This window comes from Moschus berezovskii, chromosome 4, assembly GCF_049115385.1.
Source record: "Moschus berezovskii isolate FMDL1 chromosome 4, NW_MosBer_1.0, whole genome shotgun sequence".
Classification (NCBI taxonomy): domain Eukaryota; kingdom Metazoa; phylum Chordata; class Mammalia; order Artiodactyla; family Moschidae; genus Moschus; species Moschus berezovskii.
The window spans coordinates 55,777,399-55,921,577 of NC_142463.1; the positions used below are offsets into that span (position 1 = coordinate 55,777,399).

The window sequence follows — 144,179 nt, forward strand, 5'->3', positions numbered from 1 at the left end:
GAGTCATCCCTTCTGTTGCTGGAAAATGCTGTTTGCTATGACCAGTGCAGTCTTTTGGCAAAACTCTGTTAGCCTTTGCCCTACTTCATTTCCTATTCCAAGGCCAAACTTGCCTGTTACTCCAGATATCTCTTAACTTCCCTATTTTGCATTCCAGTTCCTTTTGCTGAAAAGGACATCTTTTTTTGGGTGTTAATTCTAGAAGATCTTGTAGGTCTTCATAGAACAGTTCAACTTCAGCTTCTTCAGCATCACCGGTTGGGGCATAGACTTGGATTAATGTGATATTGAATGGTTTCCCTTGGAAATGAACAGAGATGATTCTGTAGTTTTTGAGATTGCAGCCAAGTACTGCATTTCGGACTTTTTTATTGACTATGAGGGCTACTTTGCCAACCAAGGTCCGTCTAGTCAAGGCAATGGTTTTTCCCATGGTCATGTATGGATGTGAGAGTTGGACTGTGAACAAAGCTGATCGCCGAAAAATCGATGCTTTTGAACTGTGGTGTTGGAGAAGACTCTTGAGAGTCCCTTGGACTGCAAGGAGATCCAACCAGTCCATTCTAAAGGAGATCAATCCTGGATGTTCATTGGAGGGACTGATGCTAAAGCTGAAACTGCAATACTTTGGCCACCTCATGCGACGAGTTGACTCACTGGAAAAGACTCTGATGCTGGGAAAGGTTGGGGGCAGGAGGAGAAGGGGACGACGGAGAATGAGATGGCTGGATGGCATCACCGACTCTGTGGACATGAGTTTGAGTGTACTCCGGGAGTTGGTGATGGACAGGGAGGCCTGGCGTGCTATGATTCATGGGGTTGCGGAGAGTCGGACACGACTGAGCGACTGAACTGAACTGAACTGAACTGATGAGGGCTACTCCATTTCTTCTAAGGGATTCTTGCCTACTGTAGTAGATATAATGGTCATCTGAATTAAATTCTCCCATTCTAGTCCATTTTAGTTCACTGATTCCTAAAATGTAGATGTTCACTCTTGCCATCTCCTGTTTGACCACTTCCAATTTGCCTTGATTCATGGACCTAACATTTCAGGTTCCAGTATTGCTCTTTACAGCAACAGACTTTACTTTCACCACAACTGGGCATTGTGTCTGCTTTGGCTTAGCCTTTTTGTTCCTTCTGGAACTGTTTGTCTGCTCTTCTCCAGGAGCATTTTGGGCCCCTACTGACCTGGGGAGTTGGTCTTTCTGTGTCATGTCTTTGTGCCTATTCATACTGTTCATGGAGTTCTCAAGGCAAGAATGCTGAAGTCGTTTGCTATTCCCTTCTCCAGCGGACCACATTTTGTCAGAACTCTCCACTGTGACCCGTCCATCTTGGGTGGCCCTGCATGGCATGACTCATAGTTTATAGCAACTGCTGTAAACAGCCTAAAAAAGGAGGATCTTCCCAAATAGTCTTTTCGACCTCTACTTTCTGCCCCCTTGAATCACTCCATCTACTTTTCTGAGTTTTCTAGACATGCTGGTGAATGGTAGACATTATTTTTCATAGTAACCCTAAACCTTTCTTTTCTGGAAAATGTTCAGAGAATCTAAGTCTTAGTTTTTATAAAATCATCTCGGACCTCATAAAAATACCAAGGATGAATTTTGAGAGCTAGGAACCATAAAATCTGTCTTCAGTGCTTATAGAGAGAAAATATTGTTGGGCACAGTAGTAGTTTCACAGTTAAGATTGTTACTGCTCCAGTAATTAAAAGTCTTTTCCTAAATTGTTATTTAGTTTTTAAAAAAGTACATTCGTTTAGGCAGTTGGTTCTTACTTCTTATTTGTAGCTGGTTATTTTAGCTTGTACCAGCTTCAGCCTACCTCTACCCCACTACATACATATACATATGAAAATTCTATTTTTGCATTTAAATACCGGGAACCATTTGGAGAGAGAAAATGGTGTCAAGTTATAAATACAGGTTTTTGTGTAATTTTAAAATGACAGGATTTTAAGAATTGATATATACAATTTAACTTTTTTTTTGCTCAAATATTCATTCTAATACTTAAAAAACCCTCTCTGAACTATTTTAAAACTTTACTTTTACCTTCTAATGCTGTCTAAGAGTTCTTACTTCTTCATTAAGTTTTTATTGGACTCAAAAGATACTTTAAATCGGTATTGATTATATTAGAAAAGATCATATTATGTTAGAAAGATAGAAGCATCACTTGTTATTGAATATCCTCTTAACCCCTTCATATCTGTATTTTTAAGAAAAGCTATTTGTTTTGTATTATTAATAAGCACATGTATTTACAACTGAACTTTTCTCAGAGGGATTCTTCTCACTGCTTGATTTTCATAAGTCTGAGAAGCACTTGCTTTGTCTTTCAAATAGTCTTAAGAATTGAGGCTATGTGATAAGTAAGGAAATACTACTAGTAACATTTTTTAAGTGGTGCATATAGTTGTCACTACATATTATTATTCCTCAATAGTTTTGATCAGAGTAATAATAAAGTTTTCTTGAGCATTTCCTATAATGTGTGAAATTTATTTGCTCCTTGTAACAACCCTATGAAGTAGTTAGAAGTGATATAAAGCATTTAGCAACCTATAAAGCTCGGTTTCTGGCCCGCTGGAATGAATTTGGGCTACAGAGCTGGATCAGGGTTGTCAGATTTCTGCTATTCAGAGCATTAGATTTTCAATGTTTAATTTTAATGTTTCCGATATAGAGGCCACTCAGGGTGAGGCCTGGGTGGAGGCTGTGTGAGTGGGCACTGTGATGCTTGAGATGGCAGCAAGTTATCTACCAGCATAAAAGTATTTCAGTGTTTTAAGGAGCCATATCTCCCATCCTGGTACATGTTGAAGAATATTAGTACTAGTGGTAGCACTGTTATCCCCAATTTGCAGGAAATCAAGGCACAGAGGGATCAAGTACCTCACTGAAGGTCATAACTAATACATGATGAAGATGGAGTTGAAACAGGAATGTTGGCGCCAGGACCTGTGCTCTTAGTGTGTAATACAGCTTCAGAGAGATGTGTGCTGCTTGTCTTTTTTAAGTTTAAAATGTTGTTTTATTTATTTATTTTAAAATTTTAAGTATCGTTGATTTACAATGTTGTATTAGTTTCGGGTGTACAGCAAAGTGATTCAGTTATACACACACACACACACATATATACATGCATATGTTTTCTTTTCCAGTTTTTTTCCCATTATGGGCTATTCCATGGGTGTAGAATGTAGATCCCTGTGCTATAGAGTATGACCTTGTTTATTTTATATGTACTAGTTGTATCTGCTCATTCCAGACTCCTAATTTGTCCCTTCTCCACCTCCTTCACTGATTGGTAACCATAGTTTTCCATGTCTGTGAGTCTGTTTCTGTTTTGTAAGTAAGTTCATTTGTATCATTTTTTAGATTCTACATATAAGTGATATCATATGATATTTGTCTTACTCTGTCTTAGTTAATACGATAACCTCTAAATCTATCCATTTTGCTGCAGATGGCATTATTTCCTTCTTTGTTATGGTTGAGTAATATTTTATTATATGTGTATACCACATTTTTATCTGTTCAACTGTTGAACATTTAGGTTGCTTCCATGTCTTGGCTAATATAAATAGTGCTTGCTATGAATATGTATCTTTTTGAATTAGACACTTACTCTTTTCCAGATGTTTGCCCAGGAGTGGAATTGCTAACGGCAAGCCACTCTAGTACTCTTGCTTGGAAAATCCCATGGATGGAGGAGCCTGGTGGGCTGCAGTCCATGGGGTAGCTAAGGGTCAGACACGACTGAGCGACTTCACTTTCACACATTGGAGAAGGAAATGGCAACCCACTCCAGTGTTCTTGCCTGGAGAATCCCAGGGATGGGGGAGCCTGGTGGGCTTCCATCTATGGGGTCACACAGAGTCGGACACGACTGAAGTGACTTAGCAGCAGCAGCAGCATGGTAACTCTTTTCACTTTTTTAAGGAACTTCCATACTGTTTCCATAGTGGCTGCACCAATTTATATTACCACCAACAATGTAAGAGGGTTCCCTTGTTTTCTGCAAGCTCGCCAGCATTTATTATTTGTAGACTTTTTGTTGATGGTCATTCTGACTGGTATGAGGTGATACCTCATTGTAGTTTTGGTTTGCATTTCTCTAATAATTAGCATTCTGCTTATCTTAAACCTCAATGAACAGTATAGGAGGTGAGTGGAAGGGAGACAAATGAACTCTAAAATGGATATCAAGCTGCTTGATCCTCTATCACAAATGATATCCATAAGAAATTCGGTTGTGAAATGAGCTTCAGTAACCATAAAGGAGAAAATTGCAGTAGAATGTGTCTGGTATATATATTTTTAGTTTTCAATAGTACGGAAAACTATGTAAGTTCATTTTAAATGGAAATAGGTTGATTTAAAAAGAAATGAAAAGAATTTATTAAGTGTTCAATTAAATTGTGATATGAGAAATATTGCAAAAATATAAAGTATATTAAATATAATATATATATTATAAATATACATTTTATATACTAAATCATTAAAATTGTAATGTGAGAAAATATTATAAACTCATAAGGTGTTGCATATCATAAAATGGATGAAAACATGCAGTAATTGTGCTCTAAGTTTTGCTATAGCCTTTAATTCTTACTTTTCCTGACCATATATTATTTTAGCCTTGATCCTTTGTTGGTTTTATTAGGGAGGATGAGAGCATGGCTGCTGTGTGTGGGGTTAAAATCTGAGTGAGCATGAAGCAGTGTTCTAGCTTGTGGACTCATCAGTTATAAGAGGACAAAATCATGTCCCATGTCTAGCACAGCACTGAGTTGGTGGGTGCTCTAGGCAGATGAGTCTACCTTTCAGGGCACAGGCAGTGTACAAATTCTTCAGTGAGAAGAGCTCCATTCTTACATATTGCCTTTTCTTCTTTTGATCACTTCAGTTTTTGTAGAACAAAGTGACTGTAATAATATATTCCAGTTTCTTTTTTGGCATCTTTGCTGTGGGGTTAGTCAGCAAAGTTTGATTCAGAGTGCGGACTCTGGATCATTACTGCCTGTTTAACTCTCAGTCTCCCACCTGCTAACTTTGAAACCCTGGGCACATTCCTTATCCTTATCCTGGACACATTCTTTATCCTCTTTGTATGTTACCTCATCTCCAAAATTGGGATAATAAGAGTACCTGCCTCATAGTACTGTCCTGAGCATAAAATGTGTTAGTGAGGTTAATACAAATAAAGTACTTAAGAAAATTATTGGAAGCATAGAAAATGCTCAAAAATGTTGATTACTTCCAAAAGTCAAAGCATACTGGTGACCACCTAAAGTTTACTTATGAAAACCAGCATGAAAACAGACAGTAGTAAGAATCTGCAAAGCGTATGATACTCTATGAGAACTGTTACTAGATGTCTGGTGAGAGACAGAGAAATAAAAGAGACTGCTCCCATTGAATGAGGTTAGTCATGTTGTTAACTGCGGAGCAGAAGGTCAAAGCAAAGTAGCAAAACAGGGCCTTGGTTTACTGTGCTCTTGATGATCAACGCTGTGTTTCATTACTCATTTTGTGGGGAGAATAAGACAGTGGTCCTGCCTAATGAGGAGATCAAATGGGCCACTAGAACAGAATCATCAGACTTAGTCAAACATTAATTAATTTTAATGAATTTTTTTCACTGATTTTTTTTTTTTTTGAGTGTCAAGTGTATGTTGCTACAGAGCAGTATTGGGGCCATTCTCATCATCATACATTTGAATGCACTCACCAACCACACCTCTCCCTGACAGAGTTATCGGTTACACCTTTCCCACTCTCCCCCACAGAGTAAAGAACTTCTTATGTTAGTTTTGCCATAATTACCTGAGAATTTTGGAGAAGTCTGCGGTGTCTTGTGGGACTTGTTTCTCCGTCTTAAAATGAGGAGTTACATTCAAGGTTCTCTAATTGAACTTTCCAGTCTACTGTTATTATAAGATGGGAATAGTTATTCAATCAAATTTGGAGAGAACTAGAGTAATCAATTACTTCCCTGCTGGGCATAGTTAGGCAAGCTCCCTAGACTCCTGGGACTTTAGTTTCTTTATCTGTGCAATGAGGAACAGGATAGTATTTGCAGTGAAGATTCAGTGATATAGTGTGTGTGAATTACTGGGAACAATGTCTGGCTGTATGGCAGGCACTCAATAATTTCAGATATTACCATTATTTAGAGCAAAGTTCAGACTCTTTGGTTAACTATGAGGGGGCAGGTCAAGAAGCAACAGTTAGAACTGGACATGGAATAACAGACTGGTTCCAAATTGGGAAAGGAGTACGTCAAGCCTGTATATTGTCACCCTGCTTATTTAACTTATATGCAGAATACATCATGAGAAAATGCTGGACTGGATGAAACACAAGCTGGAATCAAGATTACCGGAAGAAATATCAATAACCTCAGATACCCATATGATACTACCCTTATGGCAGAAAGCGAAGATGATGAAAGTAAAAGAGGAGAGTGAAAAAGTTGGCTTAAAACTCAACATTCAAAAAACTAAGATGGGGCATGGCATCTGGTCCCATCACTTCATGGCAAATAGTTGGAGAATCAATGGAAACAGTGAGATACTTTATTTTTTTTTGGCTCCAAAATCACTGCATATGGTGACTGCAGCCGTGAAATTATAAGATGCTTGCTCCTTGAAAGAAAAGCTATGACTAATCTAGACAGCATATTAAAAAGCAAAGATACTACTTTGCCAACAAAGGTCCATCTAGTCAAAGCTATAGTTTTTCCTGTAGTCATGTGAATGTGAGAGTTGGACTGTACAGAAATCTAAGCACCAAAGAATTGATGCTTTTGAACTGTGTTGTTGGAGAAGACTCTTGAGAGTCCCTTGGACTGCAAGGAGATCCAGCCAGTCCATCCTAAAGGAAATCAGTCCTGAATATTCATTGGAAGGATTAATGCTGAAGCTGAAACTCCAATACTTGACCACCTGGTGCGAAGGACTGACTCATTGGAAAAGACCCTTATGCTGAGAAAGATTGAGGCGGGAGAAGAAGGGGATGACAGAGGATGAGATGGTTGGATGGCATCACTGACTCAATGGTCATGAGTTTGAGCAAGCTCCAGGAGTTGGTGATGGACAGGGAAGTTTGGTGTGGTACAGTCCATGGGGTCACAGAGTCAGACACAACTGAGACACAACTGAACTGAACTGAATAGCAAAGTTGGAAATACATTAGAAATCATCAAATTAATTCCACACCATTGTTGTTTATATAAAACAGAACACTGGAGCCTCACATTTATCTTTAAATTTCCAGTTAGGCTCCAGGTAGGACATTTATCTTACATGTAAAATGCTAGTGGATGTTAATGATAGCCTAAATTGCTTGAACCTTTGGCACAGTGTCTGTTGCTGTGTCTGACAATTATGCATAATTTTGCATCACTTACTTGCCTTATTCTGTACAGCAGTCCTTTCAAGTAGATGTTGCTAATGTTAAATTGCTTTGCATATAAGCATAATTTACTCTTTACAATAATGCTATTAGGTAGGTACTTAAAGATATCTATTAACAGATGAGAAAACTGAGGCTTACAGAGGTTAAGTATTGGGGCCAGTTTTCAGAGCCAGATCTTTATGATTCTAGTGTTCTTAGTCATATTGGCACATTGCATGTAACATCATATTATGCATCTTCCATCATGATATCTCTCATTCACATGCTAGGAGCAATCCCTCCCACCTCCACCCCAAAGAACTGGCATTTCTCCCTTCTTTTTTTGTCTGAAACACTACATGACTTCCTATACATGGTACTTACTAAGAAGCTTAGATCCAAATATGAGACTCAAATGCAGTAATTCTATAATGCTGATAAACTGCATATTTAAGTTTTCCTGGTATTTATGTCTACTCTCTTATTGGTATTTTGCCCAGTCCTAATTTTTAATTCTGAACTTGCATTTTAAATTTAACAAACTATTAGATATAAATGAGATACAAGGATATATTGTACAACACAGGGAGTATAGCCAATATTTTATAACAACTTTAAATGGAATATAATCTTTAAAAGTTGTGAGTCACTGTATTGTATACCTGTAACTTATTTAATATTGTATATCAACTGTACTTCAATAAAAATAAATTAAAAGATAAAATAAAAATTAACCATCTGTTTTATTCAAACAGCGCCCATTAAGCCATAGTCAGATCTTTTGTGGAGTAAGACAAATGAATAAATAAATAAAGCCTATATCCGTAGCTTGATTAATTGCTTAACAAGGTGGATTAAAGATAAGATAGTTATTGACTGAGAGTGACCACTGCTTCTGATTGTTTCCACAAGTTTTATGAATCTCAAATAATCAAATGATAAAATATACATTTTTGAGTGTCAATATTATGGGTTGTTATCTGGAGTTGAAATTCCTTTCTGTGAGGTAATAAACATTTTAAGAGCATGCCAAGAGTAGTATGTCATTCAATAACTGTTGACTAATGGTTAGTTCAGTTCAGTTCAGTTTAGTCGCTCAGTCGTGTCCGACTCTCCGCGACCCCATGAATCACAGCACGCCAGGCCTCCCTGTCCATCACCAACTCCCGGAGTTCACTCAAACTCGTGTCCACAGAGTCAGTGATGCCATCCAGCCATCTCATTCTCTGTCATCCCCTTCTCCTCCCGCCCCCAACCTTTCCCAGCATCAGAGTCTTTTCCAGTGAGTCAACTTGTTGCATGAGGTGGCCAAAGTATTGCAGTTTCAGCTTTAGCATCAGTCCTTCCAATGAACACCCAGGATCGATCTCCCTTAGAATGGACTGGTTGGATCTCCTTGCAGTCCAAGGGACTCTCAAGAGACTTCTCCAACACCACAGTTCAAAAGCATCAATTCTTCGGCGATCAGCTTTCTTCACAGCCCAACTCTCACATCCATACATGACCATGGGAAAACCATAGCCTTGACTATGGTTAGTTAAGTATTATGAATTAGTAATTCTGAATGTATGAACCCTGAGAAGCAGTCCTTCACAGAGAATTGTACAGCACCTAGACAAAACAAAAAGGTGGAATAAATTTTTAAAAAGAAACGAAAGAGAGGTCATATTTCAGTCTAATCATTCAGGGGCAATTCAATTCAATAGAGAATTCATTTATTTCACAAAAAGAAATGTTCTAAGATGTGATGGAGGTAAAAGATTATGCGAGTAACACTAGGCAGTCTGGCTCCTTTGGATGCTTTTACCACATTATGAAGTGCTTACCAGGTGGTGCAGTGGTAAAGAATCCACCTGCAAATGCAGGAGATGCAAGAGATGGAGCTTCCATCCCTGGGTTGGGAAGATCCCCTGGAGAAGGAAATGGCAGCCCAGTCCTGTATTCTTGCCTGGGAAATCTCATGGCTAAAGGGAGTCGGACATGACAAAGTGACTGAGCCTGGTGGACTACAGTCTATAGAGTCACAGAGAGTTGGACACGACTGCACAAGAACGATTGTGCAGTCATCTGTGAATGCTTCTAAAGATCAGATATTATACATTCAAATTCTCAACTAAATTTTTTTTTTAGGTAATTAATTTATTTTTTATTGGAGGCAAATTATTTTACAATATTATATTGGTTGGTTTTGCCATACATTGATATGAATTTGCCCCGGGTGTACATAAGTTCCCCCTCCTGAACCCCCCTCCCACCTCCCTCCTCCCTTTATCCTCCCTCTGGGTCATCCCCACATGCCAGCCCCGAGCATCCTATAACATGCATTGACCCTGAACTAGTGATTCGTTTCACATATGACAACATACGTGTTTCAATGCCATTCTCCCAAATCATCCCACCCTCACCCTCTCCCATAGAGTCCCAAAGACTGTTCTATACATCTGTGTCTCTTTTGCTGTCTCGTATACAGGGTTATCATTTGCATCTTTCTAAATTCCATATATATGTGTTAGTATACTGTATTGGTGTTTTTCTTTCTGGCTTACTTCACTCTGTATAATAGGCTCCAGTTTCATCCACCTCATTAGAACTGATTCAAATGTATTCTTTTTAATGGCTGAATAATACTCCATTGTGTATATGTACCAAAGCTTTCTTATCCATTCGTCTGCAGATGGACATCTAGGTTGCTTCCATGTCCTGGCTATTATAAACAGTGCTGCAATGAACATTGGAGTACACGTGTCTCTTTCAATTCTGGTTTCCTCGGTGTGTATGCCCAGGAGTGCAATTGCTGGATCATGTGGCAGTTCTATTTCCAATTTTTTGAGGAATCTCCATACTGTTCTCCATAGTGGCTGTACTAGTTTGCATTCCCACCAACAGTGTAAGAGGGTTCCTTTCTCTCCACATCCTCTCCAGCATTTATTGCATGTAGACTTTTGGATAGCAGCCATTCTGACTGGTGTGAAATGGTATCTCATTGTGGTTTTGATTTGCATCTCTCTGATTATGAGGGATGTTGAGCATTTCTTCATGTGTTTGTTAACCATCTTTATGTCTTCTTTGGAGAAATGTCTGTTTAGTTCTTTGGCCCATTTTTTGATTGGGTCATTTATTTTTCTGGAATTGAGCTGCAGGAGCTGCTTGTATAATTTGGAGATTAATCCTTTATCAGTTGCTTCATTTGCTATTATTTTCTCCCATTCTGAAGGTTGTCTTTTCACCTTACTTATAGTTTCCTTTGCTGTGCAGAAGCTTTTGATTTTAATTAGGTCCCATTTGTTTATTTTTGCTTTTATTTCCAATATTCTGGGAGGTGGGTCATGGAGGATCCTGCTGTGATTTATGTCGGAGAGTGTTTTGCCTACGTTCTCCTCTAGGAGTTTTATAGTTTCTGGTCTTACATTTAGCTCTCCAATCCATTTTGAGTTTATTTTGGTGTATGGTGTTAGGAAGTGTTCTAGTTTCATTCTTTTACAAGTGGCTGACCAGTTTTCCCAGCACCACTTGTTAAAGAGACTGTCTTTTCTCCATTTTATATTCTTGCCTCCTTTGTCAAAGATGAGGTGTCCATAGATGCGTGGATTTATCTCTGGGCTTTCTATTTTGTTCCATTGATCTATATTTCTGTCTTTATGCCAGTACCATACTGTCTTGATGACTGTGGCTTTGTAGTAGAGCCTGAAGTCCGGCAGGTTAATTCCCCCAGTTCCATTCTTCTTCCTCAAGATTGCTTTGGCTATTCGAGGTTTTTTGTATTTCCATACAAATTGTGAGATTATTTGTTCTAGTTCTGTGAAAAATATCTTTGGTAGCTTGATAGGGATTGCATTGAATGTATAAATTACTTTGGGTAGTATACTCATTTTTACAATATTTATTCTTCCAATCCATGAACATGGTATATTTCTCCATCTATTAGTGTCTTCTTTGATTGCTTTCAGTAGTGTTTTATAGTTTTCTATGTACAAGTCTTTTGTTTCTTTAGGTAGATATATTCCTAAGTATTTAATTCTTTTCGTTGCAACAGTGAATGGAATAGTTTCCTTAATTTCTCTTTCTGTTTTCTCATTATTAGTGTATAGGAATGCAAGGGATTTCTGTGTGTTGATTTTATATCCTGCAACGTTACTGTAATCATTGATTAGCTCTAGTAGTTTTCTGGTAGAGTCTCTAGGGTTTTCTGTGTAGAGGATCATGTCATCAGCGAACAGTGAAAGTTTTACTTCTTCTTTTCCAATTTGGATTCCTTTTATGTCTTTTTCTGCTCTGATTGCTGTAGCCAAAACTTCCAGAACTATGTTGAATAGTAGTGGTGAGAGTGGGCACCCTTGTCTTGTTCCTGACTTTAGGGGAAATGCTTTCAGTTTTTCACCATTGAGGATAATGTTTGCTGTGGGTTTGTCATATATAGCTTTTATTATGTTGAGGTATGTCCCTTCTATTCCCACTTTCTGGAGGGTTTTTATCATAAATGGATGTTGAATTTTGTCGAAGGCTTTCTCTGCATCTATTGAGATAATCATATGATTTTTATTTTTCAGTTTGTTAATGTGGTGTATTATGTTGACTGATTTGCGGATATTGAAGAATCCTTGCATTCCTGGGATAAAGCCCACTTGGTCATGATGTATGATCTTCTTAATATGCTGTTGGATTCTGATTGCTAGTATTTTGTTAAGGATTTTTGCATCTATGTTCATCAGTGATATTGGCCTGTAGTTTTCTTTTTTTGTGGGGTCTTTACCAGGTTTTGGGATTAGGGTGATGGTGGCCTCATAGAATGAGTTTGGAAGTTTCCCTTCCTCAGCAATTTTCTGGAAGAGTTTGAGTAGAATAGGTGTTAACTCTTCTCTAAATTTTTGGAGAAGGCAATGGCAAGCCACTCCAGTACTCTTGCCTAGAAAATCCCATGGACAGAGGAGCCTGGTGGGCTACAGTCCATGGGGTCGCTACTAGTCGGACAAGACTGAGCAACTTCACTTTCACTTTTCACTTTCACACGTTGGAGAAGGAAATGGCAACCCACTCCAGTGTTCTTGCCTGGAGAATCCCAGGGATGGCGGAGCCTAGTGGACCCCATGGACCCCTAGCCGTCCATGGGGTCGCACAGAGTCGGACACGACTGAAGTGACTTAGCAACAGCAACAAATTTTTGGTAGAATTCAGCTGTGAAGCCGTCTGGACCTGGGCTTTTGTTTGCTGGGAGATTTTTGATTACAGTTTCAATTTCCGTGCTTGTGATGGGTCTGTTCAGATTTTCTATTTCTTCCTGGTTCAGTTTTGGAAAGTTGTATTTTTCTAGGAATTTTTCCATTTCTTCCAGGTTATTCATTTTATTGCCATATAATTCCTGATAGTATTCTCTAATAATCCTTTGTATTTCTGTGTTGTCAGTTGTGATCTCTCCATTTTCATTTCTAATTTTATTGATTTGGTTCTTCTCCCTTTGTTTCTTGATAAGTCTGGCTAGCGGTTTGTCAATTTTATTTACCTTCTCAAAGAACCAGCTTTTGGCTTTGTTGATTTTTGCTATAGTCTCTTTTGTTTCTTTTGCATTTATCTCTGCCCTAATTTTTACAATTTCTTTCCTTCTACTGACCCTGGGGTTCTTCATTTCTTCCTTTTCTAGTTGCTTTAGATGTAGAGTTAGGTTATTTAGTTGACTTTTTTCTTGTTTCTTGAGGTGTGCCTGTATTGCTATGAACTTCCCCCTTAGCACTGCTTTTACAGTGTCCCAGAGGTTTTGGGTTGTTGTGTTTTCATTTTCATTCATTTCTATGCATATTTTGATTTCTCTTTTGATTTCTTCTATGATTTGTTCGTTGTTCAGCAGCGTGTTGTTCAGCCTCCATATGTTGGCATGTTTAATAGTGTTTCTCCCATAATTGAGATCTAATTTTACTGCATTGTGGTCAGAAAAGATGCATGGAATGATTTCAACTTTTTTGAATTTACCAAGGCTAGATTTATGGCCCAGGATGTGATCTATCCTGGAAAAGGTTCCATGTGCACTTGAGAAAAAGGTGAAATTCATTGTTTTGGGGTGAAATGTCCTATAGATATCAATTAGGTCTAACTGATCTATTGTATCATTTAAAGATTGTGTTTCCTTGTTAATTTTCTGTTTAGTTGATCTATCCATAGATGTAAGTGGGGTATTAAAATCTCCCACTATTATTGCATTATTGTTAATTTCCCCTTTCATACTTGTTAGTAATTGTCTTACATATTGCGGTGCTCCTATGTTGGGTGCATAAATATTTATAATTGTTATATCTTCATCTTGGATTGATCCTTTGATCATTATGTAGTTTCCTTCTTTGTCTCTTTTCACAGCCTTTGTTTTAAAGTCTATTTTATCTGATATGAGTATTGCTACTCCTGCTTTCTTTTGGTGTCTATTTGCATGGAATATCTTTTTCCAGCCCTTCACTTTCAGTCTGTATGTGTCCCTCGTTTTGAGGTGGGTCTCTTGCAGACAACATATATGGGGGTCTTGTTTTTGTATCCATTCAGCCAGCCTTTGTCTTTTGGTTGGGGCATTCAACCCATTTACATTTAAGGTAATTATTGATAAGTACGATCCCATAGCCATTTTCTTTATTGCTTTGGGTTCGAGTTTATACACCCTTTCTGTGTTTCCTGTCTAGAAAAGATCCTTTAGCATTTGTTGGAGAGCTGGTTTGGTGATGCTGAATTCTCTCAGCTTTTGCTTGTCTGTAAAGCTTTTGATTTCTCCTTCATATTTGAATGAGATCCTTGCTGGGTACAGTAGTCTGGGCTGTAGGTTATTTTCTTTCATCACTTTAAGTATGTCTTGCCATTCCCTCCTGGCCTGAAGAGTTTCTGTTGAAAGATCAGCTGTTATCCTTATGGGAATCCCCTTGTGTGTTATTTGCTGTTTTTCCCTTGCTGCTTTTAATATTTGTTCTTTGTGTTTGATCTTTGTTAATTTGATTAATATGTGTCTAGGAGTATTTCGCCTTGGGTTTATCCTGTTGGGGACTCTCTGGGTTTCTTGGACTTGGGTGATTATTTCTTTCCCTATTTTAGGGAAGTTTTCAACTATTATCTCCTCAAGTATTCTTTCATGGTCTTTCTTTTTGTCTTCTTCTTCTGGGATTCCTATGATTCGAATGTTGGAGCGTTTAACATTGTCCCAGAGGTCTCTAATATTGTTCTCATTTCTTTTAATTTGTTTTTCTTTATTCCTCTCTGTTTCATTTATTTCTACAATTCTATCTTCTAGCTCACTTATCCTGTCTTCTGCCTCTGTTATTCTACTGTTTGTTCCCTCTAGAGTGTTTCTGATCTCATCTATTGTATTATTCATTGTATATTGACTCTTTTTTATTTCCTCTAAGTCCTTATTAAACCTTTCTTCCATCTTCTCAATCCTTTTCTCCAGGTTATTTATATGTAACTCCATTTTGCTTTCAAGATTTTGAATAATTTTCACCACCAAAATTCGAAATTCTTTTTCATGTAGATTCCCTATATCTTCCTCTTTTGTTTGTGTTGGTGGGCATTTTTCTTGTTCCTTTACTTGCTGGGTATTTCTCTGCTTCTTCATCTTGCTTATAATGCTTTGCTTGGGGTGGCCTTTCCCTCTTCTGGCCGTTTGTGGAGTTCTCTTTATTATGTAGTTTCCTTGCTGTGTGTGGGGTTGGACAGGTGACTTGTCAAGGTTCCCTGGTTATGGAAGACTGTGTCGGTGTTCTGGTGGGTGGAGCTGGATTTGTTCTCTCTGGAGTGCAATGAAGTGTCCAGTAATGAGTTATGAGATGTCAGTGGGTTTGGAGTGACTTTGGGCAGCCTGTATATTGAAGCTCAGGGCTAGTTTCCTGTGTTACTGGAGAATTTGCATGGTATGTCTTGCTCTGGAACTTGTTGACCCTTGGGTTTAGCGTAGGTATGGAGACGTTTGATGAGCTCCTATCGATTAATGTTCCCTGGAGTCAGTACTTCTCTGGTGTTCTCAGGATTTGGGCTTAAGCCTCTTGCCTATGGTTTTTGGTCTTATTCTTGGAGTAGTCTCTAGACGTCTCTATCTGTCATTTCCAAGGTGGTTCCCTTTGTTTTAGCTTCTGTCTGCTGGTCTCTTCAGTGTCTAATTTCTGCCCTGGTACTAGGGGGTGGGTGGACACTTTTTAAGGCTCAGTTGTTCAGTCCTGTTCTGGGAAGGGAGGAACGCTGCAGTTGATTATCTCTGGCATCTGTGGGGAGTGCTCGCAGGGTCTCGGCCACACTGGGTTTGCCCCCGCTCACAGCATGTATGCTGTCCCAGTCTATACTGCACAGGCTCTAGGTTGCTCTGCCAGGAATGGTCTGAGGCCAGCACCGGGTTGTATGCACTTCCCAGGTCTGAGCGGCTCAAGTTCAGGTTCTCAGGTACTCCACAAAGGCGCAGACTTGGTTGGGCCTGGGTTTTGTGCCTTCCCCAGTCTGAGCAGCTCAGGGGACCAGGTGTTTGGCGAGCGCGGTCTCTGCGACTTATCGCCTCCCCAATCCCCGCCACTCAGTTTTCTGGGTGTACAACCGGCACACCTTCTCAGGGGGATATCGACCGGCCTGAGCCCAAGAAGTCCTGATTAGCAACAAGCCTGTCTGCAGTTTGTATCAGATGCCTTTCTGGGGCCGCGGTTGCCTGCTCCGGCTCTGGCTGCGCTCCCTGCCTGTCTCGGCCGATCGCAGCCGGCTCACTCTGCTCAGTCCTTTATTCTGTGAGCGGGGCTGGCCGAGTCATAGGTTAGAGCTTTCCGCCTTTTCGTGGGGAAGCTATCCCACAGTCTGCTTTGCTCTCCCCAGTTCTCTCAAATTGTTCTCGCAGCATTCAAGCCCAGTCCTCTCTCTAAGCAGTTCAGCCGGCTCCTCCCTGCCCAGCTCCCGCTGCTAATGGCGTATGCAGGCGTGTGCGCTGCTTCTCCGCTGGGAGTTACCGTTTGGCGGGTAATCTGTGGGTTTTAAAAAAATCTTAAAAAAAAAAGAGGGTTTTGTGGCCCTCTGAGCTTCCAAGGCTCACCACAGATTCGCCAGTGAGAATGTTTCCTGGTGTTTGGAAACTTCTCTCTTTTTAAAACCTCCCTTCCCGGGACGGAGCTCCGTCCTTACTTCTTTTGTCTCGCTTTTTATCTTTTATGTTTTTTCCTACCTCCTTTCGAAGACAATGGGCTGCTTTTCTGGGTGCCTGACGTCCTCTGCCAGCATTCAGAAGTTGTTTTGTGGACTTTACTCGCGTTCAAATGTTCTTTTGATGAATTTGTGGAGGAGAGAGTGGTCTCGCCGTTCTATTCCTCCGCCATCTTGTTCCTCCCCCCTCAACTAAATATTTTAAACTATGTGTATGATTTTACCTTATACAGTTTAGCTTTGCTAATTGACATTTATTGAGTCCTTATTGTGTCCCAGGTTTGGGTTGAGATAACCTGAGGGAACAAAACAGACAACATTCCTATTCTCATTGAGGTAGGCTGAGAAATGCCCACCAAAGTAGTTGATATCATGGTCCCAGGAACCTGTGAATATGTTACTTTTTGTGGCAAAGGGACTTTGCTGGTAGGATTAAGTTAAGGACCTTGAGATGCGAAGTTAGCCTGAATTATCCTAGTGAGCCTCTAAATGTGATTAGAAGTGTCTTTACAAGAGGGAGACAGACATTGCCCTTCAGTAAAGGAGAAGGCAGAGATTGGAGTAGTGTGCTTTGAAGTTATAGGAAGGGCCCACAAGTCAAGAAATGAGGATGGCTCCTGAAAGTTGAAAAAGAGAAAGAGATGGATCCTTCCCTCAGAGCCTCCCTGCTGACACCTTGACGGAAGCCTGTGGAAACTGACTTTGGACTTCTGACCTCCAGAACCGTAAGAGAGCACATTTGTGTTGCTTAAGCCACCAAGTCTGTGGTAGTTTGTTATTGCAGCCATTGAACACAAAGGCATTCACGGAGATGTCATTCTAGAAGAGGAGATAGCAAAAAAGTTATAAGAAATAAGGAAATCATATATTTTGTTAGCAGGTAGAAAGCACTATAGAAAAAAGAAAAAGGAGCACAGAGTAAGAGGGAGGAAGAGGGCCTGATCCATGCAGCGTGCTGGTGAGGTATGGTGGCGTGGTGCTACACTTTACAGCATGACGAGGGAACAGACCTCATTGAGAAGGTGAGATCTGAACAAAGACATGATGTTGGAAAAGGAGTTAGCTAAGTGGATATCGCGGAGAGTCGGACATGACTGAGCGACTGAACTGAAGTGGATATCTGTGGGAAAATTATTCTGGATGGAAAGAACAAGAGTACACACACCCTAAGGCAGGAAAAATAGCCAAGGTGATTAAGGTAAAAGGCAGAGGATGATTAGAGAAGTAGTTTTCAGGCTATTTATGTAAGCCTTTGTAGAGTCTACTGTTAGGAAGAGGAAATCATTAATATCTGGTCTGTTAAGTTAAACGGGATAACCATAGACACACAGACATCTTCTAAATTAGTTTCAAAATACCAGTTTTGGAGAATGAAATTAATCAACCGATGATGTGTGTGAGACAAAAGTTTTCCATTGCTTTTGAGTGTAAATATATAATGACTGTACTTGAAATCAACTAAGTTTAGCAGATATCATTGCCTCTTTTTATTTTGTAAATATTTGCTTATTTTATGGTCAAGCTTTTAATTCTGATGAAGTAATTTCTTCTCAGTTTTTTTCTTCTTCTGGCACATAGTCTTGGATTACATCATGCAATTTTAGTATAGTCTTTGTCTAGATTTATATTGTCAAGGCTGTATATTGTCACCCTGCTTATTTAACTTATATGCAGAGTACATCATGAGAAATGCTGGACTGGATGAAGCACAAGCTGGAATCAAGATTGCTAGGAGAAATATCAATAACCTCAGATTTGCAGATGACACCACACTCATGGCAGAGAGCGAAGAACTAAAGAGCCTCTTGATGAAAGTGAAAGAGGAGAGTGAAAAGACTGGCTTAAAACTCAACATTCGGAAAACTAAGATCATGGCACTAGTCCCATCACTTTATGGCAAATAGATGGGGAAACAATGGAAACACTGAGAGACTATTTTGGGGGCTCCAAAATCACTGCATATGGTGACTGCATTCATGAAATTAAAAGATGCTTACTCCTTGGAAGAAAAGTTATGACCAACCTAGACAGCAGAGACATTATTTTGCCAACAAATGTCCATCTAGGCAAAGCTATGGTTTTTCCAGTGTGGATGTGAGAGTTGGACCATAAAGAAAACTGAGTGCCAAAGAATTGATGCTTTTGAACTGTGGTGTTGGAGAAGACTCTTGAGAGTCCCTAGGATTGCAAGGAGATCCAACCAGTCCATCCTAAAAGAAATCAGTCCTGAATATTCTTCAGAATGACTGATGTTGAAGCTGAAACTCCAGTACTTTGGCCAGCTGACGTGAAGAACTGACTCATTTGAAAAGACCCTGATGCTGGGAAAGAATGAAGGTGGGAGAAGGGGACAACAGAGGATGAGATGGTTGGATGGCATCACCAACTCAATGGACATGAGTTTGAGTAAGCTCTGGAGTTGGTGATGGACAGGGAGGCCTGGCGTGCTGCAGTTCATGGGGTTGCAAAGAGTCGGACATGACAGAGTGACTGAACTGAACTGATGTCTGAATTTAATGTATCTGAAACTAGTAGAATCTACATATGAGGCAGAGGTAATTAAGTTTTAGTTAGATGGGTCAGACTCAGGCCTTCCTGACCAAACAGCTAGACTGACCACTTGAGGAGATTTCTTGGCAAGTTGAAGGCACAATGACACAGTGATGGCCAGTCTAATCCTGGACCAGCGGTTCATTTCATATTCCAAGCACCTTCAGGCTTTCAGTGGCAGTATGGCTTACCCAGTGTGTTTTCTATACCACACCCTGATGTGGTTACATTCTAAGATAACTTGTAGATGTGGTGTGAATTATGAGCTCAACTTCTCTTTCTTCTTCATGTATTATATTTGGGTGGTGACTATCATGCCAGTTCTATCAAAGGTCTCTTGCCCACTTAAGTTTTAGCTGTATAACTTGATGGCAAACTCAGTCCAGAAAGCCTAAAATCATTGCATCCAGAACTTTGTTCAAATTAAACAAATACACGTTTGTTTAATAAATGAGTAAGCCAGTGGTAGAATTATCAGGGTGTGTCTGTCCTTGCTAGAATCTTCTCTAGCAGATTCCTGGGCCTGTTCTGATGGAACTATCAGTGGACTCAGATCACAAGCCAAGGGGAACTGGAGTAGACTTTCCCATGGAGTATGTAGGATGAGTCCTAGGCACTTGCATGTCCAGTGAGCTGATTTCCTCTAATCCCACTACATTCACCTAGTCTTTACAAATGGCTTTCCCATTAGTTTTTTTAATTCTGTCCTCTAGGGTCCCTGTGTGACTCATATTCTGTATGGAGTGCTATCCAGATGCTCGTGCCCTGACCACCCACCTGGTATATGGAATGGTTGTTCTCATGTAGAGGTCAAAGAGTAGGATTAGGATTTTGTACTAGGTTCTGCAGCGAAAGAGAGCCACTAGGCTGTATGTGTATGTGTATATACATTGAACAACTGAATAAAACAAAAAGGCAGGTCTCCCCAAGCGAGAGGGAATTCTCCAGCTGTCTACCTTTGGACTGGAACTGGAGCATGGTTCTGCTGAGTCTCTGCCTGTGGGCTGAATACTCATGTAGTATATTAAGTATGCATATGTAATATATATTTTATATATGATGTATGTATGAATATGAGTGCTGTGTATATTTGTGATGTATATATGCACATACACACATGTACCCACAAGCACACACATACCTTATTTATTCTGTTTTTCTGGAGAACTAATCCAGAATCCTAGGGCTTCCCAGGTGGCTCAGTGGTAAAGAATCCACCTGTAATGCAGGAGATACAGGTTTGATTCCTGGGTCAGGAAGATCCCATTGAGAAGGAAATGACAACTCACTTCAGGATTTTTGCCTGGGAAATCCCATGGACAGAGGAGCCTGGTGGGCTACAGTCCATGGGGTCGCAAAAGAGTCGAACATGACTGAGTGACTAAACAACAGCATAGAATCCTAAAGACTATTCTAGCCCTGTCATGTCTCTTTTTCTCTCTCCCTTGCCTCTTGTTCTCCTGTGTGCAGATGAAACATCTGAAGATGAGAAGGGTCCCGTGACTTTTCCAAGATAATCAGCAAACTGATGACTAAGTTGGCATGTTGAGCCATTGTTGGAGTGGGGAGAGAGGGGCATCACAAATGGCTAATATGTTGACCTACTGGATACTTGGGATTGTTTCAAAGAACAGAAATATCAGGAGAATCTTCACATTTTGAGACCAAGTTCCAGCCTCATTCAATTGTGCTTAGACCATCAGCTGTGGCGGAGATGCAGAAGGTGTTCAATATGTAGGAGAAATGTTCTGGAAAGGGAGACATTTCTGTCTGATGATTGTCCTGTTGAGAATAAAGATTTATTCTCACTTATGATGATGTGCAAGGACAAACTCCCAACGTGTGTGGAAAAGCTAAGTTTCTGTTTGTCAAGGACACAGCGTTCTGACAGCAGTGTTGTTCCCTCTGGATAGTGATAACTGGTTCTGGCAGACACTTTCACAAAATGAGAGCCTCTTATTGTTGGAGAAGTCACATCTGAGAGCCAAGATTTTTTTGAACTAAAAAAAATTTATGACCATGCCGAGCTTTTTGATTTAAAAAATTTTTATAATAGGAGGCGAAACAACATCAGCCATGTTAGCATAAGTTCTAACTGGCTTTTAGAAAATGAGACTTGATGCCTCAGCTTTGCCTGGGTAGGAAGCAAGCTGTGGAAAAGATGGCTAATGAGTTGCACAATTCCATCTGAGAATGACTTTTTCCTCTCAATTTTTTCAGTCTTGTGTGTTGGATAATTCGAGAGTATTTTTTGTTTTTATTTATTCAGCCTATAATTTTGATCTCCACTTCACAATGTCTAGAGAGATACAGTTACTGAGACAAGGGAAAATAAAAGTGTATGTGGTGATTCAATACACTATAATGATCATCAACAAAGGAATTATGCTGAGTTTTAGGGAAATACAAAAATACAAAGGACACAGCCTCACTGTCAGTTTAACAGGTAGAGAGTTTTTAATACCATAAGGGAAAATTGTTATAGAAATTTATTCGTTCACTTACCAAAAGTTTATTGATTGTATGTTGTGGCCTAGAGGAACCCAGAAAACTGGGATCCAGTATTTGATGTGTGGAAGCTGAGAAGAAATGTAAAAGTGGGGAAAAGTATACTTAAAAATACTACAATATAAAGTTTTTCCCTTTTCTGGTCTCTCTCTGGACTTGTCATGATGTTGTTTATTTGCTACTTGATGTTCTAAAAAAATAGAAATTAAAATGTTACATTACTAGGATGAGTTTTCTTGTTCCTTTCTATATTGTGCAATGCCAATTCAAATGCAAATATCACATTTCACTTGGGTGTGGAGTCACCAAAATTACACAATTTCTATTTTGTGGCTTTTCCTTCAAGGCTGCCTCTAGCTGGTCAGAGACAAACTCAAGACAGAATGAGAAAGACTTGGAAGGAAGAAGAGAAAATTCCCCAGACTGGAGCTTTTTGAGGGGCCCTCAGGGAACAGGGGCCAATATGAAACCCTCACAGGTACCCAAGGGTCTTTGAGGTGTGTGTGAATTTGCTTGAGCCTGATGGCTACTGGGTTCCTTCTCCCATCAAACTAGGGACCCATGTGCAGTGTCTGTAGGGGGCTTGGGCCAGTGGGTTCAAGCCAAGTGGCTCCCTATTTCCATTGGCCTACTGCCTCAGTTCATAGTTGATGGGAGACACCTGAGGAAATGGCAACCCACTCCAGTATTCTTGCCTGGGAAATCTCATGGACAGAGGAGCCTGATGGGCTGCAGTCCATGGAGTCACAAGGGTTGGACACGATTGAGCCACTGATCATGTGAAGATCTTAAACCTATGTGCCCAGATGTGCTTAGTACCTGGATGAGGGGGTGAGAAGCCTGCTCTGTCCCAGCACAGATAAGCTCCCCTGGAGTGGCAGTGCAGCAGCCATGTTTGGCCCCAAGATGCCTTATCCCCACCCTATCCAAGCTCATGGCCAGGCCTCTTCCTTGGTGAAGAGTGGCCCTTATGCCCACCTTAGCCAATCTTGTGGCCAGACCCCTTCCTTGGTGAAGAATGGCAGCAGTTACCATGTGAGGGTGTCAATGGAGGCTGGCTGAGGTCTGGAACAGGGGACTGGGTGGCCAAACCCCATCCCAGGGAGGTCCATCCCTAGGAGGTAAATGTGTACAGGATTTGGAGGTCTTAGTTGGGGGTGCAGGCTCCATTGTCTCATTGGACTTCACTTAAATACACAATTCAAAGCTAAAATGATTGAGAAATTTCAAGATGGCACTGGGTGAATGCTGAAGCAGGCAATCCTATTCGAGTTCAGCTTTTGGATATTTTTTTACACCCCTGAGATGGCTCCATCTTTTAGAGAAGGCAATTTCTCCTTTGTGCCAAGTTGGGAGAATAGTGAATCTATCAATATTTTCTTCTTCCAGCAAGGGACTCATTTTTAATGTTTTTTTAAGGGGGATTTTCTTTACTTTGGCAAGGATGGTCTCATGATCTTTTGTGGTGGTTTCAGATTTGCTCTGGGTTTGGATGTAGGTGTTTTGAAACTTCACTGAAGTCAAATCCATGAGAAAATTGTAGACAAGTATTGAATGCAGATAAAGAATCAAGATGACCCCTGATAACCACTTAGCCACAAAAGGACATTCTGTGACAGCTGCCAATATTGGGAAACCTTGCGTGTCAAACCACAGCGTGCAGGGGTGTCTTAGCTGCCAGTGAGGCAGTTGGGCCAGGAGTTAGGATCAAGGAGTTGAGTAGACCTGGTACTGAATTCATTCTCTGTGTTAAGCAGTTTAACTCCTTAATCTTTCTGTGCCTCAATTACCTCTGTTCAAAGTGAAGGTCATGGTTTTGCCTTTTTTAAATAGAGTTCTTGGAAAAGTTAATTTAATGTATATGTAAAGCATTTAGCATTGAGACACAGTCAGTCCTCAATAGATGTAAATTCTATATCTTTTCATATGCAAGCATGCAGAAGAAAGTGAAGGTGGTAGTTTCTTTGCAAAACAGTCTTCCTTTGTGGCCCTTGTCTGTGGTCCCCAGTGCCTTCAGGAATTTCTGTGATGTTGTGTCTGGTCCATTCTCTGCCCTGGTGCAAACTTGTCCTTGTCACTTCACTTTTGTCAAACACTGTATGTCTTGTGTCTTACCTGCTCAGGGGCCACTTAAAAATAATAGGTTACTGGGTAGATCAAATTTGCTTCTTAGTTGGATCCTAGATATCTATATGAAATATTGAAGTCAGATAAGACAGGAAGAAAAATGTGAAGAGGGCTAATGGAATCCTGGAAAAGGATGAAGATGAAATGGAAGGAAGAGGGAAAAAAACAGGGAGTCATTAAGAAGAACTAGCATGCCAGTCTAGATTTTTAAGCTCCTTGAGGGCAGAAACAGGGGCTACCTGATCCCTACATTTCAAAATATGTTAGCATAATACGTTGCTCACTTTGAGTCTAATAAATGTGTAGAATAAATAGTGAATGGTGATAGGCACCCAGAGCTCCAGTGGGAGTAGCCAATAGCGGGGTTCAGGCTAATGGGGAGATGTGGGGATGGATCGGAGATTTAAGAGGATCTGTACTGGCCCCCTATCCCTGAAAGAAGCAGAAATTGCTGAGTATTTTATGGTTTGGTTTGCACCTCACTTTCAGCATAGGTGTGTGATCTTGGGCAAAGAATTTATTTTTTTCTGAGCTTCAGCTTCCTCATCTCTCCTCTGTGCAATGAGAATAGAATAACCACCTAGTGGCATTGATGTGTACACTTAAAGACCCCATCGGAGTGCTGGGCAAAGGGCAGAAAATCAATACATTTATCTTCGGCTTCCTTCCAACTTTTCCCTTCTTTTCACCACATAGACTTTCCGTTTTGCCTGTCTTGAGGAGTTAACAAAAGCATAAGTGCTAGAACAGTGGCGTTGTGGGTCTTGGATCTTGTGAAAGAATGCAGATGGATTATTGCAAAACTTCTTGTACCAAAAGAAAAACAATACAGGCATCTGTCCTTCTGGTGGTAGCCTTAGCAGCAACAAACTGTGCATAAAGGACAGCACTTTATGTCTTATTAAACCCAGAGGCAATACGAAGAGTTGGTGAGAGTATGGGGTTTTTGGTCAGACAGACGCGGTTTTGTCACATGTATTTGCCACTCTAATCAGGCAAGTTACTTCTTTGTGCTTGGATTTCCACTTCTGAAGTATGTCCGCATCATTCATTTATTCTTTCCTGAGCACCTCCACAGCATGTGCAAAGTGCTGGACATACAATGGCAATGATAGATGTGCAGTTAGCATGATGTACAGAAAGCGCACTAATTTTTGAACATTGGAGTCTGAATAGGGATCAGGCAATGTGTGAGGGATTGAGGAAGATTACTAAAGATAGCGGTGGCAGAAGGCCAAGGGACAGGTTGTAGGAGCTGAGGATGTCAGTGGGACTGGGGCAAAGAGTTCTAGGGCTGAGGAAGGAGAGTTAAGCCTCACGGCAGAAGTAGGAACATAGATTAAGAAGAGTCTTGAAAACCACCTTAAAGAATTCAGAGTTTATCCTAAGGGTAACAGTTCAGTTCAGTTCAGTCACTGAATTGTGTCCGACTCTTTGCAACCCCATGAATCACAGCACGCCAGGCCTCCCTGTCCATCACCAACTCCCAGAGTTCACTCAAACTCATGTCCATCTAGTCGGTGATGCCATCCAGCCATCTCATCCTCTGTCATCCCCTTCTCCTGCCCCTAATCCCTCCCAGAATCAGAGTCTTTTCCAGTGAGTCAACTCGTCGCATGAGGTGGCCAAAGTATTGGAGCTTCAGCTTTAGCATCAGTCCTTCCAATGAACACTCAGGACTGATCTCCTTTAGAATGGACTGGTTGGATCTCCTTGCAGTCCAAGGGACTCTCAAGAGTCTTCTCCAACACCACAGTTCAAAAGCATCAATTCTTCGGTGCTCAGCTTTCTTCACAGTCCAACTCTCACATCCATACATGACCACTGGAAAAACCATAGCCTTGACTAGATGGACCTTTGTTAGCAAAGTAATGTCTCTGCTTTTTAATATGCTATCTAGGTTGGTCATAACTTTCCTTCCAAGAAGTGAGCGTCTTTGAATTTCATGGCTGCAATCAGCATCCGCACTGATTTTGGAGCCTCCCAAAATAAAGTCTGACACTGTTTCCCCATCTATTTCCCATAAAGTGATGGGACCAGATGCCATGATCTTAGTTTTCCAAATGTTGAGCTGCAAGCCAACTTTTTCACTCTCCTCTTTCACTTTCATCAAGAGACTTTTTAGTTCCTCTTCACTTTCTGCCATAAGGGTGGTGTTATCTGCATATCTGAGGTTATTGATATCTCTCCCGGCAATCTTGATTCCAGGGTAACAATAGCACTCCCCAAATAGTACTTTCCAGGGGAACCAGAGTCCAGGGGAACCCAATGAGTATGGTAGGTCTGTCAAGGAATAATTATTTTCCCATGAATTGAATATTGGTCTATGAGAGATATATATGTTAGATTCATGAGGAAGGGAGGATGTACAAATCTGTTAGGGCTGCCATTACAAAGTATCACAAATGGGGTGACTTAAACAACTGAAATGTCTCAGAGCTCTGGAGGCTGGAAGTCCAAGATGAAGCTGTTGGCAGCATTGATTTGTTCTGAGGGGTGTGACGGAAGACCCTGTTCTAGGCCTCTTTCCATGGCAGGTATTATAACTGGGCCATCTTCACGTTCGCATGGTGCTCTCTCTGTGTGTGTCTCTGTCTCTGAATCTCCCTCTTTTATAAGGACACCTCTCAGATTGAATGGGACTCTTCCTGATGGCCTCATTTTAACCTGGTTACCTCTGTAAAGGCCTTATCTCCAAATAAGGTCACTTTTTGAGGTGTTGGGGGTTAGTACTTCAATATATGAATTTTAAAGGATAGAGTGCAACCCATAATAGTGGGATTACTTACCAATGGCACCACAAATATTGGTTATCTGTAAAGAGGAACTCCCTGGATTCCTACTTCACAAATACTCAAAAATAATTATCTGTAGGATTAAAGACTTAAATGTGGAAGGCACAAATGTTAAAATGTTTAGAAAATATATAGTAGAATATCTTATAATCTAGGTTCTGGAAAGGTTTTTAAAATGTGACAGAAAAAATGCTAAATTACAGCACAAAAGATGAGATTTAAGATCTTGAAATTTGATCACATTAAATGAAGCACAGTGTAAAACAATGACAGCAAAGAAAGGAGAGTAAGGAAAATGAAGAGGCAAGCTGTGATTTAGAAAAAGATGTTTTCTCTAAAACTGATAGAGAATTAGTATCTAGAAAACATAAAGAATTAATAAAAAGACAACGAATCCAATAAAAATTTGGACAAAGAGACAAACAATATTTTGCAGAAAAAGAGACAAGAATCCAAAGAGAAATATAATTTAGGTCCCCAATATGATATTATTTTACAACCATCTGGTTGGTAATAATTAAAGAGATAGACAATTCCAAGTGTTGTCACAAATATGAAAGAAAACTCCTAGGCACAGCCTTATCTTGGAAAGTTGGACATTGTCAAACTCTGTGACCCAGTGATTTCACTCTAGGTATATGTCCTAGAGAAACTCCTACACAAAGTGATAAACACGAGAATATTCATAGTAGGTTATTTCCTAAGAACAGAAAACTGGAAATAATCCTAATAATCATTAACAGGATGATATTTTAAAAATTTGGATATTCAAATTTTTGTGACTGTAGAATTTTGTAAATTAATAACTCCTACTGCACACGATAACGTGATCACTGACGTAGAGCCAGACATCTTGGAATGTGAAGTCAAGTGGGCCTTAGAAAGAATCACTATGAACAAAGCTAGTGGAGGTGATGGAATTCCAGTTGAGCTATTTCAAATCTTGAAAGATGATGCTATGAAAGTGCTGCACTCAATATGCCAGCAAATTTGGAAAACTCAGCAGTGGCCACAGGACTAGAAAAGGTCAGTCTTCATTCCAATCCCAAAGAAAGGCAATGCCAAAGAATGCTCAAACTACTGCACAATTGCACTCATTTCACACGCTAGTAAAGTCATGCTCAAAATTCTCCAAGCCAGGCTTCAGCAATATGTGAACCGTGAACTCCCAGATGTTCAAGCAGGTTTTAGAAAAGGCAGAGGCACCAGAGATCAAATAGCCAACATCTGCTGGATCATGGAGAAAGCAAGAGAGTTCCAGAAGAGCATCTATTTCTGCTTCATTGACTATGCCAAAGCCTTTGACTGTGTGGATCACAATAAACTGTGGAACATTCTGAAAGAGATGGGAATACCAGACCACCTGACCTGCCTCTTGAGAAACCTGTATGCAGGTCAGGAAGCAACAGTCAGAACTGTACATGGAACAACAGACTGGTTCCAAATAGGAAAAGGAGTACGTCAAGGCTGTATATTGTCACCTTGCTTATTTAACTTATATGCAGAGTACATCATGAGGAACGCTGGGCTGGAAGAAGCACAAGCTGGAATTAAGATTGCTGGGAGAAATATCAATAACCTCAGATATGCAGATGGCACCACCCTTATGGCAGAAAGTGAAGAGGAACTCAAAAGCCTCTTGATGAATGTGAAAGAGGAGAGTGAAAAGGTTGGCTTGAAGCTCAACATTCAGAAAACAAAGATCATGGCATCTGGTCCCATCACTTCATGGGAAATAGATGGGGAAACAGTGGAAACAGTGTCAGACTTTATTTTTTTGGGCTCCAAAATCACTGAAGATGCTGATTGCAGCCATGAAATTAAAAGACGCTTACTGCTTGGAAGGAAAGTTATGACCAACCTTGATAGTATATTAAAAAGCAGAGACATTACTTTCCCAACAAAGGTCCGTCTAGTTAAGGCTATGGTTTTTTCCATGGTCATGTATGGATGTGAGAGTTGGACTGTGAAGAAAGCTGATCGCTGAAGAATTGATGCTTTTGAACTGTTGTGTTGGAGAAGACTCTTGAGAGTCCCTTGTACTGCAGGGAGATCCAACCAGTCCATTCTGGAGGAGATCAATCCTGGGTGTTCACTGGAAGGACTGATGCTAAAGCTGAAACTCCAATACTTTGGCCACCTCATGCGACGAGTTGACTCACTGGAAAAGACTCTGATGCTGGGAAAGGTTGGGGGTGGGAGGAGAAGGGGACGACAGAGAATGAGATGGCTGGATGGCATCACCGACTCTGTGGACATGAGTTTGAGTGAACTCTGGGAGTTGGTGATGGACAGGGAGGCCTGGCGTGCTGTGTGATTCATGGGGTCGCGGAGAGTCGGACACGACTGAGCGACTGAACTGAACTGAACTGCATACAACAATATCTGTGAACGTTATAAACCTTGTGTTAAAAAAACAAGTTACAGGAGGTTAAGTTACAAAATAAGGAAAATTAAATAATACCTTGGTTCATATGCATATTTATGTAATAAAACAATACAATGCAAGAGAATGATGACAAGCATACAAATCAGGATAGTGGCTATCTCTGTTATCTCTGGGGGAAGGATACAGAAGAATGAAATGGAGACAGAAGCATGAAGATAGATGTAACAATGTTAGTAATGTGCTTGTATAGCCTTTGCAATGAATCGAATGACTCTTTCCCCCCCACACCCACCAAAATATGTTGAAATCCAAACCCCCAGTGTCTTAGAATGTGACTGTATTAGGAAATAGGGTTGTTGCAGATGTAATGGATTAAGATCAGGTCATACTGGAGTAGGGTGGCTCCCAAACCCAATATGACTGGTCTCCTTATAAGAAGATGACCATGTGAGGACAAAGAGAATGGCATGTGAAGATGAAAGCGGGGATTGGAGTGATGCATCTAAAAGCCAGGAATGATAAAACTGCCAGCAAATCATCAGAAGCCATGCCAGGGATACGAAACAGATTTTCCCTCAGAGCCCCTAGGAGGAACTAACCCTGCCAACACCTTGATTTTGGATTTCTAAACTCCAGACTGCACGATCCGTTTCTGATTTTTAAGCCGCCCAGTCTGTAGTACTTTGTAACAGCTGCCCTAGGAAATCTACACAGTCCTTAAATTAGATAGTAGGTGCATGGGTGTTTATTTTATAATTCACAACTTACAAATGCATTACATATTTTACTTTTGGTGTTTCAAAGAGTTACATAATAAATTGTTTAAAAAAGAAGTTGTTATTTTAATTAGCGCCACACTGGGACATTGTTTCTAGCATGAATGTCAATGGTAAATTCCAGAAAAGTTTTCCTAGACAGTTTTATTAAAACTATAAAAATCAACTTCCAACACGCCTTTTAATTTTTATGGAGTTTTTACTTCATCCTCAGTGTCATTGAGTCCCGGTTTCTCTGACTTTAATTATAATGTGCACACTTCTCTGAGCACAGTGTTCTGCATCTAATCCTGAATGAAGGTGATTGCCAAGCACACACCTGTTATGTTATCTCCTGTTGACAGGATGATATCAGCTTTGGCTCCATTAAAGGGAAGCCACCAAATCACATCAAGGTTTTAGACATAGGCTCCACAAAAGTAAATGCTCTCCCTCACCTCAAAGCCACACCAGAGCAGGGGCTCAGATGCTTTGTCCACAGAGCTGTATTTCTGCCTCTTACAAACAGTGTGTGTGTGACACAAAATAGACGCTCAAGAAATTTGTTGAATGAATGTGTAAGTTAAGAGTTTTATGTGAATCCACTTCTCAGCAGTAATGATACCAACTACTGTTTTTCAGAAGAATTTTATCAGCTACTCCCCTTCCCACCTCCCCTCCTCACCATCTCTCACCCCCTCCACCTGCCAACTAATTTTTGATCTGTTTGTTTCTCTCATCTGCTGATTTGCCAGCTCTTCTTCCTTATACTGGGGCTTCCCCAGTGGCTCAGCAGTAAAGAATCTGCCTGTCATGCAGGAGCTGCATGAGACTTGGGTTCCATCCCTTGGTCTGGAAGATGCCCTGGAGAAGGGCATGGCAACCCACTCCAGTATTCTTGCCTGGAGAATCCCATGGACAGAAGAGCCTTGTGGGCTATAGTCCATAGAGTCACAAAGAGTCGGACACAACTGAAGTGACTTAACACTTCCTTATATAAGCAGTCAGAGGCTGCCATTGGGAACTTTGAATAGAGGTCAGATTTGGGTGTGATAAGGCCAGATATGTATTTTTTTCTTTTAAAAGTAGTTAGTTAATTATTTACTCTTTCCATATTACTTAGTACCTTCTCTACTGATACTAGAGATGTAGGTTCTTTAGAATCTTTTATTGAGATTCAGGTGAAATGTATCTTGATTAAGGAATGGATTCTAAAAATGGATCTCCAAGAATACATGCAAAGTAGACACTTTTTTCAAAGTAGACACTTTAAAAATAATAGGATTTATCTAGCACTTTGAAAGATAAATTAATAATGTTTTGAATATACATAATAAACATTATGACTTGAAATTGCATTCATGAGAATTTTCTCTTTTTCACCCAGCAGATTAAGTAGCTGTTGTTAGTGAGATGTGCCAGTGAGAGATGGGGACTTTTTAGATCTTGAAGTGTGATCCTGGAAATGTTGGTTGTACCACTGATGAATTCAAACAATGTTAGTAAGTGACCAGGAGGATAGTCCTAGGTGAAGATGGAGAGATGAATAAGACCTTTGCAGAAATGCAGTTCAGTGGGAGAGGCATAAGTAAATAGATAATTGTATCCAATGTGATCAAGTGATATTAATCACTAAAGGATAGAATAGTGCTCTGTATGATTCACATTTTCCATGTGGTTTATTATATAGTTGTATTTTGGACACCAGTCATTCAGATATACTATTTCTCTACTAACTAGACTATTTGGTTAACCAGAATTTTCAAGTGACTCTACCTGAGTAATAGTATATTTTACAAGTTATGATCATATCATTAAAAAAATTCTCAGTGTCTATCACAGAGAAAAACTGCAATCATTCTTTTCTATAGTTAATGGCTAATTTATTTATCTCATTGTGCCTTTTTATGATCCTTTTTAATTTCCAGGAATTTGGAGGCCATTTCTGATTTTAGAACAGAGAAAAGAGGGTTTATTTCCATGTGGCATTGGTTTTTCACATAAGTTGTGGCAATATTTTACTGACAAAAATAGAAAAAGTCAGTAATACATTTCCATAAACTATGAAAATGACATAGAGTTAATAGGTACGGACCAAAATGATATAAACAAAAAACGGTTACAATATTAAAATGACTCGAATTACAATTCCTAATGAAATAGTGGCTATTTCTTTACTTGATTATAAAACGATTTCAGCAAAACTTTAATTAGAGTTTCTTTGAGTAAACACACCACTAGAAATTCTCTCACCATCGGGCTTTTAAAATTATTAAAATGTTATTGCTTTATCTGCATATGTCCTTCGAGAATACGCCTCACCCTTTCCCTTCTCACCTTCTTTAGAAAGCTAGAAACAGTCCAGGCCTCTAAGTGACAGCGAATCCTAAGGCAGCGACTTCCCATTGAAAACACGTGGCCTGAATGTTTTTCACTTCTTGGGGATATCGGCCCCTAAGCCCACCATCTCAAATGCACCACCTCTTTCTTTGTACCTGGTTTGTTCTTTTTTAGCTGGATTTGGGATGGACAGTCGGCCAACTACAATCTGACAGTTCCAATACGCTGTCACGACTGCTGTCTGCACGCTTTCCTCGGCTCTCCTGATTCCTATTTTACAGCCGGAGAGATGGCGCCTTTAGCTGGAGAATGAGTTTAAAACAAAACTTTTCCTTAAGTGATCGGGCAGCTAAGAGGGCCGCAGTGATGCTGAGGAGGGGGGCTGTAGCATCCGAGCACGGTGCTGAAGTTTCGCCAGGTCCCGCAAGGCAAAAGGGTTCTCCAGGTTCTCAAGGCAAAAGGGGCGGAGAGGAAGGGGCGGAGGTCAGCCGCGCGCTCCTCCCCGCCCCGGCGGCGAGCGCCGCTAGGTGCTAAAGGAGCCCGCGAGCCGAGCGCACCAGGCAGGTTCCGCGCTGAGTGAGCGCGCGGAAGGACGCGCGGCGAGAGCGAGTCCGGGCCGGGGCCGTGGAGAGGGCGCGGCGCTGCGCTCAGGAGGCACTGGCCGCGGCGAAGGCGAAGCAGAGCAGGGCGCGGGATGGCCCACGGGCCGGCGCGCCCTTCTGCTCCGCCTAGAGCCCTGCCCGCAGCCGGGGATGCCAAGGTCACCACCCCTCCAGCGGCTAGATTCCCACGCGTTGGTCTCCGGATGCTCAAGTCGACTGAGGTTTAGCCACCCCACCATCGGAAGCCCGGGGCGGCGGCAGGCAGCCGCACCCGAGGGCACCTGAGCCTGCGCTGGCCAACAGGTGTGAACAGATGCCCCCAGCTGGGGATACAGCCGCAAAGACCCATCGGTCCGGATTCAGAGGTGCGCGACTGGGACCCGGGAGAAACGGGTCTAAGAGGAGGGAAACGGGTAAAGGAAAAGATCCTCTTTCGCCCCTCGCTTCCCTGCCCGCGACACTTCGACTCCCACCTCCGGATCAGCGCAGGTCTTTGGCACCCCCGGGGTGGGAGGGAGACCGGCCCTCTGGCGTTTGAGCAATCGCAGAAAGTTTCAGCCAGTTAAGAGGTTTGGGAAGGATGTTGCAAGCAGAGGCCTGGGGGCGTCGGGGTAGCAGCCGGCGAAAGTAGCGCTGTGAGTAAGACTCGGAGGAGGCGGCCGCCCTGCGGGCAGACCCGGGCGGCCCCGCTTGGGCCGGTCCCAGGAAAGGCTGGCTGCGGAATTCCTAGCCTCCGGGAAAGCTGTTGCGGAAACGCCGGCCAAAAGAGCGTTTTGGGGCGGGGTGGCAGCGGTGGTGGGCATAGAGGGTACGTGACTCAGCTCACTAGGAAAAGAGCTGTGTGTGTATTAGTCGCTCAGTCGTGTCCAAGTCTGCGACCCTGTGGGGTGTTGCCCTTCAGGCTCCTCGGTCCATGTGATTTTCCAGGCAAGAATACTGGAATGGGTTGCCATGTCCTTCTCCAGGAGATCTTCCTGACCCAGGGTTCAAACCCGGATCTCCTGCATTGCAGGCAGACTCTTTACCGTCTGAGCTACCAAGGAAGCCTTAGGGAAAGAGCTACAAATGAATAATTTGCCTTGGATATTGCTGCCCTGAAGCTGTAACTTAAGATCAGCAGCATCTAGGCAGAAGTACCCACAGTGGGGGTGGTCCTTCTCCCTTGCTGTCACCCACCTGCATTTCTGCACAGGTGGTAGCCTTCCATGGGTCACTGATGTGTGTGGTTTGCTGTTATTTTAGTAAATCACATAGTTTTAGCTGGAATTCAGAACTTATTCAGAGAAGCCCATGCAGCGTCAGTGCACCCTTGCAGCTCCACCCTGCACCCTTCCAAAATTTGGGGAAGATGATTTTTGTCTGCCTGACAAACAGACATAGCTCCCAAAGGAATAATCTACACGTTTGGGTCAAAGCTCATCAGAGGAAAAAGCAAATAGTTTAGAAGTTCACTTAGTTATTAGAATAGACTATCATACTTTTAAAAACTCAGTTGGGTTTAAATCTAGTCTTGTTAAGTGACTTGGTAAATCTGAAGTTTTAGGGTGTCATTGAAGTGTCAGGAGGAGATTTAGGAGGTGCTCATTGGCAGAGCAGACACAGAAGTTAACCAAGAGGTCTCAGTTCTGGTGGCTTCTTTACCTTGAAAATGAGATGTGGAACCTTAGGCAGATGTGTACTGTTTTCAGCATGTTGCAACCTGGCTCCTGATAGGCTAGATGAATCTGATTCCCACCATAGGGTGCTGGGATGCCAGATGAGCAGTTTTCCAGGGCTCATGATTTCTCTGTCTTTATGCTACAGATCTCTGCACTGCAAGGCTAAACTCTTAAGAGGGAGATGACTTGAGTGGCCGGCTCTTATCTCCACAACAATGTCCACGAACAGTTCTGTACAGCCAGTGTCTCCTGTATCTGAGCTCCTTTCAAATACAACTTGCCAACTGGAAGAAGACCTTTCAATATCTTTTTCAATAATCTTCATGACAGTGGGAATCTTATCGAACAGCCTTGCCATTGCTATTCTCATGAAGGCATACCAGAGATTTAGACAGAAGTACAAGTCATCATTTTTGCTTTTGGCCAGTGCTCTAGTAATCACAGATTTCTTTGGGCACCTCATCAATGGAACTATAGCGGTCTTTGTGTATGCTTCTGATAAAAACTGGATCTACTTTGACAAGTCAAATATCCTTTGCAGTATTTTTGGTATCTGCATGGTGTTCTCTGGTCTGTGCCCACTTTTTCTAGGCAGTTTGATGGCCATTGAGCGATGTATCGGAGTCACCAAGCCAATATTTCACTCTACAAAAATTACAACCAAGCATGTTAAAATGATGTTGAGTGGGGTGTGCTTTTTTGCTGTTTTTGTGGCTTTGCTGCCCATCCTTGGGCATCGTGACTATAAAATTCAAGCTTCGAGAACCTGGTGTTTCTACAAAACAGATCAAATCAAAGACTGGGAAGATAGATTTTATCTTTTACTTTTTGCTTTTCTGGGGCTCCTAGCCCTGGGTGTTTCATTTGTTTGCAATGCCATCACAGGAATTTCACTTTTGAAAGTTAAATTTAGAAGTCAGCAGCACAGACAAGGCAGGTCTCATCACTTTGAAATGGTCATCCAGCTTCTGGGTATAATGTGTGTTTCCTGCATTTGTTGGAGTCCGTTTCTGGTAAGGATCTATGGTTTTGACAATTTTTTGCTTTTTTCAGTTAATCCATATTCAATACAAGGTTTATTGTGTTTTTCAAAGATGTTAGTCTTGATGGGCAATGCTGTTTCATCTTTTCAGTGTTGGAATTTACTCCTATTCAGAACTTATTTTAGTTCTCAGCTCTGGCTTAGGATTAAGCTAACTATGACACAGATGGTTATTTTCCCACAAGCCTGGAAATAAAAGAAATATCTCATTAAACAATTCTAACCATAATGTTACATATTGCAGTGTGGTATAATTTTTGCAGAAATGACAGTCTTAATATACTGAATGTGATTAGTCTCTAAAATGTGAAAAGATGACTATAAAACAGTATTAGAAAGGACTCCAGTAAGTCTTGACAGAAAATCACATGGGCTTGTAATTTATAGATTGGCTTCTTCTCAACACACAATCACCAGGTCTCAGTTTGCAAAGGGAAGTGATGAGTTGAGATAGTTGGATAGTGCAGGTGACCTCAATGGATAGATCAGGTAAAGAAATCTCTAGTTCATTAACCCAGGATGATAGTAATGCAGGGAGGGATATGAGAGCCAAGGAATCTTCTCTTATCATTTCCTCTTTTTCCAGTAGCTGTATTTAACATCTTGGTATTTTTATTCGGAAATGAAGGCTAAGGTTAAAGAATTAGCAACAAACATAAATCATTTATATGACTTTCTAAATAGAAGACAAAAAATACTTGTGATTGATAAGTATGGCCATAACTCTGTCCAACAGTTTATGATGGAAAAGGTGATAACATTCAGTGAAAGAGAAAACATCCTTGTGTATGTAGCCACTGATGGCAGTGAAGATTATTTCCATTCCTTTTTCTGTTTACCAAGGCGGAAACAGATTGGTATTTAAAGGTAGTAATACAGGTGATAGGTAGAGGTTAGGCAAAAGAGTTAAGACAAAGGTAGCCAGGACACAAAGGTCATGGTTGTACCTTGCATAGTGATATGCAAGTGCTTGTTCTTGCTTGTTTTAATGCAGTTCTTCTAGGCCCCTGTGGGTTCATTGTCTAAGAATTGTTGGCAGTGGAGCTTTAATAAATAATCCTGATGGTCCTGGTGAACAGAAGTCTTGAGAGTTGCTGCTGCAGATAGATCCTATGGTAGTCAGTTTTATTCTGCAAAAGGATTTCTTGCTTTTAAAATATTTCTTTATTTCTATACCTCTTATTTCCTTACAATTTGAATTTAGCTACTGGAATTGTATCATTTAAGTATTTTTTACACAGTATTCAAGAATTGATCCGAGGTGCCCGATCTAGCAGAGGATAGACTACATCTGTCAATGGCAAGTCAACATGTTGAAGCTTGCTTATTGTCAATTTAGGAGGCCTTTAGGAAGCCAACTTGGGGTCTCATCTGAGCTCATAGATTAGTTGTTTGAATGTGAATAGCTGAGAAAAGTTCTGTCAACACTTGGAATCACTTCAGTGTTCATTCTTGGAGAGTTTAATTTATGCTCCTTGACAAAGGGAATTTCTTTAGAATAATTCTCCTTCTCTTTTAAACTTTGAAATAGAGTAGCTTTTTAAAATAAAATGTGAGTCTGAGTAAAAATGACTAATTTGAGGGTTGGAAAGGGAATGCTAAGAAAGGGAGAAAAGAGGTAGCTGAAAATATTTAAAGAAAATGTAAAAATGAAGCTCTGGAGAAAGCCTGAAAACCATGAAGTAGTGAACTTAATGAGACACAGGTAACCCTGGACAACTGGGCTAATCACTGGTGTTTGGTTTTTGCTTTTTTTTTTTTTTTTTTTCAAGTCACCTTTAAAATTCTACTTAGTTTTGGCTTTTGACTTTGAGAAATGGGAGGTTTAGGTCAAGAACTGTCAGGCAATAGAAGGTAACAAAGTTTCATCCTCACCAGGAAAATTTTGAATTTATGTTTTTCTCTAATTTCTTTTCTTGAAGTTTTGGTTTTCTTTACTTCTAAAATAGATATTACAATTTAGTTAATATATTGCATATATATCCTAGTGGAAATATAATTTTATTTTTATGAAACATTTTCTGAGGTCGGTGTTCTATTTAACTGTGAATTATTGCTACACTTATGACACCAATGCATCAATACTTCTAAAATGCTTTTTAGTGTGGAAAATTGTTTCTGCATCAGATGGGTAGTAGGTCTACCACAGATACCCTATGCTGAATTGATGTTTTAACTTGTTTCAAGCTTTCTTTGCATTCCTAGTTTCTTTCTCTTGTGGAGTCTTGGGGACTTCATGGCAAGTTCTGGCTAAAGGGTTTATAACTTGTGACTTATAACAAGTGCCTTACTTGTTTTGTTAAGGCCCACAGACAGTTCTAAATGGAACCTGAGTGAAAAACCCAGGCTTGGGAATGCCAGTTTAATACCCAACACTGATTCCCTATTGAACCATTTTTCCTTTATCCTCTGAATACCCAGGAGGAACTGCATAGGTGTTAATGACTGAGCCATCATTCTCCACCCTACATATTAGAAGCTTCTAAATGTTTAAAACTTCTCTCTGAAACTGAGCTTCTAAAGTCCCACAGATGCACTATAATTGTGACGTCTTCCAGGTCAATGCCCTCTACACTCGCCTTCTCTCATCCTAATAAGGATGAACTGTTGAATTTGTCATTTGAATGAACATCTGCAGACGGTCTTTGACCTGTGTTCACTGTCATTTTTCAAGTCTCAAACTGGAATAAGGGTACAGGTGCATGCATAAACTAAAAGGAGGAAGTGAGCAGTGCAGGTGTTGATGTCTGGGATTGGCAGGATTTACTGCATCAAAACTGATCAATAGTTTTGGCATAATTTCTAAAACTTTTAAAACTTGTGGCTGATGAAAAAGGGGATACTTTATTAACTTTGATGATTGAGTTTAATACAAAGGTAAGATGATCATGATGTTTGTTAGAAATCTCTTTTAATAGATTTTTTCTTGAGTAGTTGCAGGTTTACAGAAAAATGAGTAGAATTCACATACCTCCTCATGTCTCCATCCACTCACACCCAGTAATCCTTATTGTAAACATCTTGCATTGATGTAGTTCATTTGTTACAATTGATGAGCCAATATGAGCACATTATGATTGACTAAAGTCTATAGTTTATATTAGGGTTCTCCTTGTGCTGTACAGTGTGTGGGTTTTAACAAATGTATATTGATATGTATCCACTATCACAGTATCATACAGAATAGTTTCACTGCCCTAAAAATCCCCTATTTTTTTCCCCACCAAAGGAGGAATATGTGTGTGTGTGTCTGTGTATGTTTATTTTCAGGAATTGATACTTAGAAACATAATCATAATGTTAGAGTATAACTTGTTAATGTCTGTAAAAATTTTCAATATTTGAATTTTATAGTTGTAAACATTATTAATTCATATAAATTCATTTAATTACAATCCCAACTAAAAAATACAGGGAAATGCAATAGGTACTGACTGACTTACAATTCCATTTAGCAACAAGTTAATACGAAAATCTTTGAGAGTCAGATGGCCATTATAAAATTGTCTTGCATGCATCTTAGGTGAACTACTTTTTCCTAATAAATAAACCTTGATGATATTTTTCTGATGTTTCTAGAGTGATGTGGAAAAAGAAGACACTTGCCAGCACTTCTAAGTAACATTTCCTTAATATTCTTTACTTTTGTCTTTCTTCAGGTAGTGAGTCTTTTTAACATTCCACTTCTAGACTATGCAGTCCTAAAAAGAACTTCTTATTATTCCTATACTTATTTCACTAGTTTGGCAGAGCAATAAATACTTGTTGACTGGTTGACTGTAACTTAAGTAGTATGAATGTCAAGAGATGTGAAATGATTTACCAGAATGTGGGTTCTGAGTTTTGTAGGTAAGTTAATTAAGCAGATATTGAAGCCAAATGGTAATTTTTAATCTGTTCCGTAAGTCAGCAACTGTCGAGTTATGACACAGTTCAACTTTAGCAGTCTTTTACTGGAAGGATCATTTTGAATTGGGAAGTATATGAAGAGCAAAATGATAACTTATATAGGTGAGTTTACCCAAGAAATGTGTTTTCTCTCATACATAGAGTTTAATTTTAATTTTTCTAAGGTTTTTACTCTTCTGCTAGTATTTCTAGTCATGTAGTTAAACATTTGGTCACTAAGATGTTTGTCAGATATAAATCAAATAACTGAATGGTTAGTTGAATTCTACTGAATTGCTAAAAGTATTGGCGTCATAAAGATCAGATCTTACAGGGCTAGTGGCAAATGGTGGAATAACACAACAGAATAGAACATTTTGAGTATTAGTAAAGATTGCTTTCATGTGTAAAAACTGTATAATGACAATCTGTGTATGTGTCCTGTTCACCTGGCTCTACACTAAAAGGATGGTGAATGGATGTACATTTACATATTTCAAATGAAAATGTGGAAATGTATAAATACATGCATACATAATGTGTACCTGTTTGAATTATTTCCCAAACTAAAAAAATTAATTAATCAGTCCATCATTGGATCTCACTGTACCAAATAAAGGACTTTGAATGAGTTTCATTTTAAAATTAAAAACAAACTGGATTGTTTTATGGCTTTATGGCTTTTTGGCTATTCTTGCATTGCTACTAATTTAGAGGTGATATTGTTGATAATTGTTTTAGCTGGTTTCCCTGGTCACCAGCTAAAGTGGGAGTGCTCCCTGGTTTAGAATGTGGAAGCTGCAACGATGATGTTTGGAGAAAGGACTGATGATGCTTGGGTTCTACCTTTATGAAATTCTTTTAAAAATTATTTATTTAGTATTTTTGACTGCACTAGATCTTTGTTGCTACACGCAAGCTTTCTCTGGTGGTGGTGAGCAGGAACTACGCTCTAGTTGCGGTGTGTGGGCTTCTTGTGGTGGTGGCTTCTCTTGTTGCAGAGCATGGGCTCCAGAGCGCAGGCTCAGTACTTGTGGCTCACAGGCTTAGTTGCCTCTCAGCATGTGGAATCTTCCAGGACCGGGGATCTAACCCACATCCCCTGCACTGGCAGGTGTATTCTTAACCGCGGGACCACCAGGGAAACCCCACTTTTATGAACTTCTTAAACAACTCAGACACATGCAACTCAAAATTCATATCCAGAAGATAAGGCATATTTTAGAGATAGTGAAATGTAGTTTCTATGATGGGTATTAAGGCTTCTCTTGTGTTTGGGTGGACATGAAGTATGTGGTGTGAGGTCAATGACGGGAGCTGGCAGAGGAGCAGTTCCGAGAGATTTGGGAACACATCCTGAGCCTGAAGCCTTGGTGTTCTCTTGCCTGGAGTACTGTCCTCCTGACATCCATGTGGCTCTTCCCTGACTCCTCTCTTAAATATCATGTTGTCTAACCAGGCTGTCTTAGAAAGTAACCCTTCTCTTCTTTATTCCATTCCTCTGCTTTATTTCTCTCATAGCATTTAACAGCATCAGATAACATGGGATACACTTATCTGCTTATTTGGTTGTTGTTTGGCTTCTGCCTCTAGCATGTAAGCTCCTTGAAGGAAGGAAACTTGTTTATTGCTGTGTCCTCAATTCTAAGACCAATGACTGGCACAATGAGTTGGGCCCAATAAGTATTTTCTAGTGAATCTAATGTAAACGAGGGCTCAGTGGGTAGTGGTTCTCATTTTCACTTTGGACTCAGTCTGCTGATGGGGTCAGGACTTGATTGGTCGGCCTTGGGAATACTTCAAAACTGTGGATTGGGATTTGGATTGGAGAGATCCGAGAGGTGAGAGTGTGTTCAGAGGTTTCCCAGGAGTATTAGAATCGGCATCCTGGAGAATCCTGAACATTCTACAATTTGAGTCTGGTGCTAGGATTTAGGAATTTCATCAGCTATCTGGAAGAAGTTCATAGATAAACTGGGATTGGTATTATCTTGTTACGTTGTTAACATGTCAGTTTCCTCTGTTAGTCTCAATGGTTCTTGGCGTTTAAGAGCTATTTGCTGGTTTATGTTTTAGTTTCTACAAGAAGGAGGTCATAACCAATGTTTATTGAATGAATGAATGAAAAGGAATGAATGAATTATCGAAGGCAAAGGGAAAAGCTAGGTGATACAACTTCTTCAAAGTTATTTTTGCACCATTATTATCTTTTCAGTTCAGTTCAGTTGCTCAGTCGTGTCCGACTCTTTGCGACCCCATGAATCACAGCACGCCAGGCCTTTAGCACTGCCTTTTTCTCTATGTGCACAATTTTTTTCTCCAAAATGTATTTTTTATTGGTGTTTTATCTTTGAGGGGATTATTTCAGAACACAGGAGGAGAAAATTTCTTTGAGTAAGGATCTACAGACACTGGTCGTACATTGTCATAAATAAAAGCTCCATAGTAAATGTTGAAATGGCTCTATAAAATGAGTTTGCTTACCTCAAGCCTTTGCTGGCTGATTGAGTGAATATATGGCTCAATTTGTATTGCTAATCAGACTGAAAGACTGAGTAGGTCTTATATTCACAGAGGATTAATTCTCAGAAAACTCTAAGAGCCTTGTTTAGTAGATACTGGTGTCCCCCTTGGGTCCCCTATGGGCTGAGTTTTCCCCTCAGGGGAATTACCCTCAGCCAGAGGGAGCTACCATGCCCATGGCTGTGCGCCCCTCTCTTTGGGCATTCTGTGTACAGTGACAGGTGGGTGTGGGGACCTAAAGCATGCCCTTGCCTTCTGTGGGACATTTCTGAAGGGTCCTATGCACTTCAGAGCTTGTAACTGCATTCCAAATCCTGCTTTCCTCATTGCCTCACACCCTTCAGAAAAATTTCTGCATGTAGATCACTGTCTCAAAGTCTGTTTCCCACAGAATCTGGCTTAGGACCCTCTTCTAGAAGTCCATTTATTTACACGTTATCTCAATATAAAGTATATTACACATAGGTTTACAGTGTGATTTGGTAAATCTATTGAGCTGTCTATAGGCCTTTGGAATTGAACTCATATTTGAGTATAACATCTCCCTTCATGGAAATGAATGGTGTAAAATTGGACCAGCAAAAATCAATCTAATTAAAAACGAGACACTGCTGATTGCGAATTTACACAAAAGTCTGTTGATTTAGTTGTGCATGGTGGTCTGTAATACTTTGGTATTTTAAGTTTATTTACTCTTGCCAAAGTATGATTTCCTGTTTTTTAAGGAGAAAGACACAAAATGCCCAGAGATCTCATAGACATTGAGACGGCACTTACAAAACATTTCTTGAATGCTTCAAGTGTAAATGAATCAGATACATGTGGATTAAATTTATCCCATCATGGATCCGAAAGTCTTCTACCTTAATGTGCTTTGGAGTTTTAAGTTAAGCCCCAAAACATTGGAAGCACTATTTAAGATGTTAATGTGCCCTGAATCTCTTTGGGTTGCCAGTTCTAACTTTATTTGCTTAGTCTTATCCTTTTAGGAGGTGTATAAAATGCATTTCATTTATATTTGCTTTGGAAGGCATTCATAGCCACATCAGATTTTACCTGGTCTATCAATGCCATTTAACATATTTAGAGAGAATTTCATTCAATAGGAGAAATTTGCCTTTTGATATTTGCAAATATTACGTTTCAAAGTTCGGGTAAATTTGGCAGTGCTGGGTGTCAGGATGGTGATGCCACAGAGGAGTTGGTACAGTTGTGAATTTATCCAGACAGGGAGGTGGTTTTGCTCATTCCTGCTAAGCTATTGAATCCCCAAATTAAATTCAGACAGTGAAATGCCAAAGTGAAGTGTGGCTTGGTGTGATGGCAGAGGAGACAGAGACAATTGGATTATGTAAAAGGAATCATTTTAGATTTTAGTCAGTCAGTTCAGTTCAGTCGCTCAGTTTTGTCTGACTCTTTGTTACCCCATGGACTGCACCACGCCAGGCTTCCCTGTCCATCCCCATCTCCCAGAGCTTGCGCAAACTCATGTCCATCAAGTTGGTGATGCCGTCCAACCATCTCATCTTCTGTCATCCCCTTCTCCTCCTGCCCTCAGTCTTTCCCAGTATCAGGGTCTTTTCCAATGAGTCAGTTCTTCCCATCAGGTGGCCAAAGTATTGGAATTTCAGCTTTAGCATCAGTCCTTCCAATGATTATTCAGGACTGATTTCCTTTAGGATTGAATGGTTGGATCTCCTTGCAGTCCAAGGGACTCTCAAGAGTCTTCTCCAACATCATAGTTCAGAAGCATCAATTCTTCAGTGCTTAGCTTTCTTTATAGTCCAACTCTCACATCCATTCATGACTACTGGAAAAACTGTAGCTTTGACCAGATGGACCTTTGTTGGCAAAGTGATGTCTCTGCTTTTTAATATGCTATCTAGGTTGGTCATAGCTTTTCTTCTAAGGAACAAGCGTCTTTTAAGTTCATGGCTGCAGTCACCATCTGCAGTGATTTCGTTGCCCCCAAAATAAAGTCTCTCATTGTTTCCATTGTTTTCCCATCTATTTGTCATGAAGTGATGGTACCAGATACCATGATCTTAGTTTTCTGAATGTTGAGTTTTAAGCCAGCTTTTTCACTCTCCTCTTTCACTTTCATCAAGAGGCTCTTTAGTTCTTCTTTACTTTCTGCCATAAGGGTGGTGTCATCTGCATATCTGAGGTTATTATTTTTCTCGGCAACCTTGATTCCAGCTTGTGCTTTGTCCAGCCTGGCATTTCACATGATGTACTCTGCATATAAGTTAAATGAGCAAGGTGACAATATACAGCCTTGATGTACTCCTTTCCCAATTTGGAACTAGTCTGTTGTTCCATGATTTTAGATTTTGGTGCATAATCCCCAGTCAAACCTTCTTTTAGAATACTCTAATTACTTAACTCTAATCACTTAAGGTTAAAACCCCACCACCTCTTAGCTGTGACCTGTAGTTACTCTAAGCCAATTTTGTACATCTGTGAACTGATTATGATGATGGTACTTACTGACAACTACTGTCATTAGGTATGATCTGCCCTGTTTACAATCTCATAACATGGTGATTGGTGCATAGTATGCTCAACACAATCCCCAAATCCTCAAAAATCTTTTGCTGTCATCACCACCCACCGTCTCAATTAGAAATAATCGTCTGTGTTTAGTTCAGATGTTTTCTATTTTTCCTCTGTTGAGAAGGTTTGGTTACATTAGGAAGGAAAAGAGCGAGTTTATAGCTACAGAGAATGTTCCTGGACAATTTCACCCAATGGTTCAGATTATTGTGACTCATTTCACTGCCTTACCAGAAGTAAAGATGTTTCATGCTAATATTTCCCCTCTTATTTGAATTCAAATTTTAATTATTATAGTATAATTTACTAGATATTAACTTATACATTATTGGTCAGTGCTAAAATTAGCCAAAAATTATTGAGCCTGTTACATATAAGGCACTACTCTTGGGGCTGTGACTGATTCCAGGAGGTAAAAGATTAAGCTGTTTCCTTGAAGAGCTTATACTTAGTTGGAGTAAAAGATACACCCTAAGAATTAAAATACTAGGTCTTGGAGAGTCATTATCATGTAGTGGTTAAGAGTCTGGGTTCAAGTCCTATTTCTTCCACTTTCTATGTGTCCTTAACCACTCTGTGCCTCAGTTTCTTCATATGTAAAATAGCTAGAGTAATATCACTTCATTGAGTTGTCTTTGAGGACTAAATAAATGAATATATGTGAGTTAAAATAATTGGGTTTCCCTGGTGACTCCACGGTAAAATAATCCTCCTGAAAAGCAAGTGACTTGGGTCCATGGGTTCAGAACCTGTGTTGGGAAGATCCTCTGGAGAAGGAAATGGCAACCCACTCCACTGTGCTTCCCTGGTAAACACCATGGATAGAAGAGCCTGTTGGGCTACAGTCCATGGGGTCACAAGAGTTGGACACGACTTATCGACTAAACCACTACCAAGTTAGTATAGTGCCTGACAGAGTAAATACCATATGCTTCAGTTACTATGCTGTTATCATTATTATTGCTGTTACTGTTAAATATTAATGCTGCCGACCAGTAAAAGCCAACAAAAGATCATTTGTCAACAAGATCAAAGGCACTTTTTAATTAGTTGTTAAATGAATAAGGGTGCTATAGCAGGAAGCTGTTACCCCCAAATTGGTGGTCCACAAGGAATTATTTGTTTACTTATTTGACAAATGTTTATTGAGCACTACCAGGTGCCAGGCAGTATTCTAAATGCAGAATAACAATCTCTGTGATCTAATTGGTAATGATATCTATGGCCTTAATTAACAGTATTTGTAGAAAAGGAAAATGGAGGATGTATATAGAAAATTGAGATATGAAGATATTTGATTATACTTTATGTTAGAATAAAATAGCATATACAATAGCAGGTGCAGTCAAGTTTGGACTCCCTAACTATCCCTCTGCTGTATTTAAAATGGATAACCAAATAAATGCTTTTGCTTGAAAAGAAAAAAACTATGGCAACAAAGAATAGCAGGTATTCTGTTATGAATGTAGTAGATGAGATTGTTTTGGTAACATAAATATCTATAGCATATCATTTACGAAGAAAAATTACTGGAAAAAATGTGATCCAAAGTCAAGTGATGTAAATTGTAATGTAAAACCAGGAGAAAAGAGATAATAATGTATATAATTACTAGAGATATAAAAGTATACAAATAAGAAACTCTTTAGTATTTGCAACAGGTTTGAACAAGATTAGAGTACAGCAGTTTGTGATAAATTAATATTAAAAGCTAGATGATTTTTCAAGTGAAATATGACTAGCAGAAAAATTGAATCAGATAATAAAAATTTAATAATTCAAATTAGTATTTTTAGATTATCTTTTGATAAGGAAAGTGACTCAGGATATAGAAGAGAAATAAATGTTGGTGAAAACATTACAAAAGCAATTAACTCTTTCCAAGAAGTTAGGTTAAGAAAGTGTTAGCAAGGACTTCAAACAAAGAAAAACAAGTTGCTGTGAATGTTAATAAATATAAATGAAGGAAATTAAATCATTTATGCTTCAATCTACTTGTCAACTTATTCACTGATTTATTCTTTCAGCAGCTTTTTGTTGAGCAAAATGCTGGGTATTTCTGTAGGTGAAGAGTAAAGCATGGAGATAAAGACATGACCTGGGAAAATATTCCTGAGCCAAATTCAAGAAATCATACTTTCTAGCTGCTTCAGTTTATCTATGAGCTTTGTTCTTGCTCCTCCAATCTCTCTTGGAGAGAGAGATCCTCCTTTTCCTTCTCTTTCTTTGTTTAATATGACATAAATATAACTATTTGTATTTTTCTGGCCCTGCCTGGGAGCACTGCAGAGGGTTAATTGCTTTAGCAATAGTGGAGGAACCTCTGGGCCCAAAGGTGCATTAGTATTAAATAGCAGCAGCTGGTAAAGAATCCTCCTGCAATGCGGGAGACCTGGGTTTGGTCCCTGGGTTGGGAAGATCCCCTGGAGAAGGGAAAAGTTACCCACTCGAGTATCCTGGCCTGGAGAATTCCATGGACCGTAGTCCATGGGGTCACAAGAGTCGGACATGACTGAGTGACTTTCACTTCAAACAGCAGCAACAGTAATTATTACTGTTATTACTATGGTTGCATCTTTCCTTATTTTGGTTCCTGCATTTATATTCATGACGGAGGACCAGAAAACAAGGAAAATAAAAACCACATGAATGACAGAGAGACAGAATATGGGATGGGGAGTGGAGCAAGGAAGAGGCCGTGAAGGCAGCAAAAAACTGGCTTATGTGGGTGTGAGGGTGGAGAGGTGCTCTCCTGTAGTAGGAACTCTGCTGGAAAGAAAAGACCTCCCTTTATTTCCATGGGCATCTTCTCCTTATTGAGAAGATGTATTCATGTGTTACATTCCCTCAAGCTACTCTAAAAAAGGCAAGGTTTTCCTCAACCATAAAATTTTATTGTAAGAAAATAAAGTACAAATTAAAATTTAAAAACATCGTTCAAATCTCATTACCCAGAGATAAACACTATTAGCATACTGGGTACATCCTTTTACTCATCAGAAACAGAATACATACTAGTTAAGTTCCTTGATTAACAGAGTGAGCTTTTTTCTTACGTTATTGGGCATTATCTCCTTTCTTTTGTGAAGGTATGGTTGTCTGTAAATGATTTTCAAGAAGTCTTTGAGTGACAAAGATTAGATAATGCTAATATGTAAAAATAATTATAAAATCAGTTGTTACAAAAGCAGTTGTTTTTCCATGTTCATTGTTAGCTTTTTAATTTAGTATTTTCATTATAAGTAGTGAATGAGTCAATAATTTTTTTGTAGTTACTGCTTTCTATTTCATGTAAGAAGTACTTTCTCCGGCTAAGATGATATTGATATTCATTTCTCCTAGCACTTTTGCTTTTTCATTTTTTTGTCTTTTTTTAAATACATTTAAAATTTATTTTGGTTTAATTTACAAGTTAATAGCATGACATTTTTTTTTTCATTTTGAATGGTTAGCTTGTTATCGCAAATCATTTATTAAATTGTCTTTCTGCAACTGTTTAAAATTTTTACCTTTATTATATATGAAATTCTTAAATGTGTTTGAATCTTTCTATACCCCTTATTTCATCTTATTGACCTAACTTTAACTTTTCTTCACATTTTATTTATATTTGTGTTCAGTTTATCAGTTACAGTATGAGTATTTCCCATGATCATAATCATGTTTTGAATAATAATTTTGTTATTTCTTCATAACAGTGCTTCACATCATTTATCCTAAGATTTTAAAATGTTTTCCTATCATAATAATAAAATCTTTTTGTTTTATTATTTTATTTTTCATATCATTATATAAGAAAGCACTTATGTTGATACATTTATTTTTCATTTTCACTGTGACAGTATTCATATAGTATAAAATTCACTATTTTGACTTTAAAAGACGCAATTCAGTAACGTTTAGCACATTCACAGTACTCTGCAACCCTTATCCCTGTCTTGTCCAGAAAATTTTAATTTCCCCCTTAAAAAAAACACAATACCCATTAAACAATCATTTTCCCGTTTCCCGCTCTTTGTGATCCCTGGCAACCACTACTCTCTCTTCTGTCTTTATGAATTTGCTATTCTTGTTAGTTTATGTAAATGGAAGCTTATACCTTTAGTATCTGGCTTCTTTGACTTACCATAACTTTTTCACAGTTCTTACATGTAATGGTATGTATCAATACCTTATTCCATTTTTTGGCTGAATAATGTTCATTCAGATAAATGGACCACATTTTGTTTATCCATTCATTAGCTGATGGATGTTTGGATTGTTTCCATCTTATGGTTGTTGGCAATAGAGCTGCTATGAATATTTGTGTATAAATTTTTGTTTGAACATTTATTTTCAGTTCTTTAGAGTTTATACTTAGGAGTGGAATTGCTGGGTCATATGGTAATTCTATGTTTAAGTTTTTGAGGAACCACTAAACTCTTTTCCACATGGGGCACCATTTTACTTTTCTGTCATCAGTGTATGAGTGTTCCAGTATCTCCACATTTTTGCCAATACTTATTTTATTAAAATATTTTGTATTATGGCTGTCTAGTTGATATGGTAAGTCATTTCTAGTTTTGATTTGCATTTCCTTAAAGGCTAATGAAGGGCTTCCTGGGTAGCGCAATATGGGAGACCTAGGTTCAGTCCCTGGGTTGGGAAGATCCCCTGGAGAAGGGAATGGCTACCCACCTCAGCATTCTTGTTGGAGAATTCCATGGACAGAGGAGTCTGGTGGGCTACAGTCCATGGGGTCACAAAGAGTTGGACACAACTAAGCGACTAACACACAAAGACTAATGTTGAACACTTTTTTCATATGCATGTTGGTATTTGCATATATTTTTGGAGAGGTCTTTCATGCATGTTTTTGTGTTTATAAAAGTTTTATTGGTCCATAATTTTCATTTGTTTTATTCTTTTGCTTTTAATACTAGAATTATGTTAGTTTTGAACAAGAGTAGGAAAAATTTTTTCTGTGTTCTGGAATAATTGAAATAACTTGGATGTCAGCAGTTTTGTGATGATATGGAATCATTTCAGTATTATTTTTATAAAGTTTTAGTTTTTTTCTCTCTATTGGTTTGAGGTTCATACTTTTTTTGATCCAATATTGGTACATTTTAGTATAATCAATTTTTGAGAGTATAAATTTAGTAGCAAATTTTTGTGCTGAGAATTTGCTTATTAAGATTCTTCTCTACTAATATATATATTATGTATATATACAAATATAGATATATACATTTATATATGTGTTTATTTTATGAATATTTTGTATGAAATTTGAAATTTGTCTTTTTAAGTTAGTCTTCCCAGTGGATTGTTTAATAGTTTAAAAATGTCTGGTATCAATTTATAAATCTTACTGTTTTCAAGTTAGTTAAGCTCTTATTATCAGATTTTATAAACATCCATGGGCATTTGAAAAGAATTTATACTATTTTTTAAGTTACAAAGTTCAATATACAGCTATTAAATAAAATTATTATAGAATCTTATTTTCTTATTTCTCTTTCTAGTTGCTCTGTCAAATAATATGCATGAGAACCTAGAATTTCATTATATTTGTGTTTTGTTAGTTTGTGTTTCTAATGGTTTTCACTGGATTTCAAAGATTTAGATTTCAATGTAATGTCATCAGGGGTTGATTCATGTCTGTCATATCTTTGTTTAAATTATTCCTTTTATAAATATAAAGCAATCTTCCCTCTCCCTTTAAAAACATTTTGCTTTAAATTCTTTATCTTATACTGAAGGTGAGCTTTATTAGTGCAGTGATAGCAATAGACTTTTTGACTATTTTGGATTTTGTTTGTGCATTTACTATTATTGAAATAGTCTAAGAATCTTTTCATGCCATTCTTATTAATGGGATATAGCATCATCATAACATTCAAACAGAATAAGAAGAAGTTTTCTTTCTCTTTCTGTCATGCCTCCAATAACTCTTGGTTGGGTGCTAGAATTCTGATATTGAAAAAAATATAACATGGGGAGTAAATGTTCATGTTTTCTGTGGTCCATATTCTGGTGAATGCTTTAGTTCTGCTAATTTGGGGAGTATGAAGTTAAATCAGAAGGGGAGTTGGTCAGTGAAGGGAAGAGCATGGCTAATTTCCAGTGTAGAAACTAGGTCAGTTCTGCCTGATCTCATGAATTTGCTGCAGACCACAGTGGACCTTGGGTCTTTCCTGGAGGCTCAGATGGTAAAGAATCAACCTGCCATCACAGGACACCCAGATTCGATCCCTGGGTTGGGAAGGTCCGCTGGAGAATGGAATAGCTACCCATTCCGGTATTCTCACCTGGAGAATTCCATGGACATAGGAGCATAGTGAGCTACAGTCCATGGGGTTGCAAAGAGTTGGACATGATTTAGCAACTGAACAATGACAAGACAGTATGGTACTGGCACAAAGACAGAAATATAGATCAATGTAACAAAATAGAAAGCCCAGAGATAAATCCACGCACCTATGGACACCTTATCTTCTACAAAGGAGGCAAGAGTATACAATGGAGAAAAGACAATCTCTTTAACAAGTGGTTCTGGGAAAACTGGTCAACCACTTGTAAAAGAATGAAACTAGAACACTTTCTAACACCATACACAAAAATAAACTCAAAATGGATTAAAGATCTAAACGTAAGAACAGAAACTATAAAACTCCTAGAGGAAAACATAGGCAAAACACTCTTCGACATAAATCACAGCAGAATCCCCTATGACCCACCTCCCAGAATATTGGAAATAAAAGCAAAAAAACACAAATGGGACCTAATTAAAATTAAAAGCTTCTGCACAACAAAGGAAATTATAAGCAAGGTGAAAAGACAGCCTTCAGAATGGGAGAAAATAATAGCAAACGAAGCAACTGACAAAGAATTAATCTCAAAAATATACAAGCAACTCCTGCAGCTCAATGCCAGAAAAATAAATGACCCAATCAAAAAATGGGCCAAAGAACTAAACAGACATTTTTCCAAAGAAGACATACACATGGCTAACAAACACATGAAAAGATGCTCAACATCATTCATTATCAGAGAAATGCAAATCAAAACCACAATGAGGTGTCATTTCATGCCAGTCAGAATGGCTGCTATCCAAAAGTCTACAAGTAATAAATGCTGGAGAGGGTGTGGAGAAAAGGGAACCCTCTTATACTGTTGGTAGGAATGCAAATTAGTACAGCCACTATGGAGAACAGTGTGGAGATTCCTTAAAAAACTGGAAATAGAACTGCTACATGACTCAGCAATCCCACTGCTGGGCATACACACTGAGGAAACCAGAATTGAAAGATACACGTGTACCCCAATATTCCTCATAGCACTGTTTAGTATAGCCAGGACATTGAAGCAACCTAGATGTCCATCTGCAGACGAATGAATAAGAAAGCTGTGGTACATATACACAATGGAATATTACTCAGCCATTAAAAAGAATACATTTGAATCAGTTCTAATGAGGTGGATGAAACTGGAGCCTGTTATACAGAGTGAAGTAAGCCAGAAAGAAAAACACCAATACAGTATACTAATGCATATATATGGAATTTAGAAAGATGGTAACGATAACCCTGTATGTGAGACAGCAAAAGAGACACAGATGTATAGAACAGTCTCTTGGACTCTGTGGGAGAGGGCGAGGGTGGCATGATTTGGGAGATTGGCATTGAAACATGTATATTATCATATGTGTAACGAATCGCCAGTCCAGTTTCGATGCATGATACAGGGTGCTCGGGCCTGGTGCACTGGGATGACCCAGAGGGATGATATGGGGAGGGAGGTGGGAGGGGGGTTCAGGATGGGGAACACATGTACACCTGGGGCGGATTCATGTCAGTGTATGGCAAAACCAATACAATACTCTAAAGTAATTAGCCTCCAATTAAAATAAATATTAAAAAAAGAAAAGAATTGCTGTTTTCAGTCAAAAACAAACAAAAAAACTAGGCAGTTTGAAATGCATGGCATTTAGAGGAGATCTTCGCCTTTTTAGTACATCTCTCTCAGCTGGTAGCAGGCTGATCTGTGATTATGGATGCCAGAACCACTTGCTAAAAGCTCTCCTGAATGGTAGAGAAGACAGCAGTCTGTCTAGGCGTAATTTCCATTGTGTGCTATTGACCTTCTGATTGCCCGCTTTAGGTCTGTCTAAGATAAATGGTAGGAATGCAAAAGCTACTCTGCTTATTTCTATGGTTTTATATTGATGTGGGTTTCATGGTTGATTTAGCAAGCCATTTTATATTTGGCTGTTAAGATGAATGAATAACCTGGTTTACCTGTATCAATGCCCTTGTCTTGAATATCTGCTTTGAGTATGAATTGATTTAAGGTTGACCATGACGTTGGTGTCACCTTTCTCTTGGACTTCTTGCTTTGTTTTACATAACTGCTGAAAATTCAAATACACATCAGTTCAAATCGCCCAGAGATTATTTATATGCTAAACAGGATAATGAGACAAGCAAACAAGCAATTAAAATTCATGCATCAAAGTGATTTCTGAAAGATAGCCTGTATATTCATGTCTTGAGCAAAGTAATAGAACCCAATGAGTCTTGAGGGGTTTCTTGGTCCAACGCCCCTCACCCCTCCCCTGCAGCCAAAACAAAAATGTTTCAGTTTGAAGGATGAAGGTCTGTATTTTGGAATTAGCCTCATTTTTCCTGTCCACGAAGGCCACTGGGATCTGTGGGAAACAAGAGCCTTCTTTGCAGTGGGTAGTGGGAGAAGTTTGGTCTTAGGCCTCCCTGTTCAGAGACAGACCTACCCCCAGCTTGAGGAGGGGAGGGAGAAATTAATGTACTAGCATGACTTTAAGAACTGGTGAATATGTATCATTAAATAATGCTTTTATAATTAAAATCAGAACCTTTCTCCAGGGGATCTTGCCTATCCAGGGATCAAACCCAGGTCTCCCACATTGTAGGCGGATTCTTCACCAGCTGAGCCACAAGGGAAGCCCAGAAATACTCGAGTGGGTAGCCTATCCCTTCTTCAGCAGATCTTCCTGACCCAGGAATCAAACCAGGTCTCCTGCATTGCAAGCGGGTTGTATACCAACTGAGCTATCAGGGAAGTCCAGAATCAGAATGCTCATATACAAATGTTGATTAAGTAATGTAATTTTCCTTCCAGAATTTATTAAAGAAAATCTAAATTTCCTAACTAAAATGTCCAAATTGCATGGTTTAGCATGAAGTATAATCAAATGTATATATGGCTGTTGGCTAAAGATCATCTCTCTAGGAGGATATGTTGTTATAACTTGTTACACTGATGCAAATCTGATTTTATTAGAGAATTACAGTTCTGGAAATTTGATTTGTTTTTTATATCTGTAATAATTTTCTTCATGACCTATTCTGATTATTATAGCCCATATTTATCTCTGTTTCTATGGGGAAAGTATAGCATCAAATTTCTATATAGTTATAAATTTGCACTACTTGTCTTGTGACTGTCTAATCCCGCAAACAAGGAGCCCCTGTTGACACAGTCAAGGCCATACTTTTCCACTCTATTTATCCTGCAGTGCCTGGTACACTACTTGCAGAGGTTCAAGGAAAATGCAGCTCATCTCTTAGAATCTTTTCATCACAAATGAAATTAGTGAATGAAACAGCATCCTTATAACGATGGTTATTAAATTCATATGATGTCACATAAGGATTTTATTTTTAAATGTTAGTTTTGAAGTGAAAGTGTTAGTCGCTCAGTCGTGTCTGACTCTTTGTGACCCCATGGACTATAGACAACCAGGCTCCTCTGTCCATGTAATTTTCTAGGCAAGAATACTGAAGTGCGTTGCCATTTCCTTCTCCATGAAATATAACTGGAAACTGTAATTGTTGTGATCATTTTAAATGTAAAGTTTTTGCCTAGAAATTTTGTCTTGTAGTGTAAAAATTAATTAGTTAAAACTCCTCATATATAGCTCCTCACATATGCCAAACAACACTCTTAGCTCTTTACAAATGTTTGTTGTTCAGCCAGTTTGTCATGTCTGACTCTTTGCAACCCTGTGGACTGCAGCACGCCAGGCTTCTCTGACCTCCACTATCTCCTAGCGTTTGCTCAAATTTGTGATTATTGAGTTGGTGATGCTATCTAACCATCTCATCCTCTGCCGCCCCCTTCTCCTTTTGCCTTCAATGTTTCCCAAAATCAGGGCCTTTTCCAGCAGTCGGTTCTTTGCATCAGGTGGCAAAAGTATTGGAGCTTCAGCTTCAGTCCTTCCAATGAATATTCAGGGTTAATTTCTTTTAGGATTGACTGGTTTGATCTCCTTGTAGTCCAAAGGACTCTCAAGAGTTTTCTCCAGAATCATGATTTGAAAGCATCACTTCTTCAGCGCTCAACCTTTTTTATGGTCCAACTCTCACATCCATACACGACCACTGAGAAAAAACCATAGCTTTGACTATATGGACCTTTGTTGGCAAAGTGGTGTCTCTATTTTTTAATACACTATCTAGGTTTGTCATCACTTTCCTTCCAAGGAGCAAGTGTCTTTTAATTTCATGGAGGCATCCATTACAGATGTTAGTGCGCTGAGTCCCTATTGCCTTTTCAGTTATATATTTCCTCATACAAGGAAACTATAATTCTCTATGTTCAGAAGGTTTCCCCAAAGAATCCAGTCATATAAGGCTGGACGTTATTTGCATTTAGCATCATGAGCAGTTGTAACATCACTGGCCATATGTTACAATGCAAATTTTAGTTAAAATATCTTCAGATTTAAGTCAAGATTCACAGGTAAGAGCTCTGACATGAAGACAGCTGAAAGACACTGAGCAGATTGTGAATTGTAGAAAAAGCTGAACAGGACAAAAAGGAGGATTATTTTTGTACTCCACTGTTATCCTGACATAGGCCTGACTGGGAGTAAATATTTGAACAAATATGCTAACAAGTCTGCCTTCAATAATTGGAAAAAAAAATTGCTTCTCTTCTCCCTTCCAGAGTACTAATGATGTCCTCAGTCTTCTAGCTTTCTCTGCTGTCCTCAATCTAAATGGGTCCTAATTTATCTGGGTAAACTTAAAAAAATAATGGCAGCTCTGTTAGTTGGTATTAAATATCAAAAGTAGCCTGGAGAATGTACAGATTTTTTTTTTAACCCACTGAGAAGTGTTTTTCTCTTCTCTTCCACCATTGAAAGTTGAAACCAGAGGAGACTGTCCTTGCTGAATGTTTGGAGGGACCAGTTAGGCTTGATTAAAACCAGAGGGTTCCATGAGGAGCCAGTTTCAGAATTTTAATTACTGCAAAACAAACTTTTATCTTGAAAATGAGTTCATTTCTCACTGAACGGCCTGTTTATTCCAATTGTCTTGCAAGTCAGTCATAGCCAGGCATATTTTCAGTTGGAGGAAGCCATTGTCCTTGATTTTTAGACGGTGGAAGATAGGGCCTTAGTGAAAATTCACTATTAAAAACAACTAAAATGCATCCATAAATATAATATGTTTAGGAATGTTCATTTATTCAATAAATATTTTTCTTAGAGCCTTCCATGTGTCAGCCATTGTTCTGTGTTCTAGGACTATGGTGCTAGACAGTGAAGTGAAAGTCTCTCAGTCGTGTCCTGCTCTTTACGATTCCATGAACTATACAGTCCATGGAATTCTCCAGGCTAGGATACTGGAGTGGATAGATTTTCCCTTCTCCAGGGGATCTTCTGAGCCCAGGGATTGAACCCAGATCTCCCGCATTGAAGGAGGATTCTTTACCAGCTGAGCTACCAGGGAAGCCCACGGTGCTGGACAAGACAGGCAATATTCCCTCTTTCATGGAGGTTCCATTTTTCTAACCGTGGTGGTTGCCAGGGGTAGGAACTGTTTGGAGAGAGAGAGAGACAGAGACAGAGAGATAGAAAGAGAGAGAGAGAAAAGTAACCAAGGAAGTCAACAGGACAACTTCGTATAGATGTAAGTGCTGCTACTCAGGGTGGGTATGGGGCTCTTTTATGTTGCGTGGTCAGGGAAGGTCTCATGATGAGGTTAACCCTGGATGACAAAAAGGAGCCCACCACAGGAAGATACACTGGCAGGGTGGTCGGGTAGTGGGAACAGCCGGCACAAAAAAGTTAACAGCGAGGATGAGCTTCCTGTAGCGAGAAGCAGAGCGAAGGCCATTAACTGCAACACGGTTGCACAGCTGAGGGTGGTAGGATCTGAGGATGGAGAGGAAGGCAAGGGTCAGATTGTCGGGGCCCTTTGATTGTCGAAGATGTTTTCAGTCACTGTGAGTTTGGATTAACTTTGGTTGAAATGCTTTCTTAACAAGATAAAGATATGATCTGATGTATGATTTTAGAAGATAACTTTGGCTGCAATGTAGAGGATGGATTACAACAGAGCAGGAATATAGCAGAAAGTTGAAAAATTTCATTTGAAATATGTGTAATGAATACAATACTTTTCTAGAACTTATGTTGGGAGATAAGGCGAATAATAAATCACTATTTAGCTTGTGGGTAACAAAGGAAATACTTTGAAAACAATTCTTCATAAGGCTTAATGTGCAATTATATTGTGTGGCAAAAATTTTAAAGAAAAACAGTTAGTTATATCTTATCTCTTCTACTTGGTCAATAATCTCAGTATGTCTTCTCTACTGACTTACCAAAGGGCATTTTGATGATCATTTGTTTGGTTGAAAATATGCAATTATCCATCTTGTTTTGCTTTTGAGATGAGGTTGTTTGGCTCTTTTTTGATTCCCTTTATGATGATTTTTTTTTTGGTTTTGGTTTTACACAGCTATACACATACACACAAATTACATAAATCCATGCTTTAGTTACAAGTGATTTTCTGTTTCTTGACTCTAGAGACATCAGTTTTGAAATGCCCTACTAATTATTTGACTACAAAAGAGAAACATTCAACCATTACTGTGTCTGTGACTACAGTGTGAAGAATGAGTATGTACATGTATTTCCAGGAGAGTGTATATTCCATGTCAGATGAACCATGAGCCAGACATTTACAGATCCCTTGTTTGGGGTTTTTAGGCTTTGATTCTGGAATAAGAAACATTTTTTTATTTTACTATTTATTTTATTACTATAGTTCCCACTGTTTAAATTGTGTGAACGGGGCAGATCATTTTATTTTATAGACTTTCTCTACAGGGGCTTAAAGTATTTAAGAGCAGAGAAAAAGAACAATTCTCCCATAAAAAGCCTCAGCAAATTCTGACTTGTGTAGAGACTGTGCCTTCTAAGTCAAAGTGCTTGACTATTCTTCAGCTTCAGTCGCTGGGAAGAAAGGATCAGCATTCATTCCCAACCATGACTAGCCACTTCTCCTTTGCAAATCACTGAGGATCTTAGTGGGCTTCAGTTTTAGTTTCTGTAAAATTTGGATAACAGTCCTGACTATATCACTGATTAAGTAACCTGTGAATCTTCACATGACACCTGATAAGCGTCCAGTGAGAGGTGCGGTGTGATTGTTTTGATTATTATTATGACCATTATTCCACATGATACTCTAGTAAAGCTAAGTAATAATTTAAAAAACAGTCACTAAATGTCTACCGTGGGCATTTGCACATGTGATTCATGGGTAATAAACATGAATAAAATGGGATCCTAACTTCAAAGGAATTTGTGGTTTATTTGGGGAGGCGTGAGCAGAACTGACTGTATTACAGAAGCACCCTGTGAACAAGTGCCCGTGACCTTCCAAGGAGCAGCTTTGCTGGATCCTTCATCTGTATGTAGTCTACACTTAGCGGTGGAGGGTAGAGAGTTCTTGACTACAGCTCTCTTGAGTTCAGGCTTATGTGGTCTCTGGTGGTCTTTAGGTTTAGTGAAGTAGGCTCTTAACTACCAATCATGAGATTGAGTTTTCGTCTCGAATTGCAATTCTTGTTTTTTGATTCAATCACTGATTTATAAACTTTTTGTTTTCTTTTCTTCCTTGGGTTAAATGATCTCATCTTTTCCCCACACTGATTTCTTTTCCATAAACTTGTTGTAAATGTCACTTTCAGTTTGTACTGCCTCCTTTCTTTTCATGATGTGCTTAATATGAATGCATTTAATAAGGTCAGTTCTTCTCGAAGATGCCAACGTGACACCGTTTTACCTTTTGGGATTTTGGACCTTTGCAAGTCAGGGTTTTGAATCTTGTATCTTTCACTGGTTAACCCAAGCAGAGGAATCTGAAGGATAGTTCAGTCCTTTACCAAAACACTTACCTGAATGCAAAGCCTGATTTCTTGTCGATTACATATGTTTATCTCCTCTTGTTTATTTCTGGGAAATATTTTCTTTTAAGCAAGACCATTTTTGTGGTACTATTTGCAAAACCTCTTAGGAATACAATATCTTCTATATAGCCACAGAGGAAGGTCTTGGCTTTCTGGTTTCACAAAGAATACCAGAAAACTTGGTAGCTTGATGGAAAAAATAACAGGGAATTTATATACTGGAAAGAAGGGAGGGGCATGGAACCACAATTTTATAGTAGCGCAAGGACGAAATTTCCAGAGCATTTGTTGACAGTCTGCTAAGGAAAGAACAGTCTTGATACGTTTGGTGGTCATTTTCAGACTTATGAGACCTTTCTGAGTGATGTGAATTAGTGCAATTTGGCAACAAACTGCCTTCAGTTTGGGATCAGTTGTGGTTAAAGTATACAGAGGGTGTTTCTCTCTGGTCTTCCTTGAATGTTTTTGTAAATTGAAAACAATTTGACCTCACTGGTTATCTGTTTTAAATATAGCAGTGTGTACATGTCAACCCCAAACTCCCAATCTATCCCTTCCCCTCTGGTAACCATAAATTCATTCTCTAAGTTTGTGAGTCTGTTTCTGTTTTGTAAAGTAGATATGTGCATTTTCTCAGTTTTAAATATTTTATGGCTTTGTGCACGGCCAACTATTGTTAGGCACCATTGATGTTTGATAGTGAACTAGTTGCATCAATAATATTTTGAAAACTATCCAAAGATGGAAAGGAGTAAGTGCAAAATTCTGAGATGGCATGTTTTTAGAAGTCATGTGTTGACATTCTAAAACAATTCTGAATTAAGAGAGACAAGCTATCTGTTGGGGATACCAGCATTGTGATAAAAAGAAAAAAAACCAATTTGACCTCTTAAGCTACTTTTTGTTACATTTACGACTCTGATGGATTTTATAAAAGTACTTACTTAATATGCTCACATGCTTTAATTACTATCTTTTGCTTTCTCCGGGGTCTCAAAATCAAGCTCCAAGGATTTTTAACCTGGTCATTTCATAATTTGAAGGCAAGTAATGGCAAAGTCGGCGAGTTGACTCACTGGAAAAGACTCTGATGCTAGGAAAGGTTGGGGGCGAGAGGAGAAGGGGACGACCGAGAATGAGATGGCTGGGTGGCATCACTGACTCTGTGGACATGAGTTTGAGTGAACTCTGCTAGTTGGTGAGGGACAGGGAGGCCTGGCGTGCTGTGATTCATGGGGTCGCGGAGAGTCGGACACGACTGAGCGACTGAACTGAACTGAACTGAACTGAATGGCAAGGTCCTCCTGTTTGCATTTCTGAATGACTGAATTCATGTGGGGACATGTAATCTGAGCCATACGTTTTTACTCTGTTCCCTCAGGCAGGATAAGATGCTCAGTCTGTTGATCACCTGCAGGCCACATGGGCTGAGTTTACTTTTCTTTTTTGGTTGAGCCATGAAGCCTGTGAGATCTTAATTCCCTGACCAGGGGTTGAACCCAGGCCACTACAGTGAAACCACCACGTTCTGATCACTGGACCGCCAGGGAATTCCCTGGTTTTGCTTTCTTACTCTTTCATTCTCCATCCCAAGTAAAACCTTGTAAACATGTCCTTTTCCCTTCTATGCCAGCTGTGCTTTTTTGTTTCATGTATTTTTAAAGTAAGCCAGCTTGCCTTATGGATTTAATTGTCCTCTCTTTCTTTGTGAGCACAGGAAAAAATAATCAGTTGAGAGAAATTTTTCAAATAAAGCATAAGGCTGGTTTGTTCTTCCCAGCCAATTCAGGGAGAGAAATATATTGATTAACAATTAGAGGTTGTGAGGCTCTTCTTCACCTGGCAAATACCTGAATGTCTGAGCGACTTCTTTATTGCCATTCTGATTGGTACCACTGTTCTAAATATTTTGAGTATCACCCCTGATATGGTGTATTTTTTATTAGAAAAGTCATATATGTTCATTACATAAATTTTGGAAAATACAGAAAAGGAGAGGTGAAAAATGTAAGGGCCTTTATTTGGCTTGTTTATTTCTTAAGTAAATTCCTAGATAGTTTATAATTTCTATGCTGTATTGAATGAGTTTTCTCTTATATTTTGCAGTTGGTAACGTCAGTGTAGAGAAATGCTTTCTATCTTTCTGATTTGGTTGTGTATTCAGCAACTTTGATAAACTTATTGCTTCCAATCACTTATTGATTATAATAATTTCAAGAAGACAAAGTTTGATCTCTTCTTTTCTAATTCTTATATACCTCATTTAAAAAATAGCATTGGCCAGGAATTACAATACTCAGTTAGGCAATGGTGGTAATAACAGATGTCCTTATCTTGTTCCAGATCTTAAAAAGTGTCTGTACTTGATTTTCTCCTTCAAGTATAATGCTGTTGTAGGTTTTTAATATATAAATTTTATTGTTTCCTAATTCTAAGTCCATCTGAGTACTCAGTTTTCTATTGCTAGATAACAAATTCACACAAACTTAGCCGAGTGACTTAAAAAGCAGAGACATTACTTTGCTAACAAATGTCCGTCTAGTCAAAGCTATGGTTTTTCCAGTAATCATGTGTGGATGTGATAGTTGGACTATAAAGAAAGCTGAGCACCAAAGAATTGATGCTTTTGAACTGTGGTGTTGGAGAAGACTCTTGAGAGTCCCTTGGACTGCAAAGAGATCCAACCAGTCCATCCTGAAGGAAATCAGTCCTGAATATTCACTGGAAGGACTGATGTTGAAGCTGAAGCTCCAATACTTTGGCCACCTGATGTGAAGAACTGACTCATTTGCTGTAGTCCATGAACTGAATCAGACAGGACTGTGTGACTGAACTGAAATGAACTCAGTTCAGTTCAGTCACTTAGTTGTGTCTGACTCTTTGCGACCCCGTGGACAATAGAACGCCAGGCTTCCCTGTCCATCTCCAACTCCCAGAGTTTACTCAAACTCATGTCCATTGAGTCAGTGATGCCATCCAACCATCTCATCCTCTGTCATCCCCTTCTCCTCCTGCCTTCAATCTTTCCCAGCATCAGGGTCTTTTCAAATGAGTCAGGTCTTCACATCAGGTGGCCAAAGTATTGGAGTTTCAGCTTCAACATCAGTCCTTCCTAGCAGTGTGAAACTGTCAACTTTATTACCTCTCAGTTCTGGAGATCAGAAGTCTGGGTGAGTTCACCTGGTTTCTCTGCCCTGAGAATGACATCAAAGTAAGAGAGAGGTTGGGCTCCAGCCTAGAGGCCTGAGGAAAGAATCCTTTGCCAAACTGATTCTGGTTGTTGTCAGAGTCCAGTTCCTTACAGCCACAGATTTGAGGTTCCTATTTCCTGGCTGTCAGCTGGGGGCTGCTCTCTGGTCTTAGAGGCAGCTGACCTCCCTTCTCATGTGATCTCCTCCATCAATAAAGCAGAAATTGTGCACTGAATCCTTGGGGTCTCGCTGACTGCTTCCTACCTGCTGAAGAAAGTTCTATGCTTTTAGCGGAGCTCTTGTGGCTAGATTAGGTCCACCTGGACAATCTCACTGTGTTAATAAGGTCCATGTTCCTTATAATATAGCATAATCATGGGAGGCACATCTTATTACATTGGATTGGGTTGGGATATCTTTAGAGGTCAGTCTAGAAATTCTGCTTATGGCAGGTACATACCCAACCTCTGTTAAGTACTGTTATCTTTCTGTTAAATTTTTCCATGCTTTTCTCAAAGCATATACACATGTATTAGAGAGGCTATATTATGGGTGTGATTTTGGGAGCCAGATGTCTTTACTAACTATTCGATCTTGGGCAAGTTAATTAATTTTATTTTGCCTCTTTTCCCTTGTAATTAAAATGGGATTATTAGTAGTAACTATTTCAGAAGGCATGTAGTAATTTGCAGTAAATTTCAGCTATTGTCATTACTATTGTAATCAAACTAAAATGCTACTATTTTGTAATCTTCTTTATTTTCTTAACTACAATGTAAATATTTTGTCTTTTCTATAAGCATTCTTAGGCAACATCATTTTAATGGCTGCACACTGTCCCATTTTGTAGTTATCCTATAACCTATTTTACAAATTACTGCTTATTAGAGGTTGCTTCTGTTTTTCTAGAGGCTGCTTTCTGTTTACAAACAACACTGAAGTGAGACTCCTGTGGATTTTTGCACACTCTTCCTATTTACTCCCTTAGAATAAATTCATAGACATAAAATTGATAGTTTCAAGGGAAAATATAAAGACATATGATGTATTTTGCCAAATTGTCCTACAGACAGATTAAACTAGTTTGTAAACTTCCCTCTCCTTTCTCCAAGAAGTCTCACTTACATCTTTAAAACTTTGTAAAATTAGGGAGTAATATCTTTAGAGACTGAGTCCAAGGTGGCCAGTACCTTGAAGCAGTTGAAGGAGGAGAAATAGTTCAATTCAGAGCTAATGGGAGGTGGTCAGGAATAAAAATTCTGCATTGGAGAATAGCATCTGGGGAAAAGGAGAATGTGAAGGACAAGTATAAGTGTCTTTGGATTAACTAGAATATGGGAACTCTAAGGGTCAGAGTCAACTCGTCGCATGAGGTGGCCAAAGTATTGGAGTTTCAGTTTTAGCATCAGTCCTTCCAATGAACACCCAGGATTGATCTCCTCTAGAATGGACTGGTTGGATCTCCTTGCAGTCCAAGGGACTCTCAAGAGTCTTCTCCAGCACCACAGTTCAAAAGCATCAATTCTTCGGCAATCAGCTTTCTTCACAGTCCAACTCTCACATCCATACATGACCAGGAGGGAGGGATTGGGCGAGGGAGGAGACGGGGACTACAGAGAATGAGATGACTGGATGGCATCACCAGCTCGATGGACATGAGTTTGAGTGAACTCCGGGAGTTGGTGATGGACAGGGAGGCCTGGCGTGCTGTGATTCATGGGGTCACAAAGAGTCGGATACGACTGAGTGACTGAACTGAACTGAAGGGTCAGAACCCAGGTCTCCCACATTGCAGGTGGAATCTTTACCAGCTGAGCCACAAGGGAAGCCCAAGAATACAAGAGTGGGTAGTCTGTCCCTTCTCCAGAGGATCTTCCCAACACAGGAATTGAACCGGGGTCTCCTGCATTGCAGGTGGATTCTTTACTAATTGAGCAATCAGGGAAGCCCTCAGATATGATATAAAGTTCAATTTAGAAGATAATTTTGTGTGTGTTTAAGGATTACTAACATTGCAACAGAATTTTATTTTAGTTAATATTTTGTGTCAGTGCAAAATATTTTAAATTCGGTTCTGCATTGTTATGTGAGCTGTATTCTGTACTCTGAAAAGTAACTGATAAATGAGTGGTATTTCAAAAGTTTGTAAATCAGGGACTGTCTATGTTTCATTGTTTAAAGAATGGGTCCAGAAGGTTTTTAAAGTACTCAGTCACTCATTTGTTCAAATGCTGTCCTGCTACACTCTTAACAGTACTAGGAACTGTACTCCTAGTATGTCTAAAAGTGGCCTCCAATTCAGCAGAAATATCAATACCAGATTTCTGAAGACAAAATCTCATCAGCTCCTTAGAACACAAAGATCTGGTTGTAACTGACAGTTTACAACAGATTCATGGATTTCTTAATTGTGATGGTATCTTTTAGGCAGCTGGTGTAGTAGCTTATTGAGGATTGAAAGAGAATTGAAAGAGAATTATATAAATTGAGGAGGGCATTTGTTATAGGCTGGTGAAGCCACCTCCATCCATGTACTTGTCCACTTCAACCTCCACCCCTCTCACACCACATTCAGCCATGGTCCATACCCTAGGCTTGATTAATTAATTTACCCCAGAAGATACTGGAGCTCATTTACTCCTTCTGACTCCTACAGAATGAGCAAGAGAGTAAATATATTCTATCTGTAATATCACTGCCCTTTTATTAGTTCTTGAAGTGACTGCAGAACCAGAAAATCCTAATAATAATAACGGTAATAATGGTAAACTTAATAATTATGGTAATGTTCCTTAGCAAATACTAGATATGACTTTGTAGGAATTTATGTACCTGACACAATACTGTGTTTACATATTTTATTTAACCTTATTCACTTACAAATATGTCTTTATTATTCCCATTTTCAAATGTCAGATTGCATTCTTGGTTATGTCCGACCCTTTGCAACACTATGTATTGTAGCCCACCAGGTTCCTCTGTCTGTGGGATTTCCCAGGCAAGAATACTGGAGTGGCTTGCCATTTTCTTCCCTAGCAGGTCTTCCCAACCCAGTGATGAAACTCACCTCTCCTGGTCTCCTGCATTACAAGTAGATTCTTTACCTTCTGAACTATTGGGGAAACCCATTCCCATTTTACTGATAATGAAAGTTAAGTGCAGAGATTAAAGGAGATTAAGGAAGTTGCCTAAGGCTACATTGCTAGTAAGGAATAGATTTAAGTTTTAAACCCAAGACTTTGACTCTAAAACCTATATTCCTTTAAAAACAAAACAAAACAACAACAAGAAGAAGCTAAAACCTCCCCAAACAGACCACACACACACACACACACACACACAAACATACAAGCTTATTTAAAAAAAAAATAGATTTACTAATAGTTGCAAAGATATCCTTCACCTTGCTTCCCCTAATGTTAATATCTTACTTTATCATAGAACAATTATCAAAACTAACAAAATCACATTGGTATGATATAATTAACTTAAATATAGACTCTATTTGGAGTCTACTTAAAACCATTTTCTGTTCCAGGTCCAATCTTAGATCCAGCATTACACTGATGTGACTAGCCACGTCTCCTTAGTTTTTCTGACAATTTCTTAGTCTTTCCTTGTCTTTTATTGCTTTGACACTTTTGAAGTGTTCTTGTCATTAGTTTGTAGGATGTCCCTCAGTTTGGCTTTAGCTCTGGATCGTAAACTGATAGTCTTAACTGCTAGGCCTCTAAACCAAGACTGAACTAATTTTTCATGTAAATAATTTATACCTGTGTGTTTGTTTTAATGGACTGTATTATTCTTCGTCCCTGGAATCCTGAGGAGCTACCCAAGGATTCTGCAAACAGCAGCATGCCTCCCACTGTTCCTTATGGAACTGGAGAGCTACGTGTTGGAAGGTCTTCTGCAACCAGAAATCTCTTACTTGGTTTCCCCCTGGACAGTGCCTTGGAGACTCAGTGGGCCACAGGTGTGTAGGGGCTCTAGAATGTGCTTACACATTCAGGTGGGTACCTGATTCTTCTATGTCTGCCTGGTTTAGATTCCATCATGATTCTCACTTGAGCCAGGAATTACAGAACTGAGTTTTAACTGTTCAGACAAGGAATTGGTTCTATCTTCTTTATTATAAGACTTCTGTGATAGAGATGAAACAATACTAAGTTAGAGTATACCTGACTTTCTTCATAGTTTTAGCAAACCCACTGTGGTTGTTGAGCTATGTGGAAAGAAAAGCAACAAGATGAGAAAACATTTCTTTTGAGAGCTTCAAGCAAGTTTGCAGTCATATCCCATGTATGCAATAGGGAAGTGTGCAATAGGGAAGTATGCACTAGGGAAGTGTGCAATAGGGAAGTATGCAATAGGGAAGGTTTTTTTTTTTTCCTCCTTTTTTTTTAAAAAATTTGTTCATTTTTTTGTTTTGCTTAAAACCCTTTAATGGCTTGTCAGGCTTACAGAATAATGGCCAAATTCCTTAGTTGGCCAGAGAAGACCCACCCATGATATCCCCAACTTTCTTCTCTGTGCTTTCTCATGGCCTTCACCACAGGACTTATCCAGCTGTGTTTATTTTTTAATGAAGGATCAAGTTCTCCTCACCAGAAAAGAGGGGCTTAATAATTAATCTTGACATCTCTAAGTACCTAAAAGATTTATAATATATAATTTATAATAGATGCTTTATAAATGCTTATAAAATGAGTGGGTTTCTCCACTGGCTATCTCTTTTGTTAGGTAAGTCAGCAGAAATGTAAAGAAGCTGTGAAAAGTGATACTTTAATGATCAACAGAAGAAAGACAAAGCATGTGATTGTATCCCACGTAGCTATTTTTTGCTCTCTCTCACTGGCAAAACAACTGGACTACAATTTATCTGCCTTGGTAACTGAACATGTTTCATCACAAGGAGTTTGGATATCCCAATGTGATTTGAGATGTTACAGATCTAGTCCCAGCTCTGATGTTAAATAGCTATTGGGCACATCACTTAATGTCTTTTTCCTCAGTTATTTTATTCCCTGTGAAACAAACAGCCAAGGTATAGGTTCTTTCTGTTTCCATCCTTTATACTTTTCTAATAAAGTATTTATCTTATGTCAGTCAGAAGGGTATCATAATAACTTTATCTAAAACTCTATACTTTGAACAAATGCAAGAATTTTTTTGCTAGTGATTATGCCTAGGGTGGGCTTCCCAGGTGGTCAGTGGTAAAGAATCTACCTGCTAATGCAGGAGATGCAGGAGACGCTGGTTCAATCCCAGGACAAGAAGATCCCTTGGGGTAGGAAATGGCAACCCGCTCCAGTATTCTTGCCTGAAAAACCCCATGGAGAGAGGAGTCTCGCAGGCTACAGTCCATGGGGCCAGAGTTGGACATGACTGAGTGATTGAACCCGAACGAGCACGATGCCTATGGCATCCACCATGACTTAGTTCACGTATATCCTCTGACTGCCTTTTAAAGGTGTGAAAATGGTATCTTGATCACCAGTTCCAATATGTGTAAGATCAATATCAGGATGCCTAAACTGAAACAGTTCAGGACTATTATAATATTTCCAGTCTTACTTAACCTTTATCACATGTACATGTCCTAAGATGTAACAAGGGACCTGTAATACAATTCTGATGCTAACTGGTCACAGTTATTTCAGATTTTACAGATTAAGGGCACAGTCTCCTATAAGACTGCCCTCACTTTAAACACTAACTGCAAGTTTGGAGATTCTCAGGCCACCTGCACTTCTGACCAACTAGAAATAAATTCAGACATTCCTCCTACCTTCTCAGGTTTGATAATTCTCTAGAGTGACTCATAGAACTGAGGAAAGCATTATCTTTAGTGTTTTGCTGTAGGGTGGGTATACAAATCAGCCTAGTCAAAGGAAGAGACCCATTGGGCAAGATCTGGGAGGGTCCCACAATATCAAGTTTACCTGTCTTCAAGATGTTCCACCCTCCCAAAACATCAACGTGCAGCATCAACCAGGAAGGCTCACCCAAGCTTTCAGTGTTCAGAGTTTTTAATTCGGTTTCATTACCTAGTCATGATTGATTGAATTATTGACTATGTCAGCCTCCAGGAGGTCAGGCTGATCTCACGTGGTTCAAAGCTCCAGCCCACTAATTACATGAATGGTCTTTCCAGCATGGCCTGTTCCCATCATGAAATTATTTAAGGGACCACCATGAGTCACCTCATTAGCATAAACTCAGGCCTGATTTGAGGGGCCCACCATGAATAATAGACACACCTATCATTTGGGAAATTTCAAGGTCTTAGAGGCTCCTGCCCAGGAACCAGGGGACAATGGCCACCCAAATTCTTTATTATACTATAGGACCAAGGGTGGTATCACAATATTTTGTTTGCTGCTTAGAAATCTTTGGAACTGTTTCAGTTCACTAGTTACAAATTATAAGCAATCTTCTAAAATTAGTGATAGGCTTTATAATATCAATAAATGTTTACATAATGCTTACACCAAGGAGTACTCTAGTTGATTTTAATCTATTACTGAGACTTATTTATATTAGATTGGCAATATGCCTTTAAGAGCAAAAAACAAACAAAAATTCCAGGTCTTGCCCAGTACTGCAAGAACTATACACAATATGTTATTCACGGAAACTAAAAATTTGTTGCTAGATCTTTATTTCAAAGTGGTGTCCTATGTGGTGATAAAACATTGAAGACAACCAATACGATTCTCTGAGAGGCTGCTGAAGTGCAGGGTTGATGTAGCCTCAAGGGTAACACCACACTGACAGTAGATAAGGCAGGAATATTCCTGCACCTCCAGTATAGGCATGATACATTTCCACACATCTTAAATGAGAGGACTGAACCCTGCTAGGTGTATCCTAGTGCTCTTGCCTTTTGCTTTGTTTGGCATCATTTGTCAGTGAGGAATGATCAAAGTCTGTGGTGTTAGTGAGTAGCGCTAATACCCGATTTGCCACAGGCATCCAAGGTCCCAAACAGTTTCACATGTAGGTCCTCTTGAACACAGAGGAGCAGGACAAGAACACCAGTAATTTTATCAGAATGAAGTTGGGTCACTGGCACTTCTGCATACTCTTTAAAACATAGATTCTCATTTGGGACAAATGAAAAGAATGAGATCACCACCTATGTCACTGTGTAGCAAGAAATAGTCATGACAGACCCTGTGATTTGTGATAGTAGTAGGAGTGAAGTGTCTGGTAGAGCAAAAGTATGGGGTCGGTAGTGAGTCAAGGAGGTTTTTAATGGATGGGTTTCAGTCACTCATTAAAAGGAATAGAATGCATTTGTGTGATTTGTAGAGACAACCATAACTTATCCATAAAATAGGTAGAGGATTCAGTCTGCTTCATAAAAGGCAAATCTCACAAGGCTGTATAACTCTTGTTAAGGATGAACAAGAGTTCATCAAATAGCAAATAGCATGATTGATGTTTCCTTTCTAGGAGACCGCTTTGGCAAATTCTCAAAGTCTTCTTCTTATACTTTCCCACAAGCCATACAATTCATATCAGCTATGAATTTTTAGGTAAGATAAAATGCTGTATAAAAGACAGAGCTCTTACAGTCAGTACTTTATTTACTTTATTTTCAGAAAGAATATCAATTCAACCTAAAAACTGTATATGTTGCATTGTAAAGTTTTTATTTTTATTTAAAAGTTAGATTTTTTTATGACTTTTGAGAAAGCTATGGGATAAAAGGTTAAATCTTTTTCCTGACATAAAGCAATAATTTTTCATATTGTTGTAAAATGGTTTAATTTTTAGACAATAATTGCTGGCCTCTGAGTCTTAACTGTATTTTAAACTAACAAAAGATTTTATTGTAATTTTTGATGATGATGATGCTAACACACCAGTAAATGACAGCCTTTCTGAAGTCTTAGGGAAATAATGATTCAGTTCAGTTCAGTTCAGTTCAGTCGTCAGTCGTGTCCGACTCTTTGCGACCCCATGAATCACAGCACGCCAGGCCTCCCTGTCCATCACCAACTCCCGGAGTTCACTCAAACTCATGTCCATCGAGTTGGTGATGCCATCCAGCCATCTCATTCTCTGTTGTCCCCTTCTTCTCCCGCCCTCAATCCTTCCCAGCATCAGAGTCTTTTCCAGTGAGTCAACTCGTCGCATGAGGTGGCCAAAGTATTGGAGTTTCAGTTTTAGCATCAGTCCTTCCAGTGAACACCCAGGATTGATCTCCTTTAGAATGGACTGGTTGGATCTCCTTTCAGTACAAGGGACTCTCAAGAGTCTTCTCCAGCACCACAGTTCAAAAGCATCAATTCTTCGGCGATCAGCTTTCTTCACAGTCCAACCTAAAATCATGCCAAAGAGATGCATCAGTGACATACTTATGTTAGACTTTCAAGGTCCAAGTTTACCACTTCAAGTAACTTAGTGTCTTGCAAAAAATAAATAAAATAAAATTTAAAAGATCCCCTGTTCCCAAATGCTACAACTCATTAACTCTGCTTTCTATTGGATGTTGAACATAACAGTATCATAAAGTTGATGAATGTTGGCTACTCATTTATTTATGATGCTGATGCAACCATTGAAGCCAACTGGGATAGTTCTCAGCACTACTGAGAATTTGTATGCCAGTTAACAATTAAGCAGTACTATGTGCCCAGTGCAGTGTAAAGTAAGAGACATGGTTTGTGTGGCTTCCATGGACCATGAAATATCCTCTCATTCATTCCTCCATTTGGTATTTACTGGGCTTCCCTCGTGGCTCAGCTGGTAAAGCATCTCCCTGCAATGCAGGAGACCTGGGTTTGATACCTGGGTTGGGAAGATCCCCTGGAGAAGGGAAAGGCTACCCACTCCAGTATTCTGGCCTGGAGAATTCCATGGACTGTATAGTCCATGAGGTCACAAAGAATTGGACACAACTGAGCAACTTTCACTATTATGTATTGCACACTGAGCAGGGCAATAAGGATAAAGGTTTACAAGACAGATAGTCATTTTCTTTGCAGAGTTTATAGCTTAGTGGAGCCATGGTATATGCTTCTGAAATGGTTGATGATTGGGTAATACAAAACAAAGTATGAAGGGAAAGAACCACGTGGGGTATAATGATTGCACTAGATTGTTTTGTAGAGGAAATGGATTTGGAACAGAGCTTTGTGGCTAAGTGTTGACAATCACATGGAAGAGAGTGAATTTTATTGGATTTAGGCCAGTAGCCTGTTGTCAAAAGAATGCTAGTGTATACACTGATGTACAACTAAGGAAGATGAATTTCAGTTTGCTACTTAGATATCCTGAAGAAAAATTAAAAGTGTAATTATGTAACTCTAGAAAATTAAGATCAGAAAGTAAAAAATACCTCAATGATTAACATTATTCTTAATCATTTATCAGTAAATCACTGATAATTCATTTTTATCTTATCTTTGTGACTAAACAACCAGACTCAAGACATGACTCAAACGCTGTCATGAAACAGAATTATTTTTAACTAAATTGACTGGATAATCTGCAAGGCCTGTTTTCTTTCTCCTGAGCAGATGCATATGTTGATTTCATTTTGAACTATACTTATATTATGCTTTCTAGTTAAATAGACTTTGGTTATAATTCTGACCCAGACTACCTAGTTATGGGTTACGTGTCTCAATTTGTTCATCTGTAAAAAGTATGTGACAAATAGACCCATAAGTTGTTGAGAGCCTTTGTATTGGTTTTTGGGTTTAGATTGGCTTTTTCAATGACCAATTTTCTCTTAAAAATGGTGCATATCTTTTCTCTTTAAAGGTACATTCATTTCATTAAGAATTCCTGCTACATAATGAATTATCGTGCTAGAGCCTAAAAGAGGCTTTAGAAAATCTTTCCAAACTTTTGCTGTAACAAACCAACTTTGCCTGTTGTAAATTTCCCTTTGGAAAAACATTGTGTTTCAGGGTGGATGTTTTACTGAAACACCCTAACATCCACCCTGAAACACCTAACTGCTACAGTCTGCTTTTGCTATTAAAACAATGTTGCCAGCAGTCAAACAAAGTAGTCTTTTGTTCCTCCAATACTACAATTGATTTCCGACTAATTGTTTTCCCTTTAAGTCATAGGTGCTGCTGCTGCTGCTAAGTCACTTCAGTCGTGTCCGACTCTGTGTGACCCCATAGATGGAAGCCCACCAGGCTCCCCCGTCCCTGGGATTCTTGCTAATAATTACTTTGAGTGAAGTCGCTCAGTGGTGTCCTACTCTTTACGACCCCATGGACCGTAGCCCACCAGGATCCTTGGTCCATGGGATTTTCCAGGCATGAATACTGGAGTGGGTTGCCATTTCCTTCTCCAGGGGATCTTCCCGACCCAGGGATCGAATCCGGGTCTCCCTCACTGTAGGCAGACGCTTTACCGTCTGAGCTACCAGGGAAGCCCAATAATTACTTTAGTCATGACATTTAAGATAAATATTTCTTAGGATGAAAATACCTTATGTATCTGTCACTGCTAATGTTTAGAGCATAACCATTTTTTTTTAAGTCTAATTATGGATTTGAGATAGATGGTCATAGCTAGAAAAAGCCAGAGTTTACAGTACTGCTATAGCATAGTTCAAAGTAAAATGCTTCATATCACTTTTATAACAGGTAGGACATATAAAGAAACATATGTATTTTCATACAGATGTTTTCTTTTTCTAAGGCCTGAAATTTTTGCCTGCTAATTTTTAATTTTCATCATTGCCAAGAACAAAAATAATTGACTAAGGATAACAATTTAGGAGTGTGGATTTTAAAAAAGTAAATTGAAAGAAAAAAGATCCAAATGGGTATTTGAAGACCAGTCAAAAGGATGAGAGGAAAGAGACTAATAAAATAATAATCATGCCATTCATCATGGGATAGATATGAAAAAGGAAAAAAAAGAGATTCTGAGCTTTGATTCCTGGGTTGGAAAGATCCCCTGGGTTGGAAGAGGGCATGGCAACCTACATCAGTATTGTTGCCTTGAAGAATCCCTATGGACAGAGGTTCCTGGTGGGCTACAGTCCATAGGGTCGCAAAGAGTCAGACATGACTGAGCAACCAAGCACAGCACACAGCAGAGCTTTGTCTATTCTATCACTTTATATCTCTTCAGTTCAGTTCAGTCACTCAGTCGTGTCTGACTCTTCGCGACCCCATGAATCACAGCACGCCAGGCCTCCCTGTCCATCACCAATTCCCGGAGTTCACTCAAACTCATGTCCATCGAGTCGGTGATGCCATCCAGCCATCTCATTCTCTGTCGTCCCCTTCTCCTCCCGCCCCCAATCCTTCCCAGCATCTTAGTTAATACTAAAAAAACACCTTTCCTTTCTGAATAGATAGCCCTCCTCTGCTCTTGCATCTTTTTGACAACCACCCTTCTGAAGAACACCTCAGCTGTATGGTACTCAACTCATATGATTTACCTGTCATTTGCATGTGTTATTTCGGGCACCAGAGATTTAGAGCAATGCATTTATAAGCATATGTTCCTGATTTAAATAAATGATACTAGTAAAAGTATATTAATAGAAATCCTGGATGAGAGAGTGCTAGAATCAGCTAGAAAGACAACTAGACATAGAAACCTCAGATTTAAAAATGAGACATACCAATGCCAGGGAGAATAGTACATGAATCCCTCTTCATCATCTCCAGTTTCTCAAATCCTGACTCAACCATATTTTAGTTGCATTACCTGGGGCAAGTTACCTAACTTCTCAGTGCCTCAGTTCTTTATCTTGCTATAGGAATAATACTGCTTTCCTCAAAGGATTGTTAACAGGTTTAAAGATGATAATAGATATAAAGTATTAAAACAATGCCTGGAACATAATAAATATTCACTAAACGTTATTTATTTTCTTTTTATCATCTTGCGTGTGAACAAAATATACCACTACTGGTCTCATTACTGGGAAGGGTATAGTGAAAGGTCATGGGCTTTGAAGCCAGGTAGACTTGGATTTCGGAGAAGGCAATGGCAATCCACTCCAGTGCTCTTGCCTGGAAAATCCCATGGACGGAGGAGCCTGGTAGGCTGCAGTCCAAGGGGTCGCTGAGAGTCAGGCACAACTGAGCGACTTCACTTTCACTTTTCACTTTCTTGCACTGGAGAAGGAAATGGCAACCCACTCCAGTGTTCTTGCCTGGAGAATCCCAGGGATGGGGGAGCCTGGTGAGCTGCCACCTATGGGGTCGCACAGAGTCGGACATGACTGAAGCGATTTAGCAGCAGCAGCAGCAGACTTGGATTTAAATCCTGCCTCTGCTGTTTACCAGCAGAGTAAACTTAAGCAAATTAATGTCTTTGTGATTTGGTTTTCTTATCTGTAGTATCAGAAAAATAGTCCCTATTGACTATTTGAGACTATATAAATAGTCTCAAAACTCCTTGGGAATTTTCTCAATATATATCAAATGCCAATATGATTTTTCCTTTCCCTTTTTGCCCTTCATTGAAGACAGTGGAGTAAAAGAATTCCATTATTCCTACTATGCCCAAGCCACCCCAGCAGATCTCGCCTTCCTGCTCCACTCCTGTGACTGGAAGTGTCAGACAGTGAAATAAAGGAATATCCCATGGCTTAGTGGTGCTAGGTGGCTTCTCTAAAATTAAATCAAGCTAAATGATTACCAGTGAGTTTGATTTAACAGTGGTTGAATCTAACAATGTATTATGTAGAAGGTGCATAGCACAAGCTCTTTTTTTTTTTTTAATGGTAACACTACAGTCTTGTTCAAGGAATGATATAATTTTTAGACAATTTAAAAATCTTTTCAAAGTTGCTGATGTTCAATATTATATGTTACAGGTGTACAGTATCGTGATTCCCAATTTTTAAACATTATGCAATTTTTTAATCTTAATGAAGTAAGATAATTATTTTATCAGGGTTTTAAAAAAGTTATTTTTTGGGGGGGTTTTCAGTTTTATTTGCATCCATTGGAATTACTGTTTGCATTATGTTTTGATTTGGTTCAAAATTCAAAAGCTTTAAAAAAGTAATTCTGTTTCACTCTTGTCCTATCCCTGACAGGCAACCACTGATACTGGTTCCTTATTTCTTCTTCCAAAGACATTTTATGAATATGCATGCAAATGTAAATTTAAATGTATAAACTTTTTTCCCCTTCATACAAAATGTAATGCTTTTCTGCAACCTTGATTCTTATTTATTTTTTAATTGGAGTGTAATTGCTTTACAGTGTTGTGTTAGTTTCTGCTGTACACAGTGTGAAACAGCTATATGTATGCATATGTCCCCTTCCTCTTGAGCCTCCCTCCCGCCACCCCGATCCCACCCCTCTAGATCATCACAGAGCACCAAGCTGAACTCCCTGTCCCGGCCTTGCTTTTCTTATCCTTAACACTGTACCACGGAGACTGCCCCGTTAGGATCTGTCGAGTGTCCTACATCTTTTTTTACAGTACTTGTGTAGATATGCAGTGTTTCTTTTTTGTTGCTTGTTATTTGTTTTTTGGCTTTTATTTATTTAAATTGACATATAGTGATTTACAGTATTTGTAGGGTGCAGAAAAGTGATTCAGATATTCATTATATATGTATGTATAAGGTTATTATGAGATTTTGAATTTAGTTCTCTGTGCTATACAGTAGGTCCCTGTTGTTTACCTATTTTATGTACAGTGGTATGCATCTGTTAATCCCAAATTCCCGGTTTAACTCTGCTCCTTTCCCCTTTAATAACTAAGTTTGTTTTCTCTGTCTTATTCTATTTCTGTTTTGTAAATAAGTTCATTTGTATCATTATTTTAGATTCCACATGTGACATCATATGAGATTTATCTTTCTCTGTCTGACTTATTTCGCTTACTATGATAATCAACACAAGCTTTTTAACCTGTAAGACAGAGAGGTCTGTTATAGCACCTTGATGAGCCCATTTTCTCTCCTCCCATTTCCAAGCTTCTTAGTCCTTCTGGAATCTGGCCAGTTGGAAATCTCTGATCCATATCTCTCCTCTTCACCCTCTCAAATCATTCTCAGTTTTGACCTGAGATTATGATCCTTCCCTAAGGACAGGAAAGGTTTCTGAGAAGATGTTTGATTTCTAACCTTAAAAATTTTAAGTATTTAGAACTCACTTTAACCAAGTCTCTTTAAGTAAATAGACACTTTGGGGCAGACTAGAAATTAATGGTCTCAAAGATCTGAGGTAATCCTTGAAACACAAGTCCACATAAGTTTTCTTTTACATCTGTTATTTTTCACCTTGTATCCTTGACTTGGATCTGGGGTTGCCAGACCTGCTTTCTGCTTAAATCTCTGAACTTCTGTTCTTGAAATTGCCTGTTTCTTCTTGTCTTTCTTACCTAAGCTATGGGAGTCTTTTCCCTGTTCTCCTGTGTATCCTAGAGAGAAGGATTTGAACTGTGATTCATGGGGTCACAAAGAGTCAGACACGACTGAGCAACTGGACTGAACTGAACTGAATTCCTACTCAAAGCTTTTACAATATAGGGAAGGACTAGTTTACATATATTGTCATTATCTCTTTGTAATATATCTTTTCATATTATACTGATACTATGTCTGTCGGTGCTTATGAAGTGGTGCCAAGCATGATGGGAATCTAGAATGAGATTACCAAGCTATAGACAGCTTAGGTAAGGCTTCCTAGTTTGGATGGAGTAGGAAGTGTGGAAGGATAGGTTATTCCCAGAGGGAATGAAATTTCCTGTGATATACTAGGAGTTAGAATCAGTTCACCGACTGCATGCAAAGGAGAAACTAGCTGACATAATACTGGAGGCACAGGTAGGCAGTTTATTCAGATCCCAGGAAATAATTGTTCCACTGAACTTTGTACTTATTAGACCATACATAGAACATTAATTTTATTTCTGACTAGTGAGTTTTTTAAAAGGAAGGTTCAGACTAGGGTATAAGAGGAAGACAGCCAGGAGTTTGCAAACCATATTGTATGAGGAGTAGTTGAAGAACTGATGAAAATGTAAGGCCAATGTTATTTTTCTTTTTTTCAGATTTTGTATTTTTTATTTCTTTTTTATATTAGGGTAGACCAGTGTTGTTTTTAAAGTAAAGTATGTGAGAGGCTGACATATAGTAAGTGGATTTAATCCATGATGCTTTGGAGAGCAAAAAAATAAGATACCTAGAGTAAATTTTAACTTGTGATAATAGGGAATGTTCAACAACCCACACAGTTAAAATGGAGGAGGTTCTTTCATGAGTAACGCTGAGTCTTTCTCACAGTTAATTAAGACATTTCTGCTTTGTGAAGAAGACTGGACTAGATAAAGGTGACTTTCCTGTGTTGTCTAAGATTTTGTGATTTTTTCTTTTCAGGTGAAGTGATGGAGACAGTTCCACGTGTATGTAATAAATGGAGCACATTTTGTTTTTCCCTACTCTCGGGATCAATTAAATTCTATCTTTGAAACATGAACATTAATCTTAGCTGTAGTGATCGCAGAAACACATAATCATTTACTCATGACTGGATTTGGATCACAAAAACATGAACATACTTCTTCAGACCCCTCTGACTCAGAGACATCAATCCTAAACCTTGTTTTGTAGCTTCTGCCTTATTCTTGACCTCTCTTAGTGGCAAGTTGGATATATTTGTGTTAATCTGAAGGGAAAAAGAGAAGGGCTTCTTCAGGCATGTTTACAACTGGAGCAGGACTTCAATCCTGAACCTGTTTCTCCTTCCATCCCCACCACTTCCTCAAGGTAGATGGAAACATTGGCTGGAGCAATAGATTCCAGGGGCCTCCTTCCCTAGGCCTGGTTGTGGTGAGAGCTCTGTTCCCTCAGGTCAGAGTCTCTCCCAGTGTCTCCCTCTCGCTAAGAAGCTTTCTTTACTCTCCTGAAGTTTGGCAAGAATATTGAGCAAGTAAATTGCAGGGCCCCTAGGTAGTCTAGTGTAGTAATCAGAAGGACAGGTCCTGAGTATACTTTCATTCAAGCCCAACACTTCACATGGACTGGTCCCATATCTTATTGAACCACAGTTCTCTTATCTGTAAAGTGGAGATGACAGTAGTACATAGTCATAGGGTCATTATGAAGATTATTTGACCTACTATATAAAAGAGCTTTCCTAGTCCAGGGCAATACTCAGTTCTGATTTTCGTTGTTATTATTCATGGCCATATCTCTTGCTTTAGGTTCTATAGCATGTTGCTTTAGTTTACAGCAGGCTTTCTGTCTTTCCTGAGAATTAGTATCCCATAACTACCCGTATGACCAGTTCTTATGACTGGATCCTGGCATGTGTTTTGATGCTGGTCCAGTTCTATGGTAGAGTCTGCAGTTGGTAATAAATTTTTGTTAACTATAGAGTTTGTTCTCATTCAGTTACGAGTAAGTTTTTCTCATTGTAACTCAGTACAATCTCTATTTGATTCATGGAACATACCTTTTGATTTATTTTGTTTCACATTTCTTATGTTTTTTTTTTTTTTTTTTCTCCTGGATGGCTCAATGGGTGAAGAATCCACTTGCAGTGCAAGAGACACAGGAGACACTGGTTTGATTCCTGGGTTGGGAAGATCCCCTGGAGAAGGAAAGGGCAGCCCACTCCAGTATTCTTGCCTGAAAAATCCCATGGATAGAGGAACCTGGCAGGCTACAGTCTATGGGGTTGCAGAGTCGGACACAACTGAGCAACTAAGCATAGCACATATCCATAGCCTTCCTTCTCCTAAGATGTACTGTGCTTAGTTGCTTAGTCATGGCAGACTCTTTTAGGACCCCATGGTCTGTAGCCCACCAGGCTCCTCTGTCCGTGGGGATTCTCCAGGCAAGAATACCAGAGTGGGTTTTCATGCCCTGCTCCAGGGGATCTTTCTGACCCAGGAATTGAACTGGGGGTCTTCTACATTGCAGGCAGATTTTTTACCAGCTGAACTACCAGGGAAGCTTATCACTTCATGGCATAAAGATGGAGAAACAATGGAAACAGTGACAGACTCTAGTTTTTTTTGGGCTCCAAAATCACTGCAGATGGTGGCTGCAGCCATGAAATTAAAAGATGCTCTCTCCTTGGAAGAAAAACTGTAACAAGCCTAGTTCAGTTAAGTTCAGTTCAGTTCAGTCGCTCAGTCGTGTACGACTCTCCGCGACCCCATGAATCACAGCACGCCAGGCCTCCCTGTCCGTCACCAACTCCCGGAGTTCACTCAAACTCATGTCCACAGAGTCAGTGATGCCATCCAGCCATCTCATTCTCGGTTGTCCCCTTCTTCTCCCGCCCCCAACCTTTCCCAGCATCAGAGTCTTTTCCAGTGAGTCAACTCGTCGCATGACAGTGTATTAAAAAGCAGAGACATTACTTTGCGAAAAATGTCCATGTAGTCAAAGCTGTGGTTTTTCTAGTAGTCATGTGTGGATGTGACTGTTGGGCCATAGCGAAAGCTGAACACTGAAGAATTGATGCTTTTGAACTGTGGTGTTGGAGAAGACTCTTGAGAGTCCCTTGGACTGCAAGGAGATCCAACCAGTCCATCCTAAAGGAAATCAGCCCTGAATATTCATTGAAAGGACTGATGCTGAAGCTGAAGCATCATTACTTTGGGCACCTGATGTGAAGAGCCAATTCATTAGAAAAGATCCTGATGCTGGGAAAGAATGAAGGCAGGAGGAGAGGGGGATGACAGAGGATGAGATGGTTGGATGGCATCACTGACTCGATGGACGTGAGTCTGAGCAAGCTCCAGGAGATGGTGAAGGACAGGGAAGCCTGGTGTGCTGCAGTCCTTGGGGTCACAGAATCAGATATGACTGAGCAACTGAACAACAACAATAGCCTTCCTTAGGGAAATGATCACATGTGATATATATTGATGTATATATGCATATATATATGGGGGTCCCAGGTGACACTAGTGGTAAAGAGCCCACCTGCCAATGCAGGAGGTGCCGGAGACACATGGTTGATCCCTGGGTCAGGAAGATCCCCTGGAGGAGGGCATGGCAATCCACCCCAGTAGTCTTGCCTGGAAAATCCCATGGAAGAGGAGCCTGGCAAGCTATGAGTCCATGGGGTTGCAAAGAATTGGACATGACTAAAACAACTTAGCATGTATGTATATATAAACATGTATTGTATGTATATGTATGTATATATAATGTATATATATAAACATTTTATTAAAGAATTTTTTTATGTTTGGTATTCTGGGATGACTATATTTTATTCCTTTCAAAAGTATCAGAAAATGACAACTTTTGCAGGGGTAAAGACTAGCAGCAGGGGCCTATGTGGACAATTATTCCTAGAAATTCTGGCATAAATTTTCCTTCTAAACAGACTCAAAAAAAAGTACAGGTCTGGCAGAAGGTACTGGAATACAAAATGATAGTACATGTATTCTACAAATTACCCTTGTCTGGAAAGATTAATAGTTTTGTTTTTCAAGTATTATACTTTTTTTCTTCTCTACATACTGTTCAGTTGAAAAGTTTTCCTGCTCTTTGCTTTGTACCTCATTTCCTTAGCTGTCAGGAAGGAGCAAAGATGCATGTAAAATATTATAATTTAGGCCAGTCCCATTCTAGGGGGGAGCTGTCTTAATGCAGTATGCCCTATTTTCTCATTTCTTTGTAACTGTCAGGGTCTGTAGACAGAGACAAAATGTACTGTTGATTGGACCATTGATTAATCTATCAACAAATCAAACAAAAAAAATTATTTGTACAAGTGTTTGTATTATGCAGCATAAATATATACTTTGGAGGTAGGCAACATTTCACAGCTGTTCTAGAGTTGTGTTGTAAGAAATAATATGTGCTTTTGTCTGTTTCTCCCAACACTGTAATATTTCTGTTTTACTTATCTCTGCATCATTCGCCAAGTACAAATATTGTCCTAATTTTGAGTATTTAATAAATAGGAAATTATTGAAATATTACCTTCTATATTCAACAATGTAGAAATTTATAAAATTTAGATATGGAAAAAGTTCATAGTTGAAAGATATATACTGCTGGAGCTTCTACATTTCAATTTGTTACTTTTAAAAAATATTATGTAGGAGTTAAGTTTTTTTCCTCAAGGTTCTTGTAGTCACTGTTGCAGAGATAAAATATTCTATTTTAAGCATAAATGCTATAGTTAAATCACCATAAGTATATTTAACTTTAAAAGTTACTTGTTCTAGTGAGATAGATTCAGTGATTATCCACAGTGATTATGTACCTTTAAAAAATTGCCATTATGGCAATGTAAATGAAATTAACTTTTTAATTTTTCAATTTTCGTAGGTACTATGACATTTAAAAATCACTCATCTATGCGTTATTCTTTATCACTAGTTGTCCAAATTAACACATTGATTGAACTTCTTAAACATGGAGATATAAGGAAGTGGTTCTTTGGTAAAACTTCCAAATGGACCTTTGTCATCATCTGGTAAGACTGTATTGTAGTTGCATAATCAGAATTAGCCTTCATCTCTGTGGTTATTTAAGTGCCAAACCTAAAGATCAGTCTTTGGATAACAATGTCGTAAGGGACAATAACCTGAAAATCAGTGGACCGTACCTCTCTGTATGCTTTTATTCCCCCAAAAAGTGTCCCTGAAGTAAGTCTTCTGTGATGATGGAAAGGAAGAAGGAATGGTGTGCTTCTTGGAATGAGATAACTATGTATGAAACTACCTGCTTTAGTGACTAGATGAGACCGATGTATAGTTGTCATAGACATTGTTCGTTTGAAAACAGATGTTGATAAAATTCTAAAAAATGGCTTGGTGTCTAAAGAAGCTGAAAATTCTATCAGAATGGGTTTTTAATTACATATTCATTTAAATTTTCTTAAAAAAATGGTACCGAGGAGAAATACAAACTGCTGCAGAATCACCATAAATGCAAAGTTATTCAAGTCTGACTAAATGAAGTTTTTATGTACTAGAAAAATTACAAAAACTCACCATTTTAATGACTTCATCTGTGATCATGTACTAGCAAATAACTCTGCCTGTGGCACCTTTTATATGTCTCTATTATATTACGTACAGTAATATAACTGTTTGCTTTCTTATCAGTCTCTACTCATAGGGATTTCATTCATTTAAATCATTCAACTAATATTGACCTGTCCTATGTATGCCAGGTGCTGGGTATGCAATAGACAACCAGATAAAAATACATGCCTTGAAGATGATATTTTAGTTGCAGAGACAGAAAATCTAAATAAAGAAGCAAAATATATGTTGAGATTTCTCTATTGTTCTTTGCATCACTAGCATCTACTATAAGGACTGGACAGAGTATACACTAAGAAACTATTCACTAATGAATTGATTTACTTTCATGATTACTCAGAGGAACAAAAGCATAATTCTTAATTTAACATTGCTTATAATTGTTAATACCACTGGAGTGCTGATACCAGTCAACAGGAAAACAGACAGGGTAGGGGATGATGGAGTAACTTCCAGAATAAAACTTTAATGAATGTGAGCTCTATGAGTATGAGTAGAGTGGCCTGGAAGATTGATTAGAGTGGGCTGCCATTTCTTTCTCCAAGGGATCTTCCCAAGCTAGGGATTGAACCCACATCTCCTGCATTGGCAGGTGGATTCTTTAGCACTGAGCCACCAGGGAAGCTGGGCTAGGCAATTGTTGTCGTCGTTCAGTCACTAAGGCACGTCTGACTCTTTGTGATTCCAGGGACTACAGAACACCATTGAATCGGTGATGCCATCCAACCATCTTAGCCTCCGTTGCCCCTTTCTCCTCCTGCTTTCAATCTTGCCCAACATCAGGGTCTTTTCCAAGTAAGTTGGCTCTTCACAACAGGAGACCAAAGTATTCGAGCTTCAGCTTTAGCATTAGTCCTTGCAATGGGTATTCAGGGTTGATTTTCTTTAGCATTGACTGGTTTGATCTCTTTGCAGTCCACGGGACTCTTCAAGAGTCTTCACCAGCACCACAGTTCAAAAGCATCAATTCTTCAGTGCTCAGCCTTCTTTATGGTCCAACCCTCACATCTGTACATGACTACTGGAAAAACCATAGCTTTGACCGTGCAGACCTTTGTCTGCGTTGTGATGACTCTGCTTTTTAATATACTGTCTAGATTTGTCATAGCTTTTCTTCTAAGGGGCAAGTGTCTTTTAATTTCGTGACTGCTGTCACTGTCCATAATGATTTTGGGGGCCAAGAAAATAAGATCTGACACTGTTTTCATTTTCCCCCATCTGTTTGCCATGAATTAATGGGACTGGATGCCATGATCTTAGTTTTTTGAATGTTGAGTTTCAAGCCAGCATTTTCACTCTCCTCTTTCATCTTCATCAAAAGACTCTTTAGTTCCTCTTTGTATCCTGTCATTAGGGTAGTATCATCTGCATATCTGATGTTGTTGATATTTTTCCCAGCAATCTTGATTCCATATTGTAATTCATCCAGTCTGACATTTTGCATGATGTACTGTGCTTATAAGTTAAATAGGCATGATGTTAATATACAGCCTTTTCATATTCCTTTCCCAATTTTTAACCAGTCCATTGTTCCTGTCTGATTTTAATTGTTGCTCTTGACCTGCGTACAGGTTTCTCAGGATGCAGGTAAGGTGATCTGGTATTCTCATCTCTTTAAGAATTTTCCACAGTTTGTTGTGATCCACACAGTCAAAGGCTTTAGTGTAGTCAATGAAGCAGAAGTAGATGTTTTTCTGGAAATCTCTTTCTTTTTCTATGATCGAGTGGATGTTGGCAATTTGATCTCTGGTTCCTCTGCCTTTTCTAAATCCAGCTTGAACATTTGAAAGTTCTCGGTTCATGTACTTCAAGCCTAACTTGAAGGATATTGAGCATTACCTTGCTAGCATGTGAAATGCATGGAATTGTATGGTAGTTTGAACATTCTATGGCATTGCTCTTCTTTGGGATTAGAATGAAAATTGACCTTTTCCAGTCCTGTGGCCACTGCTGAGTTTTCCAAATTTGTTGGCATATTGAGTGCAAGACTTTAACAGCATGGTCTTTTAAGAGTTGAAATAGTTCAGCTGAAATTCCATCACCTCCACTAGCTTTGTTCGTAGTGATGCATCCTAAGGCCCACTTGACTTCACACTCCAGGAGGTATGGATCTAGGTGAGTCCACACCATGATGGTTATCTGGGTCATTAAGACCTTTTTTTGTACAGTTCTGCTGTGTATTCTTGTCACCTCTTCTTTATGTCTTCTGCTTCTGTTAGATCCCTGCCGTTTCTGTCCTTTATTGTGCCCATCTGTGCATGAAATGTTCCCTTGTTATCTCTGTTTTTCTTGACGATATCTCTAGTCTTTCCCATTGTATTGTTTTCCTCTGTTTCTTTGCATTGTTCTCTTAAGATGGCTTTCTTATCTCTCCTTGCTATTCTTTAGAACGCTGCATTCAGATCGATGTATCTTTCCATTTCTCCATTGCCTTTTGCTGCTACTCTTAGCTATTTGTAAGCCCTCCTCAGACAGCCATTTTGCTGTTATTCATTTCTTTTTCTTGGGGATGGTTTTGGTCACCACCTCCTGTACAATATTATGAATAGTTATTCATAGTTCTTCAGGCTCTCTATCAGATCTAATCTCTTGAATATATTTGTCACTTCTACTGTATAATCATAAGAGATTGATTTAGGTCATACCTGAATTGTCTAGGGTTTTCCCTACCTTCTTCAATTTGAGTCTGAATTTTGTAATGAAGAGTTGATGATCTAAGTCACAGTTTGGTCCTGGTCTTGTTTTTGCTGACTGTGTAGATCTTTTCCATCTTTGACTGCAAAGAATATACTCAGTTTGATTTTGGTATTGACCATTTGGTGATGTCCATATCTAGATTTGTCTCTTGTGTTGTTGGAAGAGGGTGTTTGCTATGACCAGTCCGTTCTCTTGGCAAAGCTCTGTTAACCTTTTCCCTGCTTCATTTTGTATTCGAAGTCTGAACTTGCCTGTTACTCTAGGTGTCTCTTGACGTCCTACCTTTGCATTCCCACCCCCTAAGATGAAAAGGTCATCTTTTTTGGTGTTAGTTCTAGGAAATATGTGGTTACCTTAACAGTTAATTGTACTATGTGGCCCAAATAAGTGGAGATCTTATTGTATCATCTGTCTATTTTGCTCTTTGCAACTAGCAATGAACACAGACATTCTGGCCCACATACTTCTTTGATTTCATTACTTTTCTATTGTCTTAATGTTGAATGTCTTGAGAAGTATCAAGTTAATTCATTTATTTTTCCATAGAATATCCAAACACTGGGCCTTTCCACTTCTCAGTTAGAATTCTAATCATTAATGAAGATGACTGACTGTAACCTGCCAAGCTCTAAAGGAGGATATTTCAGAAAATAACACAGTATAGTTATGTGTCAAGTAGCTTTTGGAAACTAGATGAAAGACTACATGAGTGATGAGAATCTATGCACAGCTCTCTGGAATCCAAGTTCCAGTGAGCCAGCCAGAGAAGAATGCTTTCATAGTTTGTGAGGTGACTGTTGATGGAGCCTGGGGAAAATGGTAGACATTCCTGCTCTTACCCCACTCCCAACCTTCTATCAGGCTTATCAGAGCTGAAATTCCCCAGCAATTCTTTAGTACCTCGCTCCCATAAACATAGACATTCATAAATGATCAGCATTAGTTCTGAGTCTTTAGTGCAATAGTACAGGCCTACTTTGGGGATCAAGGGCTCCCCTGATGGCTCAGTGGTATAGAATCCTCCTGCCAGTGCAAAAGACGCAGATTCAGTCCTTGAGTTGGGAAGATCCCCCGGAGAAGGAAATGGCAACCCACTCTAGTATTCTTGCCTGTAATTACATGGACTTACTACCTTGGTGGTCTACAGTCCATGGGTTGCCAAGAGTTGGACATGACTTAGCGACTAAAACCACAGCAACAACAACCTCGGAGATACCATGAGTTTGGTTTTAGATCTCCACAGTAAAGTGAATATCACAATAGAGCAAGTCATGAAATTTTAGGTTCCCAGGACAAACACAACTATGTTTTACACTATACTGTAAGCTCTTAACTTTGCCATAGCATTATGTTTAAAAAAATGTATATACATATCTTAATTAAAAAGACTTTATTACTAAAAAATGCTGACCATTATCTGACAACACGAGGTTCCATAAACCTTCAATTTGTAGAAAAAAAAGAAAGAAAATGTAGTATCTTCAAAGCACAATAAAGCTATGCACAATACAACAAGGTATGCCTGTATATTTCAACAAATTACTTGAGGAAAAAAGTACAGATTATAAAGCAATTCATAATCTGACAAAGTAGTAAATTAGAGACAAAGCACAGGAGAAAATCAAAGGCCTCTGCAATTCTCCTATCTAGAGTTAACCAAGAAAATCATTGAAATACACTAGTTTTTTTTCTATGTGCGCACAAAATTACATAAAGTTTTTCAAAATCGGGATCATACAGTCAATATAGTTTGGTAACTTGCCTTAAAAAATTAAAACCGAGAACTTATCTGGTGGCTTAGTGACTAAGACTCTGAGCTGCTAATACAGGGGTCCTGGGTTAGATCCTTGATTGGTAAACTAGATCCTACATGCCACAGCTGAGAGTTAGCAGCTAAAGAGGATCCCGCATGCCACACTAAAAAGAAAAGGTCCTGTATTGCTGCAACTAAGACCCAGTGCAGCCAAATAAATAAATAAAAATAAATATTAAAATAAGACTGAATCACAAACATAAATGCTTGCATGTCTTCCACTATATGAAATTACCATAATTTATGATTTGTTGCATACATGGGTTGTCCTGAATTTTCAATAATATGCTATTGTCAACAATATACTAATGATCTTTCTTTTACATAAATACTCCACCCACATCTTTATTGGTGGGTACTTTGGCCACCTCATGCGACGAGTTGACTCATTAGAAAAGAGTCTGATGCTAGGAGGGATTGGGGGTGGGAGGAGATGGGGATGATAGAGAATGAGATGGCTGGATGGCATTACCGACTCGATGGGCATGAGTTTGAGTGAACTCTGGGAGTTGGTGATGGACAGGGAGGCCTGGTGTGCTGTGATTCATGGGGTCGCAAAGAGTCGGACACGACTGAGCGACTGAACTGAACTGAACTGAACTGGTTGGTGCATCTCCCAAGCTAGGTTCTAGAGCAACCTCGCTTACAGGCTGGGGCTGGGGTCATAGGAAGGGGAGAGTGAGGAGTATCTGGCCACTACCCTGGTATTCTGGAAAAACCCTGGGTACTGGCTGCCCTCAGCAGAGGACTCAATGTTTTTCATGGCTGGTGACCACATTGGTGTTTGCAAGGGAGGGAGGAAAGTCAGAGAAGTGCATGTCATGTAACTCAAGCATTTTAAGCTTGCATGTTTCTAAACTAGGCTCAGCTGTTCCATCCAAATGCACCAGGCATCTTTGTTCCCAGCTAGAGAGAGCAATGTCTTGGCTGGGCTCTGAGATCTCTAGGAACACATGTAGTCATTAACAGGAAATGCATTCACTTAATATTTATCAGGCAAGAGAACTATTGCTTCTTTCATTCTTGAACCCACTCCTCTCAACCCCCCCCCCCAAAAAAAAAAGGCGAAGCAAATAGATTGTAAGTTCCATAAATAAAGCTTTCTTATCCATTCATCTGCTGATGGACATCTAGGTTGCTTCCATGTCCTGGCTATTATAAACAGTGCTGCAATGAACATTGGAGTACATGTGTCTCTTTCAATTCTGGTTTCCTCGGTGTGTATGCCCAGGAGTGTGATTGCTGGATCATATGGCAGTTCTATTTCCAGTTTTTTGAGGAATCTCCACACTGTTCTCCATAGTGGCTGTACTAGTTTGCATTCCCACCAACAGTGTAAGAGGGTTCCTTTCTCTCCACACCCTCTCCAGCATTTATTGCATGTGGACTTTTGGATAGCAGCCATTCTGACTGGTGTGAAATGGTATCTCATTGTGGTTTTGATTTGCATCTCTCTGATTATGAGGGATGTTGAGCATTTTTTCATGTGTTTGTTAGCCATCTTTATGTCTTCTTTGGAGAAATCTCTGTTTAGTTCTTTGGCCCATTTTTTGATTGGGTCATTTATTTTTCTGGGATTGAGCTGCAGGAGCTGCTTGTAAATTTTGGAGATTAATCCTTTATCAGTTGCTTCATTTGCTATTATTTTCTCCCATTCTGAAGGCTGTCTTTTCATCTTGCTTAGAGTTTCCTTTGCTGTGCAGAAGCTTTTGATTTTAATTAGGTCCCATTTGTTTATTTTTGCTTTTATTTCCAATATTCTGGGAGGTGGGTCATGGAGGATCCTGCTGTGATTTATGTCGGAGAGTGTTTTGCCTATGTTCTCCTCTAGGAGTTTTATAGTTTCTGGTCTTACATTTAGCTCTTTAATCCATTTTGAGTTTATTTTGGTGGAAACATTTTATTCTTGATAATGACCCATCAAGAAGACCAAGAAGACTTGATTTTTTTTTTTCATTTGGTTTTTAGGCTTTTTCATTGTCTCTTAATCCTGCTGACATAATAGTGCTCAGTTCAGTTCAGTCGCTCAGTTGTGTCCGACTCTCCGCGACCCCATGAATCACAGCACGCCAGACCTCCCTGTCCATCACCACCCCTTAAATTTTCAGCTTTACCTTTTGTTCATTTATTTGTTATTTGTTTTTATATCCAAGGTGTTTTCAAAGACATCTTGTTTGTTCTGCAAATGTTCATTGAGAAGTTAAAGCTAGGCTCAGTGATTAGACCAGTTCTAGTCTATAGTTAGGGCTTCCCTGGTGCCTCAGTGGTAAAGAATTTGCCTGCCAGTGCAAGAGACATGGATAGGATCCCTGGGTTGAGAAGATCCCCTGGAGAAGGAAATGGCAACCCACTTCAGTTTTCTTGCCTGGGAAATCCCATGAATAGAGAAGCCTTGAGGACTACAGTTCACGGGTTCACAAAGAGTCAGACATGACTTAGTGACAATGTATAGCTGTTCTAAATAAAATTTTAAAAACTCTTATCTATAGTTTATATAAACTTTAGCTTATCTATACTTTGATCTATTTGCATAAATAAACTTTAGTTTTTTCATTGAAATTTACAAATATGTTGGCTTTGAATTTTCTATTCCCAGAAGTAAGAAAAGGTCTGTTACTAGAAGCTGTATTTGTCTGCTCTTCGGTCATTCTGTTTGTGCACATTTGACTTGCCATACAAGTTGTCATTTTTGTAGTTCTGGCATCAGTTTGAATTCAAAGGATTCAGATGTCTACGTCAGTGTTTCTGCTATTTCTGCTATTCTGCTATCATTTATTTTCTTGGTGTTTTGCAAAATAACATCACTTTCTGGAAAGTGAAATAAATACCATGTAGCAGCAGCAGCAGTTTGTTAAGTTAAAAAACCATAGGACTGGGGAAATGTCTATCAACTGATTTCTCTGTTTGTTTTGCAGGTGACAATGGCCAGCATTGGAATGAATATACAAGATTTTAAGGATTCCTGTGAAAGAACCCTTTTTACTCTTCGAATGGCAACATGGAATCAAATCTTAGATCCTTGGGTGTATATTCTTCTACGGAAGGCTGTCCTTCGGAATCTCTATGTGTGTACCAGACGCTGTTGTGGAGTACATGTCATCAGCTTACATGTTTGGGAGCTTAGCTCCATTAAAAATTCCTTAAAGGTTGCTGCTATTTCTGATTTACCAGTTACAGAGAAGGTAACTCAGCAAACAAGCACCTAGTTGAATAGGACGGTAAATCAGTGTAGGTCTAGGACCAAATTAAAAAAAGTGTTGGCAATATTTCAGTTAATTGTGTAAATAGAGAAAGTCTTAACTGGAAAAATCAGCCCTCACCCAGATAGTATGGGGGCACTTTTGTCAGACTTGGCTTTTAAATTTGTTAAATTAGCTGTATAATTACATATTTTAACATGCTTTTGTCAACTGGAGGTAAATGTGATAAAATAATGCCATAGGAGTCAAACTGAAAGCATTTTGGGCCTTATCTGTGCTACTGATGCTTTTGAAGTGAGTGACTCTCTTGAAGCCTGAAGCGTGTATTTGGTCTACTACTTGCAGAGTGAAATGGCTATTTAGGGGATCATTGCTCTATGCAGACCAAGCACAGTGAAATGGGGCACACTCTTTTGATCTGGTCTGTTTTACACCTCATTACATAGCCTCAGTTAATACATGCGTTGTCATGTCACAGGGGATCGATTGTGGCTTCTTATAATGACTTCCACATACATGGTTGGCTATCATGTTGCCTGATCTTGTGAGCCTGTTTAGAATGAACCTTTCTCTGTCATATTTGACAGATAATGACTGCTTGCTTTTATTGATATGAAGGTCAGTTTTTGTTTGAAGATATTCTTGTTAAGTCATAGATTTGCACAGTTTTCAAGTAATCACCATTTCCTCTGAAAATGCTCATGTATAGTCAATAATTTGTAGAGAAACAGTCTGTGAGCATGTGTAAAGGTGACTTGCACTGTAGCAGTGCCTAAGGAGCCGTGGATAATGCAAACAAGCAGAAGTTAAACCCCAAATGATGGGTGCAAAGAACATTGGTACAGGTGCTTTACCTGAGCACCATTGACACAGTGTCATTTCTGTGTCAGGGAACAAAAGAAACACAACCTCTAGAGAAAAATATTCGAAGACCATTTGCAGCTAGTGTGTTTCTTTTCACTTATACACACACACATAGTCTCACATGCACACCAAGGACATCAGAAATTTCAGTTGAAAAGAATTCCTTAAGTCTGTAAGATGGCATCTTCCAAAGCCTGTACTACCAGTGTCAAGGGGAAGTTTGGCAATTAGCCAGGCATTTTGAGACCCTTATAATGATTAACCAAAAGTTAAAAATCTCTCTCCAAATTTCCTAATAATACTTTTTTTCTTTGCTTGTTTGTGTAATTAAACTTGAAGAATTTTAGTAATCATTCAAAATGTCCTGAGTCTGTCAGAGCAGAGGGTAGCTAGTTCTGCTTTATAGTCAGGAAATGCATTTCTATAAGAAACTCATTTTTTCATTAGTTGGTGTCTGTTTTAATACTAATCTTCCTTATGAAACTGACTAGATTCTCTAGAAAATCTGTACAGATCAATTAGACTTAAATTAGTATTTTTACAAATTTTTGCTTTTGACTGGTAATTTAAAAGTTCTTGTTCTTGTTTACTTTGGTGAATGTTGGTAAATTCTGATGAATACATTAAAAGAATGTATGCTTAATGTAATGAATACACTAGAAGAATGTTTGCTCAAGCAAAGAGCCTCAGTGAAGATTTAAAGACAACTGTTTTTTTCTCCAGTGAATTTAAAGTAGGGCATCATGTACATACACACTGGTATATGATATTCTTAGTTTATGACCAATAAATGATGAATCACACCAAGTTAGGTCATTCACATATATAGAGCACATAGTAGATGCTTGATACTTGCCAAATTGAACTACTGGAAAGGATATCTTGCTGCAAATGAGCATGGACGTGCAAAGGTTTTGTGTACGTTTAGTTTAAGCTGACAACTACATGTTGGTTATTTTAAGATATATCTATCTATCTATCTCCAGTGTATATACTTTTTAAAAAGCCATTGCAATTTGTGAGTGCTGTTATATTACATAAATGTTCTCACATGTTTTAGGAGCACTTAAAGACTAAACGAATTTATAGATGGTTTAGAGGAGATGTGTATTTCCTACAGTTCCTTGAGAGAGTGTTGGTGTTCTGTGAGCTGAGGTAGAAGGAATCAGAGTTCCATCCTTTCTCCTCAGGCTGGTTGGGATGCTGCAGTGAACAGTCCCATAGAGCCTGATCTAGGAGATCTGTGGAGGAGAAAACCTCAGTTTTAGGCCTTTTCTCCTTGAGAAGACAAATGACAGAATTGTTTCTCTCTTGCTGTGATGTCGTTCTGGCCATGTGTGTCTGTGTTGAGGAGATATTGTGACATGGCCGTGTATGGGAGTGCATGCGCTTAGCATGCAAGATTTTGGGGAGTGACAGGGCAGTCATTCTCTGCATATCCTGGAAGGGTTATCTCTATTATCTGAGCTTAGGTTTAGAACAACTAAATCGGTTTCATGATGCTGTTAAACTCAAGAAATAAACACCAAAAATTGGGAAAAAATAAATAGTCAAAGGCTATGTGTGCTTACATTGTGTTAGGCTTTTTTGTCCACAGAAAATGAAATGAAATGAGCACAACAATACGCATATCTGATTTCAGGATTTTATTTCTGTTACTTTATGTATTTCCATCTGGTTTAACAATTTATTATATAATGAATAATAAAGTAGAGCATCTACCAATAACTTTCATATATTTGTTCAAAGGGGAAGGATATTTGTTCAAATGACTGGAAATAGTGTTCAGCAAGCTTACCACTTTTAAAGTTTTACAGTCTACTTTAAAATTTATCATTAGACCATCAGAATAACTGAATTTCCCTTCTCATTGGATAAAATAGTATCCAACAAATTCATATACAATTTGATTACATTATTTCTGGGGGATTATATTTTTCTAGGGAGATTACTTGAAAACAGCAGGCTTTTTCTAATGTTCAGTTCAGTTCAGTTGCTCAGTCATGTCCGACTCTGCGACCCCATGAATCACAGCACGCCAGGCCTCCCTGTCCATCACCAACTCCCGGAGTTCACTCAAACTCATGTCCATCGAGTCAGTGATGCCATCCAGCCATCTCATCCTCTGTCATCCCCGTCTCCTCCCGCCCCCAATCCTTCCCAGCATCAGAGTCTTTTCCAGTGAGTCAACTTGTCACATGACGTAGCCAAAGTATTGGAGTTTCAGCTTTAGCATCCGTCCTTCCAATGAACACCCAGGATTGATCTCCTTTAGAATGGACTGGTTGGATCTCCTTGCAGTCCAAGGGACTCTCAAGAGTCTTCTCCAGCACCACAGTTCAAAAGCATCAATTTGGCGATCAGCTTTCTTCACAGTCCAACTCTCACATCCATACATGACCACTGGAAAAACCATAGCCTTGACTAGATGGACCTTTGTTGGCAAAGTAATGTCTCTGCTTTTTAATATACTATCTAGATTGGTCATAACTTAGCTTTACGTATATCCCAAAATATCGCACATTTTACTGATGGGTTTAACTAGGTGATAGAAATATATTCTTTAAACATTTTTTTTTAATAAAAGCAGAAAGTCGCTTCTAATTATCCGTTGTTGCTGAAGTGAAAAATACTAAGTTAACACACACACACACGTATACATAGATATATCTGTCTTGTAAAACAAATGATCTTGTTTGATCATTTTCAGTATGAAAATGATAAACCTGCTTTAGTTTTGTGCCTAACCTGAGTTCAGAGTCCAAGTAAGATCATTTAGTAAATGAAGTGAACTTTTTGTGAAACTTAGTGCAAGCTTCACATATATATTATCATTATTATTCAAAACTAATTGTCTAAGGTGAGACTATAAAGGATGGGAGTGTACATTTTCCTGCTTCACTGGGGGTCAGACTATTCTACTGCCTGGTAAATAATATTGTTGGACTTCAACTTGTCATTGACATATTTTAACAGTTGATGAAATGTGTTATGTGAATAAATGTATTTTATGCTCTTCATACTTGTTGAGTTGTATAAGAGAGTAAATAGTGATATGTATATTTGTGTCTTCCATCAGTATGCAACTCATGTAATTTTAGTGCTTTGACTAGTTTAAAACTTCAAACAAATGATTTCTAAAAAATAAACTTTTGGTGTTTATCAAGACTGGTTATTTTTAGGAAGATCATATAAAATTTGGAACTCTGGAACCTAAACTTTCAGGTTTAGTAGATTCCTGAAACCTAAACTAAGGATTTCAGCTTATTTTCCTTTTGCTATCCCTTTCCTGTCCACTTTTCTGTGACATCTGTCTTGTTTCTTTTTCTTGTGCCTCATCTTACATAGGTAGGTTATAATTCTGATGGGACTTTGATCATTTCCAAAACACAGTGGCACAAGTATACCTGTAATAACAAACAACCCCCAAATCTCGGTGCCATAAATCGAGAAAGGTTTGTATCTCACCTGTGGATACTGTCTACTCAGAAGGGGAGCTCTGCTCTCTGTGAGCACTCAGAGACCTTGGGACAAAGCAGCAGTAATCTTAGATGTTGCTGTTTGTGGTGCTAAAGGGAAAAACAGCCTGATGAATCATGCACTGGCTCTAAGAGCTTCCACCTTGAGGTGACACGTATTACTTTTGCTCACACATCTCTGGCCAAAGCAAGTAAAATGGCCCCACTAACTTCAAGCAGGGCAGGTAAGTGTAATACTATGAAATGTCACAAAGGAGGGCTGAAAAAAACTGGTGGATAGCAGTACTGATTTCCATATTAGGTAATTGGGTTTTTTTTCATTATTGACTTCCGGCTGCTGCTGCTGCTGCTAAGTCACTTCAGTCGTGTCCGACTCTGTGCAACCCCATAGACATCAGCCTACTTGGCTTCCCCCGTCCCTGGGATTCTCCAGGCAAGAACACTGGAGTGGGTTGCCCTTTCCTTCTCCAACTGACTTCCTAGGAGCATTCAAACTGAAACCAGGTTTAATTTTTTTTTTTTAAATATATTTAGAAACATCCTGGGATACAAATATTTAGATCTCATTTACTTAAGAATCTTGTAATCTACAAAGATAAAGCAGAATGAATGCCATATATATTCCACAAGATTTTTGCAATTAATAGAAATTTTAGATGACACCATAGAATAAAAAGTGAAAAGCTTGGTTTTTGAAAATTCAGGGAGTAAAACATTCTGTACAATGCCAAGAATAGCCTGGTTGCAGCATTGCCTGAAATAGTTGTTTTTCTAATAAATGAAGATGTTTGAAATTTACTTTTACCTTTGCATTTTCAGTCTCTTTATAATATCTTGATACCTTAATATACTCTTTGTTGTTGAATTTTATCAAACTATTAGAAAATCCAAAGTAGGATAATAGCACTAGAACAAGATTAAACTCTATTTCTTTTCTTTTTCACCAAGTCACTTCATTTTGAACCCAAATATGACAGTATATGAAATGAATCAGAAACTTGGCAAAATTGAAATCTTAGGAATCAAGAGATATAAGTTTATGTATACTGAATGTTTTGTGATTGTAAAGAATTTCTGGCAGAGCTATCTTTCTGCCCTGCAAAAATATCAACTGAAAGTAATATAATAAAGATATGATATACAATTATGAAAAAGTATTAATAGTTGGAAAGTTTTTACATTATCAAAAATCTCATATTTGCTAAGGTATACTTTTTAGTTACTTGTTTAGGTTATGAAAGAATAGTGAAATTAAGCATCTTTTTTTTTTTTTAATCCAGAAGAAATAGCATTTCTTTTTTACTCTTGGTTCCACATTTCAAAAATTACGTTGTCTGCATTTTGAATTAAGTGAAAGAGTTGAGAAAGGTCACTTTTTCTCTTTTCTATCTCAAAGATAAACCAGCTTATAGTAAGTTTCAGAAGCAAAACCAAAGGTCCACCACAGACATTTATTTCAGCACACTTAAAGTGCTCCAGGAATTAGATGGGCAACTATGGGCTAACATCATCTTTATCAAGTATTAGCAAAGGTTATAGCTGGAAAAGCCTTTGCTTGTTGAATGGAAGAGATATCATAGAACAGAGTAACTGATAATACTTCGATCTTGAATTAGGTTAGGTCTTAATCTGCTTCTAGCCAGTTGATCTATTGAAATATGTGGGCTGTGCTTTTCGGTTTTTGATTGTTCTATGATTTTCTTCTTGCTTCTAGATTTAATGTATTCTTAATTTGTTTTACAGATCACTCTTTTTTCTTTGGAATAAACCAGTGTGGATGAGGGAGCCCAAAAGGGAATTAATCGGTTTTGGTGCATATTTTGAAGACATCTTCACAGAACATATTGCTCTGAAGTTAGGGTTAAAGTGAAACTTTCCATTAGGATAGTGCAGAGGACAACATTCTCTCAGGGGAAGGTAAAACATTCTAAGCTTTCCTCTCCCAGGCATCTTCCCTCAGGCACTGAGACTGCAGCCATCCAATACATGGGGACAGGCAAAAGAGAATTCAAAAGTCAAATATATTTCAACAGCTAATTTTTAGTAAGTCTGGCAATGAGATCTTTCCATTCTTCTCTCTTCTTTGTGATATATATATGAGAGATTTAGCTACAATAGTGATTCTGGCTGTTGTCTAAAGGAGTTCTGACACAAGGCCTCAGTGTTATGTATCACATACATCCCACAGTCACAGCTGTTTTTGTTGAGCAGGGGCTTTCTCTTCCACAAAGGCCAGTTTGTTTCCTTTTCTGCCTGAGAAAGCCTCTAGTTTTCTGCTACCTGCTCTGCATGGAATGAGTTGCTACTATACGAATCATAATGAAAAAAGCCATTTTTACCTTGCATATAAACCAACAAGCTCCAGTGGGTTCCCCCAGCTATGTGGTTGGAATTATCATTGATGGCTAAAAATACAGTTCTCTTGTTGGGGAGATCCAAGGGTTCAAGGAACATGGTGATCTCTGCTGGGTTGACAGCCACTTGATGAACTGAGTAATTTCAGGGTTGATGAAGCAGACGCGGTCAGAGCAGTCATGAAATTGACTGTTGGCAAGGTACTCAAAGGAAAACCCAATAACATGGTCATTGAGCCAGTTTGAAGGATCCAGTAGTTAGATACTGCCACAGGAGACTGTTCATGTAACTCAAGACTACTGGGTCCATTTTGTACTGACCAGGGCTGCTTAGAAATTCCAGAAGCTGCTTAGGGCCTCACCACCCCTACCAGCCTCCAAGCAGCACTGTACTGGCTGGAAAAGGAAAATTATGCATTGGTTTTATATGCATCTTAGTCATAAAAAGGAGATGTAGAATTAATGAAATCTGAAGGAACTGTATTTTGGATTTGAATGTAAACTCAGTCTTAGAGTTTCATATTTCATTTCAGCTGAATTATTTTTAATGTCTGATTGGTAAAATTCCAAACTAGCAAATTGCACCTGTATGTTGCTACCTTTCCCATGTTAAAGGAGACAATATTACACTAATACACACCTACATCATTTTAGTTTTAACAAATGAGATCGTATAAGACATGCTGTTGTGTTCTGCACTTATTTCAATTTGTTGTTCAGTTGCTCAGTCATGTTCGACTCTTTGCAACCCCATGGACTGCAGGATGCTTGGCTTCCCTGTCCTTTACTATCTTCTGGAACGTGCTCAAACTCATGTCCTTTGAGTCAATGATGCCATCCAACCATCTCATTCTCTGTCATCCTCTTCTCCTGCCTTAATCTTTGCCAGCATCAGGTTCTTTTAGAATGAGTCAGCTCTTCGCAATTAAGTGGCCAAAGTATTGGAGCTTCAGCTTCAGGATCAGTCCTTCCAGTGAATATTCAGGATTGATTTCCTTTAGGATAGACTGGTTTGATCTCCTTTAGTCCATGTCAATATATTCAGAATACTGTTAACAGCTAAATAGTATTACATAATATAAATGTGCTATAATTTAAATTAACAATTTTCCTATTGAGGGAAAGTTGTTTTTGTATTCAGTTATTTGCCTTTTTAAAATGATGTTAGTTTGATATGCACACCTTTATACTTTTGTGTATGTGTGTTTTGTGGAATTGTTAACTTAAGACCTGCTCATTTTCAATGTTCATATGCATTGCTAAATTGTGAGAAGATGCCCTATTCGTGACATCAGCTATTGTGTATTCCTGCAGTCTTTTTATTGTCACCAATCTGATTGGCAAAACATAAATTATATTTAAGTCATCCTTGCGGTTACTTGCATTTTCCATTGCTAATGAAGATGAGCAACTTTTTATACATTTATGAGTCATTTGCCCTTCCTCTGTAAATTTCCTGTTCCTGACCTTTATCCATTTTTAATATGCTCATTTTTTCTTCTTGACTTGCAGGAAGACTGTGTATGTTAAGGATATTATCTTTGTCAGCTTGGGCTTCTCTAACAAAGTACCATAGACTAGATGGCTTAAACAATTGAAATTTATTTCTCCCTGTTCTGGGGGCAGGAAAGTCCAAGATTAAGGTGTTAGACAATTAACTGGCAAGGGCTCTCCTTCTAGGCATCTTCTTGCTATATCCTATATGCTATGTCCTCACATGGCAGAGAGAGCAAGCAACTTGTCCGGTCTCTTTTTCTAAGGGCACTAATTCCCTTGTGAAGACCTTGCCCTCAGGACCTCATCAAATGAGAACCTACTGTTATAGCACAGGAAACTCAGTACTCTGTGTGACCTAAAAGGGAAAGAAATCCAAAAAAGAGGGCATATATGTATATTATAGGTGATTCACTTTGCTGTACAGTAGAAACTGACACAACATTTTAAAGCAACTATACTTCAATAAAAATTAATTAAAAAATAAAAACTAAATTACCTCCCAAAGGCCTCACCTCTAAATACTGTTACATTGGGAGATAGGGATTAAACATAGGGATTTGGTGGGAGGGAGACACAGTTGTGTCCAAAACAGGTATTGATACTTTTCTATGTTTGCTAAAATACTTTTCTACCAGGCTGCCACTTTCTTCTGCATTGAAGGTGTCTTTCAGCACATAAGAATTTTACATTTTCACTTGGGCAGAACTAACCTTTAATGGATTCCTTCTTTTGCTTCTTGTTTAGAAAGACTTTCTGTCCTCAAAGATGAAAAATATATCCCCTTATGTCATTTTCTACAATTTGAGTTTTGTTTTTAATCTTTAAACTGTGTAGTTTTCATGGAATGTATATTTGTGTGTCATGTGAAATGGGCCTCTACCTTTTCTTTTTAAATCCCAGATATATAACCAATAGATCCCACATCATGAGAATAATTTCAGAATTTTTTTTCTAAGTTATATTTTTGAAGTCTTATCTTGGATAGATTTCCACTAGGCTTTTTGAAATATTGCACTTAGCTCACCTGGCCTCTATTATTAACGCAGAATGGGAAACAGTGGTCTAGGCCACACCATAATAAAAGTAATACCACCCTTAGTATTCAACAATGCCACTATCACTAGTAGGATTCAGCCTTTGAATTGTTTTTTGAGTAAAGAATATTTATGTAATACCATTTTTCCTGTTTGCCATATGTCTTCCATGACCATCAATAGTTTCCAGGTGGTTAGGTGGGTTAATTAGGAGGTATATTATTTTGCTGGGGCTGTAATTAAGCACCACAGACTAGGTGGCTTAAACAACAGAAATGTATTTCCTCACATTTCTGGAGGCTAGAAGTTTGAGACCAAGGTGTCAGTAGAGTTGATTTCTAATGAAGCCTGTCTCCCTGTCTGTTTCCTTTATCTTCACATGGTCTTTTGTCTGTATCTAATATCCCCTTCTGATGAGGATAATATTGTAATATTGGATTAGGGCCCATCCTGGGGATTTCATTTAACCTTGCTGTTGTTTAATTGATATGTCTGACTCTTTTGAGACCCCATAACCTGCCAGGCCCCTCTGCCCATGGGATTTCCCAGGCAAGAATACTAGTGTGGGCTGCCATTTCCTTTTCCAAGGGATCTTTCTGGCCCAGGGATGGAGGCTGCATTAGGCCTCCTGCACTGCAGGTGGATTCTTTTCCACTGTGCCTCCTGGAAAGCCCTTTTTACCTGAATGTCTTGCTGAATCAGATTGCTGGATTCCACTGGCTGATTAAGTAGGTCTTGGGAAGGACGACCAAATTTACCTTTCTAACAAGATGTGGCAAGATGGCAGAGTAGAAGGGTGTGCACTCATCTTGTCCTGTGAGAACTCCAAAACTACAACCGGCTGCCGAACAGCCAGAGACAGGAGAATGTTGCATCCCACCAAGGAAAGCTATCCCACAGCCGAGGGCAAAGGAGAGTTCCGGCAAGATGGTAGGAGGGGCGAAATCACATCTAGATTCAAACCCCACACCTCCTAGAGACGCTCAGAGGCGCAAACAAACCTTGTGCGCACCAGGACCCAGAGGCCCCACAGAGACCAAGACAGACCTGTGTCTGGGCGTCTCCTGAGGAGGAGCAGGCCAGCAGGGAACCACTGCAGGGGCAGGGGCTCTGGGTGCAGCAGACCTGGGCATCGCATAAGCCCTCTTGGAGGAGGTCACCATTAACCCTACCAGAGAGCTGCCAGAACTTAAACAGGACTGAGGAAACAGACTCTTGGGGGGCCCAAACAAAAGCTTGTGTGTACCAGGACCCAAGAAAAAGGAGCAGTGACCCCAGAAGAGACTGACTCAGACTTGCCCGTGGGTGTCCAGGAGTGTCCAGTGGAGGCGTGGGTTGGTGGTGGCCTTCTGCAGGCTGGGGGCACTGAGTGCAGGAGTGCATGTATGGCATCTTTTGAAGGTGGTTGCCATTATCTTCATTACCTCCACAACAGTTTGGCCTCAGGTCAAACAGGAAGGGAACACAGCCCCAGCCATCAACAGAAAATTGGATTTAAGATTTACTGAGCATGGCCTCACCCATCAGAACAAGACCCAGTTTCCCCCTCAGTCAGGCTCTTCCATTGGGAAGCTTCCATAAGCCTCTTATCCTTCTCCATCAGAGGGCAGACAGGGGAAAACCACAGTCACAGAAAACTAACCAATCTGATCACAAGGAACACAGCCTGGTCTAACTCAATGAAACTATGAGCCATGCCGTGTAGGGCCACTCAAAACAGATGGGTCGTGGTAGAGAGTTCTGACAAAATGTGGTCCACTGGGGAAGGGAATGGCAAACAGTATTCTTGCCTTGAGAACCCCATGTACAGTATGAAAAGGCAAAATGATAGGACACTGAAAGATAAATTCCCCAGGTCAGGAGGTGCACAATATGCACTGCAGATCAGTGGAAAAATGACTCCAGAAAGAATGAAGAGGTGGATCCAAAGCAAAAACAACACCCAGTTTTGGATGTGACTGGTGATGAAAGTAAAGTCCAACGCTGTAAAGAGCAATATTGCATAGGTACCTGGAATGTTAGGTCCATGAATCAAGGCAAATTGGAAGTGGTCAAACGGGAGATGGCAAGAGTGAACATTGACATTTTAGGAACCAGTGAACTAAAATGGACTGGAATGGGTGAATTTAACTCAGATGACCATTATATCTACTACTGTGGGCAAGAATCCCTTAGAAGAAATGGGGTAGCCCTTGTAGTCAAGAAAAGAGTCCAAAATGCAGTACTTGGATGCAATCTCAAAAACTACAGAATGATCTCTGTTCAATTCCAAGGCAAACCATTCAATATTGCAGTAATCCAAGCCTATGCCCCAACTAGTAATGCTGAAGAAGCTGAAGTTAAATGGTTCTATGAAAACCTAAAAGACCTTCTAGAACTATCACCCCCAAAAGATGTCCTTTTCATTATAGGGGACTGGATTGCAGAAGTAGGAAGTCAAGAGATACCTAAAGTAACAGAAAAAGTTGGCCTTGGAGTACAAAACAAAGCAGGTCAAAGGCTAACAGAGTTTTGCAAAGAGAATGCACTGGTCATAGCAAACACCCTCTTCCAACAACACAAGAGAAGACTCTACACAAGGACATCACCAGATGGTCAATACCAAAATCAGATTATATTCTTTGCAGCCAAAGATGGAGAACCTCTATACAGTCAGCAAAAACAAGACCAGGAGCTGACAGTGGCTCAGATCGTGAACTTTTCATTGCCAAACACAGACTTAAATTGAAGAAAGTAGGGAAAACCACTATTCAGGTATGACCTAAATCAAATCCCTTATGATTATACAGTGGACGTGACACATAGATTCAAGAGATTAGATCTAATAGAGTACCTGGAGAACTATGGATGGAGGTTCATGACACTGTACAAGAGGCAGGAATCAAGACTATCCCCAAGAAAAAGGAAAGCAAAAAGGCAAAAGGGTTGTCTGAGGAGGCCTTACAAAGAGCTGAGAAAAGAAGAGAAGCTAGAGGCAAAGGAGAAAAGGAAAGATATACCCATGTGAATGCAGAGTTCCAGAGAATAGCAAGGAGAAATAAGAAAGCCTTCTTCAGTGATCAATGCAATGAAATCAATGCAATGAAATAGAGGAAAACAATAGACTGGGAAAGACTAGAGATCTTTTCAAGAAAATTAGAGATACCAAGTGAACATTTCTTACAATGATGGGCACAATAAAGGACAGAAATGGTATGGACCTAACAGAAGCAGAAGATATTAAGAGGTGGCAAGAATACACAGAAGAACTATACAAAAAATCTTTACGACCCAGATAGCCACAATGGTATGATCACTGTACTAGAGCCAGACATCCTAGAATGCAAAGTCAAGTGGGCCTTAGGAAGCATCACTACAAACAAAGCTAGTGGAGGTGATGGAATTCCAGTTGAGCCATTTCAAATCCTAAAGGATGATGCTGTGAAAGTGCTGCATGCTCAATATGCCAGCAAATTTGGAAAACTCAGCAGTGGCCACAGGACTGGAAAAGGTCAATTTTCATTCCAATCTCAAAGAAAGGCAATGCCAAAAAATCCTCAAACTACCGCAAAATTGCACTCATCTCACATGCTAGCAAAGTAATACTCAAAATTTCCAACTCAGGCTTCAACAGTATGTGAACTGTGAACTTTCAGATGTTCAAGGTGGATTTAGAAAAGCCAGAGGAACAAAGATAAAACTGCCGATATCTGTTTGATCACCAAAAAAGAAAGAGAATATATTAAAATAGTCAACAGTTTGGGCTCCAAAATCACTGCAGATGCTGATTGCAGCCATGAAATTAAAAGATGCTTGCTCCTTGGAAGGAAAGTTATGACCAACCTTGATAGTATATTAAAAAGCAGAGACATTACTTTGCCAACAAAGGTCCGTCTAGTCAAGGCAATGGTTTTTCCCGTGGTCATGTATGGATGTGAGAATTGGACTGTGAAGAAAGCTGATTGCCGAAGAATCGATGCTTTTGAACTGTGATGTTGGAGAAGACTCTTGAGAGTCCCTTGGCCTGCAAGGAGATCCAACCAGTCCATTCTAAAGGAGATCAATCCTGGGTGTTCATTGGAGGGACTGATGCTAAAGCTGAAACTCCAATACTTTGGCCATCTCATGCGACGAGTTGACTCACTGGAAAAGACTCTGATGCTGGGAAAGGTTGGGGGCGGGAGGAGAAGGGGATGACTGAGAATGAGATGGCTGGATGGCATCACTGACTCTGTGGACATGAGTTTGAGTGAACTCCGGGAGTTGGTGATGGACAGGGAGGCCTGGCGTGCTGTGATTCATGGGGTCGCGGAGAGTCGGACACGACTGAGCGACTGAACTGAACTGAACTGAACTGAACTTCTGCTTTATTGACTACGCCAAAACCTTTGACTGTGTGGATCACAACAAAATGTGGAAAATTCTTAAAAAGATCGGAATACCAGACCACTTGACCTGCCTTCTGAAAAATCTGTATGCAGGTCAAGAAGCAACAGTTAGAACTGGAACAACAGACAGTTTCCAAATCAGGAAAGGAATAAGTCAAGACTTTATATTGTCACCCTGCTTATTTAACTTCTATGCTGAGTACATCATGAGAAATGCTGGGCTGGATGATGCATAAGCTGGAATCAAGATTGCCGGGAGAAACATCAATAACCTCAGATATGCAGATGACACCACCTTTATGGAGAAAGTGAAGAACTAAAGAGAGACTCTCATGGACAGAGAATCCTAGTGGCCTATAGTCCATGGGGTCGCAAAGAGTCAGACACGACTGAAGTCACTTAGCAGCAGTAGCAACAAGATCCAGTGGAAGGTCCCTAGGCAATGCTGGTCTGAGGACCACACTTTGAGAACTACTGGTCTATCAGCTACTCACAATGAACCAAGAAACAACTTTTTGACAGGGCAAAATGGTATCACTATTTTGGTACTGGTAATTTAATTTCTTTCTTATACAGTGTTTTCGCTCTAATCCCAAAAAATTTGCCTTGAAAAATTTAAGAGCTATCTAGAAAGAGGCTAGGAGAATATGGGATGATATAGATTGACAGTAAAAATCATATTCAAAAAGACAAAGCAGACATAAATGAGGCCATAGTTTAGCTGGTTATAAATTTCTTACTGGTTTTGTGTTGTACACTGGCAAAATTTCCATAGTAGTCTAAAAATATTGCTTACCCTTTATGACCCTAACCAGAAACCTTTTACAAGGCTGTTTGGATAAATTTTGTATTTTCCTGCTGACACTTTCAATGTTTACAATCTTCTTTGATCCTCACATTTTCCACTCTTGCTTGAGTTCAGTTGATCTTAAAATAATTTGCTGCTTTGGTAAAATAAATCTTTAGTCAGTTTTTGGCTTCCCAGAGGGGTACTGAAATGTTTCAGTTTCCAAATAAAATATAATGCTGATGCTTTTGGGTCAAGTTAATTAAATTAGATTAACCATAGACAATAAACAGACCAAAACTTAATAAAAATACTTGAACACAAAATCTCATTCTAAAGGTGTTAAAATACAAGGTCTTTTATGCAAGACCAAATAAATGGTATTTCTAAGGTAAAGGGAAAAAACTACAGAAGGAAAGGCCCAGGCGGTGCTTTTTCTAAGACAAGGTTCTACCAGGGAAGTTCCTCTCCCTCTGAAGAATAATGTATCATTGGTTACTGGGAGACTTACAAAGTAACATGGACACAGATAAACATGTTTTAAGTAGCCACTTCTTTAAATAAATATATCATTCTGATATCTCAGTGCCAAATACACTAATCTGTAAAACATGGCACTATTAAAAGAGTGGAAACAGCAACTGGATGCAGTTTCCTGAAGATTGTGACATTTGTCATCACTCTATAATTTTATTTTATAAGATTAGTGATTTCCTCACTGCAAAGCTCAAAAGAAAATGCTACACAGAGTAAAAAGTTCCTGAGAATTAAAGAAGTTAAAATTAGAAGCACTACATTGCTATTTGCTTTCCAAATTGTGGTTAAACAGATATTAAAATTGTCATTGAGTGATGCTTTCAGTGATGCCTTAAGAAACAGTGACATTTCCCATGAGGGAGCATGCTCCAGATGATCTCACTGTGGCTCCTGTGGGTCTTACCCTCTTTCTGGTGTGTGGCACTCATCTCCCAGCCCATATTAATTGCACTAATCAGAAACTTGTGGTGATCGGGAAGGGTGTTCCAAGAACTCCATGTGCCAAGGCTTCGAGGTGAAGAGCAGCTTGGATCTGTGCAGTGGTTGTGGTTTTGTGCTATCTCAAAGGGGTATCAATTGGCTTTTTTCTAAACATGCTAGTCCATCCTCCACACCTTTGATGATAAATTGATGGCCCTCTACTGATTTAAACCCATTACAGTTTATGTCTGACTAAAATAGAACTACATTTTGGACCAGTTTGCCTTTACCTGTCAAAAGAACCTATCCTGGGTTGTGATTCAGTTCAGAAGTGAGACAGCAATTCATTCTGACCTAATGAAGCTGCACCAATCGCTTAGCTTATGTGATGGCATTGCGGTCATTCACCAGCAGGTATTTAGAAAGTTTTCTGAATCTTAATTTGTGAGAAGTAAGCATCAGGGGAAAAGAATTATCTTATTGTTTCTAGCCTCAGAAGAAAAACTTCTGCAGATCTGAAGAATAACAAAGCAGAAATAGAGACACATACATTGAGAACAAATGTATGAATACCAAGAAGGAAAGTGGGGTAGTGGGAGGAACAGGGAGATTGGGATTGACATATATATATGTCAATTATATATTAGCACCTTTCCAAAAGGTGCTAATGGTAAAGAAACTGCCTGTCAATGCGGGAGACATAAGAGACACTGGTCAAATCCTTGAGTTAGGAAGATCCCTGGAGAAGGGAATGGCAACCCACTCCAGTATCATTGCCTGGAAAATTCCACGGACAGAGGAACCTGGCGGGTTACTGGGAATTCTACTTTTAATGCACTGTGGTGAACTGAATCAGAAGAAGTCCAAAAAGGAGGATATCTATATCTATATACATATATAGTAGAGACTATAGTAGAATATATACTATATACAGTAGAGACTGTATAGTAGAAACTAAACATTGTACAGCAACTATAGTCCAAAAAATTAATTTAAAGAAGAGAAATGGATGATGATACACTTTGTATTACAACACTGCCTTTGGAAATAATTCAACTCTCACAAGCAATGCCAGTAATTGTTTATAAGATGATGACCCCCTGAAATTCAGCATTTCAATAGTAATTCTGAAAAGTTTTGCAAGTCAGTGAGAGTCTCATTATTAAATTTGTAACTATTAATACCATCTGAGCCTGTGTGGTTTGACCTTCACTTGCCCAGTAACACATTTCTTTATGGATACAAGTCATTCTTTGCTCTGATGATTAAGAGAGGGTGGTTGGCTGTTGAGTCCCAACATATAAGTTTTTAAATTTTGCTCTTCATTATAATTCCCACTGCATCAAGTATCACGTTTCACTTGATCTATGTCTGCCTGTTTTTATAACCACTTTGTTCACAAAGAATAACCACTTTGACCATTCCATTTACATTGAATGTGGAATTTTCCTCCTAAAAATATTTCTAGTTACCTTTGTTTTTTTGATGTAGACCATTTTTAAGGTCTTTATTTGTTGAAGGTTTTACAACATTGTTTCTGTTTTATGTTTTGTTCCTTTTGGCTGCTAGGCAGGTGGGATCTTATCTCCTGACCAGTGATGGAACCTATACTCCCTGCATTGGAAGGAAAAATCAACAACTGGACTACTATGGAAAGTCTCTACCAGGTAAAGCTCAAAATCCTTCAAGCTATAGGCTTCATCAGTACATGAACCAAGAACATCCAGATGTACAAACTGGATTTAGAAAAGGCAGAGGAACCAGAGACCAAGTTGCCAACATCCACTGGATCATGCAAAAAGCAAGAGAATTCCAGAAAAACATATACTTCTGCTTCATTAACAATGCTAAAGCATTTGACTGTGTGGATCACAAAAACACTGTGGAAAATTCTTAAATAGATGGGAATACCAGGCCACCTTACTTGCCTCCTGAGAAGCCTGTATGTAGGTCAAGAGGCAACAATTAGAACTGGACATGGAAAAACAGACTGGTTAAAAATTGGGAAAGAATTATGTCAAGGCTGTATATTGTCACCTTGCTTATTTAAATTATATGCAGAGTACATCATGCAAAATATCTGACTGGATGAAGCACAAACTGAAATCAAGATTGCAGGGAGAAATATCAATAACCTCAGATATGCAGATGACACCACCCTTATGGCAGAAAGTGAAGAGGAACTAAAGAGCCTCTTGATGAAATTGAAAGAGGAGAGTGAAAAAGCTGGGTTAAAACTCATTCAAAAAATGAAGATCATGGGATCTGGTTCCATCACTTCATGGCAAATAGATGGGAAAAAATGGAAACAGTGACAGACTTTATTTTCTAGGACTCCAAAATCACTGCAAATGGTGACTACAACCATGAAACTTAAAGACTCTCGCACCTTGGAAGAAAAGCCATGACAAACCTGGGCAGTGTATTAAAAAGCAGAGATATCACCTTGCCAACAAAGGTCTGTCTGGACAAAGCTATGGTTTTTCCAGTAGTCATGTATGGATGTAAGAGATGCACCATGAAGAAGACTGAGCACCACAGAATTGATGCTTTTGAACCGTGGCAGTAGAGAAGACTTGAGAGTCCGTTGGACAGCAAGGGGATCAAACCAGCTAATCCTAAAGGAAACCAATCCTGAATAGTCACTGGAAGAACTGATGCCAAAACTGAAGCTCTAATACTTCGGCCACATGATGTGAAGGGCTGACTCATTAGAATAGACCCTAATGCTGGGAAACACTTTGAGCAGGAGGAAAGGGGAACAACAGGGTGAGATGGTTGGATGACATCACTAACTCAATGGACGGGAGTTTGAGCAAATTCCAGGAGATAGTGAAGGACAGGGAAACCTGGCATGCTGCAGGCCATGGGGTTGCAAAGAGTTGCACATAACTGGGTGACTGAACAACAGTTACAAACTGATTTTTAATTATTTCCAGTCTTCATTACTATCAAATTTGTCCAAATTACTTAGCATGACAAAGTTCTTCATTATCTTGTCTTTTGTGGGTCCTTTCTGGAGAGTCTGGGTAATCCAATAAACCATTTTCCCTTCTCTGAGATTTCTGAGTCCCCTTCTATTTTTCAGACGTGTTTACCAATAACTACGCTTGTGAATGCCTGCATACTCAGTTGTGTCCAACTCTTTGCGACCTCATGGATTATAGCCCTACAGGCTCCTCTGTTCATAGGATTTTTCAGGCAAGAATACTGGAGTGTATTGCCAGTTCCTTCTCCAGGGGATTGTCCCAACCCAAGGATTGAACCCACGTCTCCTGCAGTGGATTCTTTACCTCTGAGCCACCAGCTGCTGCTGCTGCTAAGTCACTTCAGTCGTGTCCGACTCTGTGTGACCCCATAGACGGAAGCCCACCAGGCTCCCCTGTCTCTGGGATTCTCCAGGCAAGAACACTGGAGTGGGTTGCCATTTCCTTCTCCAATGTGTAAAAGTGGAAAGTGAAAAGTGAAAGTGAAGTCACTCAGTCGTGTCCGAACTTTAGCGACCCCACGGACTGCAGCCTACCAGGCTCCTCCATCCATGGGATTTTCTAGGCAAGAGTACTGGAGTGGCTTGCCATTGCCTTCTCCGCTGAGCCACCAGGGAAGCCCCTAATTATGCTTGTACTCTGAGACTAATTGAATTTGACCACAAGTAAGGAGATCAGTCCTGGGTGTTCATTCCGTTCCGTTCTGTTGCTCAGTCGTGTCCGACTCTTTGCAACCGCGTGGACTGTAGCCTCCCAGGCTTCTCTGTCCATGGGATTCTCCAGGAAAGGATACTGGAGTGGGTTACCATTTCCTTCTCCAGGGGATCTTCCCGACCCAGGGATTGAACCCGGGTCTCCCACATTGGAGGCAGAGGCTTTAACCTCTGAGCCATTGGAAAGATGCTAAAGCTGAAACTCCAATACTTTGGCCACCTCATGCGACGAGTTGGACTCACTGGAAAAGACTCTGATGCTGGGAGGGATAGGGGGCAGGAGGAGAAGGGGACGACAGAGAATGAGATGGCTGGATGGCATCACCGACTCGATGGACATGAGTCTGAGTGAACTCTGGGAGTTGGTGATGGACCAGAAGGCCTGGCGTCCTGTGATTCATGGGGTCGCAAAGAGTCGGACACGACTGAGCAACTGAACTGAACTGAACTGAGGCCTTCTGAAAATCAAATTCTCTTGCCTGAAATTTTAGATTTATAAGCTTATCAGTGATCTAATTTGATCTGTACTTGGTAGTATTATGCCATTATACTATTACATCATTTACAATAGACAGAATCTATAACTTGGGGGAAATATTTGCTTAGAAGCACAGAGAGAGGATGAAAACACCAGTCTCTTAAGACAGAGGTTACACTGATGGTATGAAAAGCAATTTTTAATGTGGTGGTATAATTAAGGATCTGTGTAAATTACATAGTTTATAGGACTGGACATCGATACCATGATTAACAATTCCATTGCTCAGTCACTCAAGTCATGTCTGACTCTTTGTGGCCCCATGAATTGTAGCCTGCCAGGTTTCTCTGTCCATGGAATTCTCCAGGCAAGAATCTGAGTGGTTGCTGCTTTCTACTCCAGGGTATCTTCCCAACCCAGGGACTGAAATATGCATCTCTTATGTCTCCTTCATTGACAGGTGGATCCTTCACCTCTAGCACCACCATTACGCTGGTGTTTTTTTTTTTTTAATGATTAAAGGATTCTATTATGTATTGTATATACTCCAAATACTACTCATTATTTTACCAATTTCTTTGTTTTCTTCTAGAAATATACTCAACCATCTTTTTTTTTCTATGCCTATGTTTTTAATTGCAGTAGTCACATAATATGAAGAATACTATTAATATTTTAATCATATTTAACCATACAATCCAGTGGCACTAAGTACATTCACATTGTTGTGCAACTCTCACCAGCATTCATCTCCCAAATTCTCCACCTTCCTAAACTGAAACTCTGCATTGTAAGTACATTTAATAAACAAATTTTATTTATGGTTTCTAGAAAAAAAGAATACTTTTTATATATGTACAGGATGAATATACCTTTTAAAAAAGAAATATTCATTTCCAGTTGATAATTGGCTCTTAGAAATTTAGGGCTAATGACATCCTTTGACGTTACTAATGTTCATATACCTCTACACCAATTGCAAGTGGGCAGTTGGGTAAAGGGTGATATATGTGTGTGCGCAGAGGGTTGGGAAACACATTTTTGGAGTATTCTTCATTCCAATAGTTGAACTTGATGGACCTTTTTTTAGCCCTCAAAAAAACCCCTTGAGGACTTCCCTGGTTGTAGAGTGGTTAAGAATTTTCCTGCCAGTGCAGGGGACACAGGTTCAATCCCTGGTCCAGGAAGATCCCACATGCCATGGAGCAGCTAAGCCCCTGCTCCACAACAACTGAGCCGGCCATCTAGAGCCCAAGGTCTATAACAAAGAGTAACCCCCACCCGCCACTAGAGAAAGTTTGTGTGTAGCAGTGAAGACCCAGTGCAAACAAGAATAAATCAATAAGAAAACCCCATGAGACATATATTACTATCACTATTTTATAATGAAACTGAAGTAAACAAAAAGTGCTTTGTAAATCTCCAAGAGGCTTTATGTATTTATCATATAATAACATTACTATTAAATATTAATATAGTGAGGAATTATGTTAGTACTCCTCCCTCTAAAACCTCCCAAAACTATTAGGAGAATTGCACTAACAAAGTCATAGTTGGCAGGTAAGAGAAATCTAAAGATAGTCAACCTCCCTTTGAGATTTAAGTTAATTTTTGTAATGGGAACTTTGTTCAGTTGCTCCATCCTGTCTGACTCTGCAACCCCATGGACTGCAGCATGCCAGAGTTCCCTGTCCTTCACTATCTCCTGGAGCTTGCTCAAACTCATGTCCATTGAGTCAGTGATGCCATCCAACCATTTCATCCTCTGTTGTCCCCTTTTCCTCCTGATCTCATTGTTTCCCAGCATCAGGGTCTTTTCTATTGAGTTGGCTCTTCACATCAGGTAGCCAGAGTATTGGAGCTTCAGCTTATCATCAGTGCTTCCAATGAATATTCAGGGTTGATTTTGTTTAAGATTGATTGGTTTTATCTCCTTGCAGTCCAAGGGACTCTCAAGAGTCTTCTCCAACACCACATTCAAAAAGCATCACTTCTTTGGCACTCAACCTTCTTTATGGTCCAACTCTCACATCTGTACAAGACTCCTGGAAAAACCATAACTTTGACTCTACGGACCTTTGTTGGCAAATAAATGGGAACATTAAATGACTTTATTCTGAGAATTACCAAACTGTGGCAAACAATGAGATGCTAGAAGCTTGTAAATCCCGTTTTAAAAATTATTTTACCACTTTCTTTCACTGGGGCAGATGATGGTTATCTAAAGAAAAATCACAGAGAATTGACCATGTCAGCACTTGGGGCAGGAGAGCAAGACGCTGTTATAGGAATCACTCAGTCCTAGAGATTTGGAAACTGCCTTGTACACTGGGAAAGGCTGTGGTACAATATCCACGTATTCTTTTTGACTTTGGTATTCTGTGCCTTCAGGATTTCTATGTGAATATACTAGCTTCTTCAAAAGTTAACACATCAAAGATTGTTAATTGATATATAAACAAAGGTCCTTGGTCAAATACATTTGAGAAACTCATTCTGAATTGTTTCCACAGCATGTTTAAATCTACAGTAGTATAAAAAACTGTTTAATGGTTTGCAAATTGTCTTGCTGCTGCTGCTTCTAAGTCACTTCAGTCATGTCCGACTCTGTGCGACCCCATAGATGGCAGCCTACCAGGCTCCCCCGTCCCTGGGATTCTCCAGGCAAGAACACTGGAGTGGGTTGCCATTTCCTTCTCCAATGCATGAAAGTGAAAAGTGAAAGTGAAGTCGCTCAGTCGTGTCCGACTCTTTGCGACCCCCTGGACCGCAGCCTACCAGGCTCCTCCATCCATGGGATTTTCCAGGCAAGAGGACTGGAGTGGGTAGCCATTGCCTTCTCCGGCAAATTGTCTTAGCTAGAGACAAAACTTCTTGCATACTGTACTTACTGAAATCATTTAATATCTTTTCGGGAAGCTAGGATGTTGATAAGCAGAACATAGTTTCTTGTTCTTATAATTTGTGACACTTTTCTGAGCGTTACTATTTTAGATACTAATTACATAAGGAAAATTCTAGATATGTAAGCCATAAAATAATGCAAATTCTAAGAATCATCAATAATATTCTGTATCCTTGGTCTTTGAGAGAATAAATCAAAATGGCTTACTGACTTCTTAAATTCATATTCATCAAAAAGGAGGATAACCAGGAAGGATCAAATAAACTTATTTAGGGGACTAGATGAAGTATCACATAACTTTGATGCTCTATTTTCCAGTGTTTACTTGTTTGTTCCTTAAGAGAAATGTTTCTTGCTCTCACATTCCAAAGAAGTGCTTGGATGTGCTTTCATCCTTGAATGTCTGAGACAGTTGTTACTTCAGTGAAAAGGTGTTAAGTGGAAACTTGTTGAGAAGGAAAACTACCACTCTTTGACAGAGGTTTAAGAAATTCCTTCTGGCCTACAGAAAACTATTATTTAATACAAAGTTTGTACTGTCCTTGGTTCTCTCTTCAGTTCAGTTCAGTCACTCAGTCGTGTCCGACTCTGTGACCCTGTGAATCACAGCACTCCAGGCCTCCCGGTCCATCACCAACTCCCGGAGTTCACCCAAACTCACCTCCATCAAGTTGGTGACGCCATCCAGCCATCTCATCCTCTGTTGTCCCCTTCTCCTCCTGCCCCCAATCTCTCCCAGCATCAGGGTCTTTTCCAGTGAGTCAGCTCTTCACATAAGGTGGCCAAAGTATTGGAGCTTCAGCTTTAGCATCAGTCCTTCCAATGAACACTCAGGACTTATCTCCTTTAGAATGGACTGGTTGGATCTCCTTGCAGTCCAAGGGGCTCTCAAGAGTCTTCTCACAGTACAAAAGCATCGATTCTTTGGCGCTTAGCTTTCTTCACAGTCCAACTCTCACATCCATACATGACCACTGGAAAAACCATAGCCTTGACTAGATGGACCTTTGTTGGCAAAGTAATGTCTCTGCTTTTTAATATACTATCTAGGTTGGTCATAACTTTCCTTCCAAGGAGTAACCATCTTCTAATTTCATGGCTGTAATCACCATCTGCAGTGATTTTGGAGCCCCAAAAAAGTATGACACTGTTTCCACTGTTTCCCCAACTATTTCCCATGAAGTGATGGGACCAGATGCCATGGTTCTCTCTTAGCTAGTCCCAATTCTTCCAATTGCTTTTTTCTAAGAAAATTAAGTAAATCCAAGACTTAGTTAATAGTGAAAATATGTATGATTAGTCCATGAAACCACATTCCCAGGATTAGCTCTATTCAACCATAACTCATTTGAAAGGCACAGTGTGTTGAGTGTATCTTCTACTAATAAGATATAAAATAGAGCAAAAGAAGTGAAAAAAATAATTTAGGTATAGTATGTTTCTTTCAAACTAATGAGGTGGTTTCTCTTTTTTTAATTTTCATTTTTTTATTACTGAAGTCTAGTTAATTTACAATGTTGTGTTAGTTTCAGGTATGCAGCAAAATGATTCATATATATATACATGTATATATGCATGTATGTATATATACATGTATATATGCATGTATGTATATATATACTGTTTTCAAGATTCTTTTCTCTTATAGGTTATTACAAGATATTCAGTACTGTTCCCTAGTTTATTTCTTGTAACTGCCTGTTTGATTTCTTTCAGGATATGAATCTCTGGAAATATTGAAGATTAAATTTTACAGAAAGACACACATGAAAATAATGTAGGCCATCTAAAATAAAACCTTCATCTTGGTTGTAATATCATAGTTTTGGTACCTTGCTATTATTGCCAATAACTTGGAGAAATAGAATGACTGATTTAGACTATCATACTGGAGTTGTTTGAAGAAACAACATTCTGCTCTGTTTCTCAGAAACAGCTGCTGCTCTTCCTCACATCTTTTGACTCTCCTCCATGAGGCTGAAGCAGAAAAATTTGTCTGTCTGTCCTTTACTGGTTTGCAGGTTTCAACCCTTGGCATCCTTCACCTCCTCCTTTAAGAAGAAAACCAGAAATGCTTTGCTATTCTTTCTCCATGTCTTTCCTCCTTTCTCTGATTAATTTTCCTAGAATGCCTTTCTTTGATACTGGTTCAGTTTTCAGATAATGTATGTTGCTAGAAAGAAAAAAAAGTGAGTTGTGTTGCTGAATATGTTATTTTCTCTAACTCTATGGTTTATTTATCCTACAAATAATATTCCAAGAAGATCTGCTTTGTTCTTACAGTTTTTCTCATTAGTTTGTAAAGCAATTGGTTTTATTAAATGCTTTTGGCAAATAAAGGATTACCAACCCCCCTCCCCCAGTCCTTGCCCATTCCATCCTGGAACTGGCAAAATAAAATCCATGATGGAAACTCTTTTGCTAAAGATTTTTAATCATTGGGCATTCATCTCTTGAATGCTTCAGTAATGTATTTCTGGAATCAAAGTGTTTGATATTTTCGAGATATTGAATAGGCATATGATGTTTTAAAAATACCAGAGTCCCCAAAGGCCTATCCTTTATAGGGTAATAGAATACATTAATCATTAATAGAATTAACCTAATGGCAAGCCACTCCAGTACTCTTGCCTAGAAAATCCCATGGATGGAGCAGCCTGGTAGGTTGCAGTCCGTGGGGTCGCTAAGGGTCGGACATGACTGAGTGACTTCACTTTCACTTTTCACTTTCACACATTGGAGAAGGAAATGGCAAGCCTCTCCAGTGTTCTTGCCTGGAGAATCCCAGGGACGGGGGAGCCTGGTGGGCTTCCGTCTATGGGGTCACACAGAGTCGGATATGACTGAAATGACTTATCAGTATCAGCAATCTTGTTGGTATGTACCTTTTCAATGTCAGTTAATCATCACTATGCATTACAGAACTCACTAGGTGAAGAATATTGTACTGAGAACTTTAGAAATCAGTGTGGAAACCTTAAAAGTGGAAATGAAGGCAGCAAATCTACTTCAAATGTCTGTGTGTGTGTGTGTGTTTAATATATCTGGAATCTTGTGCAGTGATAAGATGAGTGAGAACTTAGGAGTAATAATTATTAAACAGATTAGGTCAGGGGTGCTATTGCACTTGGGATAACTCAAGGTGTTTTGATGAGCATAAATGCTTATTAAATCCTAAGTTTTGACTTAGAATCCTGAGTTCACAAAGTTAGGAGTGAAGCCATGTTTGATCTGAGGAAATCAGCATGGAAACCAATCAAATTCAAGTACATGGAAGAATCCACAAACCAGACAGCATAGTGCCTGGCACATGTGATATACTCGATTCATGTTACTGACAGATACTAATTATTTTTTCAACATGGTCTTATTTTATCATCATAACTGTTCTGTGGCAAGTATTGCTATTATTACCTTTCTGCTAACAGAGCCCCAGGAAGGCTGTCTATTTGTGGAATCCTCCGTGTACTTGTATCACTGGAGATCAATTTGCCTATTCTTACAAGGAACACAAAGGGAATTACATATGTATTTTCTTGTGTCTGCCTTCTTTCACTCGAAAAAATGTTTTTGAGATTAACTCATGGATTAGTAATTTGTTCGCCTCACCTTCTATTTTTGAACTGAGTAGTATTTCTTTGTTTGAACTTACCACAATTTTCTCATCTATTTTCCTGTTGTTGGATATTTGGTCTGTTCCATGTTCGGGGCTTATTAAAATAAAGCTGCTGTGAGCATTCAAAGCTAAGCTTTTCTGTTGATAGACATCCATGTTTTAATTTCTCTTAAGTAAAAAGGAGTTGAAGTAAAACATTAAACATTTTTTTATGTGCTTGTTGACCAATTATATATCTTCTTTTGTGAAGTGTCTGTTTAAATGTTTTGACTGTTTTCTAATTGGGTCATTCATCTTTTCTATTGTCACTTTAGTAGTGTCTTTGGATTGAAAAAACTTTAAAATTTTGATGAAGTCCAATTTATTATTTTTTTCTTTTTTGTGTGTTATCCAAAAGATCCTTGCCTAATAAAAGGTAAAGAAGATATTTCTTTATGTTTTATTCTAAGAACTTTTGGTTGTGGGTTTTATGTGAGGTACATAGACTTTATTAAATTAATTTTTGTATATGGGGTGCCTTAGGTTTATTTCCATATGAATATTCAGTTGTTCCAATGTCATTTATTAGAAACACTGATGCTATTGAATATTCTTGGCACCTTAGTTGAAAATCAATTGAATGTGTATATGTGGGTCTACCCCTAGATTCTATTATTTTTTCTATGGTCCATCCTTATATTTTTAAACTGTGGTGTTGGACAAGACTCTTGAGAGTCCCTTGGACTGTAAGGAGATCCAACCAGTCCATCCTAAAGGAAATCAGTCCTGAATATTCACTGAAGGACTGATGCTGAAGCTGAAACTCAAATACTTTGGCCACCTGATGCAAAGAACTGACTTATTTGGAAAAGACCCTGATGCTGGGAAAGATTGAAGGCAGGAGGAGAAGGGGATGACAGAGGATAAAATGGTTGGATGACATCACTGACTCTATGGATATGAGTTTGAGAAGCTCTGGGATTTGGTGATAGACAGGGAAGCCTGGCATGCTTCAGTCCATGAAGTCGCAAAGAACTGGACATGGCTGAGTGACTGAACAGAACAGAACAGATCCTCATATCAATAGAATTTTTTTTTTGGATTGAAGTAACTTCACAATGAGTCTCACAGTAAATCTGAGTATTTCAACTTTCTTTTTTTTCAAGATTATGTTGGTAATTCTGGATCCTTTATGTTTCCAAATAAATTTTAAAATTAGTTTATTAATTTCTCACTACCAAATCAAATTTGGTAATGATTATGTTGACTCTATGATAAATTTGGAAGAACAGACATTTTTAATAACATTGAGTCTTTTAACCAGTGAACACAGCATGTTTATAATATAGATTTTCTTTAATATTTCTCAACAGTGTTGTGTATCTTGACCATTTTGACCTATTGGATAATTGGCAATATGTTCTAACCTTAGTAGATCAAATCAGTAATTTGGATCTTTAGAGAAAATGGATCAATTTATGAAAATGAATTCTATCATAGGTAAGGAGTGGGGAGACAAGTTCAATAGTCTCAAATAGCTAAAACACAAAGGACACTTTTTTTTTTGTTTTTGAATTATTGCTTCCTAGGGGAAAACCTTGGAGAAGGAAATGGCAACCCACTCCAGTGTTCTTGCCTGGAGAATCCCAGGGACGGGAGCCTGGTGGGCTGCCGTCTATGGGGTCGCACAGAGTCGGACACGACTAAAACGACTTAGCAGCAGCAGCAGCAGCAGCAGGGGAAAACCTATGAGAAAGATTGTACTCTGTTTCATAGAAACCATAAGAACCAACTCAAGGCTGACTTAATTGTATTAGTCAGTTAACAAATAATTAGAAATCTCAAAAGTACACTGTCTATAATAAGAGGCTAGATTCTAAGAATACAATAAATAAAACATTCATTTCTTTGAGGGATCTCACAGTAGAAGAGAAACAGGTATTTAAACAAATCATAATGATATATTGTGATAAACATTATGTTAGAATAAGCTATAAGAAAGCAGATTTTTTTTTAAAAAAACTGCTGAATGAATTCTAAAATTTATATGGAAATGTAAAGGATCTGTAGAATTGCCAACACAATCTTGAAAAAGAAAAATTAAGTTGAAGGACTTAAACTCAGTTCTGTTCAGTTCAGTCACTCAATCATGTCCAACTCTTTGTGACCCCATGTACTGCAGCATGCCAGTCTTCTCTGTCCATCACCAACTCCTGGAGCTAGCCTAACTCATGTCCATCGAGTCAGTGATGCCATCCAACCACCTCGTCCTGTGTTGTCCCTTTCTTCTCCTGCCTTCCGTCTTTCCCAGCATCAGGGTCTTTTCTAATGAGTCAGTTCTTTGGATCAGGTGGCCGAAGTATTGGAGTTTCAGCTTCAGTATGTCCTTCCAGTGAATATTCAGGACTGATTTACTTTAGGATGGACTGGTTTGTTCTCCTTACAGTCCAAGGGACTCTCAAGAATCTCCTCCAGCACCGTAATTCAAAAGCGTCAAATCTTTGGTGCTCAGGTTTCTTTATAGTCCAATTCTCACATTCATACATGACTACTGGAAAAACCATAGCTTTGATTAGACGGACCTTTGTCGGCAAAGTGATGTCTCTTCTTTTTAATATGCTGTTTAGGTTGGTCATAGCTTTTCTTCCAAGAAGAAAGCCTCTTTTAATTTCATGTCTGTAGTCACCATCTGCAGTGATTTTGGAGCTCAAGAAAATAAAGTCTCTCACTGTTTCTATTGTTTCCCCATCAACACTGTATAGCTACTGTAATGCAAAATGTGCATATTAACTCAGGAGAGGGGCTTCCCGGGTAACTCAGCTGATAAAGAAGCTGACTGCAGTGCAGGGGACCCCAGTTCAATTCCTGGGCTGGGAAGTTCCCCTGGAGAAGGGATAGGTTACCCACTCCAGTATTCTTGGGCTTCCCTGGTGGCTCAGACAGTAAAGAATCTGCCTGCAATATGGGAGACCTGGTTATTGGATTGGGAAGATCCCCTGGATGAGGGCATGGCAACCAAGTCCAGTATTCTCGCCTGGAGAGTCCCTATGGACAGAAGAGTCTGGCTGGCTACAGTCCATGGGGTCGCAGAGTTGGACATGACTGAGCGACTAATCACAGCAAAACATGAGAGAAAAAAATTTCTTTTTGTAGAGTTCTTTAAATGCTGAAAATGAGATAACACATGAAAAGAATTCAGCATAGTGCCTGGTATATATAACACACTCAATTCATATCTGACTGCCACTAATTATTTTCATACATGGTCTCATTTTATCACCGTAATAGTTCTGTGGTAGGTTATTACTGCTGCTGATTTCTGCAGATGGAGGCCGAATGATACCAAGTTTATTGAGAGTCATAATTGGAACTCAAAATACTTATTATAATACCTTAGTAATTCTTATGCAGTTTTTGCCACAAAATGTAAACAAACAGAAAGCAACATTTATCAGCTCCTCTGACCCGTCACCTCATTATCAATATCCTTGTTGCCTGCCACATTGTTATTTGGAATAAATACTTAATGAGATAAAAATGGAAGGAAGACTTCAAAGGCAAGAGCAAAACCAGTTTAAATAACTATGCTGTTTTAATACCTCTGTTCTAAAAGCTTAAAATATGAAAAATGTCAGTTATTTCAGATATTGTGTGTCATTATAAGGTGAAATAAAAATAAATTCCTCTTTAAAATTCCTATCCTGGCTTGTTGCTACATATAAATTTCTCACAGGAAGAATCATGCTGATGGGGAGATCTATATGATGGTGATGCTATAAACATTTTATGGCATTTATTTATTTCATATATACTTTATGAGTACTTATTAGAGCTGTATCTGTGCTATCAATCAAATTGTCTGAAAAATATTTGTAATTTGTTAGATTTTTCCAGATTTGGAACAAGTTTTAATTTTATCCTTTGCTACTTGCATATTCTTTTTCTCTGATTTTTTTTTTGTCTAAGGTCAGCTTTCCAGGATAAAATATCAGTAACTTCAGAAATTGAAGATAGAATCACCAAGCATACCTCAGTGGCTGGAGGCAGTAGTGTTTGTTGCATTGGTATTTTGTTAACAGATGTTTTCTTAAGAGCAGAGATGAAATTTACTTCTGTGAATATCTTTAAAAACATAACTGATATCTTCTGATCGGGAATGGTTTTGGTGAAGTCTTACCCTGAGACACAGAAGAGGCTTCTCCAAATTGAAAGAGCTTTATTTAGCATTTTGCTGTCACCAGAAGTTGTTTTTCTTAACAGGCTGCTTGTCTGATGGCCAGAGAGATTTTATTTTCTTTGATTTTGAAATTTAAGGGAACTTTAAAGGGGAGAAAAATCCAACAAAAAGCTAATTTGTTTTATTGTTTGATGACAAGACCAATTACTGTCTTGTCTCCCTCTGTTTTGATTTTAGAGAACATCCAGCCACTTATAAAATAAAATGGTAATAGGCTACACACAGCCTTGCAAACCTTTGTAAACCTTAGGAAAGGCCTGCTGTACATCAGGTTTTAATGAAATAATTCACTTTCTTTGAAGAATCTTAATAAGCATTCCAAATCTGAGGGAGAGGAAGAGTTGACAGATTTCAATACTACATATTTATAGTATTCCCCCCACCCCGCATATTAGTTAAACAAACAAATCATTCAGCTAGTGAAATGTTAAAAAAGCCTAGCATAGTGGTTGCCATACCAAGAATAATAGATTTACCACATATACCATATATATTGTAAAGAATAGAGAGAATCATATTTCATCCATTGGAGACATTTCTACATTCCCTTCTTGGCTACTTGAGAATAAAAAATTTCTCAGAACAAAACAAGCAAAATTAAATACAATTTGCCAGGTTTTTAGAGCTTGTTATAAAAAAGTGTAGAAACACATGTATGTTGATCATTTTATTAATTTATACATCAAAGAGAGTTTCACATGTGAAACAGCTTTTAAAATGTTTATTTTGCCAAAATAAAATCTTAAGCTTTTAAAGGTAAATATTAAGCAATAAATATAAATGTATTTTAAACTAAGGTTTGTACTTTGAAATAATTCCACATAGCTTAGAAGAACATTGTTTGAAGGCCAATGTGAACAATTTAAAAAATGTAATTTTAGGAGTAACCTGGTGGCTCAGATGGTATAGAATCTGACTGCAACGTGGGAGACTTGGGTTCAGTCCCTGGGTTGGGAGGATCCCCTGGAGAAGGGAATGGCTACCCACCTCAGTATTCTTGCTCGAGAATTCCATGGACAGAGGAGTCATGTGGGCTACAGTCCATGGGGTCACAAAGAGTCGTATGTGACTGAGCGACTAACACTTTCTACTTTATGTATTATTGGTTCTGTCTGATTCATAGGAGAAACTATCCTAGACTAATTCTTTGTGAGTGGACTTTCGCGTCAATTAAGATTGTATTAAATACTACTAAAAGAGCTAGTTTAAAATTTAACAATGAATAGTGAAAGTGAAAGTTGCTCAGTCGTTTCCGACTCTTTGCGACCCCATAGACTATACAGTCCATGGAAGTCTCCTGGCCGTAATACTGGAGTAGGTAGCCTTTCCCTTCTCCAGGGGATTTTCCCAATCCAGGGATCGAACCCAGGTTTCCCTCATTGCAGGCGGATTCTTTACCAGCTGAGCCACAAGGAAAAGCAACACTAAATTCATCTGTTCAAAGTGCTTTTTAGACAGTAAATACAGATAGCCTTTTATTATTTACTGTAATGTAGACATTAGTATCTATTGTTTATTATTGGAGACAAGAATAACATGGAACAGGAATCGTGTTTTTCAATGACTTTTACTCTGCTCAGTTTTAACCTAAAATATCCTCCAAATGTGATCTGGGCTTAAAGGCTTGCTTCTGAAGGATGGAATATGAGAAAATAATGACTTTGCAATTACTGCCTTAACCAAGTGATTCTGATAAACATTACCAGTGGTGAGTGTTGATAGCATGTATTCATTAATAAGTTGAGATATGAAGGGCACTTCAGTTTTACCTCTGTGGCACTTTTTCCTACATCATAGCCCCAATCTAATCATAAGCAAACCATCAGATGAATTCAATTTGTAGGACTTTCTGTAAAATCACTGATCAATGCTCCTTAAAACCATCAAGGTTATGAAAAACAAGGAGAGACTGAGATATTGTCACAGGCCAGAAGAAACTACATGAAATGTGAAGTCCTGGACTGTATTCTGGAACAATGATAACAAAACAAGACTAGTGGACAAACTAGTGAAACTCTAACACAGTGTGGCATTTATTAACAGTAATGTGCCAATACTGGTACCAAGGTTATATTAGATATTAGGGGAAACTGGGTGAGGAAATATGGGAACTCTGTATTAAGCTGAAATTTTAAGAACTCTAAAATTTTCCAAAATAAAATGATTATTAAAAGTCACATGTTGACTATTTGTCTCCAACTCAAACTCTACCTACCAGTTCGGTTCAGTTCAGTCACTCAGTCACGTCTGATGTTTGCAACCTCATGGACTGCAGCATGCCAGGCTTCCCTATCCATCACCAACTCCTGGAGCTTACTCAAACTCACATCCACTGAGTTGGTGATGCCATCCAACCATCTCATCCTCTGTCCTCCCCTTCTCCTCCTGCCTTCAATTTTTCCCAGCATCAGGGTCTTGTCAAATGAATCAGTTCTCCGCATTAGGTGGCCAAAGTATTGGAGTTTCAGCGTCAGCATCAGTCCTTCCAATGAATATTTAGAACTGATTTCCTTTAGGATGGACTGGTTGGATCTCCTTGCAGTCAAGAGTCTTCTCCAACACCACAGTTCAAAAGCATCAATTCTTTTGCATTCAGCTTTCTTTATCGTCTGACACACACATCCATACATGACTACTGGAAAAACCAAAGCTTTGACTAGGTGGACCTTTGCTTGCAAAGTAATGTCTCTGCTTTTTAATATGCTGTCTAGTCTGGTCATAGCTTTCCTTCCAAGGAGCAAGCGTCTTTTCATTTTGCGTCTGCAGTGATTTTGGAGCCCCCCCAAAATAGTCTTTCACTGTTTCCAATGTTTCCCCATCTATTTGCCATGGAGTGATGGGACCAGATGCCATGATCTTAGTTTTCTGAATGGTGAGTTGTAAGTCAACTTTTTCACTCTCCTCTTTCACTTTCGTCAAGAAGCTCTTTAGTTCTTCTTCGCTCTCTGCCATAAGGGTGGTGTCATCTGCATATCTGAGATTATTGATATTTCTCCCGGCAATCTTGAAACCAGGGCTGGCTCCTAAAGCCTCCTGTCTGATCCTATTTGTGTTTCTTTTTCCAATGCTGGGGATATCATTGCCTGCAACAACCTTAGGAACTTTGTGTTGAAGATGGTGGTGCCTTCCTCAGCTTGGGTTCCTGACTGACTGCAATGCAGCAGAGGGACACCCTCCATCCACTCCTCTACCACCTGTATTGGACTGTTTCATGAGTGAAGAATAAACTTCCCCTGAATTAACCATTGAGATTTGGGAGGAATTTTTGGTAGAAGTTATTTATCAGAACTAACAATTCAGATTTAATGAGGCTTTTAATGAACAAATTGCCAACAAATGAAGCATTTTTATTTCTTCGGCGAAGGAAAAAATTACTTCAAGTCTCTAAAACATTTAGATGATTTTGTGAGTTGTTTTAATCTAAATTTAAGAACAGGAAGGATTATGTAAATTGAGATAGTTAAGGACAGGGAAGCCTGGTGTGCTGCAGTCCATGGGGTGGCAGAGTTGGACATGACTTAGGGACTGAACAACAGCAATAAGATAGACAGTCCTAAACTTTAGAGAAGAGGAAACTGAGGCACAGAGAGGCTCATACAAGTTTATATGGTGGAGATAGGGTGGCTGCAGAGGTGGTACCTATATCCCCCATGTTAAACAATTCCTTCTTGCTAAAGGGCATTGATCAGCAATTGGGAAAATCTTACAGCAATTGATAAATCAACAACTGCACTCTTGTGACTGTGAAAACTCTCTGGCATATAGCAGCAGTGGGAATAAATATCAGCTGAACAATGAAACACAACAGGAGGAAAGTCAAGAGGAACTTTGTATTTAGATCATACACACTCTTTGGGTTGTCTGAAAATCCAGAGACCATTCCGAAGGGAAGGGTGGGATGATAGTGTATAAGGCGTAACTCACAAAAGCTACTGAGCTACTTATCCATTTAGAGATGGCTGGATGGCATCACCGACTTGATGGACATGAGTTTGAGTGAACTCCAGGAGTTGATGATGGACAGGGAGGCCTGGCGTGCTGTGATTCATGGGGTCGTGGAGAGTCGGACACGACTGAGCGACTGAACTGAACTGAACTGAACTGAGGGAGGCCTGGTGTACTGTGATTCATGGGGTTGCAAAGAGACACGACTGAACTGAACTGAACTGAATCCTTATTCTTATCCTAAAAGTTTTTATAAATAATATGTATACTCATGCTAAACTGATATATAAATATAGTCTTTTTAAGATGGCCTAGATGTATGTTTAAAAGTGTGCATTAAAAGCTGCTGATGCCCATGAAATACTAGTGTTGTACCTAAATACTTTTGAGATATCAAGTGTATTTCAAATACATGAGAAGGAAATGATGTTTCAAAGCCTGTCTCTGGATACATATTTGGCTCTGTTGAAAACTTTGGAGAAGTGACATAATAACTCAGTTATAAGAGCTATTGTTAAAAGCTACATGGTATGTGTTAAGGTACTCTAGGAAGCAATTTGCACTCATTTTTTAATCTTTTATCAGTGAGAATCTTGGTGGAAAATAGAATTCCACTTAGTGAATCTACTGAAAAGTCATTAACACAGGTGAGGACAGGGTTAAGGGAGCCAAAAAATGATACTGAAGTATCTGGAGTCCAGCAACAGTGGCAAATGGTTATGACTCATGGAGGCTTGAAGGAACAAGGGAATGAATGTCACCTCAGTTCAAGAGAGCTGGAGCCATGCAGGAGGGGGTACTTGGCAGGAGCTATTGGTCAGAGACACTCAGCCACTGCCTAAACTTCATAGCACTAAAGCAGGGCGGGTGGGGAGGATGGGAAGAAATAGGAAAAGAAGAAGAAATATATTAGTTTTGCAAATCCTCACTTATAGTTTAGAAAGTTAATTTAGTCTCAGTCAAAAACAGCAGTGCTAATTACTAAGCTGAAGATATCTAACTGAGTAGTATTAATAATTAAGACGTGGAGAGGTCAGTGCAGTACACTTGAAGTACTTCAAGAGGCCAACTTTACCTAACTGAAAATATTTTCTTCCCTTGCCGTGGGGATCAAGCCCTTCATGTTGGGATGGGAGTGAAGGGAGGCAGAGATTTTGGTTCTAAACAAAATTCTCAGATAGTACTTTCTGCACAAGAGCAGGAGAGCAGCAAGTGCCAAGCCACCCTTTCTTTTAAATTCACTTAATTTAAAAAAATTATTTATTTTTGGTTGCACTGGGTATTTGTTGCTGCATGGGCTTTTCTCTAGTTGTGGAGAGTGGGGGCTACTCTCGAGTAGTGGTACAAGAGCTTCTCATTGTGGTGGCTCCTCTTGTTGTGGGGCACAGGCTTTAGGCACAGAGGCTTCAGTAGTTGCAGCACGTGGGTTCAGTAGTTGTAGCCTGCTGGTTCTAGGGTGCATAGGCTTCAGTAATTGCGGCACAGGGGCTCATTGACTGTGGCCCCAGAGTGTGCAGGCTTCAGTAGTTATGGTTCCAAGGCTTTAGAGCATGGGCTCAGTAGCTGTAGTGCACTCCTTGAAGCCATGCTTTGTAACTGGACATTATTCTTCTACCTTCTTCCCTATCCCTCCAACTGTCTTAACCAGTACCCCCCTCCCCCACCCCCGCCATCAGGAAGTGAGGGACAGCTGGGAGTCCTGGGCTAAGATTTCACCTCGCTTGACTAGAAGTTAGTTACATACAACGGGGATTAGATAAAGAAATAAGTAGGCCATGGGTCATGGGAGTCAGCTTTTCACTGTCAGAGAAGGGATTTATAAATGTGAAAAGGGACAAGGGTAAAACAATCCCTAAGTTAATGGGTTGGAATTGGGGGTATCTGTGTGAACTTCTTATTTTAAATATAGATGGTTAAGTATAGAAGCTGATGTAAGGATGTCTGCGTTTCTTAGTTCTTTCTCTTATGAAGTCCACAGCTTTTTAGGGCCTATAACATCCTATTATGCCACCTTCACCCACACCTGAAATCAATGTAAATCTTTTGGTGGAAACATTATTACTACATAGTGGAAACATTACCACCCTGACCATGATGTTTTCCATGGTTTAACTGACAGCTTGGTCTCTCAGATATTGCTCTCCGTTTCTTTAACGGTCTTTTCCACCACTGTACTTCACTATCCAATACTGCAGTTACCTCTGAGATAGAAATCACGAGAAAACAGAATCACCTCTGAAATCTTAAGAATTCTGATCATAACCTCGCCAGTTGAAATGCTTTATCATTTGTTCAGTTTCTCCCAATCCCTTACTCCTTTCTTTATTTAACTCATCTGATTGGCAAAATTGAATACACCAAATTGCATACTGTCTTTGTATCTGTACTTAAGCAGTGGAACGTTGCTGGAGGAACACCACATTTGCACAGGTTGCTGGGGCCACAGACTGCTGATCACCAACATCAATCAAGTATTCAATACCATGAGCTCACAGTTTCTCTGACATTGAGTCCTAAGTCATTCTCTCCAATGACTCACAAATTTTCCTCTCTTACGTAAATGTTTTCTCCCATTCTCTTATTTTTCCCAAATACTCATATTCAACTAGGCTAAAATTTTTTTTAATCAAAGGAACATAAAGAAAAGATATTTTAAAACATGTAAGAATTAGAGTTAACACACACTGAATGCTCACTACATTCCAGACATTGTTTTACTTGTGTTCATTTATTATTCCAAACAACTATCTGAGGAAGATGTCATTTTCCTCAATTTACTGATTAATAAGCATAAAAGTTCAGAAAGTTTTTCCGGGTAACTTAAATTGTAGAATTTGGGTCCAATCTAGCCATTTTTTTTTTTTTCCTACAGAGAGCATGACACTAACCACTGTTGCATCTGTGTTAATTTATTCTGCAAGTTTTATTGAGCACCTACCATGTGTCTAGACCTGCATTAGATAATGGGGATACAAAAGTGAAGACATAGTGTTGTTCATGTCGTCCAAAGTCCAGCAGAAGCAACAGTCATTGTAAAAGACTATGCTGACCACAGTTAGTGAGAAGCTGTCTTAAGATCTTCTGAGTAAAAGTAATATTCAGACTCTGTACACTCAACCTTAGTGTTACACGATGACAGTTGCTTGTAAATTCTGCTTACTGTTCTTTCAATCAGAGGGGGATTATTTCAATGTGATGTAATGACTCTTACTTTGTCTAAGAGACAATCTTTTATTTGCCTTGTTTCTTCTGGAACTCACCTCCAACCCTCCTTTTCTTTTCGTCACTCTATATAATTCATCCACTATTGTCCATGTTGACTGCATGCTTGTCTAGACCTATTCTTTCTCATCCTGTGTTAATTAATCCTAATGCTAGCATAGAAAGGATAAAAGTATGAATTTAAGACCAGACCTTACCATTTATAATCTTCATAATTTGGGAGGCTCCTTAACTTCTCTGAGGTCAGTGTTTCACATTTGTAACATAATTTTGTACCTTGGAATGATAAGTACTTTTCTCTCTTTCTCTACCCTAATCTATGCTTCAGTAGTCTGACATCAATGGACTGCATTCATGGATTTCTCTACCATTGTAACTTATCGTGTGGCAACAGTAGAAGATTGGAGGGCATGAAAAGAAAGAAAGAACTATGAAATCCAGAGGTTAGTATGCCAGTCACAGAGCTTCATTAGGCAGCCAAACTCTGATTTTGTGTTCTACCATGTAAGGGTGTGGTTTCCTTCTTCAGGTCACCACACAATCCAAAATGGCAGGAGAAGCTTCAGTCATCTTGTTTGAGTTGCAGAAGGAAGAATAGTGTAAGGAAAAATAACTAACTTATTGAACTCCAACTAACTTTAGTTACACCTTTCAACCAATTGTTCTCAAATCCTACAAAACACTTCTGCTGATATTTAGGACCAGAATTTAGTTCTCTCACCAGCTGAAAGGAATTTGGGGCAGTATACTCTTTTAGTAAGACCTGCCCATCAATTTTGAAGCAACTGGCTAAGAAGTGAAGTGAAGTGAAAGTTGTTCAGTCGTGTCTGACTCTTTGCCACCCCATGGACTATACAGTCCATCGAATTCTCCAGGCCAGAATACTAGAGTGTGTAGCCTTTCCCTTCTCCAAGGAGATCTTCCCAACCCAGGGATCGAACCCAGGTCTCCTGCATTGCAGGTGGATCCTTTACCAGATAAGCCACAAGGGAAGCCCTTTCATTCCCTTAATGAATCTAATAGCATATTACTCTATTTTATTTAGACACTTTCAGTTCATTTCAGTTCAGTTCAGTTGCTCAGTCATGTCCGACTCTTTGCGACCCCATGAATTGCAGCATGCCAGGCCTCCCTGTCCATCACCAACTCCTGGAGTTCAACCAAACTCATGTCCATCGAGTCAGTGATGCCATCCAGCCATCTCATTCTCTGTCATCCCCTTCTCCTCCTGCCCCCAATCCCCCCCAGGAAATTGTTTTCCAATGAGTCAACTCTTCGCATGAGGGGGTCAAATTATTGGAGCTTCAGCTTTAGCATCAGTCCTTCCAATGAACACCCAGGACTGATCTCCTTTATGGACTGGTTGGATCTCCTTGCAGTCCAAGGGACTCTCAAGAGTCTTCTCCAACACCACAGTTCAAAAGCATCAATTCTTCGGCACTCAGCTTTCTTGACAGTCCAACTCTCACATCCATACATGACCACGGGAAAAACCATAGCCTTGACTAGATGGACCTTTGTTGACAAAGTAATGTCTCTGCTTTTTAATATGCTATCTAGGTTGGTCATAACTTTCCTTCCAAGGAGTAAGTGTCTTTTAATTTCATGGCTGCAATCAGCATCTGCAGTGATTTTGGAGCCCCCCAAAATAAAGTCAGCCATGTTTCCACTGTTTCTCCATCTATTTCCCATGAAGTGATGGGACCAGATGCCATGATCTTTGTTTTCTGAATGTTGAGCTTTAAGCCAACCTTTTCACTCTCCTCTTTCATCAAGAGGCTTTTTAGTTCCTCTTCACTTTCTGCCATAAGGGTGGTGTTATCTGCATGCACCTTGGAAGAAAAGCTGTGTCAAAACTAGACAGTGCATTAGAAAGCAAAGACATCACTTTGCTGACAAAGGTCCATCTAGTCAAAGGTATGGTATTTCCAGTAGTCATGTACAGATGTAAGAGTTGATCTATAAAGAAGGCTGAATGCTGAAGAAGTGATCCTTTCAAACTGCGATGCTGGAGAAGACTCTTGAGAGTTCCTTGGACTGCAAGGAGATCAAACCAGTTAGTCCTAAAGGAAATAAACCCTGAATATTCATTTTAAAGACTGATGCTAAAGCTGAAGCTCTAATACTTTGGTCACCTGAAGTGAAGAGCTGACTCACTGGAAAAGATCCTGATGTTGGGAAAGTTTGAGGGCAAGAGAAGAGGGGAGCAGAGGATGAGATGGTTGGATAGCACCACTGACTCAATGGATATGAATTTGAGCAAACTCAGGGAGACAGTGAAGGACAGGGAAGTCTGGTGTCCTGAAGTCCATGGAATGGCAAAGAGCCAGACATGATTTAGTGACTGTACAATAACAACTCTTAAAGGTCTAATGTACTGGCATGTCTCTCACTAAAAGCTGAATAAGATACATACTATAATGAGAATATTCCTTTAGATGCTCTGTCCAATCTGTTCCCATTACTATTCCAAGTGCCTCTCAGTTGAATTGTATTGTGTGTGTTAGTCACTCAGTTGTGTTCGACTCTTTGCAACCCCATGGACTGTAGCCCATCAGCCTCCTCTGTCCATGGAATTTTCCAGGCAAGAATACTGGAGTGGGTTGCCATTTCCTTCTCCTGAATTGTAGAAAGAATTACAATTGATTGAGGAAACAATTCATGGATGTAAAAAGTAAGGGTAGTTATTTTTTATTTCTGTCTCTGATTCCAGTCATCAGCGATTAGCATAATACAATACTGACATTAAAATGACAATGAAGGTATTTTATAAATATGATTAATATCTACAATCAGCTGAGTTAAAGGATATTACTCTTGATAAGGTGGTTGAACCACATCTAATTGAAGAGCAAAAGACTGAAGCTTTCTTGGGAAAGAAAGAATTCTACCTCAAGACTGTAATATAAAAATCTTACCTGAGTTTCCAGCCTGATGACCTGCCCTACAGATTTCAAACTCAATACTGCAGAAGCAACTCTTGCCTAAGGTTGCAGTCTGCCAGCCTGCTGTATGCGTTTCGGAGTTGTCAGCCTCCACAATTGTTTGAGACAGTTTCCTAAAATAAATCTTATTTGTTGTATTCTTCTGGAGAACCCTCACCGACATACTGTGTAACCTTGGGTAAGCTACTTAATTTCCCTTTTCCTCATTTTCCTCATCTATAAAATTGGTGTAGTAATAGTGCCTACCCCCATAGGGTTTTATACATTAAAAATTATAAATTGAATAAATATATGTATGCACACACATAGCTCATTACAGTGTCTAGCACTGCCTAGTAGATAATTGCTATCTATTTTATATTCTAAGAAGCCTAATGTTAACCTCAGTTATTAAAGGAATATCACTTTTAATTATATATATTACTTTGGCTCAGGGGGTAAAAAATCCACCTGCAATCCAGGAGACGTGAGTTTGATTGCTGGGTTGGGAAGATCCCCTGGAGCAGGAAATGGCAACTCACTCCAGTATTCTTGCCTGAAAAATCCTGTGGACAGAGGAGCCTGGCGGGCTACAGTCCATGGGGTTGCAGAGAGTAGAACACAGCTGAGCGACCAAGCACATAGCACACATACTACTTCTGAGCAGATTATACTGAGGTATTCAGAATTTTCTCAACACAAATATAAGCCTTCTTTGTGTATTATACCTGTCTTGAGCTGCTGCTGCTGCTGCCACTAAGTCGCTTCAGTCATGTCCGACTCTGTGCGACCTCGTAGACAGCAGCCCACCAGTCTCCCCTGTCCCTGGGATTCTCCAGGCAAGAACACTGGAGTGGGTTGAAAGTGAAAAGTGAAAGTGAACTCGCTCAGTTGTGTCCGACTCTTGGCGACTCCATGGACTGCAGCCTACCAAGCTCCGCAGTCCATGGGATTTTCCAGGCAAGAATACTGGAGTGGGTTGCCATTGCCTTCTCCCTATCTTGAGCAGTATCCCCTAAATACCTTCAGTCTCCCAAAATACACATTGACACTGCAAATAACTATAGATCCCCAGGTATTTTGATGTGTAACTAAGTACTCATTAACTGTGTTGGAAGACACAAAGGATTTACTACCTTTTTGAAAACATGAAATGAAAGATGTTTTGTGATTTATCCACCTTACTTTCAACAATCGGATCTCATGTTTCTATTGGGATTAAATTTGTGAATTCATATCTTCATTCAGGACACCCAATTTCTTCTGTACTTCATGGCCACTCTTCTATAAATTTGCTATCTGTAAAGAGATTCTGCTGCCTGGGCACTTTTCACTTAATTCATCACTTTTTTAAATACAGCAATATCATGTATTTTATTTACATTAAAAAAAGCTCAGTGGAAATTTCAGTCTTTTTTCTTATATACTAACTTTCACAATGTGCATGTTTTGTACTACAGCTGTAGTTGTCACTATGGTTTATTTCACAGTGGAGTCTTAAGTTGTATCTTTTTTGACACTAAGATACTTTATTCAGACATACATTCATTTGGTTTTTATCTTGATTTTCCTACTTTTGACAGGAAAATGGTTTTGTGGATGCTACTGGGTTTCCCCAGCCGTATTCACTTCAAGCTTTGATTTTGGATGTGACTGTGATGGATACTTTCCTGCTTTGTGCCTCAAGCACCAGCACTATTGCTCAATTTTTCTGCCTCAGGGCTTTCCCCAAAGCCAAGGGAGCTGATTCTGCCCCTAGTGGGGGGTGGGATCAAGTGTCCTTGCTGCAGCTTTCAACTAATGTATAATGGGGAAAGCAGTGGATGAGTACAACAGCCTCTCATTATTTGAAGGAATGATTCAGATGGTAAAGAGTCTGCCTGCAATGTGGGATACCAGGGTTCAATCCCTGAGTCGGAAAGATCCCCTGGAGAAGGAAATGGCAACACATTCCAGTATTCTTGCCTGGAGAGCCCCATGGACAGAGGAGACTGCTGGGCTACAGTCCATGGGGTCGCAAAGAGTCAGACATGACTGAGAGACTAACATTTTCACTTTGCTTTTTCTTTTTCTGAGGTGACATCTACACAGTTCTCAGAGGTCCTTGGGGGGATTGAGCCTCTATTGTTTACTGCACTAACCAGTTCAGTAAAGGATGTTCCCTTGTTTTTTCTCTCTCTCCCTTTCTCAATCTTCCTGCTCCCTCATGCTGGCTTCCTTCATTCCTTCCCAAGTAAACTCTCCACCTTCAAAGTCCTTGTCACAGGCTATGCTTTCTGAGAAACTCAACCAAGACACATTGATAGGAAATGTTCTATTTTGCTAGCTCTATTACTGGAAAAACTATATCAATAACAGCTTAAGAACACATGTTTATCCCTTCTTACTCAGCCTTAGTTTTGGAATAAAACAAGGAGTAGTGGAGATGAAAGTAAACTGGAAAGAGCATTTCCCATGTAAAAGGAACAATGCACCTAAACTCTAGCCAACTGGTAACTTCTGGGAAGAGGTTAGATCTTTTAATTTTTCAAAAGGGCCTGGAATAATTAAAGTTTTTGAAACAAAAATTCAAAATAAAATATCTTGCCTTTTTAGTCTGGATTCAGTCTTTGGATTACCAGTTAACAAAATAAAATTACAATATCTTTAATAGCTTTTCTGTGTGGTAACCAAACCAGTGGGTGTCATATTTCTAGGGATAAACACAATAAAAATGTTCAGGATCTAAATGAAAAATACAAAAATCTTATTAAGAGACACAAAAGAATCTTCAAAAATTGTAAGTATATAAAAGTTCCCTAAATTAATCACTAAAAGTAGAACAGTACCAGTGAAAATTACAATTGTTTTCAATCTGAAAATATTAATATAAAGGTTATTTAAAAATAAATAAATTAGCTTGATTGCTTCAAAAAATAGGACGAGATACTTGCTAAAGCAGAAATCATTAAATTTATTATGTTAGGGTAATTAAAACATTGTGAAACCACAATAAGACATCATTTCACACTCACTAAGGTGAATTACAAGCTGGAATCAAGATTGCAGGGAGAAATATCAGCAACCTCAGATATGCAGATGATACCATTCTAATGACAGGGAGTGAAGAACTAAAGAGCCTCTTGATGAGATTGAAAAAGGAGAGTAAAAAAGCTGGCTTAAAACTCAACATTAAAATAACTAAGATCATGGCCTTTGGTCCCATCATTTCATGGCAAATAGATGGGGAAAAAGTGGAAACAGTGGCAGATTTTATTTTCTTGGGCTCCAAAGTCACTGTGAATGGTGACTATAGCCATGAAAGTAAAAGACATGCTTGCTCCTTGGAAGAAAAACTATGATCAACCTAGACAGTGTATTAAAAAGCAGAGGCATCACTTGGCTGACAAAGGTCCATCTAGTCAAAGTTATGATTTTTCCAGTAGTTATGTAGGGGTATGAGAGCTGAACCATAAATAAGACTACATACAGAAGAACTGATGCTTTAGAACTGTGGTGCTGGAGAAGATTCTTGAGAGTTTCTTGGACAGCAAGGAGATCAAACCAGTCAACCCTAAAGGAAATCAACCCTGAGTATTCATTGGAAGGACTGATGCTGAAGCCCCAATACTTTGGTCATGCGAAGAGCTGACTAATTGAAAAAGATTCTGATGTTGGGAAGGATTGAAGGCAAAAGTAGAAGAGGGTGGCAGAGGATGGATGAGATATTTAGATAGCATCACTGACTCAAAGGACATGAATTTGAGCAAACTCCGGGAGATGGTTAAGGATGGGGAAACCTGGCATGCTGTAGTCCACGGGGTGGAAAAGAGTCAGAAATGACTTAGCTACAAAATAACAACAAAAATTCAAGACAAATCATTAAGCAAGATAATTTTATATGAATAAGCATGGTTCACAAGAACAGTATCATGGTCATAAACCATTTCCTCACAGTATTTCGTGTAAAAATGTGTTAGAAATACATAGATAACTTGATAGAAACAATAATTTTAGAGCACCCAATTAACTAAACAAATTATACCCAAAGGCTAGATATTTCAATAACACATTTAAAATAAATTATTATGCACAATCATGTAAATTACTATTGGATGCAAAATAAAATTCAAACTCAATTTCATACTATTTAGAGAAAGTGAAGATGTAATTTTCATATTAAAATATGAAATACATCTAAAAGTCCATTCAAAAGAAAATCCAAAACTTTAAATATTTTATTATTGAAGCAGATGAAATTTAAAAAAATTGAATTAAACTTTTATCCAATGCATTTGAAGATGAACAACAGCAACAAAAATATTGAAAGCACCATGAACTAAAGGAAAATGTGTAGGAAATGCAAAATTAATGTCATTCCCTAAACTCAGAGGATGAGCACAGCACCAAAAATGACAGAGTACAGAGCAAATAAGAGATTAATGACTCAGGAAATAGAAAACGGCAACTGATAAAAATCTAAAAGTCAGTTATTTGTCTAACAGTCGGGAACCCAATAATCTTGAAAAGCCTAGCAAGCAAAATTGAAATAAAGAAGAAACTACTAAAACCAATAGTAAGAATTCAGAGTAACACATTTTTAAAAGTTAAGAAGTGCCGCACACAGTTCCAGGCTTATGATATTAAAAAATCTGGATAAAGTTGATTGTTTCTATTCATCCTAGTTTCTCCTGTCTCAACATACAAGGTACAAGTGAATAGTATTTTGCAGTGTTCAATACTGGTTTGTTAACCATAGATACTATGTTGTACAGCAGATCTCTACAACTTATTCATCTTGGAAAACTGAAAATATGCATATATCCAAACTCAAGAGTTGCATACATGAAGTGTGTACAGTGTTTTTGTGAATAAATTATACCTCAGTAAAGTTATGACCAACCTTGATAGTATATTAAAAAGCAGAGACATTACTTTGCCAACCAAGGTCCGTCTAGTCAAGGCAATGGTTTTTCCCGTGGTCATGTATGGATGTGAGAGTTGGACTGTGAAGAAGGCTGATCGCCGAAGAGTCGATGCTTTTGAACTGTGGTGTTGGAGAAGACTCTTGAGAGTCCCTTATACTGCAAGGAGATCCAACCAGTCCATTCTAAAGGAGATCAATCCTGGATGTTCATTGGAGGGACTGATGCTAAAGCTGAAACTGCAATACTTTGGCCACCTCATGCGACGAGTTGACTCACTGGAAAAGACTCTGATGCTAGGAAAGGTTGGGGGTGGGAGGAGAAGGGGACGACGGAGAATGAGATGGCTGGATGGCATCACCGACTCTGTGGACATGAGTTTGAGTGTACTCCGGGAGTTGGTGATGGACAGGGAGGCCTGGCGTGCTGTGATTCATGGGGTCGCGGAGATTCGGACACGACTGAGCGACTGAACTGAACTGAACTGAACTGAAAGCTAAAAATGAACAGTATTCAATTAATTTCTTATAATGGGACAGGCTGAATTAACTTCAGAATATAGACTCTATTATTGTTTTACGTTTTTTGAAACATTGTTTGATTTGTTTTGTCTCCGGTCCCTTTGTCTAGTAATACTTTTATATACTACATCTCTATCTCTCCACCTGTCTATTAGATAATTTATCTTTTATCCGTCTTTTTAAAAAAGTTTTATTGGAGGATAACTGCTCTGTGTGTGCTAGTTTCTGCCATATATCAACATGAATCAGCCACAGGTATACATATGTCCCCTCCCTTGTAAACCTCCCTTCCACCTCCCACCCCATCCCCATTCTAGGTTGTCACAGGGCACTGGGTTGAGCTCCCTGTATCACACAGCAAATTCTCACTGTTTTACATACGGTAATGTATACGTTTCCATGCTACTCTTTCAATTCATCCCACCCTCTCTTTAATCTCTTCTTTCATAGAGTGTTATACATGTAAGCCTTCCAATATTTGCAAAACTCTTTCAAAGTTTCTGAAAGCAGGTTGCTAGCTCCTAAGGTGAAGATAAATTGGAGTCTCATTGTAAACACCACAATGTAATCTTATTCTGTGGGTACCAAAGCATCAGCATAAATTTGTGTAGTCTCATATCTTCCTCCAAATGCATTATGTTTTAGTGGTCTCAGTTGGATATCTGGGTCAAAATAAAGAATCTTGGTGAGAAGCTCTTGCTTCACTATAGCTCATCTTTCCCAAGGTCATAAATAATGAAAGACAAATTGTGCCTTCCTAGTATTTCCAATGAAGTCATCAGGCCAAAAGGCATGGCAGTGGAACAGGGAATTAGGAAATAATCAAGCAGTTTGTGCATTAGTAGAAGCAACATCTGTTGGATCCTGATCTCTGCACTTTGTGTTCTTCGAAACAGGTGCTTAATTTTCCTGTGCTAATAACTCTGTAAATTGTAACATTATATTACCTTCATGGGAAATACTAATCCTTCCTTCCCTCTTAACAAATATTTGTTAAACTCCTTTCAATATCTCCTAAATTTAAAAGCCATATATTAAAACTATGTATTAATCATTATGCTCATGGTAACTGAGTGGTCAATGTTCATTTCATAAGAATAGAAAACACAATGGGAATTTGAAGTCTATATTGGGTTTTATCAATTTAAGAACACCTGGTAGTTTTAAGCATAAAATAATTTGTCCTTAGTTTCTTTTTAAAAAATACTTAATTAAAATATAGTTGATTTACAATGTTGTGTTAGTTTCTAGTATATAGCAAAGTGATTCATTTATAATGAATCACTGGCCTTCCCAGGTCAGCGAAGAAGAATCTGCCTGCCGATGCAGGAGATCTGGCTTCAGTCCCTGGGTCGAGAAGATCTTCTGGAGAAGGAAATGGCTGCTCACGCCAGTATTCTTGCCTGGGAAATTCTATGGACAGAGGAGCCTGGCGGGATGCAGTCTATGGGGTCACAAAGAATCAGACATTACTGACTGACTAAACAGCAGCAACGTATATATATATATATATATATATATATATATATATATATATATAATGGTTTACATGTGCTAATCCCAAACTCCCAATCCATCCCTCCCTCATCTCTTCTCTCCTTTGTTAACCACAAGTCTGTTCTCCATGTCTGTGAGTCTGTTTGTTTCATAGGTAAGTTCATTTGTATCATATTTTAGATTCCGTATATAAGTGAAATCATATGGCATTTGTCTTTCTCTTTCTGACTTGCTTCATTTAGTATTATAATCTCTAGGCCAATCCAAGTTGCTGCAAATGATATTATTTCATTCTTTTTTTTTTTTTAATAGCTGAGTAGCATCAGGGTCCATGGAGGAGGACATGGCTACCCACTCCAGTATTCTTGCCAGAGAGCCCCCATGGACAGAGGAGCCTGGTGGGCTACAGTCCATGGGGTCAAAAAGTGTTGGATGTGACTGAATGACTAAGCACAACACAGCACGGTGTCAGGGTGCCCATGTTCCATGCCACGTAATCTTTTCAGCCATGTATATCAGGATTAACAATTTTAAGATGGCCTGGAAAGGACTAATGGTAATTAGTTCAGTTCAGTCGCTCAGTTGTGTCCGACTCTCTGCTACCCCATGAATCACAGCACGCCAGGCCTCCCTGTCCATCACCAACTCCCGGAGTTCACTCAAACTCATGTCCACAGAGTCGGTGATGCCATCCGGCCATCTCATTCTCTGTCGTCCCCTTCTCCTCCCGCCCCCAACCTTTCCTAGCATCAGAGTCTTTTCCAGTGAGTCAACTTGTCGCATGAGGTGGCCAAAGTATTGGAGTTTCAGCTTTAGCATCGGTAATTAGTAGGTCCGACTAGATTCACTCATTATCAAGAATTTGAATATGGAAATATGGAGAAAATTAGTTAATTGGTAGCTAGAGGGGAAATAGACATAGTAACTGAGCTGTGTTGGTAGCAGAAAACTAGAGTGATGTGAGGACTGTCATAGCGGGGAGGATTAAAAGTTGACCAGATTTTTAGAGCTGTCCTGGTGACTGAAAATGGTTTGGTGCCTTGAGGACCAAGAGTTCTGTGGACTGGGAACTTGACTTTTTGTGAATTTCTTTGACGATTAATCATGTGCCTAGGATTCTTACTTTCTTCATTTGCCTGTTCAGTTCAGTTCAGTCACTCAGTCGTGTCCGACTCTCCGTGACCCCATGAATCACTGCACGCCAGGCCTCCCTGTCCATCACCAACTCCCGGAGTTCACTCAAACTCATGTCCACAGAGTCGGTGATGCCATCCAGCCATCTCATTTGCCTGTACATACTATCAACTAGATTCTTATTAATTAAAATAAACATTCTGTATTTTGCAGAAAATGATGCACACACCCAACCACACACGCATGTACTTTATTTACTATTTTTGAACATTTTTGCTATATTCTAACCAATATTTTTAGGAAATAGCCAGTAAAGTGAAATCAAACACTCATGAAATCATGAGAGCAATATCTCTAAATTAAGACGAATAAGGGAGGTCATGGCATCTGGTCCCATCACTTCATGGGAAATAGATGGGGAAACAGTGGAAACAGTGTCAGACTTTATTTTTGGGGGGCTCCAAAATCACTGCGGATGCTGCTTGCAGCCATGAAATTAAAAAACGCTTACTCCTTGGAAGGAGAGTTATGACCAACCTAGATAGTATATTAAAAAGCAGAGACATTACTTTGCCAACAAAGGTCTGTCTAGTCAAGGCTATGGTTTTTCCAGTGGTCATGTATGGATGTGAGAGTTGGACTGTGAAGAAAGCTGATCGCCGAAGAATTGAGGCTTTTGAACTGTGGTGTTGGAGAAGACTCTTGAGAGTCCCTTGGACTGCAAGGAGATCCAACCAGTCCATTCTAAAGGAGATCAGTCCTGGGTGTTCATTGGAAGGACTGATGCTAAAGCTGAAACTGCAATACTTTGGCCACCTCATGCGACAAGTTGACTCACTGGAAAAGACTCTGATGTTGGGAAGGATTGAGGGCGGAAGGAGAAGGGGACAACAGAGGATGAGATGACTGGATGGCATCACCGACTCGATGGACATGAGTTTGAGTGAACTCCAGGAGTTGATAATGGACCGGGAGGCCTGGCGTGCTGTGATTCATGGGGTCGCAAAGAGTCGGACACGACTGAGTGACTGAACTGAACTGAACTGAACTAAACTGAAGGAAGAGCTTCTCAGGTGGCTCAATGAAAAAGAATTCACTTTCCAGTGCGGAAGCCTCAGGATATGCAGGCTAGATCCCTGGGTTGGCAAGATCCTCTGGAGAAGGATGTTAACCCACTCCAGTATTCTTGCCTAGAAAATCCTATGGACAGAGGAGCCTGGCTGGCTAATCCATGGGGTCACAAAGAATCGGACAGGACTGAGTGTGCATATGAAAGTTAGTGAATTCCCATCAATGTTAATTACTTTGCATAGAATGGAAAAAATACAACAGTTATATTTTTAAAAGTACTAGAACTATGGAGTGTACATAAGTTAATTTCTAGATACCTTGAAATTTTAACTGAAGCCATGTCAAATAAAATCAAGCATATTTAATATTATATTAAAAATATATTAAGAAGCTGGGGAGTATAGCTGCCTATAAAATGAAATTATAAAGACTTTAAGCTTTCATAAATTATCTGTTGTGTGGTAAAAAGAATAAACAGTGCTTACCCAGAATTGAATATACGGCCTATACACAAAACTGAATTTTCCAGAAAAACTTTTTTAGACTATTCTCATCAGTCATAGACACAGAATTGTATGGTGAGTCAGAAATAATCTTAGTGACTAGGACTTGAAAAATTTAAAGAGATTGAAAGCAAAAGATACTCAGATGCAGTGTTATCACTGCACATAACTTTCAAGTGCCAAAGATTTGAGAAGACACCAGGAAACAGATTTATGAGTTATATCTCAGAACCACTGGCTAGTATATGGTCTGAAGTCATTGCAGTTCAAAGATTCTGACAGTGTTGTTCCTACTCTTTCTGCCCTCCGGTTTGTGAGTTAATCCCACCATATCCCAGCTTGCAAATTTCCCATCCAACTGGATTCAACTCTACTTTTCTTGAACTATCTTGATATATTTAAAAAACACTTCTATTGAGTGAGGAAAAGGATTGTTGATTTAAATAGTTATAATCATGATCTATATATCTACATCTATATAGATACTTGTGTGAATATATTCTCAAAATCTGGGTCTGCATTGCTTGGAAACCCTCTGTGAGGACAAGGACCCTCTGCTGTGCATGTTTCTCTCCTCAGTGCTTAGCTCAGTAGCCAGGCACATAAAAGATGGTCCATAAAGATTTGGTACATTCCTAATACTTGAAAAGAGTTTTAAAATTTCTCTGCCCAGTTCTCCAACCCTGCCATTTTTAATCAGCTGTTCATTCTTTGTTTCTTGACATGTTTTAGATTTACTGGAATCTGATTCACGATGGGGGGACGATATGAATAATAGAGCTGAAGAGATATTTTACAATTTGGCTTTCTAGAACACTGAAACGTACAACCTAATCAATATAATTCTCACAACACTCAAATGTCTTGGAAGTTTTTCAAGAGATTTAGTAGGTAGAGGTTTGATGATTTGCTGAAGTAGCAGTATGAGAGAGGATTAATGTTTGAAAAAAATTGTTGATTGAAACTAAATGGAACTAAAGATTCCAGTGCAAATCCTATTAGTTACAAAGAATTGTTTTTAACACACTGATGTTTTCTATAATATATTATTTACCACTGAATTGAAAATCAGACTTCAAGTAATAAGACAAACTTTTATTTATATACATATATTTTCTATTATCATTCTTTATCTCTTAATTTTTGAGTAGCTTCAAGGGGCTGTTTGCTGATTTGGTGGAATCCGAAAGGCTTTTATTTAATTTCAGGAACTAAATGAATTAATGACTATTTTATAGAAAGAAAAGAGAGCTTTACTTATAATTCTTTTAACATTTATTATTTTCTAGATAGTCTTCATGAGTAGAAAATATATTTACTGCCTATGGAACTGTCATTATTAATATACTTTTATTATTTTGACTGAATATTGTTTCTATGATTCACTGAACAAACTTTAAAGCCAAAGATTTTCTTTATAACACCTTTAAGATCTAAAAAATTTAGATCTTAAAACTTAGTCCCCAGAAGCCCTAAATGTTTGCAGAAGGAATCAGTATATTTCTCTGTGATCTGTTTCTTTCCTCTTCTCTCTCTGCCTCTCTGTCTCTTTCTTCCTCCCTTCCTCTCTCTCCTAGTCTCATTATGTTACATTCCAACTAAAATTAAAATGTGGATATTTAGAAGCAGTTTTCTTTACATCAGAAAGTGAAGTCATCCAGTGAGAATGACATGTAAGTAGTGTCCAATTTCACTTTAGATAAATCTCCGTCTATTTTGCCAAACTGGTTTGGCTGCTAGGATTTGTGTTGACTCATCAGGTAAGTGGAGAAAACCAACTTCTAAGTCAGGCAAATGTTGGCTATCTGCCTTATTAAAAAAATTGTCAAAGTTTTGACCTTTGAGCTGGCTTAAAAAAGGTTTTTAAGTGATAACATTTGGTTTACATAACTTCTGTTTAAGTAATCTATTTTCTATAAATACTAGCACTGTTTCAGGTAATAAAAAAAAGGGCAAAAAACAGTTCTGATTCCTGACAATGGGAAATGTTTCCTGATTCCCAGCAACTTTCTACAATATGTAAGTGAAAGTGAAAGTCGCTCAATCGTGTCTGACTTTGCGACCCCATGGACTGACTATACAGTTCATGGAATTTTCCAGGCCAGAATACTGGAATGGGTAGCCGTTCCCTTCTCCAGGGGCTCTTCGCAACCCAGGGATCAAACCCAGATCTCCCTGGGTTTCTTTACCAGCTGAGCCACCAGGGAAGCCCACAGTATGTAAGGTAGAAGTTAAACTACATTCTCTGTTTTCAGTAATAGCTCCTTAGGGGCATAGTTGATTGTGGGGCAGAGGAATGAATCATTGAACATTATCTAAATTCAGCCTGGGAAATGCATTCTACTGGAATTTCTAAAAATCAGCTCACACAGAGAGAGAAGAGAGAATAAAGGGATGAACAAACCATGAAGTGACAGGCATTCCTAAGAAGCTCCTTTACACTTGTATGTCTAACAGGCAACTGATAAAACCCCACATAACCGTTTAACATCTAAGTTGGTACACTCAAAGTGGAGCTTCTGGATCCATGGGCCAAATCTGATTTTTCCTGTTTCCCTTTGGCTCAGAAAATGACACCTTCATATGGTCAATTGCTTAAGCCAAAAATTTAGAAATTGTTCTTTGTTTCTCTCTTTCTGCCAGTCCCATATAGTCCCATATAGAATCCATCATCAAGGTCTCTCCTGGATTTACCTCCAAAATATGCTTTTTCCCTCTTCATTTACTGCCATCTTGATCATCACCACCACCCTAGGTGCATCCGTTATAACTCACTTGGATGCGTCACCTTTTGCTAACTTCCCTTGCCATCTATCTTCTCAGCATACATAGTGATGTTTCAGACCATCCCTGGATCATATCTTTCTTCCACTGAAAACCTTCACTGGCTCCCTATTACACTTGGAATGAAACAGAAACTCCCTGATGTGGTTGATTGATCCACACCAGCTCTGATCCTTGCCAACCTTACTGGCCTCATCTCACACTTCTGCTGTTGCTCTCTGTACTTTACTCTCATCTTCTTCCTGTCTTTGTCATCAGGCTTGTTACTGCCTCAGATCTTTCTTTGATTGCTATCTTCTGTTCCTGCAACTCTTTTCTGGGTCATTTTTGTGGCTGGTTCCTCACAATTCAGGTCTTAACTCAAATGGTACTTCTTTAAACAGGTCTTTCCTGTCTAAAGGAAGGCTTATATAAACTTACTCCCTGTAACTTCAGTTCAGTTCAGTTCAGTCGCTCAGTTGTGTCCGACTCCTTGCGACCCCATGAACCACAGCACGCCAGGCCTCCCTGTCCATCACCAACTCCTGGAGTTCACCCAGACTCATATGCATCGAGTCGGTGATGCCATCCGGCCATCTCATCCTCTGTTGTCCCCTTCTCCTCCTGCCCCCAATCAGAGACTTTTCCAATGAGTCAACTCTTCACATGAGGTGGCCAAAGTATTGGAGTTTCAGCTTAACATCAGTCCTTCCAATGAACACCCAGGATTGATCTCCTTTAAGATGGACTGGTTGGATGTCCTTGCAGTCCAAGGGACTCTCAAGAGTCTTCTCCAGCACCACAGTTCAAAACCATCAATTCTTCGGCGATCAGCTTTTTTCACAGTCCAACTCTCACATCCATACATGACCACTGGAAAAACCATAGCCTTGACTAGACGAACCTTTGTTGGCAAAGTAATGTCTCTGCTTTTTAATATACTATCTAGGTTGGTCATAACTTTCCTTCCAAGGAGTAAGCATCTTTTAATTGCATGGCTGCAAGCATCATCCGCAGTGATTTTGGAGACCAAAAAAATAAAGTCTGACACTGTTTCCACTGTTTCCCCATCTATTTCCCATGAAGTGATGGGACTGGATGCCATGATCTTAGTTTTCTGAATGTTGAGCTTCAAGCCAACTTTTTCACTCTCCTCTTTCACTTTCATCAAGAGGCTTTTGAGTTCCTCTTCACTTTCTGCCATAAGGGTGGTGTCATCTGCATATCTGAGGTTATTGATATTTCTCCCAGCAATCTTGATTCCAGCTTGTACTTCTTCCAGCCCAGCATTCCTCATGATGTACTCTGCATATAAGTTAAATAAGCAAGGTGACAAAATACAGCCTTGACGTACTCCTTTTCCTTCTTGGAACCAGTCTGTTGTTCTATGTCCAGTTCTAACTGTTGCTTCCTGACCTGCATACAGGTTTCTCAAGAGGCAGGTCAGGTGGTCTGATATTCCCATATCTTTCAGAATTTTCCATAGTTTATTGTGAGCCATACAGTCAAAGGCTTTGGCATAGTCAATGAAGCAGAAATAGATGTTTTTCTGGAACTCTCTTGCTTTCTCCATGATCCAGTGGATGTTGGCAATTTGATCTCTGGTTCCTCTGCCTCTTCTAAAACCTGCTTGAACATCTGGAAGTTCATGGTTCACGTATTGTTGAAGCCTGGCTTGGAGAATTTTGAACATGACTTTACTAGCGTGTGAGATGAGTGCAATTGTGCAGTAGTTTGAGCATTTTTTGGCACTGCCTTTCTTTGGGATTGGAATGGAAACTGACCTTTTCCAGTCTTGTGGCCACTGCTGAGTTTTCCCAGTTTGCTGGCATATTGAGTGCAGCACTCTCACAGCATCATCTTTCAGGATTTGAAATAGCTCCACTGGAATTCCATCACCTCCACTAGCTTTGTTCACAGTGATGCTTTCCCTGTAACTTACTACTACCTAATTTGCTTTTGTCAGCTTACCAGAATTTTTGCTATTCTGACATTAGCTTGCTTATTCATTTGTTCAATTACTTATTTTCCATTTTTCT

The 144,179-nt window shown here is 39.1% G+C and overlaps 1 protein-coding gene and 1 pseudogene across 2 annotated transcripts; one reads left to right on the forward strand and one right to left on the reverse strand.

Moving 5' to 3' along the window:
* The first annotated feature begins 32,448 nt into the window (after positions 1 to 32,448).
* Positions 32,449 to 93,286, forward strand: PTGFR (prostaglandin F receptor). Of its 2 annotated transcripts, none has more exons than XM_055403045.2 (3): positions 32,449 to 32,987; positions 34,426 to 35,293; positions 89,118 to 93,286. In XM_055403045.2, the coding sequence occupies exons 2-3, from the start codon at positions 34,496 to 34,498 to the stop codon at positions 89,406 to 89,408; spliced, it is 1,089 nt and encodes a 362-aa protein (XP_055259020.2). In that variant the 5' UTR covers positions 32,449 to 32,987; positions 34,426 to 34,495; the 3' UTR covers positions 89,409 to 93,286. The 2 variants fall into 2 exon arrangements, with proteins under 2 accessions (XP_055259020.2, XP_055259021.2); XM_055403046.2 differs by having other exon boundaries at positions 32,974 to 33,111.
* Positions 93,287 to 95,706: 2,420 nt separating this feature from the next.
* LOC129541264 (sentrin-specific protease 8-like) lies at positions 95,707 to 96,409 on the reverse strand (annotated as a pseudogene).
* Positions 96,410 to 144,179: the final 47,770 nt, after the last annotated feature.

Bases quoted from the DNA above. Each gene is read 5' to 3' on its own strand.
- PTGFR (XM_055403045.2), top strand. From the start codon at position 34,496: ATGTCCACGAACAGTTCTGTACAGCCAGTGTCTCCTGTATCTGAGCTC. The intron at 35,294-89,117 runs GTAAGGATCTAT...TTTGTTTTGCAG, and splicing joins TTTGTTGGAGTCCGTTTCTG to GTGACAATGGCCAGCATTGG.